Here is a 144179-nt window from a genome sequence, read left to right on the forward strand (position 1 = left end):
ATTATGCAAAAATGTTATTCTGCAACTCTTTTTTCTCTATTTCCACATCTGCTCTAACTCGCTGCTTTTAACAGCCACATGGTACTCCATTGTGGGGATGAACCCCAGTTTATTTAACCAGACAAGAGAGCTTTAGCAGTAAGTAGAAAGGTGTCAGACTCTTCTCTTCTCGGTAGGAGCTGATGGCTAACTCCCCAAGTTTACCTCCCCACCAAATTGCAGATCTCCCTTGAAGTCCCAGTGCCATATGGGTAGCTCTAGAGTCCATGTGCCTCCTCCGGGGGCACCCCTCATTGTCCCAGGAAGTGGACAAGCTCGTTCAAAAGCTCCTGCTTATTCTATCATGGATGAGGTCATGGGGGTGGAATAAAGTATGAAGAGCCTGCAGGACCCCTCTCTGTGCTGGTAGCCTCAAGCTGGTGCAAAATAGCAAAGCAGTCTTTCTTGTCCCCTCCAGGGCATTGGGGACACTGGTTCAACGTCAGGGATTTGGGCCCAGAGATGGTAGATCAGAAAAGGAATCTCTTTCTGTTGCTTAATCCCTTTGAATTAAGCCTTCCTAATGCAGTGAGAAAACCAGGTGGTTCTTGCAACTTTGCTGAGGCCCCAGACGGGCAGCAAGGCCACTGAGAATGCAGAGATCTTGGTGACTGTGCATTCAGTAAGGCTCTGAAAATGATTTTGTGCACCACATCACTGGCCCAAGCCAGGGAAGCTCGTCTGGCTTCAGCCCTAGAATAGGGTTTTCCAATTTTACCCATTCCTGTGCCATCTTCTGAGTTCCCTTTTGCATCTCAAATACCACCTTTACCAATTCATTCAGTATTTATGTATTTGAATAATTGCACTTATAAATTTATAATCTATTTTAGATCTATCTTAATCCTCAGCAACATCGTGGAGTCATAAGTTGGGTGCGTAAGTTGATTCTTTTCTAATACACACCACAATAAATACAACTGTTAGAAAAAGTATTCATCTGTGTATTTCCTAAAATCATTGCCTCTACCACACTTTGGCAATTGTTGACTTCCACATCCCTTCAAGGTAGATGTTTTGAACAATTTAGGCGGAGACCCCTTAGAGATCTTGGGAACATATAGGATTTGAGTTCTGAGACAGCAACCTCTTGTTTATTCTCCTGCACCAGCACAGGATGATATTTTTGGCCACAGTGATCCTCATGGAATGTTTTTCTCTTTTTCTGGAAAGAAAATAAATGCCTCCATTCCCAAACACCACTGAGGATAAGCAGTAAAGAGTGAAGAAGCATCTAGGGACCCCTGCTCTGGCAGATGTAGAGATCTTTTTATTGCCTCACATGTACTAGGCCAGGCTCGCGTTAGTCCTATTTTTAGACTTTTGGGTTGACTTCGTGAATTTGGCCTTTCAACAGATCATATTAATGACCTGCAGATGGGACAATAATTGATTCCTTTCTATCATAATTATTTCACATGCAGACAAATGTACTCAATGTCTCCTTGGTGAATAGTTACCTAGTTTCTAAAGCCCCTGTGCTAAGTCTGGGAACAGGTTTTCTCTTTGGCTTGGTCATCGGGGGATGGACTATTCTGGACAGATTCAGTGAAGCTCTCGGATGCACATTCAGGGTTCTTGGCAGTTACGTTGAGAATTTGGAGATCTTGATGGCTCTGCATTCAGTTACATGGAGAAACTGATACCTATTATCTTGGTAGATGGAGGCAAGGGCTGCATCACTGGATGACATTTAGAAACATTTCCCCTGTGTATTAACGTACTCACCAGCTCCATTATTCCAGCAATCTAGTCAAGTGCATCCTTGCCTGTCTTGGCCACTCCTTGAAGTGTTGCCACATGTCTGGGACTCCAAAGGCATTTTAATGTTATGTTCAACAGACTTTCCCTTAAGAGGCTCTCACTTTCCCCTGTGGCTCCACGTGAAATCTGGGGCCAGTTTACTCAGTGTGACCAAGCATTGGCAGAGGGTAGGTGGTTAGTACTGCGTTCCATTATAAAATAATAGGAACGCGAGTTTGCATCGATCACAGTGCAAGGCGCTGTCCATCCAGACCTCAGGGAGCCAGAGGTGTTGTTGACAAAGTATTGCTGCCATTCTTACATTGCAGAGGAAGTGAGTGAGTCAGGCTGAGCATTTACTTGTTTGACTGATGCAGAGAACCAAAGGGAGTGATAGAGAGAGAAGACAAAACTTTACCTATGTTCATACTCCAAACAAACGTCTGACCATTTTTTGGTGAGTTACTCACTTACTCAAGTTGAGTAGATCTAAATTTCACTAGCCAGACAGCTGGGATTTTCCCCTGTTCTATCTGACTTGGCGCATGATCCAGAAAGCCACTTTTCCCTGTGGAGCAAGAGTCTCACTGTCACCAGGATGCACGTGGTCACAACCTTTCCACTTTGGATGCTTTGTACCAGGACCAAATTTAATTTATGCATTTATTTAGGTAAAAGTTTAATTTGAATGCTGAAGCTTCTGTATAAAATGTCATAACTTCATTTTCAGGTAGGACAAATTTTACCATTATTATCTGCCCTTGGGGTTATTTGGGTTCCTATTCATCATTGAAATCACAGAGAGTTACCGTTATTATTTCCATGTACACTGTTCAACAACAATATCAAATTCAGGTAATTTTAACTCTCAGAGTTAAGGACTCATGTTGCCCAAATATGTTCTGGGATATCCTTCAGAAAAACTAAACCTCAGCTGTCTTATAAATTCACTTGATCTCTTACAGCATCTCTGATGGATTGGACAAAGCACTTTAGAAATGAGTCTTGTTGACTTTGAGATGAAAAGACAAATGGAAAATGCCATCTGAGGTTGTTCTGGTCCATAGGACAGTTCAATCCAGTTGCCCTCTTCAGGGATGGTGCTGATGATGTGAGCGGAAGAGCCAGCCTTTCTTCCCACTTCTTCCTGTGGCTGCCTGATGGTCTTGATTATTACAGAATCTTTTACCTAAGGAAATGCAGGGTCTGTACCAAGAAGTGAATAGTTATTTTCATTCATTCTGAATTAAATTATTGGGGTGTCCAACAGTTAAGTATCAAGTGACTTTTGGACAGATGGCCATCAGAAAACTTCATTTGCTTACTCCAGGTGCCAATCTTTAGGGTCCTACAACAAGACTCCAGGAAGTCACTCAACTTCCCTGGTCTCATTTTCATCATCTCTAAACGATCATATTTAATGGGCTAATATTTTGTGATTTGGTATAGTTAGGGGATTTCCAATCTCTGCTGATAAAGAAGTTTATTATTTTTCTAGCATGTGATTTTGAGAGCTTGCTGGCTTGAGAATTATAGTTGACTGCAGTACATACTAGTTACGAGGAAAGCAGGGAGGTGACAGTGGGGATGGAGTTTAATCACAGATTTATAAATACTTAATGATAGGCTTGATTGTGATTATGTATTCTTAAAAGATGTTTTAAAGCTCACAATTGGCTTCCATTTATTTGAAATGAATCACCACACATCCCCCATTTTGAAAAGACCCTTCTTCCACACTGATTCTTCCTTTAATTTGCCAATGGAATTGAGTCCCTTAACTAATGAGATGACTTGGTAGTGCCCCTCCTATGTACAAAAAATTTTGATTAAAGAATGCCTTCTAGTGGCCATGAGTCTTCCAGATGCCAGATGAACCTCATTGTTTTGGCAAGTCATTTTTCTCTGCCGTTTGAGGGAGAAAGAAGCTGAAGAAGAAGGGACGTGTCCAAGGCTTCAAGTATTTGCGGACTTTTCTCTTTGAAGACTGGAAGGGGCTTTGCAGATTAGGATCAGCATTCACAGTGACCTTTTGAAGTCTGTGAAGTGGCTGTAAATTAGGACGAGAGGCTCGTAGGATTCTGAATCAACTGGGCTGAGGTTAAAATCCCAGCTTGGTTGATTTGCAGATGTTGAACCATCCTTGCATTCCTGGAATAAATCCCGCTTGATCATGGTGTATGATCCTTTTAATGTATTGTTGTACTCGATCTGCTAATATTTTGGGGATGATTTTTGCATCTATGTTCATTAGCCATATTAGCCTGTAATTTTCCTTTTTTGTGCTGTCCTTGTCTGGTTTTGGTATCAGGGTAATTTTGGCTTCATAGAATGAGTTAGGGAGCATCCCGTCCTCTTCAGTTTTTGGGAAGAGTTTGAGAAGGACAGGGATTAAATCTTCTTTGGATGTTTGGTAGAATTCACCAGAGAAGACATCTGGTCATAGACTTTTGTGTTTTGGAAGGTTTTTGATTTCTGTTTCAATCTCTTGTGATTGGTCAACTCAGATTCTCTATTTCTTTGTGATTCAGTTTTGGGAGGTTGTATGATTCTAAGAATTTATCCTTTTTACTAGGTTATCCAATTTGTTGGCATATAGCTTTTCATAGTATTCTCTTATAATCCTTTGTATTTTGGTCGTGTCCATTGTAATTTCTCCTCTTTCATTTCTCATTTTATTTATTTGGGTCTTCCTTCTTTTTTCCTTAGTGAGTACAGCTAAAAGTTTGTCAATGTTGTTTGTCTTCTCAAAGAACCAGCTCTTAGGTTTCATCGATCCTTTCTATTGTTTTTCAGTCTCAATTTCGTTTATTTCTGCTCTGATTTTTACTATTTATTTCCTTCTACTGACTTTGGGCTTTGTTTGTTCTTCTTTTTCTAGTTCTTTTAGGTATAATGTAAGGTTGTTTATTTGAGATTTTTATCCTCTGAGAACAGGAACAAGAAAGGATGCCCACTCTTGCCACTCTTATTCAATGTAGTACTGGAAGTTTTAGCCAAAAAAAGAAATAAAAGGAATCCGAATTGGGAAGGGAGAAGTAAAACTATCACTATTTGCAGATGAAATGATTCTATATATAGAAAGCCCTAAAGAATCTACCAAAAAAAAAAAAAAACCACTAGAAATAATCAATATAGTAAAGTTGCGGAGTGCAAAATAAATGTACAAAAACCAGTTGCATTTCTATACACTAATAACAAACTAGCAGAAAGAGAAATCAAGAATACAATCCCATTCACAACCACAGCAAAAATAATAAAATATCTAGAAATAAATTTAACCAAAGAGGTGGAAGATCTATACACTGGAAACCATAGGAAATTATTGAAAGAAATTGAAGAAGGCATAAAGAAATGGAAAGACATTCCATGCTCATGGATTGGAAGAATAAACATAGTTAAATATCCATATTACCTAAAGCAATCTACAGAGTCAATGCAATCCCAATCAGAATCCCAATGACATTCTTCACAGAAATAGAACAAAGAATCCTAAAATTTATATAGGACAACAAAAGACCCCAAATAGCCAAAGCAAACCTGAGAAAAAAAGAACAAAATTGGAGGTATCACACTCCCTGACTTCAAAATATACCACAAAGCTATAGTAATCAAAACAGCGTGGTGCTGGCAGAAACACGGACACATAGATCAATGGAGCAAAATTGAGAGCCCAGACATAAAACTATATATCTGTGGACAGCTAATCTCTGACAAAGGAGCCAAGGACATACAACGGAGAAAGGAAAGTCTCTTCAATAAATGGTGTTGGGAAAACTGGACAGCCATGTGCGAAAGAATGAAAGTAGACCATATTCTCACACCATACACAAAAATTAACTCAAAATAGATTAAAGACTTGAATGTAAGACCTGAAACCATAAAACTCCTAGAAGACAATATAGGCAGTACACTCTGACATCAGTCTTATCAGTATCTTTTCAAATACCATGTCTACTCAGGCAAGTGAAACAAAAGAAAAAATAAACAAATGGGACTTCATCAGACTAAAAAGCTTCTGTAAGACAAAAGAAACCATCAACAAAAGGAATATACAACCCACCAACTGGGAGAAAATATTTGCAAATCATGTATCCGACAAGGGATTAATTTCCAAAATACATAAAGAACTCATACAACTCAACAGCAACAAAATGAACAACCTGATCAAAAAATGGCCAGAGGACTTGAACAGACATATTTCTAAAGAAGATAGAAAGATGGCCAATGGGCACATGAAAAGATGTTCAACATCACTAATTATTAGGGAAAAGCAAATCACAACTACAATGAGATACCACCTTACACCCCTCAGAATGGCTATGATTAAGAAGACAAGAAATAACAAGTCTTGGAGAGGATGCAGAGAAAGGGAACCTTCATACACTGCTGGTGGGAATGCAAACTGGTGTAGCCACTATGGAAAACTGTATGGAGATTTCTCAAAAAATTTAAAATAGAAATACCATATGATCTAGCTATTCCGCTACTGGGTGTTTATCCAAAGAATAAGAAATGAATAATTCAAAAAGATTTATGCACCCCTATGTTCATTGCATCATTATTCACAATAGCCAAGATGTGGAAGCAACCCATCAACAGATGAATAGGTAAGGAAGATGTGGTATATATATACAATGGAATACTACTCAGCCATAAAAAAAGACAAAATTGTGCCATTTGGAACAACGTGGATGCACCTTGAGGGTATTAGGTTAAGTGAAACAAGTCAGATAGAGAAAGATGAATACTGTATGGTTTCACTCATATGTGGAAGATAAACAAACAAACACATAGATAAGGAGAACAGATTGGTGGTTACCAGAGGGGAAGGGTGTTGGGGAAGAGCGAAAGGGGTAAAATGGCATATATGTATGGTGACAGATAAAAGCTAGACTATTGGTGGTAAACACAATGCAGTCTATACAGAAACTGGTATATAACAATGTCCACCTGAAATTTACACAGTGTTAAAAGCCAATATGACCTCAATAAAATAATTTTTTAAAAACATCCCACTTTGGCTTCTTACTAGCTGTTTGACGTTGGGGAAAATTCTTACATTTGCTGAGCCTCAGCTTCCTCGTCTGAAAAATGGAGCATGACAATGCCTGGCTCATAGAGTTATTAATAACCACTTAATTCGTTGATTTTTAAAATGAGTTTTTACTTAAATTCATTTTCATGTTGCATAGACCCAGACTGAGTTTGGACAGGAGCCCAATAGGAATGGAGTCACAGCTTATTTTGTGCCTCTGGGCTTTTCCCTTCTCAGGGGGAAAAAGAGTGATATCACCTAGTGTGATGGTGGGAAACAGCCCCCATCCCTTCTCTGGGCGAGAGAAGAGGCCACCGAGTCAGGTGTCTGGGCACCAAATGTTTCCCAGTGGGGTGGGGCCCCCACGGCACCCTCTCGCCTATCACCTGGGGCCTGTCCCCTCTGCCATGTAGTCTCGAGTTCCATGCCTATTTTCTCTGCCGGATTTTAGGCGTTGTGCTCCCGGGGCTGTGTCTGTCTAGCTTTGTTTGCTGGGTCCAGCATAGGACATGTGTGAAAATATTTGTTGAATGAGTAAATCAGTGAGTGGATGAATATATGAATAGTTAGATGTGACTTCAACTTTCCAGGTTAGAGATTGAAAAAGCTTTAAGGAGATTTAAAAGGTCTGGAACACTATTTATTAAATATGCCTATTCAGTTTTTTCTTTTTTGCCTGCGTGGATTTCTAGAAAGTCAGAGTGTTAAATGAAAAATCCCATTCTTTCCCCTTTGACTAGAGAACAGCATATGCTCATTGTAAAACAACAAATTAAATAAAAGGGATAGAGTAAAAGCTGATTGTCCCTCATAACTATACCTCCAGGGGCCTCCTAGAGCACTGGTTTCCAGGCTTTCCTGGGTGTGTTCTGTGCAGTCTCCATGGTGCCCCCAGACCCTTGCTCTGCCCTGCTCTGCCCTGCTCTGTGCCCAGGAGGCTCCTTTGAACATCCCACCCTGGCTTCCTGCTATGCTTAGCCAATGGAAGGCACTGGCCAGAACAAAGCCTGTGGAGGGAAGAGAATTTTGGACATTCCTCCTTCCCGATGACTTCCCAGTGGTCCTCTGTCTTTCCTAACTTCAGTTCCTACTTCTGGGTGCTCTCTCATGGTTCCAGTCCTCATCAGGCCCAGGACACACGAGCCCGCTCCTTGTTCTTCGTGCTCATGAGGTCGTAATGACTTCCCACCGTTGCTAGTCTGGATGCCACCATCCTGTTGGCTCACTTCACTCTGCCCACAGCTCTTGAAGTGGTCCCTTCACTACCTCTCCTTTATATGAACCACATGGATGGATTCTGTTTCCTGCTGGGACCCTGACTGAAACAACACACACTTATATTTACATAAATGGAGTCGTACATTCTGTCTTATTACCTGCTTTTTAAATTTGACAGTACTCTTTTATTATTTATTTTCTTACAGGAATCTTTTAATGTCAGTAGATATAATTACACTTCCTCATTATTTGACTTGATAAGACTTTCAACAAGATTTAATTAAATTCCACCAATATTTATTGAGCGCCCAGTCTGTGCAAGATATAGTCCCCGCCCTCAAGGAGGTACAGTGGTATGTGAGCCTTAAGACAAAAGTGGAAATAACTGGGCAGAAAGGAAGAGGTGCTGTAAAGGAAATCTTAACTAGGAGCCATAAGAGCTCCAAACGGAGAGAGTGGGGGGCACTGAGAAAGGCTTTTTGGAGAAGCCGGTATCTGTGATACGCCAGGGGCATGAAGACTTAAACCAAGGAACTGGGAGCTGGGAAGACACCCCAGGCGGAGAGGATGGCGAGAGCCAAGGCCTGGAGCAGAAGACTTAGGGTTTTTTGAGCAGTGAGGAATCTGGTTTAGCTGGGCAGGATGGAATGTTCTTCCAGGGTGCTTTATTTCCCCGTTAAAGCTTACCCTTCTTGGCTTTAGTTTCCCCATCTGTAGAATGGAGATGGCAATATCTACATTCAGAGTTGTGCAAATAAGCGAGAGAAAGGGCAAGTGGAAGCACATAGCTTGGCACAAGGACTCACCATATTTTATTCTTTTTCTCTCTACACATTAGTACTCTTTTTTTAATCCCAAACTTCTGTGGGAAAGAAATGTCCATTTCTTTGTGAATAATTTTCTATTAATAGCATATGCCATGCAAATCCCCTCAGAGGTGTGTAGCGTTTTGGAAGACATAGTTGGGAGAGAAGCCAGGTTTATCTGGCTTTCAAAATAATTCTTCATTGTCTCTTCATCTCAATTCCTAAGAAAAAAAACCAATGACTTGATGTCTGGCTTCCATTTCTGAATGCAGTCATTCTGTCAGCTCATGAGTCACAAAATGTGTGCTATGGAGATGGATGACCCTCCCAAAGCATATAATACGCTTCTCAGGGAGGAGAGGTGCTTCGAATGAAACCAGCGTGCACTGATGGAACCTCAGGGTGTCCTGTTCCGACGGTCTTGTAAACGTCCAGGAAAACCTGTTGAATGTTGAAAATCCAGATCCTAAATACTGTTTACTCCTGAATAATTTGTAATTCCTTTCCCAGCTCAGATAACTATAAACTCCTGTGAAGTGCTTTATAAACACTCATTAGGGTATTACAAAAGTCCTTTGAGCTCCACGTGATCATCTCCACTTGGCGGTTGAGTAAACTGAGTCACAAAAGTTGAAAGATCTGCTCAAAGCTATGCCGGGAGCAAAGACAGGGCAGGGCCAGAGCTCAGACTTCCTGGCTCCTCATCTGGTGAGCGGTTCCACAGCACGTGCTGGGATTGGTCGCATCCAGGCTCCTGAGCTCCAGGGTCCTGCAGTGCCACTGGCTTCTGTTAGAAACTCTTCACTCAAGCTCCTCACCTGGGACTGGCCAAGGTCCCCCGGCTCCTGAGACACCACTGCTCAAGGGCAAAGGCTCCACTTTGGAAAGGCAATCAAAATGTGTGCCCAACAACCACCTCTGTCCTTTCCTCTCCAGCAGCGTGGTCTCGCCTATTCTCCAATGCCTCCTTGTAGGGGTCCACAGACGCATAAACAGAGCAGCAAGACGTTGGTTTCTGCTTTTCCATTTGTTATCAGCTGAAAATAGCCACGATTAACTGGGTGTAGTAAACATTTACTGGTTTTTGGCTGCCCTGCATTTGAACCCACTTCTTATATTTGGGTTCCAACACTCACTAGGGGAACAGAAAATGCTGGCTACCTGCTCTCCTCACTCCTGGCAGTAGGGTGCAGACACAGGACCCTAGGTTGGCCAACTGGAAGCCCTTGCCTGGGACACTGTGAGTGATGAGAAGCACAGGGACGTTGTAGCTTTCAGCCGGTGGTGGGGGCGGTCCCAGCATCCACGTCTGTTAGCAGTGGTGCTGCGGGGCCAGCAGATGGTCAGGGTCCTGAGGAGGTGCTTTGTCATCATGTCATGTTGTGCACGACCTTGGCTGTGGTTAAAGATGACTTTCCCTGGTGTGCTTTGCTTCCTGCTCATTTCTGGAAACTTCTGGATTGATTTGTGAGTTCCCAGTTATCCTTCCAACTAATTCCTTTCCTGGTGAAGCTCAGCAGAGTCAAGAGTTTTGTTTGTTTGTATCTTGATGGGTACAAGTTGGGGAATGAGAGAAGTTTCCCTTTTCTTTCTCCGTCTTCATATTATTGAGAGATGAGATCCAAGAGCTAGGATGTGACTACTGATAAAGCAGGACACTAAATAGGCCATGATGTAGGAGGGCTCTAAAGGTTAGGAATGGATGCTTAAGGCAGATCCAGCTCATTGTTCTCCCACAGCCCTGTACCCACATCAACAATATCGGTTGGCATGCCGCCATCACATCACTTTGTGACCCCTCTTACCATCATCCCCATGGCCAGAATCATCACTGGCATCACTGCCCCTGGCTGTATAACCTTCATGGTCAGGACCAAGTCAGCATCAACGTGGACTCAGCTCTTATCTCCCTCTAGGCTCCTCTCGACAGGTTGCCCCCCATCTGGGGTCCTTATCCTTGTGGATGTGGGGTTGAGGCAGGACTGTCTGCAGCAGCGAGCAGGGGGTACAGACCCAGAGCCCTACATACTTTGTCTTTCACGCTACTTGGGGATGTGGGAGTGCTGTCCAGGACATCTGGAACTCTCAGGAAACTGCTTTACCTACGCCAGTGGCAGTGGACAAAATGCCTCTTATAGACTCTTAAAACAAGATAATATAATAAAAGCTAATATTTGTGGAGTGCTTATTATGTAAAATCTCACTTAATCTTACTAATATCCTTATGAAGAAGGTGCTAATGTTACCCTTAATTTACTTATGAGGCAACTGAAGCACGGAGAGGTTAAGTGACCCACTCAGGGTCACCCAGCTCCAGGCGAAGATCACCCAGCGCTCTTTACTGCTATCCTATGATACCTTATGTGGGTGTCTGCATGCTGCTGGTGACTTCCAAGCCTAGCTCTTCATCACAATTCCATGGAAATATTATACAAATATAGATTTCCAGGGTCCACACCCAGAGACTTTAATTCTTGGGGGAGTGAGGGTGTGGGCTTGGACGCGGAATTGCTAAGAAGCATCCCAAGTGATTCGGAAGCCATCTGTCCACAGACAGAAATTTTGGAGCCATTGGCTATGAAAGTCATCATGCAGCCACTCCCCTCCCGTGCACTTGGCAGAGAATGCTGGTTGATCACTGTACTCTTTCCTGACTCGGTCTCAGAATCCTTCTCAGTGCAGTTGGTGACTGTCAACCCCTTGGAGATCGCTTCAAGACAAAACCAGTTCATCCTCCTCAGCCTAGAGTATCCAGGAAGGGAAGTGAAGAAGTTGAGTTTTACCACAGGCCACTAACTCAACAAAGAAGGGAAAGAATGGGATATTTCTGTGCCTCAGGTTGCTTTCTGCTGTGTCGGGCGAGATGCTTCCAGAACTTTTCATTTTTAGCCTGGAGAGGGTGGAGTCTTATCTCTGAGTTGCTCTACTACTTAAGGTAGTGCTAGCTATTGTAACATTTTATGACATTTTATAACAGATTGTAACTGTCATTCAAACTGTTTCCAGTTTGTTTTTTTTAAAGCCGTCTAAATGACCGACTTCTACCCCATGCGTTGGCTTAGCTGGCACATGTTGGATCTCCTCCTTAGGATGGCTCTAAGCATCAAATGGGCTGTGGCCATCAGTGGCATGGAGAGGGGGTCTGTTCCATTCAGTCTTTCAGGTTCCAGGCTGATGGAGGCTCAGCCACCTTCAATATGTGGCTTCCAAGATCAGTCACCTAGGTGTTCACATCCAGGAGACCGACAGTCGTGAAAGACAGTGAAGAATCGCCCAGGAACTTTTAAAGATCATTGGTCAGAAGTCACACTGGCCAGAATACATTCCATTGGCCAGAACCCGGTCACAGGGCTTTACCTAACTGCAAGGGAGGCTGGGAAATTGAGCCTAAATTGCCCAGGAGGGAAGGGAAATGGGTTTGGCGAGCAGCTACCCAGAGCCCCCTTGTGAGCCAGGAGGGGCTGTGGGCGCGTCCAAGAAGGAGTGATGGGTGCTACAGAATCCAGAGCGGCTGGTTCTTGGGCCAGTGGTATCTAATTGTGTAATTCCTGAGTTGTTCCCATATTGGACAATTAAAATACATTCAATGGGACACATTTCAAATTTCAAAAGGTAAGAAAACAACAACAATAAATACTTTAGAATTTTTACCCATCATCTTAGCAATGTCTTGTAATTGTTTGGAGTTCATTATATTTAGGGTTTTGGAAATGCTTGTCTGGCTTGCCCCATGGTTTTGTTCACTAGTTCTTTGTGCCCCCAACTGTTTCCTTGGACTTTAGAGGAAACCTGTCCAAATCTGTCTCTGCCTTTCTCCATATTCTCAAACGAAGACTGGAGGGAGGAATTAAAATTTCTGGCTTCTGAGCAAAAATGTTGGTTTGGGTCCTTTTTCTCAGAAGTCAATGTCCTTGGTGGTTCAAGTGCGGGTTCTGGGATCAGACCCCAGCGCTGGCGCCTCCTCAGTGATGGGCCGTTCACAAAGGCACTAACCTCCTTATGCCTTGTCCTCGTCTTAATTTACACATGAGGATAACCATCCCACCCTCACCGGACTGTGGTGAGATGTGGGGGGATAGTGCCTGATGGATGGTAAGCATGAGAACTGGTCTGTGCCGTTATTATTATTGTTAACCCCAGAGTCAACGAACCATTCACTGGAGCTCAGCTCTGCTTGGGCTGTGTGGGTAGAATTTACACCTATGGATAAGAATCTGTACATTTAAGCTCAGAACAAAGGTGCAGTCAGGGAGTGCTGTCCCACTGGCCCACCGTGAAGGCATCTCCCAGACTTCTCCCTTGAAACTAACCCTGCATGCTCTCCAGCCCTCACTGCACCGTGACTCAGTTTCCCCACCAATAAAAGGGGGATATAGCAACAGTTCTAAACTTGTTTGTAAAACACGTTGAGAGCCTTGAAATAAAGGTGGTATTTAGTGTGAGTTCAAAGCATTATGTAATTATTTTATTGCCCCTTTTATTCCTGAGATTTTTCTGTTTGCTTGGCTTACAAACCCCAGCCAGAGTCATAAAATCACTTTTATGCGAGCGCCTTTCACACACATCATGTACCAACTGCACATTTCAATCAATGTGGCAAGTGCTTAGGAGCACGAGGGTGAAGACCGCTGAGCAAGAAGACCAACAATTTCTGCCTAATTGAGGCCATTACTACACACAGTCACTGAAACTGCTCCGTGGCTGATATTTTTTGAGCCATCCAAACAACCAGCTTCTGCCCCGTGAATTGCATTAGCTTGCTCATGTTGGAGCTGTCAGTTAGGATGGTCCCAAACACCGAATCAGTTGTGTTTCTCAATCTATTGTTCCTTCTTGTGAGGTCAGAGTCTGTGTCTCGCTACTGTTCTTTCCAGAGTCCCATGACCTGAAACCATAGGATTAAAGAAGCTTCCAGTTGGAAGGGACCCCAGAGGCCAGCTGGTGTAACCACTCACCAGGGGTGGGAGTCCCTTTTACAGCAGCCCGGCAGGCGGTGGCACAGCCTTTGCTGGCGAACATGGGGCCCACCCTCGCTGTTGGCGAGGCATCCCATTCTATTGCTGGGTGGATCTGGTTGTAAAGCGTTCTTCCCTAAGGTGAACAGACATGTTGTTTGCGCTCAGGTGAGCCTTAGGGAGCACTGGTTTCCCACGCTGGCCATGGAAGCCGGAAGCTGGAAAGGCTGAGGAAGCGCTGGTGGTCCCAGGCCTCTTTAAGCTCCTGAGCAGGAACAGAAACAGCGCAAATTCAAAGGGATTTTCCGTTTAGGTTCTTCCTATAGTCGGTTTCACAAACCACGACAAGAGGCAGCCCATTCATTTTATTTTATTATTTATTTATTTATTTTTAAAGATTGGCATCTGAGCTAACACCTGTTACCAATCTTCTTTTCACTTTCTTCTTCTTTTTCTCCCCAAAGCCCCCTGGTACATAGTTGTATATTTTTCATTGTGGGTCCTTCTAGTTGGGGCATGTAGGACGCTGCCTCAGCATGGCTTGATGAGCGGTGCCATGTCCGCACCTAGGTTCCCAACCCGTGAAACCCTGGGCCACCTAAGTGGAGCGCGAACTTAACCACACGACCGCAGGGCTGGCCTCCAGGCGGCCCATTGAAATGAGTCAAAGCTTAGGGTTAATTTATAGGGATGGACCTTCAGGGGCAGCATCTTTGTTGCTTTTTCGAGTCTGTGCCTTCCGCTTTTAGTCAAGATAAGAAACCGCAGGCTATCACATTATGGAAGAACACAGAAGCCCCTTCAGCATCTGTCCACATCAGCACGAGCTTAGCCCGAATGATCTATTCCTCAAATTCACTGAGTAAATCATTTATTCATCTGCCATTCAGCAAACCCCTACTGTGCAAACAGTCCTGCAGGTTAAGGGAATTCAGATCCTTATGCATGAGAAACTTAGAAACTCCTTAGGGAGAAGGGATATTTCACCTGGACGGGATCTCTGTGCACCTCATCCTCAGAAAGTCCCAGCTTAGGATATCGGAGAAGAGCAGTGGCCTTTGGGGCTTCTAGTTTTCCTCCTTCCACTATTGGTCTTTGGGTGTCACACAGACACACACACACCACAAACACACAGACACATACACACCAGAAAACAATTTCCTTTTGCCTAACAGCCATCTCACCCCACAGACTATAAAGATTAAGAGGAGAATGTGAGTGGGTGTGGGGTACAAGGTAAGAAACCCGACTCTGAGGGGGATCCAGCCAGGGGAGCTTCTTCTGGGGTCAGACAGTCACAACCCACCCCTGGGGTTGATTGCTGGACACTTTGTAGGGAGCCCCTGGTAAGTGTTCCGTAAATTTGTATGGAATAAATGAATAAGTGAATGAGTAAATGAATCTGGAATTGCCCGGTGTCTATACATGGTCCCAAAATATTACTCATCTCCATTCTCATTCTTCTCTGCCAAATCTTTTAATCTAGATGGGCCAAGGAAGGGGTTTTTAAAACCAAAAACCTCTAGACATCTTTTGCCATTTATTAGCCCTGAGTATATCCTCAGACTCCTTTTCCAAAAGAGATTTCATAGAGCAGAGGATTCTAGAACCAAGGTCTTGTGGGATTCTCTCTCTTTAATCTCTCAACAAAGATAGACAGAGGAATTTATCATTATCCATTTAAGTTGATTGATGTCCAAGAAAATCCAGCAATGAGTGCACTGATGTTTAGGTAGTTCCTGTTAACATGAGCCCAAAGCACTTGGGGAAAAATTTATATTCATAATGTCTAAGCGAGGCAAGCAGATGTCAAGAATCATTATCCCATTTAACAGATGGAAAACCTAAAGCCCTTGTTCCCAGAGCAAGTCAGGAGCACAGCTCAGTGAGAAGCCATCTCTCTCTGCCTGCACGCGCTGGTGAGTTCCCACAGGAATGTCCTCTGTTACATGCTCCTGGAACATGCCTTCCTGAAGTCAGCTTTCCCTAGTCGGTGTCCCTGCAGGGGACAGATGGAAGGAATGGGTCCAAAGGCGCCCATACCTTTGTCCATGTCTTTCTTAGTGTCTGGGAGGGGAGGCGGGCGAGTGTCCCTGAAGTGTGGCCTCCACAGCATTGCTCTAGCATGGTCACGAGCCTCTCGACCATCCATATTTATCACACACTCTTCATCCTTGCTGTCTTCCTCCTGGGTCGCCAAGTCACACCCCAGTGAGTGCTGCACCCAGCTCACTTTTCCCCATCATGGCTCCTGGGCAGTCTCAATGTCTTCAGGGGCTCAGCGGCAACGCGTAACTCAGCCTCATCTTCCTCACCGCCTCTCCTTGGTCATGCATATGGCTATACCTCGGAACTCAGGCTCACTTGGAACTGCTTCACTCCAAAAATACTGGACTCAGGGGTCTCCCTCTCTGACTACAGCCTTTCACTCCTGTTGCCACTTGCCAAGAACACTTTCTGACCTTATCCACCTCCCTCTCCACTCTAGGCCGTGGTCAGCCGTTTCAATACTGCTTCCTCGGGCACGTGGAACCCCTTCCTGCATCTCTTTGATTCTCTGATGAACATCATGTCCACCCCAGCCTCTGCTCTAATTGCTCCAAAACACATCTACAGCCAATCATATTTCCTGCACCTCAAACCCTTATGTCCAAATGCCCACAGGACAGCCAGCTCCACTGCGATGTCTCATAAGCACCGAAAACGCAACATATTGAATCCTGAATTCATATTTCTCTTCCCAAACTTGCTCTTCTTCCATGTGCCATTTCTAACATGATGGCACCGCCACCCACCCAGGAGACTGTTCAAGGCCAAGACTGGGGTCATCCTTGGCATGCACATCTCCTTCAGCCCTTCCTCCAGGCAGCCACCCCGGCGTGTCTCATTTTGCCCATTTTCTCTCTCCCCACTGCCACCTCCCTAGCTCAGGTCATTGGTCTCCCTTGTCAGGATGATGTCAACCTCTTTCGAACTCGCCTCCTCTTCTAGGCTTGTCCCCTCCAACTCTCATCCATACTGCAGCAAGAGAGATGCTTCTAAAATGCAGGTCTGATCATTCTCCTTAAAATCCTGCAGTGGCTCTCTGTTGCCCTCAGGATAAAATTCAAATGTTGCTAGTTCCCAGTCCACCTCCCACTCCCTCTGCAGTCCTGCCTCTTCCTGTACTCCAGTCTCACCAAACCACTTCCTGTCCCTTCCATGTTTTTGGCTCTCTTGTCTGGGAACTTTGCATATGCTGTTCCCCCTGCCTGAAATGTTATCCCTTCCTCGCTCTCACCCTCCTCCACTTTGGCCTGGCTAACCCCATACTCTCTGTGTCTTTTGGCCCAGAAGTCATCTCCTCCAGAAAGCCTTTCCTGACCCTGAAATTCAGGTTAGATTCGCCCCCTGGATTCCCATAGCTCCTGTCATCCCCCCACAACCCTAACAATGCCTTTCAGTTAACAGCTAGCATGTACTAAGCACTTGCTATGCGTTAGGCTGTTTCTCAAAGACTTTATATGGATTATCATGTCCAATCCTCACTAGAGCCCCACGAAGTATAGACTATTATCCCTTTTTACAGATGGGGAAACCAAGGCAAAAGCAGTCCCCCACACACAGAGTCAGTAAGTGGCAGAGCTGGAATACTAATGGAGGCAGTTGGACTCATGATGCTACACTGCAGTGATTCTCAATAAAAAAAAGGCATGCCTGTGCCCTGCACCGAGAGATTTTTTTGGTAGTGGTGGTGGTGGGAGGGAGTTAAACAGTTGATGGGAGTCTGTATTTCTAAAAATCTCCAAAGGTGAATCTGAAAAGGACCAAGACCCACTGTGCTACATTGCAATCACCTGTTTTCTAACCACTGCCCCCCCCCCCCCCCCCCCCGCCCCATCCTCGGTCTGCAATGAGCTTGGGGAGGACAAGGAACAACCATGTCTGACCATCTCCCCTCACTGCCTAGGATAGAGCCCAGTCCTTAGTCAACCCTCAGTAAATGTTGAGGAGTAAATATGTTGCTTTTACTCTGTGCTTTCTGGTCTCTTGGGATGCAGAAAGAGGCAGGGCACCCTCCATCACACACTCTCTTTGGAACCTGCGTGGTGCTCTCCCTCCCTCTGATTTCCTGTCCACTACCCCACACTGAATCCAGTCCTGCGGTCCAAATGCCTCTTGCCTCCATCTGTCTTGCATGCCCACATCCCTGCCTCAGCCACCCTAGTGACCTCACAGCTGACTTGCTTGTTTTCATTCCCGCACCCCCCAACCCCGCCACCCCTCCGGGTCCCACGCTAATAACTTCACTCTGTTCTCAAAAATTTTCACAATGCCAAGGAATGGAGTATAAATACAGCTAGGCATTTGAGGTTCCTCACAGATAGGCCTAAACAGATCTTTCAAACACGAGCTCCTTCTCTCCTCTCTTCTCAGACATTTAGGTCTCTTCCTTAAACATTTCCCCCATTCCTGTCTCTCTCTGCTCCCTCCCGGCTTTGTCCCCATCAAAGCCTTTTCCAACCTCGGTGCCCAGCTGGTAGGCAGCCTTCTCCATGAGCTCCATGACCATCCCACCAGTCAAGTGGGCCTTCCTTCCTTTGAATTGATTCAGCGGGTTGTTGGTGCTGCTCTTCCAGCACTTGCCATAGATTGTCTTACTTCCCTAATGGACTATAAACCCCTTGAGGGCAAGGTCTGGCCTTTATACCCCAGAAAACACTTCGCACTAGACTTGCACATAGAGAAGGCCCCATATATGCCTGACGGGTCATGGAATGTCACCGTTCATCCAAGCCTTCTCTGTGCCCTGGGAGCCATTTGTGCACAGCCTGAGTTTTGCCCCCCACATCTTCCGGTTTCCTGGGCCTGCCTGCTGTGGAGCGCTCATGGGTGCTGCACCGGGTCTAACAGCTTGGCTGCAAGAAACTGAAGCTAACGCTGCTTTTCCCCAAGGCAGCAAATAGGCAGCCTCTCCCCCAGGCGAGGCTGCCCTGGGGCCCGGCGGAGTGACTCAGGTCCGAAACCAGGATGGCCATGCCTGATTGCTGGGCCAGGTGGCCCCAAGGAGAGGCTGGCACAGTGACACGCCTCTCTCAGTGTGGGCCGCCTGGACACCCTCACTTTCTTCCAGCATGGGGTGCCTGGGCCCCCCTCCTTCCCAAAGAGGCCCGGAAGAAGGAGTCATACAGGGGACAGGCTCAGCTGTGGGAGGCTGGAGCAAAAAAGCCAATAAAACCTGCTTTATTTATAATGTTCCCCTGTTTGTTATTCTGTTATCCCTACTCTGTTTCCTCAGAGCAATGAAACAAGGAAAAGGATTAAAGAAAAAAAACCCTGCTCTAAGTATGCAGGAACCGTATGGCCTCCCTCGCCTCCCTCGCCCCCTCCTCCCCACTAGGGTTGCCTGTGAATTCCTCTCCCAGGCTGCGTGTTTTCCATCCAAACTTTTATGGCACTTCCCTCCATTAATGGTTAACGTATTCATTCTCTCCCCTCCGCCCCCATTATCAAAGAGTGCTTTGAATAACCATTAACTCCCTGGTTAACAGAAAGAAACACGTTAATCATCTACGGGCCCTTGGGCAGGAAAATTATTCTTTGTAACCATCTCCCAACGGCAGGGGAGCCCCCGCTCCCCGCAGCTGACCTTCAACCACACCTGGGTCTAGAAACTTGCAAAACTCCTATGGTAATCGTGTTCCAAGGGCTTATTAGGAAGGCAAGGTCATAAACCGCTGAGCGGGAGTGACGCTGGTGCTCTGCTGTCCAGGCAGAGAGGGCTTCTTTCAATCCAGCCAGCCTTGCTCCCGGACCCTAGAAAGAGGCCAGGCTGCACCGCTTTAAAAAAATTGTTTTGCAAGGGAGGGCTAATCTATTGTACATTCTTTGATGCTGGGAGACTCGGAGTGGCTGTACAGGCTGTTCTTTCTCGCAGCCATAGTTCAAAAGTGCTCCTGACCCAAACACACGCATGTTGTAATCCTGCCCTCCCTTTGTGTGGGCTGGGACCACGACTAGGAAGCGTCTCCCTGCAGCAGCGCTGAGTGGCCGGGATCCACAGGCCAGACGCTGGGAGGGTGACCTCCTTCTGAAGTTAGGTGGGTGGCGCCCTTCCAGGGAGGGGGAGGCAGGAGCAGGAGGAGGAAAGGGTGGAGGTCCGCTCCGATGCGCCGCCCCCTCTCCGCTCCTGGAGAGAAGGGCTGAAGCGGCAGAGACCCCTTGACCTCTGGAGTGTGAACCCTGAGCCCAAGGGGTAGAGAGCCATCTTGCAAAAGCTCCCCCTTCATTCACAAAGCGGATCTGTTGCAGAGAGAGGAGGCCAGGGAAAAGGAGAGCTGTGGTCCAAATTCTTGCTCGGTTTGGCGTGCTCTCCCTCTCCTGCAGCAACTCCATCCCCTCTTCTTGAATAAGACCCGGGCGGAGGGGAGAGGCCGTTCTTCAGAGAGAGGACGCAGGCACCGCCAGACTTATTAGGAAACATGTAGTCGGGGTCTTGGCAGGCGCGGGCGCGGCGGGCGCTTCACGTGGTCCTGCGCGCGTCTGGTTACTGTCAGGCGCTGCGCTGGGCCCCAGCGACCCGACCTCCTCCTCCCCGGGCGGGCGCACGGCTGGCCGCACAGCCTGCACCGCCTGCACCGCTCCGGATCCAAACATTTCCACATTAGGCAGCCTCAGCGTGCTCCCGCCCCTGGCCGTGACCTCGGGTGACCTCCGCGGCCGGGCTCAGAGCCAACCCTCCCTCTCCCCAGCCCCAGGTGCTCTCGTGGTTGTTTTCTGGGTCATCCTTGGGATCTGGTGTCCAGGCCGTCAGCAAGATTCAGCAGACGTTCCTCAGTGCTCTGGCTCGTCTTTTCGCCATTCACACAGACACCCCTGGGAACATGGGACAGGAGCTGGGGCCTCTTGTTCATGCTCTGGTTATAGCGCCCAGCAGCGTACGCCGGCCCCTCGAAAATGGTGGGTGACTCTCCCTCCCTTTTCATCCCTAGCCCTCTCCCTTTATTCTGTTCTGACTTCTCTTTTGAACTCAAGAATTTGAGCAGAAGTTATTATTCCCTATATACACACACCCACATCTGGATCTGCATAGCCATATATGGCAGCCACCAGCGGGGTCCGGCTAGGGAGCGGGGGATGCCCGGCTGGTCCAAACTGAGATGTGCGTAAGTGTAAATTACACGTGGAGTTTGAAGACTGATGTCAAAAAAGAATATAAACGTAAAATGTCACACATGTTGAAATGATAATATTTTGGATAAAGTGAGTTAAATAAAATACGTTATTAAATTTTTTTTTTCCTTTTTTTTAATGTGGCTCCTAAAAAATGCCACATGTGTGGCTCACATTATATTTCGGTTGGGGACAGTGCTGCTCTAGACTGTCCCCACTGTGCACAGTTCCCTCCTTGCTAACTCATGTCCTGTGCTTCCCTGAGGGCCAGACACTGCAGGCTTCTGTACCTCCTGCTCCCTTCCTGTCTTCCTTCTTCCCGCCTTCTTTCTTGCAGAACTTCTAGTTACTGTCCAGGATCCAGGCCCCGGGCCTCCTCTCTGGGCAGCCTCTCCGACAGAGCCGCCGGTTGGCTGCGTTGCCGTCACTGCCCCTGCACATGCAGCCTTAGGCATGCTCTGTCTGCTTGGCTGTCATTAGGCTGTGCTCTCCTCCAGGGCAGTCTTTGTGCCCAGCATCCCTGGCAGACAGCACATGAACACGTGTGTGCTTTCCTAAACCTTGGTCAGCCCTAAGGGTGGGAACCATCAGAATCGGGTTTTATTTATTTTTCCGTTGTGACGGGTAAAAAATGATTAGCCTAAGTCAGGATGCTTTGCGTGAGGGTATCAGCACTTGAAAGGAAGTGTCAGCCGCATCTGGGCTTGAGACCTGCTTGGTATCATTTAAAAGAAATTTTTAGAAATTCCTATTTTATTAAGAGCACTAGCATTTTAAGTCAAATCAAATGTCATGTATCAAAATTTCATTCATTCTCTATAAAAGGTCTGTGGAAAATCAAAATCTTGTGAGCTGGAAGCTTTACCTTCTGAGGCTGCACTGTCTGATACAGTGTATGAGACCTCTGTGGCTGTGAGAACTTGAAATATGGCGAGTCCAAATTCAGATGTGCCATAAATATAACATACCCTTGGATTTTGAAAATTTAGTATGAAAAAAGAATGTAAACTATCTCACTACTAATTTTTATATTTATATTAAATATTTTTGTATTTAATGATGAAATAATGTATTTGGTCAATTGAGTTATATTATTAAAATTCATCTCACTTGTTTCTTTTTTTAGCGTGGCTACTAGAAGAGGTAAAATGATGTATGTGGCTCACGTTATATTTCCGTGGGACCGTGCTGCTCTAAGGGAATTTGCTTTGTTTATTCTGAGACACTTACAGACATATGTGAGCGTTTCATCCAGGCTGATCACACCTTAGGAGCCTGGGGGCTTGAACTCTGAGTCCTCCAGCCTCGCCACAAAACACGCATCCACTTTTGTAAATTTGGATGCTGGTTCCTCCCCCCAGATATTGTCTGGAGGACCTGCCTTGACTTACCCCCTCCAGAAAGGCCCTTTGGGAAACTCCCAGGTTCCGCAGAGACTTGCCAGGTAATAATTACAGGTGTGCAAAGACCCTCCCGCTTCACACACTTAGTCATAATTATTTACCTTTACCAGGCACCAGAGGTGTGATGGGAGATTAGCTGAACAGAGAGAAGACTCAGCAAGCACATCACCTTGAAGTTGACCTGTCAGCCAGATTTCACAGCACCTGCCTGTTCCAGCCTGAGGGGCTGCGATTCATTCCTTGGGACAGAGAGCCGCAAATTCTGCCTTTAGGCCACAGTTCAAGTCCTTGCCACTCTCTCCCAGGCTTTGAAGGACACAAGAGAGACAACTCTAAGGCAGGGGAATTCTTCCCAGGGAAGCTTTTCCACTCGAATTAGCTTTTATGACACCTTCAAGCCATCTCTAAGAATCTGGTCTTTTGACATGTGCGAATATTCACATCTCTATATATAAACATTAAAATCTGCATCAGAATCTACATGCTTGTTGAGCCTCCTGGAGACTGGGTCCTGAGTGGTATGCTCCCCTTCCCAAGCCCTCTGGAGCAGGGACCCCTGGATTGGAGGCAGTGGGAAGAATCCTGGTGAATCAGGTGTTCCTGTCCATTTGCATAAACTGAGCGCCCTGCCTGCCAACCCCACACGCTGAGTACTGCTGGGAAGAAGTGAAGAAACATTTATCAAAGGGCAGGAAAAATTAGGGCCTTTTCATTAAGATCAGAAGATTTTTGAGGTTGGATCAGCTGCCCAGGTGCATGACCAATTTTCTTGGCTCCTTGGAAGCAGGAAAGTATTTGAAAAATAATAGAGTCCTTAGTCCTGTAAGTAAAGACCCATTTATCTCGGGAATTAAAAAAAAAGTGCTGGGGATGGGAATTTTCCGATGAGATGCATTACTTCTCACCTGAGTGTCTTGAATGCCTGCTGGATTTGTCTCCCTGCTAAGATACTCACACTTGCAAATGTGTGCTTTTCAAGGTGAGGAGATGAAAATAAAAAAGTCTGTGAGGCGTGTGTCTGGGAGGGACGAAAATGGGGAGCAAACTGGAACCACGGCGTGTGGGGCTCGGATGCTGGATTCAGGGAGGATGTTTGCTCATTGGACTGAGAGCAGCATTGCATCCCACCCACTGCCAGGAGCTCTGCACCTTGTTAACGTCTCATGGAAACCAAGGTTCTCTTTGGGACTCAGTGGGACTGGGTTATTTTTCCCAGCTTAACTTGTTTTTATATGGTTACCCTCAGTATTCCTTTCTGTTTTGAGATATTTTCATATTTTTTATTAAAAAACCCCAGAAACTTCTTGACTTTGAAAAGGCACATTCACCCAAATAAGGTGCCAAGAGCATAAACAAGGTTCTTCAATATTTCATGTGTCAACAGCTAATGTTCTCAGTATGTTCTTGAGAACAAGAAAGGAAGGAGAAGCTCAGTCCTTGCTCTCCAGGCATCTGAACATCTCCCAGTCCCTCCTCTGACCTCTCTCAACAACTTTCACTTCTGTGGCTTTGAAGGGAGAGAGCTCAGGTTGGAGACGATGCCGATTATGGAACCAGGAAGGCATTTCAGGACGTGCATGGTGAGGAGGTGGGGTGGGTGGGAATGGGGGATGGAGAGTTTGTCTGGAGGGGTTGTCTGGTCATCTGTGGGTGCGCGAAGTCAGCGTGGGTCCCTTCTCAGCCTCCTGCAGCTCACACACTAGGTAGTAGCTGCCACCAACACTCCGTGGGTGAGGTCACAGAGTTGTGTTGATACCATCTTATAGGAGGGGCACCAGGGGACATTCGAGAAAGTTCTTCATCGATTTTGGAAGGTGCAGAGTCTGCAGTCGTTGAACACAGTTTTACTGTCCAGATAAATCCAAAAGATGCTACACATAGTGTGCCACATGGCATGGGATATTTGCGTAGGTTCAAACTTGGGAGCCATCTTTTAGTCCTTATGTGTCTGCATTTCCCATACCTGTCCAGTCACCAAATCTCATGGCTCTTCCTTTCCATCTCCATGACTCTTACCCGGGTCCAGGTACACGGTGTTTAAGGAGAAACGTCCAGCCTTTAGGAGCTGACTCTTGCTCAATGCTGCATGGCTGCTGGTCTATAACTCCTCACCCCACAATATGCTCTGACTTCTCAGCCCTTACTGCTGCCCAGGTCAGAAGCAGATTCCCCAGGAAACTTGCTGAGTGCTGGGTCCATTGACCTGGGAATGTACTTAGTGACCGAGAATCAGAGATCACCTGCCTCTCATTTGGCAGACATGGAGGCTAAGACTCAGAGAGGTTAGGTCAGTTAGCCAATTAGCAGGAGACCCAGAGCTGGCACCTAGATTTTCCAACGCCCCAGAAGCTCCCCCAAACCTACCCATGGGAAAAGTTAACCAGTGCCGAGAAGTTGCACGGAGTAACAGGTTTGGTTTTGTAGCTAACTTATACAGACACACTTGAGCATGCAGAGAGTCACTGCATATATTCCCACGCTGACGGACTCAGCACATCACCGAGTTTCCAGGAGATTCTGCTTCTGAGAAGGGAGGAGGTCGCTGGTGGAGTGTCCTGGACAAGCGGTCGTGCAGTGCTGTGCTGGAGCCAGCTCCTAACTATTCAGCAATCTAGGGAGTGGCTTAACTGTTGATAGCTTGAAGGTGGCCGTGGTGGGAGCATTTACACCACAGGAATTGGTAAATGCTACAAATCAGGGTGTCATTCTCCCTCCCCAGAGAGCTGGTTTACCAGCTCACCACTGATTTAGAGGTAGGATCCCAGCTTACGGCAGGGAGCTACTTTCAGGCAAGACTTTTTGTGACAATTAAAAAATGAAAGGTGGCCCTATCATGTGTGAAGGACACCATCAAATTCGGACAAAATGCTGCCTATCGTATGGGAGCTAAGTGTCACCAAGGCATCTTGTACCAGACTGAGCTCAGCTCCAGGGAACAGCAGGACCACCCAGCTTGGTTAATGACAGTGAGGCCTGGATGGGACCCTGAAGGCCGTCTTGGAACAGCTTCCCAAGGGGCACCCACGAGCCCACAAGCTGGGTGTACTGCTCTGTGATGGGGCAGAAACCCCTGTGCAGCGCAGGCACAGCCAGTCCCTCCCTCCCAGTCCATCAGCAAGTCCTGTCAATCCAGCTCCGCTATTCATCTGACTGTGCCCTCTCCCCCTTACAAGTGCCACTACCCAAGGGCAGGTCACTGTGGCATCTCTCCTTCCCTGCACTTGGCCATCTCTAATCTGCTCTCTACATAGCAGCAGCAGTGATGTCTTAGAGGAAGAAGGAGAAGAAAGAGAAGGACGAGGAGGAGGAGGAGAAGAGGAGATTATGTTAGGTCATCCCTCCCCATTCTTCATTAAAACCCTTCAATAGCCCTGCCTTGTACTTAGAATAAAATCCAAACGTGGAGTAAATCTCTGCATGATCAGACTCTGCCCCACCTCCAGCTCCCTATTCTCCATGTCCCTCTATGCTCACACCACTCCTGCAATGCTGGTCTTCTTTCAGTTCCTTGAACACTGGCCAACCTCCTTGCTGCCACAGGACCTTTATACATACTCTGCCTGCTGCCAGGAATATTTGTTTCCTGAATCTTCTCAAGGCTCCTTCATTTCCTTTAGGTCTCAGCCTGACTGTCCCCTTCTCAGGGGGAAGACAGTTCTTAGCTGATGGAGCCCCTGGAGGGCTAGCAAGAGGCTTTGCACATACAGGGCCAGTTATAATCAAGCAGTTTGGGATTTCTGGGTGAAAGGGGCCATGTGGGTTCAAAATGTTCCTGTTAAACTTGTCAAGGTGGTAAACCTTACAATACTGATTCAAAGTTCTTTTTTGGTGACTATGCAGTTCTGTGTCCATTAGGGCTGGGAAGGCAGCAACCAAGGCTGCCAGTGAACAAGGGCCAGTGCCAGGCTATGGGTGCGCCAGCGCCCTGCTTGGGCCTGGCCTGCAGTAGGCGCATACTCACGGTGGCTCTACTCTTGTCCTAAAGCTCCTGCTGGCCTCTGGTTTGTTACTGGAACCAGCACCGATGATTCACTTTAAATAGATCCCAAGCAAACCTCACCATTTGTTTTTCTTGAAATGGTCTTGAGAGGTGCTTTCCAAGAAACAAGGCAAAAAATGAATTCACAGTGGTGACTTGGAGCCTGTCTGGAGCAGGCGGCCTGAGCCGAGGGGGAGTCGACCGTGACTTCCCAACAGCAAAAACTTTCCTTGCTGCCTGGTGTGTGCGACCGTGAGGAAACGAGCCACAGCCTGGGAACCAGGAGTGCTTTGCAGCTTCTCCAGTGGGGTCTTCAGTGAGGGCTTAGGGGAGCTCACGGGGTGGGGGATAAGGGGGAGGGGGTGTTCGTTTCCTGGGGCAGCTGTAACAAATCACCGGAAACTGGGGGACTTAAAGCAACAGAAATGTATTCCTGCATAGTTCTGGAGGCTGGCAGTTTGACATTAACGTGTCACAGGGCCACGGTCCTTCCATAAGCTCTAGGAGAGGGTCCTTCTTCGCCTCTTCCAGCTTCTGGAGCTGGCTGGAATCCTTGGCACTCCTCGGCTTGCAGCCCCATCACTCCAGTCTCTGCCTTTGTCGACACATGGCTTTCCTCCTTCTATCTCAGTGTCTAAGTCTCACTCTCTTCATAGGGACACCAGGCACTGGGTTTAGGGCCCAGCCCAGCCCCATAGGACCTCATCTCAACTTCATTACATCCGCAAAGACCCCATTTCCAAGCAGAGTCACATTCACAGGTACTAGGATTAAGGCTTCAAGACATCTTTTTGGGGGGACACAATTCAACCCACAACAGGAGGGGTCCCGTTGCTCCTATGCAGATAGTCACATCACACGCACATTTCACAAACATGCTGAACTGATGAGAAAACATCACCTCCAATTGGAGTTGCTGTGATGTCAAAGAATAGGACACATAATTTACAAAAACATCTTGAGGTTTGGAGTAAAAGACTGTTGCAATTTAGGAAGCCTCCTTCGTTCAAATATTCCCAAATACATGTTACATAGGTCACTGTGGTAGGGTTAATAATGGGCCCCCAAAGATGTCCATGTCCCTGGAACCTGTGAATATGTTACTTTACATGGTAAAAGGGACTTTGCAGATGTAATTAAGGATTCTGAAATGAGGAGATTATCCTGGATTATCTGAGTGGGTCCAGTGTCATCACAGAGTCCTTATAAAAGGGAGGCAGGAGGGTCAGAGTCAGAGGAGATCTGACAATGGAAACAGAGGTCAGAGACTGAGGGTTTGAAGATGCTACACTGCTGGCTTGGAAGATGGAAGAAGGGGTAAGGAGCCAAGGAGTGTGGGCAGCCTTGAGAAACTGGAGAAAGACAAGGAAACACATTCTCCCCTCAGAGCCTCCAGTGGGAACCAGCCCTGGTGACACCTTGATCTTAGCCCAGTGAGACTGATATTTCACTTCTGACAAATGAACTGATCTTGTTTTAAGACACTAAATTGGTGGTAATTTGCTCTCACATAATCAGCTCTCAATTTATTCATCCTGCAAATAGTTATTAAGTATCTTTCACATGCAACATACTATTCTAGATGTTAGTCAGTAGAAACAATAGACAGATGGATAGTTTGTTACATTAATACAAGACACTGATCTGGGCTATGTGGCTGTATTAGCTTCCTATTGCTACTATGACAAATTGAGAGCTTATTACATACTTGGTAGTAGGCTAGATCCTTTGGATACACCACTGCCCTCATCTCTATGAGTACAGAGGAGAATTGCATAGTAAACAAATAATTTTACAAATAAAGTGTACAGTCATTTGTCGCCTAATGATGGGGATTTGTTCTGACAAATGCATCATAATGTGATTTCATCATTGTGTGAACATTGTAGAGTGTACTGAAGAGGAACAAAATTTGCCACCCCAAAATGTGTCTCCTTAACACGAGGATTATTTTAGGCTGATTATTTTAAAGAAACAAAAGACTCAGAAAGTTTTTCTTGTTACCTCCTCCTTAACAGCCTAAAAGAATTCAGATTAAAAAATCTGTCTCAGGAAGTGAGCTCTCACCTTACGTAACATGAACTAGATGATAGACAGCGAGGAACCTGGAGATGCCTGTTTGTTGTTCTCCCGTGTTCTTCTGTTTCTGTGGCCAAACACTTGTTTCCCAAACATTTGCTCCTTTCCACCTGCCTGTGAATTGCCGTCCTTCCCTTTGAAGTCCTTGACTCTCCCCACCCCCAACGTCTTCTTTTGTCTTTAGCTGAGGATGGTATTTAAGATGAGGGCTTCAGCCATTTTGGCGAGTTACTCAGTTTTCCTGGGTTTCTCCTATATATACACATTATTAAACTTCTGTTTTTCTCCTGTTAATCTGTCTCATGTGAATTTAATTCCTAGGCCAGCCAGAAAAACCTAGGAGGGTAGAGGAAAATTTCTTCCACCCCTACCGTACTTACACAAATCTTGATGGTATAGCCTACTACACACCTAGGCTATATGGTACCAATCTTAAGGGACCACAGTTGTATATGCAGTCTGTCGTTGACCAAAACATCGTTATGCAGCACACAGCTATACATAGTTTATGTGATGAGTGCTATGACAGAAAACTCTAGGGAATGATGACAGAGGAGAGCAAGGGGGACCTAACTTAGATTCTGGAGTCAGGCAAAGCCATCAGGGAATACACAGCTGAAATGAGGATTGGACATACCTTCTCTCATTTCCAGTTTCAAAGACAGAAACTTTCTCCGCACAAGGAGGGGACCTGATTTGAGCTCTCATAGTGTCCACCATTTTTTTAATGGTCTGAGGTTCTCATTTATTCATGGAAAAAATGTAGTGTAGGCTAAGCCTGGCTCCGAGCTGGAGGTGGTGACGGATTGTCATCTTTGTTCTGCTGTTAATGCATTAAGTGCCCTTCGGTGAATCTCCTGTCCTCCCGCACGCCATTTGCTCTCCAGCTGGTGAACGATGACCTCACTGTGCTCCTCGGGGATGAAGGGAAATGAGGAGGGCAGGAGAAGGGGGCACCACTGCCCTCTTTCCACAGCCTTCATGGGGACGCGGGCCGTGCCGTGTGCTCGCTCCTGGGGCTGCTGGTGCTTCCTGAAGCAGAGCTGGAGCCAAGGGGTAGGTTAAGGTTCGCTGGGCACCTCTGTGCCAGGGAAGGGAACAGGAGCTGGGAAGGCGACACTCAACCAAGCAGAATCCTCGCACCTGAGCAGTCGGTGACATGTGGGAGAGCCAAAGGCAAGCACTCAGAATACACAACAGAAGTGTTATAATAGAGGATGAAGGGAGGCACGAGGAGCTCTGCCTGCGGAATTCCAGGGAACACAGAGGAGGTCTGGAAGGATGCTGGCTTTGGTACATGAAGTTGGGGGCACATTCCGGGCCTGGGCAGCAAGGGTGAAGGTTCCTCACACTTCAGGGTCCTGTATGGTTGGGGACACAGCTTCCTGCCTCCTCCCTTTTCTCCTCACATCAACAAGGGCAGGAGCTACCGTTTGCACTTTCCATGTGCCCGGCTCTGTGTTAGAAGCCCGACACACAACATCTCCTCCATCCTCGCAACAACACCATCACATGATTATCATCACTCCCATCTTTTCAGATGAGTCTCAGAGAGGTGCAATAACTCATCTGACCTCACACAGCCCAGACCTGAGTGCAGTCTACTTACATTTAAACCCGGGCTCGTACCACCGTGTTGATGGTGGATTTGTGGTAAAGGCGCAGGCCGAGATTCCTCCTTTTGCTGCCACCCAACATGTGCACACCTGCTGTTTTCTGGAGGTGCGTTTCCTGGCTGAGAAGGGAGCCAAGCCCTGGTGAGTTCAGGACATGCCCCAGATGCAATTTTGTGCCCTGGGGTCACAGGACATAGACTGTACATCCTGGGATGGCCTGCCATTTTAGGGGGCACCCAGGAAAGTTTCTGAGGTTAAGCCGGGCCCTGCTGACCACAGGGAGCTCTCCCGCTTCCACTGCTGCAGAGGAGGGTTTGTCGTGGAGCCAGATGCACGCTCTCTGGATGTGCTCCTTGAAGTCTCCTTTGGGAGGAAAACCACTTGAGTGTGGCAAGCAGGAGGGCCTGGGTTGGCAGAATATTCTGCAGGCTGCCACTTGCCACCTGCCAACCAGAAACCCTGCACTCCCCCTTCCCGTCCCGTCCTCCCCCCCCCCCCCCCCGCCCCAGCTCAGTCTTATCAAGCGGAATCTTGTAGGAACTGCTGGTACCACAGCAACTGTGCCGTGCGGAAAACACCCTAGTCAAACAAAGGCTTTCCAGAGCTTTCCTGTAGAGGGAAGAGTTAGCCCCCGGCTACAGCCTCACACAGCACTTTGCTCAATTTACATGGGAGCCAAACGCCCTCCTACTGGAGGCCCTCCCACATCCTTTGGGTGAATCATTCCCCCAGGGCACCCATTTGAGGGAAGACCTGGGCCCCACAGGTGAAATGGCAGCTGAGAAGTGAAGGGGTGGAGGTATGCTTTGGAGCAGGGCCAAGGAATGTGGGGGTGGGCCCCAGCCCAGCCTGTACTTCTCCATCACCCTGAGCAACCTCCTTCTGGCACCAGGCAGGAAGTTCCCCTGAGGAGGCTGAGAGGAAGACAGTTGTGTTCAGGAAGGGCCAGAGTGCATGGGTGCACTTCCCAATCAACTAGGGAGGTGAGGCCCAACCAGGAGTTTCCCTGGCCTTTGCTTAAGATTAGTTGGGTTTCTAGGTTGGCCTGGAGAGGCCCATGTGGCCTCTTTCCTTGTGGCCCTTCATTCCGTCGTGGGCCAGCTTACCTCAGTGTAGCACTGTGGCCACTGTGATGAAGCCCTGAGGTGGAGACACTCAACCCTTAGCACCACGAAAAATCCTCAAGAGTTTGTGTTCCTAATGCTGCTGGCACTACAGGGTTAGCATATCTGACATCAGGATGTACCAGTGTGTGCTCATTTTTTGTTGTATTTATGATTGTCTGGAATCTAGAGCATATTCTGTGTGCGTGAGGGTGGAGGTGTTTGGCAGGCAACAGACTTCCCCTAGAACTTCCTAGAACTCACTATATTCTCTGACGTCAGGTGTCTATCAGTTCACCCCCCCGTGCAGGACGATGAGCTCCATGAGGAGAGGAGCAAAGTCTTGTTTTCCTTTGGATCTTCAGCTTCCAAGATACTGTAAGTATCAACGCACATTGTTGACTGCAGGATGGATGAATTATAGTCAAGTTGTTGAACAGAGTGGTGTGGGGGGCTCCACGCTTGGGTCCCATCCCGTGGCAGGAAGAGTACATTGGTAATGATAATCAATCTGGAGCTCAACCGGGTCAAGAGGGCTTTGAGATCTACTGGAGGATCTTGATGTGCTGGGTTAGAGTTGTGCGTTTCAGGTGGCTCCATTTTCATCTGAAATAGCAATAACAACAGCGATGAATTACCACATGTCAGGCCCTGCGCTGGCTATTTCATGCACTATTTCTAATCTTCCTAAGGACATTGTGGGGGGTGGGAATTATCATCTTCATTTCACAGATGTGGAAATTGACACTCAGAGAGATTAGGTGTCCTGCTCAAGGCTAAAAGTGGCGGAGCCATTCATTCAATTCATTTATTCATCCAGTATTTACTGTGTGCCCACATACATCAGGGTCCAAGCACCATTGCAGACACTGAGAGAATAGCAGGGAACAAACCAGACAAGAATTCCTGCTCTCATGGAGCTTCAGCTCTAGTGGAGAGAAACAGAACAGCAAACACAATAATCAACAGAAGATACTGTAAGTGAGAGGTCGGTCAGTACCAAGGAGAAAAACAATATAGAGAAGAGGGAGGGGAGGGCTGGTAGGGAGTGTGAAGCAGCTGCTGCAATTCTGGGCGGCAAGGAAGCCCTCACCAAGAGTGTGATATCTGAATACAGACCTGGAAGAGGCGGGAGAACCCGCAGAGAGCCCAGGGAAGAGGGTCCCAGACAGAGGGAACTGCGAATTCCAAGGCCCTGAGGCAGGAGCGTGCCCAGCGTGTTCTAGAAATAGCAAGGCCAGTGCTGCTTGCTGTGGGGAAGGGGTGGGTCGGGGGAGATGAGATAAAGTCAGAGTAAGGGTGTGTATGTGGGGGTCAGATCACAAGGGGCGCTGATCATGCTATCCTGAGGATCTTACTGTCACTCTGAGGGAGAGAGGAGCCATGAGAGGATTTTGAGCAGAGAAGGGACATGATCTGATTTAGGTCTTAGCAGCATCTTTCTGGTTGCTAGGCTGAGAACAAACTGAGGGGACAAGGATGGAGGCAGGGAGACTGGTTAGGAGGCTCCTGAAATAACCCCGGTGGGGGGGGGCGGGCTTGGATCAGGGCAGTAGCAGCGTCGAGTTCTGTATATATCTTGAAAATAAAGCCAACGGGATCTGCTGACAGGTTGCGTGTGAGGTGTTAGAGAAAGAGTTGTCCTGAGCAACTGGGAAAATGATGTTGCCTTTCCGATGGGGACTGTTGGGGGAAGCCATATTTGGAGAGAAAATCAGGAGTTCTGTTTGGACATGTTACGCTGGAGATGCCAATCAGACATTCAAGTGGAAACGACAGCACATAGTTGGATCTCCGAGTCTGGAGCTGAGGGGAGAGATCTGGGCAGGAGATAGGACTTTGCCATCATCAGTGTGAGCAAGGTACTCAAAATCATGACACGGGATGAGATCACTGAAGCAGGAGGAAAACCAGGCAGCTGTGCTACAGCCAAGTGAAGGAGGAGGAGGGCGAGGGAGAGGAAGCGTTTTGGGAGAGGGAGTAACTAGCTGGGTCAAATGCTTCTAGGAGATCACATAACATGAGGACTGAGATTCAGCCCCGCTCCTCGCAGCCCAAAGCTTCTGCGCACTGCTCGCTCCCTCAGTACTTGACCATGACGGATGACAGAGGCTGAAAAACTCCATGCCCCAGGCCACAGTCTATTTACTCAGCATTCAGTTTCACTCGACCACTCCAGCGCAGCCCACCCACCACCGTGCTCCCTTCAAGTCTCCAACAGGTGTGCTTCCCTCCCCGCAGCAGGTGGGTTCTTGAAAATGGAATGGCAAAGGAATTATTCTAGAGTGTATTATATTGCAATTGCTCTAGAGGACCTCGCTATTTAAAGGAAGATGATTGCGAACCTCCTTCTTTTTAAGAGAGTTGTCACCATCTAATTTCTGTTTTATAAATTAGGGTTTACAGACAGTGAGTGGATATACCTGCCCTGGGGTTCGACCTATATTAGGAAATCACTGTGCAGCACACCAAATGGTACTGGAGAAGAAATCCCAAAATAAACTGGCCTGAACAAGAGGTGGGTTCAGTGGAAGTGATGGACAGGAGGAGGGAATCCGGGCCAGCCTTGGCTATAGATTGGCCATGTGATCTTAGGTCAATCACCCTACGGATGACCCTTAGGTCATTCTCACTACGCTTACCTCACGGAGGAAGGACCAAGTTCAGATGTTGTAAAAGCATTTTGTAAAGTGGAAAATCTGCGTGTAAATGCGGTTGAGTGCTTAGCACAGTGCCTGGAACATAGTAGGGTGCAGTAATTGGAAGCTAGTCTCAGTTATTACTGTGCATTTTATATAAAAATATAAAAAGTGAGGTAAATCTGAAATGCGTTGGGGACTGAGTGGGGGCACGGTGAGCGCATTCTCTGAGTCTGGGCTTGTCCTCCATCAGAGTGACTTGCTGTTGGTCCAGCTCCTGTTCTACAGAGGCTTAGGTTTGCTGTGTACGATGCCTACAAATATGAGTTTCTCCCTTGCCTACCAGCGGAGCTCCAATTAGGGTTTCTACTTCACTGCACCTTTCATCCAAGGATGCTAAGGGAATTTACCGCTACACCAGTGACACAAAGAATTCATCCAGCATCAACATTGCCCATCATCATTAGCATCATTGTGGCCATTAGGACATGTTGGCAAGGCAATGATTGGCACCACTGATGGGCAGCACCATTAGCCTTCTAAGTGATTTTTCATACTGGACAGTTCTGGAACAAAAAGCATCAGCCCCTGAGGAACTCATTTCATCAGATCTACCTCAGGCTGCCCCTCCTTCATCCCCGGGTAGCTGTGGCAGCCATGAGGGTACCAGTGTGTGGGGTGATGCCTGGCTCAGAAAGAAATATGGATGAAGTTCCTGGATATTCTTGATTCAAGATTACTGCTTGTGCCCATATCCATTCTCACCTTCTTCCACCATAACTGAGAGTGTGGCTGGGCACATGGCTGTCTAGTTAAAGACTACATTTGCTAGTATCCCTTACAGCATGGCAGGGTCATATGACTAATTTTTGTAAGCAGAGCTTGTGCTAAAGTGGGGGGGTGCAATTTTGGGGCCTTTAAGGGGAGAGGTTTGTGCCTACCGTTCTTCTTCCTTTTTCCTCCCTCCTACTCATTGGAATGTGAATTTGGTGGTGGACTATCTTGGACTAAATAGATGAGGGCAACGGACTCGAAATGACAGAGCAATAAGATGGAAGGCATCTGGGTCTTGACATAAAAGCCCTAGATAGCTTACACGTAAACTGATAAAGGAGAGATAAATAAAGTTCTATCTTACATAAACCCTATTATTTTGAGGTTCTATTAGAACTGAAGAAACTACATTCCAACTAATACTTTCTTTAGGCTCTTCGACTGACTTAGTAGATTATAGGTCGCATGAGGACAGAGAACATGGTTTGCTCACCACTGAGTCATTAGGGCTGCACATAATATGTGCTCAATAAATATTTGTTGGAAGTATGAATGAGTTACTATTTTACTCTGGCATCCTGACTTCTGCTTTCCAAAGAGTGGCTGGCTCTTGACCCATTGCTTACTTGGACTATGATGGCCTCTGTCATGGGCCAAGTACAGAATGTCCCCAGGAAATTAAAAATGCGGGGAAGAGAGTTCCCGTCCAGCTGAAGGACGCTTTGGGAATGTGAGCCTCAAATCAGGCTAGAAGATGTCATCTTCCTATCTGCTGAATAAAAGACTCACATGACTTCCCAGCTCCATGGAGATGATGCCTTCATCCATATATAGTTGATAGAGAATTCCAGCAGAGGTGCGAGGTCCATCAGTTAGACCTGGAGCTATGAGGATAAAAGAATCCACTAGGACCTTATGGATTTTTCAGATCGATGACTCTCCTGGGGAACGACAATCCAGAGTTCTGGCCTATCTTGGCCTCCTATGCTTTTTGATGCACTGAATGAGAGTGTCCACCAATTGCCTGCCCTGCAGCATCTCCTTGCCTTGAGCCTTTACTCTTAACTGGGGTAGCCCATGAACACCGGCGATATACCCTGATTCCTGAATTGCTGGAACCATGAGTAACCTTTCTAGTCTCTACAGATTAACCCAGTCTGTGCCGATAGCCCTTAACTTCTCATCTTAGGACCATGGGACCCATGTGATCTGCATGAATCCTGCCTCCCCTCCATCAGACACTTCATCTGTCAGATCTCAGCTCCCATGTCACTTCCTCACATTATCTGACTATTCAAGTCTGGAAAAGTCCTTCAAAGTGCTCCCCAGCACTCTTGCTAATAGACAGTGAAATCCAAGTGACCGTATCTGTGTCTTGGTCACTTGTCTTGGTGTCTGGCTCCTTGGGATTTCTCACTAAATATTTGTTGAGTGAAGGAGGAGATGAGTAAGCGAATGGCTCTTCTTGCCTAGCACGACCTAAACTCTAGCCTTGTTGCTTGGCCAAGCCATGGCCTTGAGCCTCAGAAAGGTTCCCGGCCCTTATTCTTGGTAAAAATACTTTTAGACTCCCTGCCCTAAATCCATACCCTCATGGCCATCATAGCTACCCAAAGTTTTCGTGCTGGCAAATCCCTTCTCCTAGCGTATTGCCATTTTGGTGCAATTGCTGGCACAGCCTGCCTATTCCTAGGTACATGTCATTTCTACATGAGGAGTCTAAGAGGGAGCATATTATGAGGATGAGAGTAAGGCCAGATCATGGTGATCTGAACAGATGTGAATCTCTGGGTGTGTGACATCTGCCTCTGGCATAGACAAATGAGAGATGATGATGATGATGAATTTTTTAGGAAGATTAGCCCTGAGCTAACATCTGCCACCAGTCCTCCTCCTTTTGCTGAGGAAGACTGGTCCTGAACTAACATCTGTGCCCATCTTCTTCTGCTTTATATGTGGGATGCCACCACAGCATGGCTTGATAAGCAGCGAGTAGGTTTGCACCTGGGATCCAAACCAGCAAACCCCGGGCCACTATCCAAACAGTTATGCCACCGGGCTGGCCTGAGAGATGATTATTTTTTGATTAAACTTTTCATTTTGGGTTAATTGTAGATTCACATGCATTTGTAAGAAATACTTCAGAGAGATCTGTGTAACTTTTACTGTTTTCCCCAGTGGTAACATCTCTAAAACTAGGGTACAATATCACAATCAAGATGTTGATACGGATATGGTCAAGATATGGGACATCCATCACTACAAAGGTCTCTCATGTTGGTCTTTTATAGCCACATCCACTTCTTTTTACTTCCCCCACCCTTAACTCCTGACAACTGCTAATCCGATCTCCATTTCTATAATTTTGTCATTTCAAGTATTTTATATAGGGGCCGGCCCGGTGGTGCAGCAGTTAAGTTCACACATTCCACTTCGGCGGCCCTGGGTTCACCAGTTCGGATCCCAGGTGTGGACATGGCTCTGTTTGGCACCCATGCTGAGGCAGGTATCCCACATATAAAAAAAAAAGTAGAGGAAGACGGGCATGGATGTTAGCTCAGGGCCAGTCTTCTTCAGCAAAAAGAGGAGGATTGGCGGCAGATGTTAGCTCAGGACTAACCTTCCTCAGAAAAAGAAAAAAGAAAAAAAAAAGAGTTTTAGTGGGGCCTGCCCAGTGGCGCAGCAGTTAATTTTGCACATTCTGCTTCGGCAGCCTGGGGTTCACTAGTTCGGATCCCAGGTGTGGACATGGCACCGTTTGGCAAGCCATGCTGTGGTAGGCATCCCACATATAAAGTAGAAGAAGATAGGCAGGGATGTTAGCTCAGGGCCAGTCTTCCTAAGCAAAAAGAGGAGGATGGGCGGCAGATGTTAGCTCAGGGCTAATCTTCCCCCCCCCAAAAAAAAAGAATTTTATGTAAATTGAATCATACAGTGTGTAACCTTAACTTTTTCCAATCAGCATAATTATTTGGAGATTCATCCAGGTTGTTGCCTGTATCGATAGTTTGTTCCCTTTTATTGCTGAGTAGTATTCCGTGGTATGGTGGTTCCAGTTTGTTTAACCACTCACCTGTTGATGGACACCTGGACTGTTTCCAGTTTGGGGTTATTACGAATAAAGCTGCTATAAACATTCATGTACAGGTTTTTTGTGTGAACATAAGTTTTCATTTTTCTGAGGTAAATTCCCGGGAGTACATTGCTGAGTCATATGGTAGCTGCATGTTTAGTTTTATAAGAAACTATCAAACTGTTTTCCAGAGTGACTGTACCATTTTAAATTCCCATTAGAAATGTATGAGTGATCCCGTTTCTCTGCATCCTTGTCAGCATTTGGTGTTGTCACTGTTTGTTACTTTAGCCCTTCTGGTAGGAATGTAGTGATATCTTAATGTGGTTTTAATTTGTATTTTCCTAATGGCCCACAATTTTGAAAATCCTTTTATGTGCTTATGAGATATGAAATGTTTTTCATATTTCTTGAGAAACATTGTCTAAATGATTTTTTTTACCATTGAGTTTTAAGAGTTCTGTATATATTCTAGATACAAGTCCTTTATCAAGTAGACGGTTTGCAAATATTTTCTCCCAGCTTGTAGTGTATCTTTTCATCCGCTTAATAGGATCTTTTACAGAGCAAAAGTTTTTAATTTAATAAAGTCCAATGTATCAATTTTTCCTTTAGCTGATTGTGCTTTTGGTATCAAGTCTAAGGACTCTTTGCCTAGCCCAAGATCTCAAGTACTTTCTCTCTCTTTTCTCTTCTATAACTTTTATAGTTTTATGTATAAATTCATGACACATTTTGAATTAATTTTTGTAAAAGTTGTGAGACTTTAGATTGAGGTTCTTTTTTTTTTTCACCTATGGATATCACTCTCTCAGGACCACTTGTTGAAAAGGCAATCTTTCCTCCATTGAATTGCTTTTGCACTTTTATTCAAAATCAATTAGATGTATTTGTGTGGATCTATTTCTGGATTCGCTGTTCTTTTCCATTGGTCTATGTGTCTCTCCCTTCACTAATACCACACAGCCCTGATTACGGTAGCTTTACGATCAATCTCAAAATTGGGTAGACTGGTTCCTCCTACTTCATTATTCTTTTTCAAAATCATTTTAGCTATTCTAATTTCTTTGTCATTCCATATAAACTTTGTAGTAATCTTGTCTATATCTAAAAAGAACTTGTTGAGATTTTGATAGGAACTGAGTTAACCTGTATATGAATTTGAGGAGAATTGACATTTTTACTGTGTTGAACCTTACTGTGCGCAATCCATGAATATGGTATATCTCTCTGGTTATTTAGATCTTCTTTGTTTTTTTCATCAGCCTTTTAAGCATACAAGTTTCCTAATGAATGAGTGTTGAATTTTGTCAAATTTGGGGGAGGACAGTAATTCTTTGGTTATTCCAAACTCCTTAGTGAAATCAGTCAGTCAATGGGCATGCTATTTATTGAGCACCCACTGTATGTTCAGTGCTGTGCTAGGCCCTGCAAGACATATAGGAGCTTAAAAATTGACCCATGCCTTCAATCACTAAGGGGACACAATTTCCATTCCACAACTTAGCATATACTATCAGTCTGCAGAGGATCCAAGATAAAGGAGGCCAGTAATGACATGGCCAGAGGTGGCACTTAGACTGGCCTCTTGGAATGAGTACAACATAGATATACAAGAGAGAAAGTAGGAGAGAGAACTGGAGAAATCTAAGTGACCCAAAATTCTATTTTCTAACAAGGACGATGGTAAGTCAATAATTAGCAGGATACAGCTAACTTTTGATTTATGGAGATGGATTATCTCTGTTCTGTGGATTATCCCTTACAAATGCTTAATCCTGGACTGCCTCCCTTTCCTCATCCAGTGGACCATTTGGGCTTTCTTTCCTGCCATCAGTCAGCATGTTCAGGGAATGCAAACAACTATTACTACTAGCTAAAGAGAAACAAAATTAGGAGGGCAATCTGTTGTCCCTAAATTGTATCATCTATTCCAGACGAAATATGAGTGATATTTGTATTATCTTTCATTTGTAGACATCCACACCACTTCTCCTCCTCTTAAGGATAAACAAGAATCTGTGTGACTATCATATACACATCACGTTTATTAAGCTATCCCTCTAACAAGTTAGCTAAACTCTTGGGGACTAAGAGTAATGCTCAGAGATCATGGACTCCATGACATCTGGTTCATTGGACCCTTCCATATTTTTATGTGTTTGCTCTAACATAAAGTAATAATGTAATAGTGCTCTCAATGGCAAAATTGAAAATCCTGGCACATTACCCACAGGTCATGCTTTGGGTTGTCTTTCTACAGACTTGATGGATTTGCATGGATCTGGTCCTTCTATCTCACTTTGTCCTGCTGTTGGCCAGTGGCTCATCTTTGAGGCAGATGGCCAGGGTTAAGGGTGGAATCTGAGGCCATGAGGCAGAGCAAAATTAACTGCTCCCTTCACATGGGGATTGAACCCCTGACCTTCACCTCATTAGCACAGTACTCCAACACAGCAACTGCTAACCTCAATTTTACAGCACCCCAGGGTGTTTCCATTTATCTCAAGAGGGAGCTGCAGAATTCCCCAAACAAAATTAATTTTAATTCACTTTAATTTAAACATTAAAATGGGCTATGCGGCAGTTCTTCGTAGCAGTGGAGGAGGATGGCTGATGTTAAAAAATCCAGCCGCCACACTGTGCTGCTACCCAACTGCCCTGAAACACCCTCTCTAACCCACTGAGCCAAGCAGTTTGGGAAGGAAGGAGTCTGTATGTAAGTAGCAGACATGGAAGGCTTTTAAATTATGGGGGAAAACAGCCCAGCCCCACCAGACATCTGCATTTCATAGGGTCTGTTTCATGTGGTCGGCTGGGCGCACTTTAACTTTGCTCAGGCCCAATGGGCACGGTTTAGCTCTGGTCCAGCCAGGCCCTCCCTTTTTCTTCCTGGGGACTGTGATGCTTTGCACAGTCTTAGGAATTTGCTGCAGGAACCATTTGAGATTTATTAAGATAATAAATTGGGCTTTGTTGCCAGGGCTTTTTCCTGGGTCAATACACAAGATTTATCACCTCCACACCAGCCCAGGGAGCATGCAGCTCAAAGGGTTCCGGTGCACTCCGGCCACCAGCTTATTTTGGAGGGAAGCAGGGTCACAGCAGGACCTTTGCAGGGGAGGCCAGCAGCCAAGTGTAACGCAGGGGAAGGAACAGGAGGAATCAGTTATTTAATGAACGTCTTCAACACTCTTCACTGTAGTTTACTGATAACAGCCACATACATTTATTGTAGGATAATAAGTATAGTTCCTTACACTGGTAGTGCACTTTATAATTGATAAAGGACTTTCACATACATTATCTCATTTGTTCTCTACAGCACCTGTCAAGAATTACTATCTTCATTTTATTGATGAGCAAACAGACTCAGAAAAATTAAGTGACTTGCCCAAGGTCACACAGCCAGTAAATCGTGGATGCGATACCAACTCCCATGACTTCTCACACCCTGTGCCCTCCTCATGATACAGCTATCTCAGTTTATCATCAACATCCATTTGCTTCTGGCAAGGAAGGGTCTAGTATCTCCATTTTACAGAACAACAAATTGACACAAAGATGAAATTAAACTTTTTGGCTTCTGCCTCTCTTTTTCTGGTGGCATTATATCCCTTTCTTGTCAAAGGGCAAGGAATTCTTTTGCAGACTGATTTCTGCTCTCAGAGTCTGGAATCTCCCCTGTTATCGCCAGTGCCATGATAACCACTTGGTTCCAATATGCCCTCTGCATCCGATGAGGACTTAGACCGGCTACTTCCGGGTAGGAAGGAGGTCAGCTGTGAGCAGTTTCTTCACATCTACTTCAAACTGCTCTTTCAACTCCATGGTCTCAAGCAGTTGCTGGCCAAACACTCTTCTTCCCAGTCCTTCAAGGATGGGCATTTTGGTCTATATATTTTTGCAGTCGCATTCTGTGAAATTCTTCTAACACAGTGAGCTCAGAGCAGACTTTCCCAATTGGGCCTTTAGTCACACCCTTTCCCCCAAAATGACTAACTTCCCCAAGGCCCATTCCAGATGCCTGGCCACCCTGTGCCTCTCCACGTGGAAGACAGCTTGGCCTCTTCTGAACACTTCTATGTTCATTACCCAGGCTTTGATTGGAACTTACAGGAAGCTATCGTTTTTTAGCTGCCAGTATCTATATCCTCCTCCTAGGTTGAAGGAATTCACTGTGGGGCACAGAGCAGCTGGAGCAAGAGCATATGACACAGCATGGCCAAACCCGCATGAGTGAGAGATGACCCCACTAGGATGCAAGCTCCAGGAGGGCAGAGAATTCTGTCTTTTTGGTTCATGCCTGAATCCCCAGTTCCAGAACAGTGCCTGCCTCCTACTAAATTATTTATTCAGTGAATGAACTAATGATGCAGAGATGATGAGATTAGAACTGAGAGTGGCCAGCTGTGGTGGAGGCAGCCCAGCAATCACTCTGTGTCCATTGGTGGCATAAGGTTATTTCTGCTTCCTGACTCCATGGGTTTACACCTATTTACTAAGCCTGGTCCTCTAGCCTTCCCAATAATTCCATTTTCTGCTTAAATTATCCAGAGTTGGTTTCTAAGGCATGCAACCAAGAAAGCTGACTGATATAAATGGGATAGGGTTGATTAACCACGTATGTATGTTTTATGGGCTAACTTAGACCATAAACTTCTGAAGGCTGTGGAAGGTACCATATCTCGTTGCATTTTTCATAACATCTAGAATGATGCCTTGCATGTAGTGAGTGCTCAAGGCGTGTTTACAATGGTGTTAAGGATGATCTCCTATTGCTTTAAAGGCCAGGCATCCAAGACACTGGTGCTCGGAGGCCTGTCCTCTGTATGTGTGCATGCATACACACTTACACACACACGTACACACACATTCTCCTTTGTGAGGCACCATTTGCAAGAGGCCATTTGGGTAGTGCGGTAGGCCCACTGAAACCGGAAGAAATTCAAGGCCATGGGCCAGCTACACCACGGAAACCCCACACCCAGCCAAACGTTCTCATTGGCAAACCAAACCCAAAAGCTGTCACCAAATTCTGCTCCCTGGCAGTCCCAGCCCGACAATGCACTGAGAGACAAAAGAATAGAAACCCAAGTGAAGATCGCCCACGTGTCTTTTCGGGCAACAGCACATCGCACAGAGGGTCAGCACAGACACCGGTGGAGAGGAACATTCTCCTGGCAGAACTCCATCTCCAAATTAGGCACCACTTCAGAGGCTCTCAGCCTCATACCTTATGGGATTTATTTTTTTAAAGATCCAACATTTGTTCTTAATTATTCTTAATAAAAGTCTTTATTAATGTAGCACCATTCATTCATGCACTCACTCATCTATTCATTCATTCAGTTAAACCTTTGTCATCCAGGCTCCTGGCCTTTTCCCTGGCCCCATTTGATGATAAAACTCTGGAAAGCAGGTAAACCATTTCACCTGTGCAGAGTAAAGATGAAGAAACCCAATTAGACGGAGATTTCTCCCATGGCTGATTAATATGGAACTCGAACTAAGACTCAGATATTCTAACTCCTAATTCTGAGCAGTAGCCCCTGGATAAATGATTACTGAGAAATAGTGACTAGAAAAAGTACTCTTACCTGACATTTTGTGGTGTTTTGGGGCAAAGTTAGTGATAGTGTTTGTGACTCTCAAAATACTGTTTTGGAATTTTGTAGCGATTTTACAGGATGGCTTTGGGTTACCCGATTGTGTCACCAATCATCCCAAAATTCTCGAAAGAAATCCGTTTTATTCAGAGTTACACATTATGTCATTTAGCCAGATCCCCCCAGGTAGGGGTGTGAAGCTGGGGTGGACAGCATTGTCTCAGCATCATGGGAATGCAGGTAGGGTCCACGGCTCCAAATTGAGGCTCAGGGTCTGAAGAAAAGAAAGAGCTAGATAACTTGGGGTGGACAGAGGTTGGAACAACCATAGGAGAGCTTGTTGAATAGAAAAAGAGAAACTTGGATAAAAATTTTAAAAGGGAAGGGATGCCAAGTGGGAGGAGTTGCCAGAGGTTTCTGGGAATTTGAAGGAACCACCAGTTTGGAGGATGGTTTTCCCCATTTGAGTGATGATCAGAACCACCCGGGTTTTTTTTTTTAAACTACAGATTCCTAGGCCTCCCTCTTTAAAGATTCTATTCCGTGAGTCTGGGTTCAGGCCCAGGAATCTGTATTTTTAGCAGCACCCCAGGTGATTTTTATAATCTGGAAAGATTTGGGCAAACTCTGGGTTTGAAGATGCTGCCTCTCAAAGTGAAGACGTAGCTTGCGAAGTTGGCCTAACAGAGGGACTCTGCGTCAAAAAGGCAGGAATGAAAACGGCAACATTTAAGAAAAGGTGAATTGGCAAAAAGTTGTAGTCCATATTTAATGATTTCCCATGACTTTCAGAAAAGAGCTGAGTCCGCAGACCCCCGCTGGCATCCAGGATGAGTGGAGTCCATGTGCTCCTTGGGATGCATCACAACATGCACATTATCACCAAGGGGCTCCATTGCGCCGTTCCATAAGAACTCGCTGTCACCCAAGCTCCCAGGCTGGAATTTCCTTGGACACCCTCCCTCTTTCATGAAAGCCTCAGCTTTAGGACTTCCTCTGATCAGATGACCTCATTTCCCTTCTCTGGGCCTCCTGAAGGCCTGGCTCTGGCACTCCATGGGGAGGCTAGAGGCCTGGACTGTCTGGGACAACAGAAGCTTAATCTCCACCCCCATTCTAATCACACCCCCAAGCAGCTGATCTTTCTGTGAGGGTGAGGACCTGGGGCCTGTGAACAGTTTGGGGCTGGAATCCCAGGAGGCCTTGAAAAATCCCGGGTTTGCTGCTGACAGGTGTGCCCAGGAAAGGACTGGCTGCTGTTGCAGGCAGCCACCCAGGATGGTCCCAGAAGTAAACAGTGAAATGGCTGAGATCCTCAATAGTGATAACAAAGCAGCTACTGTTGATTAGGCTCGCCCTGTGCCGTCCTTTTCATGAGCATTATTTCATTCATATCTCAGAATAATCCTCTGAGGTAGTTATTATTATACCCATTTTACAGAGGAGGACAGAAACTTAATGTGGTTAAGTAACTTGCCACTGTCTCACAGACAGCAAGTAAATAAACTTTCTAGGATTGGAGTATAATGTCCATAAAGAAAGCTGTAGTGTGCTGCCTAATGGATTATCACAAATGTACACACATCTGTGCAACCATCACCTTAAGGCGAGAATATTACCAGCACCAGAGAAATCCCTTCATGCTCTCTCCAATAATCACCTCTTCCCTGATGGTAATCATTTTTGTCACCAAAGATTAGATTGCTTGTTGTGAATTTTATAAAAATGGAATTGTACATGGGTCAGCCCTGGTGGCCTCATGGTTAAGTTCAGTGCTCTCTGCTTCGGCGGCCCTGGTTCAGTTCCTGGGCGCAGATCTACTCCCCTCTGTTAGTGGTCATGCTGTACTGGCGGCCCACATACTAAAAAACAGAGGAAGATTGGCATGGATGTTAGCTCAGGGTGAGTCTTCCTCAGCAACAACAAAAAAAGGAATTGTACGTTATGCTTTCTTTTATCTGGCTTTTTTTCCCCACTCAGTTTTTTTGTCTGTCAGACTGAGCTAATGGTATTAAGGATACAAGTAGCTTTTTCATTTTTAGTGCTGTAAAAATTTCCACAGTACGGATATACCACAATTTATTTATACATTTATCTGCTGCTGGTCATTTGGGTAGATTTTAATTTGGTGCTTTTACAAATAATACTGCTTGGAATGTCTTTCAGTGTATACATTTTTGGGTGGTATACACCAAGGAATGAAATTGCTGGGTCATAGCGTACACATACACTCAGGTTTAGTCGATACTGCTGAAGAGTTTTGCAAAGTGGCTATACCAATTCACACTCCCAGGAAACAGTTATGAGAGTCTGGGCAGATCCACATCCTCAGCAACACCTGATGTCATTGGTCTTTTTTATTTTTGCCATTCTGGTGAATGTATTTTAGTTTGCATTTCCCTGATGACTAATGAAATTGAGCACTTTTTCAAATGTTGTTGGTCATTTGGATATCTCTTGGCCTGTTTGGGTCTTTTGTCCATCTTTCTATTGAATTGACTGTCTTTCTTCGTGATATATAGGAGTTCTTTATGTTTTCTGGATATGAGTCCTGTGTCGGTTATTTGGATTGCAAATATCTTCTTCTCTGTGGCTTCCCTTCTCTTAATGTTATTATTTTTTTTATGAACAGAAGGTACAAATTTTAATGTAGTTCAGTTTATCAATGTTTTCTTTTTGGATTCTGCTTTTTGTTTCTGTTATATAAAAATACTATTGACTCATTTATTGGTAATTTTTATCTAACCACCTTGCTTGATTTACTTATTAATTCCAATAGTTTTTCTATACATTAGTTTTTATTTTCTACATATGCAATCATGTAGTGTGTAGATAATGTCAGTTTTGCTTCTTTCTTTTCAATTCTTAAAATTTTATTTCTTTGTCTTGCTTTATTGCAAAGGCTAAGACCTCCAGAACGATAATGAATAGAAGAGGAGACAGGGAAAATCCTTCTTTTAGTCTCAATACTGAAAGAAAGGTATCAATATTTGAACATTAAGTATAATATTTACTAGAGGTATTTTTATAGATACTCCATCATAGTAAGGTATTCCCTTTCTATTCCTAGTTTCCTAAGAGAGTTCTTTTTTTCCTTTTATTATCACTAGGGATTTAATTTTATCAAATACTTTTTGTGAATTCATTGAGTTGATCGATGATTTTCTTCTTTATTCTGTTTCTGTGGTAGACTACATTGATTGATTTTTGACCATTGAGACAATCTTGCATTCCTGGAATAAACGCCACCTTGATTATTATATTATCTTTTTTATGTTGTGATGTACATCCTATTTATAGAGGCCTGGACTGGATCCTGTTTGATAATATTGTGTTTAGGATTCAGCATCCACGTTAAGGAGGAAGAAACGGCCTGTAATTTTTGTTCCCAGTCAGGTTTTGATATTAAGGTAACATAGTTCTCAAAAATGAGTCGAGAGGTCACTTGCTTTCTATTCTTTGCAAGGGTTTGTGTAGGATTGATGTTATTTCATCCTTAAATATTTGGAAGAATTTGCTGGTGAAGACTTCTGGTCCTGGAGTTATCTTTGCGGCAAGATTTATTCATTATGGATTTCATTTATTTTGATAGATATAAGACCATAAATTGGTTCAAAACAGCCTCTTACCTTATTTAATAGCTGTACGCTATACGATTATGTCTTCTTTTTCGTTCCTGATGTTAATTATTTATATCAAATCCTTTTTTAAAGAAATCAGTCTGGTCAGGAGCTTATCAATTTTATTAGTCTTTTTAAAGGACAATTTTTGGCTCAGTTGGTTTGGTTTGTTGTATTATTGTTTCCTACTTTACTGATTCCTGCTGTTTATTATTTCCATCCTGGGATTATCTTAAGGTTTAATTTGCTATTCTTTTACTAAAATCTAAATATGGAAACTTCTTTCATTGCGTCTTTAGCCTTTCTTCTTTTCTAATGACACATTTAAGGCTATAAATTTCTCTTAAGCATGCTTTGGCTGCATCTCATAAGTTTTGATATGTTTTAATTTTATTACCTTTTCATTCAAATATTTTCTAATTTCCATCGTGATTTCTATGTTGACTCATGAGTTGTTTAGAAATGTGTTGCTTCATTTTACATCACATAAATCCAGTCAAGGACTGAGCTCTTTAAAAATCATTCAGGCTTTCTGCAGGCTGATCTCTTCCTGAATCCACCCTTTTGGGGGGAATCTCAACTGAAAGCTGGAGGTATTTAAGCTCACCTTTCCTCCGTGCTGGACCCTGAATTCCCTTTTTGTCACCCCAGCCCCGTAAGACTCCTGGAAGCCCTGCTCAACTTCTCAGTTTCTCGTCTTGTCGATATCCATGTCTTGTCCATATCATTCTGTGTTCTTGGCAGGAAGGTAGTCTGTGGAGAGCCAGTCTTCCGTGACCACCAGGGAAAAAGCCCTGGAGGCAGGATTTACACACAGGTCTGTGCAGCCGGCACCCCAGAGCTGAAGCTGGCTCGTGGCAGGTGGAGCCCTTGGGGTGGGGACAAAATGTGGAGTTCAAAGGAACGTTAAGCCATCCTTGCCACCCAACTCTCTCCTTTGTCTTCTTCATTATTCTTGATCTAGTCCTTTGGATTAAGCATTGCCATTTATCTAACCTCAGTTTTAAAATGTGCTAAACACAAATTTTTTAATTTCTTAGTAAAATTAGTCTTTTGGGATCACTTACTTTCTGATGGTAGTTCACAGCACCTCTGCAACCCCTGCTACCTCTTTCTTAAGGTCTGAAACCAATATGTGGGGCAAACAAAAGCAGAGTGAAACAGTCCTGTAATTCTCTCTCTCCCTCAGTAGACTTGGCTAGTCCCTGAGACGAATCCTCTGCAGGGTTCACAAGGAGCTGTCCTTGAGGCTCTCCCACAGTGGCTTCTTTTCCGTCAATGTGAATGCCATAACTGGCCACATCTCCCTTTTTCCTTTGGCTGCCAGGAAGTCAAGCATGTAGAGCTAAATTTACAGCTCAACTCTAGCAACTACATCAGTGCATAGGGACTCAGCACGACTTTTCCTTCTTAGCTGGACTTCTCCCTCTTATTTCTCTTTTCCCTAGTTCTGGATTTTCTTAATTTTTATATTTTTTTACCATTTTGTTGTCTTTCTCTGTGTGTCTTTATATGAAACTTGAGTTACTTCAATTCTGTCAATCTATATAACCACTTAGAGTTTTTATTTGTGTTTAAAAATTTCCAAGTATGGAGATATTTGAAAGACAACAAAATGGATCCTGGAGAAACAGAGATATGGGTAAATACTGCAATTTCTAGAATTTTTTGCAAAATTGGGTTTTCATGAATCTTTGCCATATGTATTCTGTTGTTTAAGATTTTTCAGAACTTAATATCTATTACTTTATGTGAAAGACTTTTCACAATTAAAACCGAGAAACAGTGTTCTTTGATTAACCAGGAGCAAAGGTGGATGGACAAATCTGGCTGTACTGTCCTTTGAGCAGGAAAATATGAAGATCAATTTTACAAAGTCATGGACAAATTAAAGAAGTTAAGCGTCGAAAACAGAACTGTAGTAGACCAATATGTAAAAGTAAGTGCGTTTCCTTTTTTTCAAAAAATACATTAATGTAACTAAAAGTACTAATTCATTACATTTTTTTGTACCGTAATATTGTGGGTTTCTTTTGATGGTCATGACCATCTATAGAAAGGTCAGAAAAAGAAAAATTTCACTCTCTACTTTTCTTTTCTATCCATTATTATTGTTGTTGCACTTTTGATTATTACTAAAAAAATAGGAATAAGGGAGATGAAATATCTCCTCTGGGGGTCGGTCCACGAGGATGCTAGTGGGCACCCTGTAGGTGGTGAAAAAGTATCTGTTAAGCTGAGTTCTGGCATCTTCGTATCCTTTCCCTGCAACAGACGTCCTCATTTTGCTTTCTCAAGAATAAGCCAGTTCTTTGCAAACCTTTCCTCAGGGCCGATGCTTTTACGTTTCATCTGCCCTGGCCTTTGTTACTGAGTTCAGTCTCCTGCTCAAGTCCCCCACAGGGCCGGGCCAGCACGGGCTCTGTGCTAGCAGCTTTCTGTTTGTGATGTCCCAGCCAAGGAGCTCCAGTCAGCTGCCTGGGCCGCATTCTCAGCCCACCTCCTTCTTACTGTGTGGTCTTAAAGCAGGTCACTTCACCTCTCAGTATCTCTCTCTGTAAAACCCGGATAATAATACTTCCCAAATAAAGACAGGGTTTTCTTTAAGCCCTTTGAGCTCCTCAGAAGGAGTGCACCACAGAAATGCCCATGCTGCACTGGGACGGGCGCTGCCGCCATGTGATCAGGTAATGTGAGATGCGGCTCATTCTGCTTTGTCTGGAATGAATGCGAGCCCTGCCACAAAGCACTGGGAACTCTCGATGACATTGAAACCCCGCGGTAAGCTTGGATTGCCTTACACTCTAATAAAGCACACCAGAAAGGAGCAGTAGTTTTGACTAACCCAGTCCTCAGTTAACACTCTCATTTGCTTTCTTCTGCTGAGTACAAGACATGTAAGTAAGCCATGACCCAGTTACAGGTGGAAGCAGCACAACCATCACTTCCAGCCCACTGAGTTGGGGGAAGGGCAGGCTTCTCTGCCACATGCAGAGGACTGCCGAGGAGGAGGCAGGCCCAGACTGGGCAGAGCTGGACCTATCGCTGTGCAGAGAGGGGAAAAATCAATGGCTACCATATACTGAGTTCCTACTAGGTGCAAGAACTATACTAGGTATGTCTTTCTGTTCTACATCCTCAAGACAACTGTATTAAATTCTATTAATATTCTAAAAACAAAAACAAACAAAAAACACCACTAAACTTTATACATTTTTCACCATAATGAAAGCCTACCCCGTTGGATCCACAAGCCTAAGCCCGAAATTTTGGCCTGGGGCCTCCCCACTGATCCGAGGCTTTAAGACCACACAGCTCGGGTCTGCAAACGGCAAAGGGGAGGTCTCCTTTTCTCCTTCTGATCCAGAGCTGGCCCTGCAGCTACATGCAGACTCCTTCCTTATGAGGCCCTGGCCAGGTCTCACTTAACTTGACAAACTTTTACCCAGAACCCTCTGGTCCTAGTTTGACTAATGAAATCAAAATCCCAGTGGGTTCATTCCTCTGGCTGCTGCATCATGGCCAGTCAATGGTAAGGTCTTGGTTGTGTTTTCCTTTGAGTGGGTTAGGAGCTGTGGGTGGGGTGGGGAAGGGGTCTTAGGGAACTCTGGAATCAGAGAAGATGAAGGCAAGTGTCTTTTTGACCTGGGGTCCTCCAGGCACCTTAAGCCACGTATGTGTCATGTGCATGGAGAGAAGAGGCTGTGGAATAGATTGCTGAAAGATTTCCCTTGATAAGGGGGGGTGGGGGGGTTTGTGGAACTGGCTGCTTGGGCCACAGCCTCCAGTGGCCCCCTAGAGGCAGGGGCTTCTGGAGACCCCAGGTGAGAAGACTTCTCTGCTCCCTGGCGAGGCATCTATTGTGTTGATTGCTGGGAAACATGCTTTGTTGAACTGACACTTTATTGCTGTGCGTGCGTGCGTGCTTGTGTGTGTACGTGCATGTGATGTGTTGTTAGGGAAACCATGGAGAGAAGAGAAGCAAAGGCTTTGGATGGGGCTGCACCCCCTCGGAGTCTGGTGCTGAGTGCTGATTTCTGGGCCCTCCGGAAGAGGTTGCCTGTCATCCAGGGGACTGTTGTTCCCAGAGAGCCCTGGGCTGACTTGCTCCTGTGGGAGCTGGTGTTTAGGGAAGGGTGAAAGCAGCTGGTTTATGGTTTATCAAACAAGGTGAGCTGCAGAATCCATCACATCCCAAACATTTCTTGTCAAGCACCCTTTCATCTAGATTTCGAATGCATCTGTTTCAAAAGCAATTCGTTTAAACGGCTTATCCCCCTTACTCCTAACCCATGGGAAGCTGTAACTCACAGGCAGCAAAGAGGACTCTGAGATTTCTTCACCAAGGCTGCTGTGAGCCGGACACTGGGTGATACCGTGCGCCACCCAGGATGTGGTAGACCAGAAGTCAGGAGAGGGGCTGGTGCCCTGCAAGGAACCCCAGTGGGCAGGTATGCAGCTCTGCAATCCACTGACCTGGGTCTCAAGGCGGATAATTTTGCAACTTCCTATTCCTAACTGAGCAGCTTTGTTTGTTACTTGGGACAAGTCATTAAAGTGCAGGGACAAGGACTGTGTCCTGTATTATCTTAACATCTCTTAGAATGCTGCGGGGCCTCCCTCAGTCAATGCTTCTTGAATGAGTGCTTGAATGAATGAATGAGCTCATTGTGTTGACCATAGCAAATTCAGTAGTTTCCTGCCAACTCCACAACTTCCAAAAGGAGCCCCTTGGAGGTTCCTTGCAAAGAACTTGGTACTAGGGACATGCTTATAATGTCTCCCGCTATCATCCTAAGTCTTGTCTTCCATTATCCAGACTCTAGGAGTTCTGTGAAAGAGGGAAAAAAACCCAAAAAAACTCAGGGAAAAAAACCCCTTGTAGGAAGATTCTGCTGCCGCTAGACATTAGGAAAACCACTGGTCTAATTCATTTGCTATGGCGACTTTTCCATCCATAGGACTGGCGCTGCCTGTGTAGTTCAGTCTGTGAAGGCTCCCTTTCAAGTAGACCAGCTGCTCAGCATTCCGGGCGTACAATGTGGAGGGCAGATGTGGCATCCTCTTGATACACACTTGTTGGTGGGGAGCAAAATCCAAAGGCAACCCCCCCCCAAAAAAACCCCTAACTAACGTCTTCTTTTTTTTTAACTTTCCAGATCTGAGTACCCATCTGGAGACTTCATTAGGATCGTAAGACATCTGGGGACCAGCAATGGAAGAAACTCGCTTATGTTGAGTGCCTATTATATGCTTGCATTGTGCTAAGCTCTTTCCCATATGTCATCTCATATAATCCGCCACGAAAACCCTGCCAGAGTGGAATTATTATTTCCATTTTACAAATGAGAAAACAGAAACTCAGAGAGGCAGAGTTACTTGCCCAAGGTCACATAGATGGGAAGTGGTGGTTCCTGAATTTTAATCAAGATGGTGGCATCACAAGGGGTGGTTTGGAAAGCTTTCCATGCAGCCATCGTCTCCAGCAGCCCCCTGCCCTCCAACCCCCTCCCCTCCAAATAAATACACAATCTAAGTCAGGGGACAAAATGAAGCTTCAGTATATGTTCCCTTACCACCTCGGTTTCAATGAGTTTGCTGTCTACACAGACATCCTGCAGTCCACACTAAACCAAAATTTGTCTGGCTCCGAAGACCATGTTCTTCCCAACACAATCAGGATGCTTGCTCTCTTAGCCTCCTACCAAGAAGACCTTTGTTTTCTTAAAAACTTTACCCAGAAGAGCCAATCAGTCAGTGTAGGATTCCCCTAATGGAGCCTGGCACCATGGGTTCCAAAATGTCACCAGCCTGCCCGAAGTCACCAGCCCATTAAATGCCCTGCACTTCCCAGGGTACACTGATGCATTGCATCCTGGTGGGTAAGCATCATTGGCATGAAGAAGCATGGGGCTAACGGTGTGGATTAGAGTTTCAGTTTACTTTGAAACATCCATTGGCCAAGGTCCAGTTCATTTTGGGTTCCAACTAATTTTTTTCAGCCTCTAAATGTAGAGACCAGGAGCATTTAGCATGGCTGTCCGGACACAGGCTATTCCCCGAGTGCTACTGTACCCTCCACCCTGGAAGTGAGAAACAGACTGCAGGTTGAGGTCAGCCAGGGTCTCATATTCCAGACGGGAATTAGTTTTCAGAGACTAAATGTTCACCAGTGAACATCGTGTCATGGGCCAGCTGGAAAAGATAAAAACAAGCTAAGATTCCAGGAATCCAGAATTGTAAATAGGTATAAGCACCTTCTATCTCTTCCCTCCTTCCCTCAGAAGGTTATACCTAATACTACTAATAATTTACATTAACAGATCTCCTTATAATTGCAAAGCATTTCACACACAGGACTCTGGAGAAGAATTGGAGACCTCAGAATGTTAAGGACTTTACCCAAAGTCACGGGGCTGGTAAGTCATAGCAATGACAGGCTCAGATCTGCAGATTTTGTGCCTCTCTCCATCAGATCCGAAGTCATTTATTTCAGTGCCTGTGTTCTCCCTAAAAGGGCAAAGGGCGAGTGTGACTTTTGACGAGCCTAGGTGGTTTCACTGTCCTGGCAGGTTGCCTTAGCCTGATAAGACCTGGGGCTTCAGAATTTAGCTCAACACTTCTTCGCAGCTACACGGCCATCCCATGCAGGCACCACCCCTGGTCCCAGGAGTGGACACAGCCTCTAGGGTAGAGGTGGCTTCTTCTGGTAAGCCACATGCCAGGTCATCTGAAGCTGCTTGGTTGGCCACCATGAGATGGAGCTGACGGAGGCAGAGAAGAGAGAGATAGTGTCCGGGCTGAGCGATGATCTCTGTCAGTTTCCGACTGACCAACATCCTCTAGCATCCATCAGGCCAACAGGAGGCTGAGAAGGTGGAAGTCCCGGAGGTGGCATTCCCAGCCAGTAGGAAGCTCCCAGGAGCTGAGTAGGCTGCGTGCTGGATGGAGCAGGGTTCTTCACCCTTTCCCACACTTTGGTCCTGCCCAGGTCAGCTCGGGGGCTGCTGTGAGGCACGGGGGCAGTCAGCCAACTCAGGGAGACTGCAGGCAGCTACCCACCCCCCCACCATGGACAGAAGCTACCTGGCACCCCAAGGATGTGGGCCCCAATTCCTGCACTTCGTGCTGATGGGCAGATGCCCCTGGAGGGCGGCAGCCCCTCGGGGCCTCTCCCCTGCCTACCCTTTATCCCGGGAGCTCTGCTCCGTAGACAAGCACCCCTTCCTCCTTCAGCCAATGAGCTGCTCTTCTGATTTCAAAATCCTTGACTTCCAGTGCCCGACATAGAGTGGGTTCAAATATTAAGTGAATAAATGGACAAATACCTCATGTCACACCCATAAAGTTCTGTGGGGTGGGCATTCTTATTCTTACTTTTCTGGGGATGAGCGATGTGCTCCTGGTCTTGGGGCCTGCAAGTTGCAGAGCTGGGACCCAAAAGAAGGCTTCTGCTTTCTGCACCCTGAGGGGGCCCCTCATCGACCCAGGCATCAGTTCAAGGCATTGTTGGGGTCCGCAAGGACCCAAAGGCGCCCCTGTGTGCACTGCCCCTGAGGAGCCCTTTGCCTCAAGTCAAGATACGCAGCAGATTCTGAGAGGCTGGGAAACAGCCCAGGAATGGTGGGAGTTCCAGGGAATGCTCCCAGTGTCTTCCCTGTGGGTAAACGCGGCCTCTCCTGGTCTGGGCTGCGACACAATGTCACCTGCTGAAGGGGCGACTTGTTGGAGCAGTGGATTGCAGCCCTGGCTGCATGCCGGAGGAAGCCCACTGAGGGGGCCTGGGAAATGCCCCTGGGCCTTTGCTCAGAGCTGCTCCAGGGGTCATAGCCCGGCTCTCAGGAAGTGCCCTGCTCTTCAGATGGAGGTTTCACTTCCGGCCAGCAGCCCTCCTCAGCGCTGGCTTCCTGTCCCTGCTCCTTGCCAGGCCTTCCCCCAGGTTGTCTCAGAGCCCTCTCAGCCCTGACCACACCTCCTCCTTCACAGCCCCAGGCCCCCCAGCCTTCCAATCCTTCCAGAAACCCCGTCTGTCTGCATCGGGGTCTCCTACACTCTTGGACATGGGATTGGTAAAATGTGCTCCTTCCTGACGTGGTTTCCTCTTTCATTTGCAGTTGAAAACCGTGACCACGAAAGCCTTCCACAACCCGCTGTAATCGGCACTTGCATAATGGGGCTGGGGACAGCGTTTGGGGGAACCAGGGGGGGCGGCTGTGTTTTTCCAACACTTGTGAGATTCATTTTGGTGAAGCAAGAAAGTCTGACCGAGTCCTCTCAGACTTGGAGAGAGGAAGGCGTTTCCCGGGAGGGGGGCCAACTCATAAACCTGCCCTTTCTCCTTCGCCTTGTGCTGCTCACGGCCCTTTCCTCTCTGCCTAAGGGGGAGTTTTGACATCTGTAGATTCCTCTTTCTTTGCTTTGCGAGATGGCCTGTATTTATCCAACTTAGCAATAAGGTTAAACACACAGACCCTGGAGTCGGATCCCGGTGGCACCACTTACTGGCTTTGTGACCTTGGGCACGTTATCGAACCTGACTCGACTTCCCCATTGTAAAATGTGGGACAAGCATAGTACTTACCTCATAGGGTTGTTATAAGGGTTAGATGAGCTCATACACAGAAAGCCTTTAAAACAGTGCCCAGCGCCATACTTGCTATTGCTACTGTCTGCTACGCTTCTCTTTCTGGGTCTCCACTTTGCACAATTATTTGTCAACATCTGAGATTGTCAAATTCTCAGTGGCCAGTCAGGCTGATTCCCCTGCGTTGTGTGTGTACTGGGCCTGTCTCCCTTTCTGGAACTGAGCAACACCTCCCCAGTCTGTCCACTACAGAGGTCAATGTAGTACCTTAGCTGCTCCTGGTAGAGAGGCCTTAGGCAGAGACAGAGAACCGAGACCCTCGCAGCCACGTGCGTTTGCGATTGCTCGCAGGAGTGGGTGCCGTCACTTGTCGTTTAGTGCAGGCCCAGATTATGGCTCCCTTCAGCCATCCTGTCGTCTCCTGCCTGGGTGAAAGGTCAGTGTGCTGAGCACCCTCGAGCAGGAAGTGACTTGGTTTCCCATGGGAGACCCAGAGCTCGCCGGCTTCCCCAGCCTCCTAGCCACTGGGTGCCAGCACTGCTGCCGAATCAATCCAGGGAGCTCACTGCCCAGCAAAGCACAACAAACCCTGCAGGCCTGGGTGGCCTGTCCCTTTTGAAAATAACCAAACCTGCATGCGTGTTTGGCCAGGTGATTCAAATGACGTTAGGCAGCCAAAGCAACTGAAATGTGTCAAAAGTGACTCAGTCAACACAGCCGGCTGGTGTTAAGCTATAAAACATGGGGCCATGTTATGTGCCAGGAGCATTTCATTTCATTCAAGCAGAGTAGGTGGGAAGGACCTCCGGCACATGCCCCCCGGGGCGCCCTGGCGGCAGGCAGTGGCGGCAGCCGGCCTCTCGCGGGTCCCAGCTGTGCCAGAGCTGACCTTCTTCCACGGAGTGGCCGCCCCTCCTCTGGGCACTCCAGCTCTGCACTGTGACTCACTCTGCACCGTCTGGCACACTGCTTCTCCAGTAGTGCGAGGGGACAAGAGAGAGGCTTGAGGAGACACGGATGCCGCAGACACAGTGTGCCATCTCTCAGGACCTGTGTGCCTGGGACACACATGCTGGCCCTGAGGCCACGTGGTGCCCCACTCCTAGACCTAACAGCGCTCTCTTGAGTAATGCTTCACGCTGTCAGTCCATTTGCCCTCTGGACTCTGGGAATTGTGTGAGGAGCATGAGTGGTCAACAAGGCTCCTGGCCTGCAGGGGACCTCCTCATTAAGAAGTCCATTTTGATGATGCTGTTAATGCTAGCTGTAATGATATGAAAAGCAGCAGTAATGGTAGCCACCACTGCGGAGGTCCTGCGGAGTACCAGCTGTCGTGCTGTCCTGTTCTAACAGCACAATCGTCTCTTCTCAGCATCCCCGTGATGCAAGGCCTGCCGTTTATCTCCACTTCGCAGTTGAGGTAACTGAGGCTCAGCTAAGCTAAGCGCCTTGTCAGAGGTACAAAGTAAGTAAGTGGCTGAGCTGTGATTCAACCCCAGGCCTGTCCGATGCCAGAGAGCGTCCTTTCTCCACTACGACAGGAGGCCTCCTCTCCTCTCATGGTGCTCAAGGTTCTGGGGAGAACCAGACAGATTTCTGGGAGAGTTGCAAGAAGGTGACTGTTCCAGTTCCGTAATGGGAGAATCAGCTCCGTCACGGGGACAGGTGTCATGACTCAGATGTCAGAACTAAGGGTTTCCTACAACTTTGACATGAGGGTGCTTCTCCGCTCCTGCTTGCTGCCCTCCTTGGAGAAGAACAATCTTTTCTCCCCCATAGCCACTATTTTTCAAACATCACTTTTAATTTGGGGCACCCTCTCTGTGGGAGATTGCAAAAATTAAATCGTTTTTAAGCAACCAAACAACACTTCTGGGGTTTGTAATAGACTTGTGAAATTTGCGGAACTTGGCGGTTGAGGTTCTCTCAGTCCTGCTTCCCGGGGCCCTGAGGAGCTTTAGGCTGGCTCTTCCTTCTCTCTGGTTTAGAGCTTGTCTTGCCAACTGGGGCCCAGCCATTGCATCTTGAGCTAAGGAGGCTAGGACTTTATAAACAATCAATCAGGAGCTCCGGGAGGCAGCCCCCGATCTGGGCTTCTGGCCCTGCCCCTCCGTCATTGCAGGAAAGTCACACAGGCCTTAGGTGGGTGGCTGGTCCTTGTTTGAGGCCAGCCTTGTTCATTTCCACAGGGCTTGGCTGCTGAGGAGGGCACAAACGGTAGCCAACTTCCGCTTGTAATGGTTCGCTCTCTGACCTTCCATCCAGTGACTCCAGGGCCCCCTGGAGGGTAGGACCACACTCCAACTTATGGCGCTCTATTTCCTCTCCTCGGTGAAGTCCCCTCCACTCATGGAAAACAGCAGCAAGACGATTTCCTTGCATCAGCTGTCCCTGGGCTTGTCTTGTCATGGTCTAAGCTGAGCACGAGGGGTGGTTGTGTTTCTGGCTCCTCCAAACTCTTAGCTGGACACTCAGCTTCACAAGCCAGGACTCAGATGGCGTCAAGGCCAGAAGGATGAGCAGAACTGTCTAGTTCACCCTGCCCCGCTTACCTCTTCATAGTAAAGAACCTGGAATCTGGGTCAGAAGGTTGGATGCTAACCCTGTCTCTATCCTGCACCAGCCGTAGATATGTTCTGTACCTTTTCCTCACCTGTGTAGCAAAGCATGTAATAGTATCTACCTCATAGAACTGAAGACACGTGAAGTGCTAAGAACCATGCCTAGCAGACAGTACATGTACATTATAGCAATCACATTATTATAGACGAGAAACTGTGTCATACTCAGGGAGACTAACAGACCCCAAGAATCCCACAGACCGTCACAGAATAATAGCCCCGGAAGATATCCACATCCTGATTCCAGAACCTGGGAAGGTGTTAAATTACATGGTGAAGGGGAATGAAGGTTGCAGAAGGAATTAAGGCTGCTAATCAGCTGACGTTAAGATAGGGAGGTCATCCTGGAGTTTCCAAGTGGATTCAGTGTAATCACACGGGTCCTTAAATGTGGAAGGAGGCAGAAGGAGGAGAGTCAGAGAAGATGTGACTCCAGAAGAAAGGCACCGAGAGAGCAACCTTGGTGGAGTAAGGAGACCATGAGCCAAGGACCATAGGTGACCTCTAAAAGCTGAAAGAGCAAGGACACGCATTCTCCCTAGAGCTTTCAGAAGGAACCCAGCCCTGCCGCCCCTCAATTTTAGCCCAGGAAGACCTGTATCAGACTTCTATCCTACAGAACTGTCAGATGATAAATGTGTGTTGTTTAAGCTGCCAAGTTTGCGATAATTTGTTACAGCAGCATAAGGGGACTAATTCACAGAATTCTCCTTTTTATGTCCCCTGTGCTGCCTCTGTGACTGACCTCAGCTGCTTAGAACCCCCCTACAGTCCCGTACAATGCCGTTCTGAGGAGTACACATTTCTTGAGCAACCCTTCCAAGAATATGCGATGTTACCAGCTCTCTGATATCTCTGGAGCTGTTTACTACAAGTCCAGGATTTTCCTCCATCAGCGGATTCTTTAGGTTCTCTTAGGAATGGGAGGCAGCTAGCATTTGTGACAATAGAAGTATTGTGTAATACTTGGCCTGCTTCTGTGGCTTACACAGCTCCCAACCGGGTCAGGGGTCTTACCAGAAGATTGGACTAACAACGCTCAAGGCTGGGCTTCCATTTCCCAAATGACTCCATCTCTTTAAGAAAACTGTCAATAACAATAAAAACATTGGAGCAAAACGGATTCTTGGATGAATCCACTGCCCTCCCATATCACCCGCTGGTAACATCAGAGGCCCATGTTCTAGAAAGACTTCCCTCCCCATAGAGGACGCTGAAGTCTCCCACTGGGTGCTGGGCCATGAGGCCAAGTTGGTTGCCTCCCCCTGGGGGCTGACTGTCTTCAGAGGCTCTGAGCGCCCGGGGAGCCAGCGCAGCCCTCCTTGGGCCTCCTTCCTTTACCAAACAAGGTTAGGACTTACAACTTCTTTCACGGAAACATCTGGCTCATTTCCCTCAAGTCTTTCTTCTTCTTCTTTTTTTTAATCTTTCATCTAAAGTCATTTCACTTCAGTTGAACTCTGCGTCTTTTTTCCCTCTGCGTTCTTCTGGCCTTTGGAGACAGCGAAGCAGAAGAGTAAGAACTCATCACCCACAGCTAACGACTTGGGTTAGAAGTGAAAGCGCTGGCAGGGACCTGACTTCTTTATTTCTCTTTGGCCACAGAGCCACAAGGCTGGGTCCCCAGCGGGCCGCCCGAGGACATCTTGTTGCACCATCTGCTTGTCCCCACCACCTCTACCAACCGCGGGGCTCTGGTTGTTGTTGTTGCTGATTTTTTAAAAAAAAATTTGTTGGTTTTATAAATTCGCTAGCTCTGTACTTTTTAGACTCAGCTTGCTAGCAGAAAAGCAAAGCCAGGGCAAGGAGAACAAACAGAGAGGGCTGGCAGAAGACTGGGCCACACGTAGCAAGGCCACTGAGCGCGGGCGGGGAGGGGTGCCGGCCAAGCGCCTCAAGACGCATCTGAAAACTTCTCATGGCCTTAGGGTTTAAAATACCCACACTTCCTGCTCCTCGGAGAGGGTATGCACAGAATGCGAGTGACTCACCAGTGGTGGTTTTCAAATGTGTCTGTCATAAGGAGGTTTCATCAAACGCTCATCCTGTCTCAGATGTTATTTTTTCCACTCTCAGCTATGCAGTGCTGTAAAAGCGGAATGCTTAAAACCAGTGTTTGTTTTGAGTGCAGAAAGTGAAGGACGAATTAATTGAGCTGCAGCAAGTAAAAACCCAACTCTTAAGAAAAAAAACAATGTGTAAACAGTGTGGAGATTGAGTTTCAAAGCCCTTGTTTTCAAAAAGTTTAATTATATTTCAACTAAGGCCAAACTGTCAAAACACGGGAGGGTGATCTGCCTGCTTTGAAAATGCATTAGCCTCCTTATGTAAAAGCCCATAATGGATATCAGAGACGAAACCGGAGCTGAGCGCGGAAAGAGGACGGCCTCTCAGAACGGCTCCTGTGGGCGCTTCCCTATCGACCATGTGCGACTCTTCAGATGTCGGTTCGTGAAGTGGGAAATTGGAGAGGAGAACAAAGGGAAGGCACTGAACGAGAGGGGTTAATTAAGACATCGGCCTGGATACGGAACGTGTGGGCCCAGCGCGTGGTTCATCGTCATTTACATAAGAGGAGACCTGGTGGACAGCCTCCCAATCTGAACAGCAGCGTCATAAGTGACAGTAGGCGGCACCTTCTTCCTCCCAAAAAGCTTGTCTGCCACCTGTGCTGCCCTCGGGGCTGAGGGTCCCTGTCTAGGCTGGTTTCTAGGTCACCTCTCTTCTCCCAGACCCGCCACCTCCTCCAGAAAAGGATCCTGGGTGGTTTGCCCTCCTATCTCAGCTCCCATTCCTGCCTCTCCTTTGGTGATCTTCTGGAACTTTCTAGTTCCCAGTGCAGAGATTCTTAATCTTACTCTTTTGATGTCTGAGAGTTCTTTATCTTCCTAAACCATTCTCAGATCAAACTAAACTTGAGCTAAGTGAAAGTTAATGGTGCAAGCCATATACCACACATTTGGTAGGGAGAGGTACGCATCAAAGCAGACCAGGACAGGACGGGCAGACCAGGAATTACTGCTCTAAGATTTGGGTTCCCAAAGGTGGCCACCATCCTTCCTCCTCCTCCTTCTGTCAAGCCACTAGCCTCTGGGCAGGCCAGGTTCATCTGGCAGGCCCTTGGCCTCCACCTATCTCTGTCGTTTTCCCCTTGGATGCTGATGTTTTGAAGCAAGCCCAGGTACCTGCAATGTGGATGCCCTTAGGACTTAAAATCCTCTTTCCTCTTTCTTCTTCTATCTTGTGTCACTAGACAACCGTCATTCTCTTTCTTCCTTCTTCCTGGTTTTGCTGCTCTCCCCCAGATGTGGTACATTCCACGTAACCCACTGTGGGGGAGGGTGGACTTGTTGGTTTATGGTCTGGGACTCTGTTGACCTCAGAAAAGAGTTGCCAGATAAAATACAGGATGCCGCTTAATGTGAATTTCAGATCAACAACAAATCATTTTTAGTGCAAATATGTCCTAAATGTTATGCTAAAAAAAAAGTATGTCCCATGCAATATTTAGGACATAGTTACACTAAAAAATTGTGTGTTGTTGATCTCAAATTCACATTTAACTGGGCATCCTGTATTTTCATTTGCTAAATCTGGCAGCCCTTCTGGAGCCCCTTGTGTTCTAAATGAATGTGGGCTCCACAAGCCATGTGAGGGAGTGGGTTCTAATCCGGATCAGAGCCTGGTGGGGCTGTGTGCTCCCTGCAAGGCCCCAGTGAGTGCAACCCACTTGTTGAGTCCTCCCTTGTCCTGTTCTGCGTGCGGGGGTGCTGTGTCCACACCTCTGTCGGTCACAGCACTGGAGTTATTAGTCATGGTTCTGGTCCTAAGAGCCTTTTCTGGCTGAGGCCGTGTTTGTTCATCTGTGGGCTTGGCATCCAGCAGGTGCTCAGTACGTGCAGGCAGAACTGGTGGCATGGGAAGGAGAAGGTGATACGAGGCTCCACAGGCCATGCCTGGACAGTGGAGCCAGAGCTTTGACGACACCCAAATGAGTGTGGAGCCAGTGGAAGCCACCACGCAGCTCACATAATGAGAGCTTTCTCCTTTCTTATTCCAGACAGTTTCGATTCTTGAAAAAACTCGCTTTTGGGAAGCAGCAGAGGGTGCGGGAAACTCAGAAAGCGGCCGCGAATGGAAAACAGGAAAGGAGCGCCTCTAATTAGAAGCAGCCAGCTCCCGGCCCCATCTGCGGCCCTCGGAATCCAGCTGGGAAGGGAAGGCCGCTCCCTGGCCGGCCAGCCGGCCGGCCGGCGCTGTGGACAGGCAGCCTGGGCAGGCCCCGTGGAGGAGCGCTCGAGGCCCCCCGAAGAGGAGGGTCGGGGTTTTGTCAGGCCCTCTCCGCAAGACGCCTTCACCCTCACACCTCTGCCAGGTTCCTTCCTCCCCACCAGAGCCGACGCTGGGCTCTGAGCGGGGTGCCCAGATGCACTGAGTGTGCCTCTGCTCAGAACTGCACAGAGACACGGTCTGTCTCTTTCATCACAGACCGGAAAACCCCCTTTCAAGTTCTCCAAGAAATGGTCTCAGCACTAGACATTTACTGTTGGCGCCACGGTTGGACTCTGCGTTTCCAAGATATTCGGGTATTAACATATACATTAGAACACAGCCATGTTGTGTGATGGGTCAGCAGTATTGTATTTATTTTATAGATCCAAGAGAAGGCCCAGAGATGGTGAACAACTGGCTCACGGTCACACAGCAAGTCATTCATTCATATAATATACGAGTGTTAGGTACAATCACGGTATTAGAGAAAGGAAGATGAAGGAGATACTGTTCTTGGTAAAATTGTAAGGAAAGCAGACACATCTCAAACCAACAGGAAGACGGTGGGGAAAGGGACAGGATAGTGGCATGCGAGAAGTATGAATCACACCAAGAGCGGGAGAGAGTAATTTTGCTGGGCAGGGGGGCATGAGGGAGGATGGTGAGCCATGGCACTGAGGTTACAGGCCAAAGCAGGTGTGTCTGGTGCCGCGGTGATGCCTCCGGGTCATGGCTCTGAGACATCAGGCAAATCGTGGTGGTCCAAGGGCCAGCTGGCCTGTGGCCATGTGGTATGCACAGAGGAGCAGAGGGCAAGCAGCAAGGAGGCCCGAGCCTAGTGTGGCCTCTGACATCAGCAAAATTCGGACAGGTCATCTTACCTCTCAGGACCCTCACCTGGGTTTCTCATCTGAAACGGAAGGGGACTGGATTTGGTGATTTCTGAGATCTCTTTTCATTCTAACATTCCAGAATTCACTGTGAAGCCCCAAGCTCTAGACCACAGACCGCTGCCTTGACTCAACCTTTCACCACTTTAGGCTCAGCGTGGGCCGTGGAGACGAGCATTCAATGACTCGTCTGGTATTTCCTGAGTCCCTACTGTGTGCAGGGCTGCCGTGCACATAGAAAACAAGTGCTCTTCTTGGGGCTGCATTCTTGCTGGTCCCTGCACACTCGCTCACCGTCTCTTCTCCTCCCTGAAGTGCGCACGAAAGGATGTCTGGGTGGCTGCAGACAGAGAGCCTCAGCAAGTCCTCGCTTTGATCTCAGCAAAGTTGCTGCAGCTCTGGCGTGCTCAGCTCCTCCTCTGTGCGTGGGAGCCGATTTTGACACAGAACAGCATAAGCACTACGCTGCTGAAGAGATTTTTCCAAAGGCTCGGTCAGGGACTTAGGGCAACACCGGTAGGGACAGGCTCCCCCACCGGACAGTCAACCCCCTGCCTGTGGGCGACAGAAAGTGCACGTGGCACCCAGAATGGGCCCTTTTCACGGGGAGCGCTCAGGGAGGAGTAGTGACCTGGGCTTTGCTACGCTGATGTTTGATGTGAAAGACTCAAAGGAAAATTTAGCCCTTTAGGGAAAAGGCATTCATTAGACCCAGGAGCACAGGAAAGGCCCAGAGGGAGGCAGGGGAGGCCAGTGGCAGTGGTGAGGCTATACTCTCCCAGAGCCTGGGGCTTTCACTTCCTCCTTGGGTGCATTAAAATGCTAGATCACAAGCCAATTCCTCACCATTGGAAGAGATGGCTAGGGGACTACGCATCCCGCTCACCTGGACAGTCCGATCCCCGCTGTTGTCCTGGCGTAACTATGGAGAGCTCCCCCTTTCATCCTCAAAACCGCCTTGTTTGAACAATATATTGTATGATCATCCTTGAAAAACTGAACTAAATAGAAAGCCCAAGTGACTACAATGTTCTGAGACGAATGCCCAGCTTCTGCCATGTGACCAAGCACTGGCCCCCTGGCTGCAGCAGCTTCTTTCCCAGAAGCTCAAAGCGCTCCTCAGTTAGGACCATTTGTCATCAGGTCTTACCACTTCCCAGGGCCAGGTTTACACTCAAGTTTTGGCCCTGCAACAGAGATTTTTTCAAACTCAAAATCACCAGGCGGCACTTTGACAGCTGTTTCTGATCCTCCTCTCCAGCCACTGCCCCCTCCACCCCTCCTCCAGCATCCATCCATTCCGTTCTGTATCTTGTGACCTTAGGGCTCTGAAGAAGGCACTTGATTAGGAAAGTGCTGCGCAGAGCTGTCCTGGAAAAATTGCATTCAAAGGGAGGTCAGCGGGCCCTCAGGAGGCGGCCTGATCTGGTGGAGAGGACACGGGACCTAGAGCTCCAGTCCTGCTGCACTGGCTGGATGACTGAAGGTCTGGGTTTCTTGTGAGTTAAATGGGCATAAGGTTGGTGAGAGGACTAAACAAAGAAAAGAGTTGCTAATGGTAAAACTTAAGACATGGCGACAGGCTAGTTAGCGGCGGAGCTCTTTGTGCGCCTGAGGCCGTCCTAAAGAATTAAAACTCATCTCTCTGTGCACTCCTGACTGTCTCACGAGATTGGCTCTGATCCCGCAAGTAAAGAGTAACTGAGCACAGGCTCTGGGGATCCCATAGCACCGAATCTGCTCGTGTGTCATGGGAGTAGATTTCAGCACTTTCTGCTGTCCCTCGTCCGCGGAACTGGACTGGCCTGGAGACAGAGATGTGCTAATGCACCTCAGGATGGGACGCACCTTCTTCCCGCAGAATTCTAAGAGTGGTGCCTGGAGCTAGTCCATGCCCTAAGAACACAGCAGCCACCAAAACCTCTCCCTGCCCACAGGGAGCGTGCATGCTGGAAGGAGGGATGGACACACAGGTAATGTGCCACAGTCAGGCAGCGCTGAGTGTGTGAAAGGGAGGGAAGGAGATTAGGAGGTTGGGAGATGGAGCTGCTGTCTTAGATGGGACCGTTGGGGGAGCCCTCTTGGCTGGGGTGGCATTGGAACAAGCCGTGTGTGATGCTTTTCGAGAAGTACCTTCCAGGGTAAAGGCCCTGAGGCCGGACGTGATGGATGTTTGAGGAAGAGTCAAGGCTAGTGGTGCAGATGTGCGGGTGTGGGCGAGAGTAGCAGGATGGGGGTGCAGATGATGGGCCGTCTCATACGCCACGGTGATGACTTCGGGGGTTTGTGGGGGGTTTCTAATTCTGATGAGAAGCCTTTGGAAGGTTTGATCAGAGAAGTGAAGTAACCTGACTGACGTTTCAGATGGATTCCTCTGGTGGCTGTATGAAGACTAGATGGTAGAAGGGCAAAAGTGAAGACGTTTTAGGAGGCAATTGCAAGAGTCAGGGTGAGAGGTAATGGGGGCCCGGCTCCAGCAGGAACAGCAGAGGTGGTGAGAAGCGATTTGGTTCTGGCTGTATTTTAAGGGTAGAGCTTATAGGATTTGCTGTTGAGTTGGACGTGGAGAGTGAGAGAAGAAGGGAGTCATTGATGATGCCAAGGGTTTTAGCCCTGGGTGCATGGAGACTCCATTTCCGGAGAGGGGAGCACTGGGAAGGAATAGGCGTGGGGGAAATTAAGACTTTGGTTTTGGGTACTTTGACTTTGAGATGCTAACTAGACACCCAAGTGGGTGTCTATATTTTATAACAGGTATGATATTAAAAATAGTCAACAGTTCCTTAAAAAATTAAACATAGAATTACCATATGACCCAGTAATTCTACTTCTGGGCGTACACCCAAAAGAATGGAAAGCAGACTCAAACAGATATTTGTATACACATGTTCATAGCAGCATTATTCACAATAGCCAAGGGGTGGAAACAACCCAAGGGCCCATCAGTGGATGAATGGATAAACAAAATGGCAAGATAGACAATGGAATATTATTAAGCCTTAAAAAGGAAGGGAATTATGACATATGTTACTACATGGATGAACCTTGAAGACATTATGCTAAGTGAAATAAGCCAGTCACAGGACAAATATTGTATGATTCCGCTAGTATGAGGCACCTGGAGGAGTCAAATTCAGAGACAGAAAGTAGAACAGTGGTTACCAGGAGCTAGGGAATGGGTAATGGGAAGTTAGTGTTCAATGGGGACAGAGTTTCAGTTTGGGAAGATGAGCAAGTTCTGGGGATGGATGTTGGTGATGGTCACACAACAATGTGAATGTACTCAATGCCAATCAACTATACTCTTAAAAATGGTTAAAATGGTAATTTTTATGTTGTGTATATCTCACCACAATAAAAAAGAATGCAACCATCACCGTGGCAGGGTGCTGGCTGATCAGAATGGGCGCTGGCCGTAAAGAGCAGCTCCGATGGCAACAGATGCCCCACCAACGCTAGCCCTGGAGAGCGAGTGCAGAGTTCGGTCAGAGGCCTGGGGCCTTGTGCAAACCCAGAGTGACAGGCCGGGCACTGGTCAGATCACCTTGGGAGAGGATGCAGGTAGAGGGGGCCAAAGGGTAAAGGAGGCGCTCCATCCTCTCCATGACCGAAGCTCAAGAACACGAGGCTCTAAAACGAAGCTGCTGGACAGCAAGTCTGAGACGCCACTCTCCTCCAACTGGACGTCCACAATGAAGCACGTTGATCTCCACACCGTGTGCTGCTGCTTTAGCTAAACACGCAAACTGCGGTTTGCAGTCTCCTCAGTACGGGTGAAGTTATGACCAGCTGTTCTGGTGTTGAAATGGCTTCCAGGGATATTCCTCCCGCCTCTGTGCTGGCTCATGTGGTGTCATCACATGGAGGCACAGGGCCTGAGGTCACATCATAGTATAAATAGATCCTGTGGCCTCCACGTCCAGGACCAGGTCAACAGGGAAGCAGAGGCAGAATTTGCAATGTGTGGAGCCGGAATCTGGTCTGTGGAGAGTTCTTTCCAGTTATCAGATGTGTAAAATTAGAAGGAGAAAATTCTGTTTTCATTGACACCTAGTCGAAAGGGAAGTTCTCTCCTGCCAGGAATATGCCCACTAATGCAGCAAATGCGATTATGAACCTACAGGGCTGACTTATGGAGGCAAGAGGACGCCAGGGGTCCTGTGGCTGATTGAAACACGGTGGCTGTGGAGCCCGCAGAGGATTGTGGTTGTGTGGCGGGTGTGGGTGTGAGGGTCTCTGTGCTGAAACACATCATCCTAACATACATATATGCTGTATATTTTTCTGTGTGTGTGTACATATATATATATATATATATATAATAGTATAAATATGTATGTGTGTGCACTATACAATATATATACATATATTTGCCATATGTATAAATTAGGATATGTGTGTGTGTGTATAATATTTTATTCCCTTGAAGAAGTCAAGGGAAGCTCAACGGAATTTGGGATTCTTCGGTCAATCCAGGAACGGGAAGGGTTTTCCATGCCCCTGTGAAGGTTTCAGGAACAGTTTGATCTTTCCCAGGCATCAGGAAGGGACTTACAAGTAAGGGCAAGAGGGAGTCACCCTTGTTGACTGCCCCACTGACAGCCCTTTGCCTGCTCCAAGAAGGTCTGGGGAACAGCGAGGGTGGGAGATGGGAATGGGGTCTGCTCAGAGCTCTGTGAACGGGGTCATGGGAACGGGGAGCAGGCAGCACCCCGAAAACACATCCACTCAAAGCCAGATCTGCTGACACGTTCAAGAGAATTGCACCCACCTGAGGGCTAAAAGTGAGTCAGGAAGCCACAGGAAATGGGGAGGGGCATGTATGCAGGGACACAATCACATCTGAGCTCCAGAATCCAAAACCTCTCCTAGTAGATGGGAGAAGACTGGAATGATTCTGGCTTTCGAAAACTGTAAATCTGCGCAAGTGTTGGTTTGGCTGACAGGCTGGAAAATTCTTAGGGTTAAAATTCAAATAAGAATAATAGTATTGGAGTCATGAGTATAGTTTTTATTTAAATTATGCTCCCAGATCTCTGTGAAGTCAATCCAAAACATAATTAATACTGTTTGGGGTTTTTTTTTACTACAGAGGATAAGTTTTGATTGCAATGCTACACACACACACATACACACTCCCCTATGCATGCACACATAATACAATGTGTACACATGTACTTGCCACGAGGAAGTAATGGGAAAGATGAAAGCTATCCCCAAGTTGGCCGTAAATGTCGAGTGAAGGAAGCTGGTGGCTGTGCTCCAGGTGTGGGGAGCCTCTGAGCAGGCTGCGCCGCAGTGCCCTGGCCCCAAGGAAAATGCAGAGCCCCCAGCCATGCCTCTCCATGGCCTTAGGAACCGGCACGCCTCCTCCTCCCCTGCCTCCAAGTTCCACTGCCAAGCTCCAGCCCTGTAGAGTCCTTCTCTTCCTCCTCTCTCTCTCTTTCTCACCAATCCTCCCAGACCTGAACCCGCGCTCCTGTTGATTTTAAAAAATGGGTACCCAGCATCTATGCCTGCTTCTCATTTGAAAGGAAGGAAGGCACTTGGGAGAGAAGCCTGCTAAGATCTGGGGTGGTCATGGGATAGAAGCAGGGCTCCAAAAGTGACGTGGATGAGGGAGGGAGAGAGAGAGCATGGCCATGGTCCGAGCGCTACACGTCATATCCTCCGGGAGTCCTGGAGAGCTGCAGGCCCCGGGAAGTGAGAGGGGGTTTGCTTTTGGGAGTGATTGCCTTCCATAGGCTTCTCGAGGCCAGCGGCCTCTCTGTCTACACTGCTCTGTCTAGCCCCAGGGAACAGACTTGACCAGGATTATGTTTCTGATGATGCAAACGCATGCAGCTGGACTGGACTCAGGGCGGAGCCTCAGGGAGGAGGGTGCAGGGGCCCAATGACCCTGGAATATCATCTGGGGCCTTAGTGTCCTGTAGGAGTCTCTCCCTGGGCCTGGGATTCCTACTCTGAGCCTGGACAACGTTCTTCTCTCAGCTCTAGCTCCATCCTTGGCGAGTTTCTGTACATCACCCTCAGCAGATTAGAACAAAAAGTGGGTCACCACCCCACCCCCAGACCAACTCCTCAGGCACCCAATCAATAGCTGAAGAGGGGCCATGGGAGGCGTCCCTGCAGGAGAGCAAGCTCTTAGAACGTGACTTGTGGTTAGACGGGTGGTGTTTTTCTCATTCCTCTCGGGATCCGTTTTCAGGACTCATGAGCAGACAGCCTGCAGTTAACCTAGTGGGCCCTTAGAAGTGGTGCCTTCACATTTGGCCCTGGCACACTTTTTCTGAAGCTTTTTAAGATGAAAAGCATGGCTTTCGGCCCTGAGGGCCTTTGCAGCTGCCATCCCGCTTCTCCACGCTGGGAAGTCCAGCTTCTCCCAGCTGCATGGGCCGGGCGCCTCCGTGGGCTGACAGCATTTCCGGGAAGAGTGAGGGAACACTGAGTCCAGAGGCTTGTAGCACCTTCAAAGTGGGGTCAGAGGCCCTGGATGTCATCTCGCCAGAGGCTTCCCAACTTTTCCTGGCCACAGAATCCTTCCTACCGTGAAATGCAACGAGGAACTCTAGCACCTAAAGCAGATGGAAGGGGAACTGGTCTCCCCGAAGATGGGAGAGGGCCCTCAGAGGTGGAGGGTGAACCCACGCCCAGCCACGGCTCCCGAGGTGACTCGGGGAACCCCAGGGCTCTTTGGAATATGGTTTGCTAAACGCTTATGTACCCTACTGTCGGAGTTCCCCCAAACCAGCTGGAAAGGCCTGCAGGCTCAGTCCATCATCAGAAAGAACCATCTTACTAGTCCAGAGGAGAGTCCAAAAAACCAAACCACCACCACTGCCCCTCCTGTCACAGCTCTTCTCCTAGGGTCACCTTTCAGTCTGCCAGAAGCCTCCCAACCTGGAACTGCCTCACCTGGCCCACATCCCAAGGTCTTAGCCTCATTCTGCTCCTCGTGGCTGACATGGCAAGTCCCCTCCTCCTGGGTCATCCCAGTCTCCAGGGACCAGCCAAGCACCAGGGTGGCTGTCAGTGTGATATAGAACTTCCCGCTACCAGTGAAGAGGCTGAGGCTAGAGAGCCCCGGATGCTGCTGGAATGAGTGAGAAGCTGTGCCATCCAGCCCAACGAAACCCGTCCAGGGCTGAAGACTGCTACTTTTGAGGCAACTCCTTGCACTGCTGAGTTAATTCGTTGTCCTTCCCTGCAGCGCCTGAGGTCGATGGAGCCTCAGGAGTTACCTTCCAACTCAAAATCGAAATTATTTTAGAAGATAGTTTCATTAAAATTTTTTACCTCTTTACAGCACATGTGTTCCGTCAACAGCTAGATGCACTTAGCACACAGATAGCAAGGTTCGTTAGTTATAAAAGGAAGGTGCCAGAGTGTGGTCATGGCTAATCCCCCCCATCCATGATTCACAACATTGCAGCAGTGATTGCAGCATCCAGGGGGTCAAAATTGCCATTGTGGTCCACTGCCCAGAGAAGGAATGGAAATATCAAGGAGGAGAGAAGGAAGGCGAGAGTGTAGGATAAAGACACAGCGCTTTCTGATCACCTGCTGTATGCTGGCATGTTCCACTCCTTTTGTGACCTGTTTGATTCACACAGCCATTCTGAGGAACCAGATGAGGAGATAGGCACAGAGTGGTAAGTTTGTCAAGGTCACACAGCAGAGCCATGTCCTTCAGGAGTGGCAAAGCGGGGAATGAAGGAGGCAGATAGGAAAGATGGAAGAGCGAGAAAACCTAGAAGCATTTGCTGGAAACATTTCAGGGAGGCCATCTTGCTCCAGTCTGAGGAGCATCATCAAATCCGCAGCCCTTCTGGAGAAGAAAGCTGCTGTGATGCGCCGGTTCACGAATGGAGCCGCGTGTGAGGGGCCTGTCCTGCTGAGTGGTTTGAGGTTCTCGACCCTTCGCTGACACCACTAGTTTCCTTTTGCTGTGCGTTTTTGTACCTCTGTGTCTTCCAGGCTCACTCTGCCATGGAAGAGGCTTTTCTCTCCTGTTCCTTAGGACTGAAGGCGGGAAAGACGTGGAACCTTCCAGAAAATGATATTTTTGTGTACAGTGGAGAGGATGCAAGCAGGAGTTTTGGAATCAGACTCAGTTAAGTCCCGGCTCTGCCACTGACTGGCTGTGTGACTTCAAGCAAGTTACTTAACTTCTCCAAGCTTCAGTTCTCTCAGTTATAAAAGGGGGACCATAACAGTATCTCTCTCATAGGGCTGTTTTAAGGACAAGATGAAATAATACATGTAAAATACTTAGCACCAGCTCTGGCATGAAGTAAATGTTCCATGTCTCTTGGCTTTTGTTATTTTTAGTATGTCCCAATTAAACACTCTTGGTCTAAGGAGCGCCATGTCAATAAAAGTTTCTAGAAAAGCAGCCCTAGTTTGGGATTATTTGGTCAAACGTGCCAAGTTCTGTTATGGTGAGTGTGAGGCCAGTCTCTATGTAAAGTCAATGAGATGGGGGCAGGGGGAGGGGGGAAAGAGCTGGTTTGAGGAAAGCAGTGGGGCTGGCCCGGAGAGGAATCAGTGCCTAAGTGGCACCATCTACAGGTGCTAAGGGCCCCAATCAGGTAGCCTCACTTGGGGCTCTGTCCTTCTCTTCCTACCAATGAGAGCTTTACTCCCTGCCCAAGACGGTGCCTCAAATTCCATTGAGATACATTTGTTTAGGATCTCAAAGTGTTTTGGGGGCTTCAAGAAGGTCTGGAAGGAGTGATGCCTTAAGCCATTGTAACTCTCATCAGATAGCCAACATGCAGTTGCCCCCATCCTACAAAACATCTCATCCAGTAGCTGGGGGGTAGGAAAGGGCTGGAGAGAGGGCTGGTCTACAGGCCTATTTAACCCAGAGGGGCGTGAATTCTGTCCATCTGCCCACTTTCCCAGAGTTCGCCCCAAAGGTCAGCAATCACCAGGGGAAGATCTCTACAGCCCTCAGCCCTGTGCAGAGGAGCGTTCTCAGTGCACACCTCCCTTTGGTTATGGTTCCCATGTAGAGAAATTATTGTCTACTCAGTGGCTTTCAGGTAGAGAAAGAAAGTGTACGCAGTGCGAAGGATGTGAAAATGGAGGGCCTGAAGTTGTGGGTCATGTTTTGTGGTTAATTTCTCCCACATATACAAACAGTGAGCAAATGTTTATAAACAGGAACTCTTCATTTCAGTGATGAAAGCCTCTGATCCTCGCCCACTCTGATTGTTTGCACACATATACATGTGCATGCGCACACTCACACATCCTGTTTTTCTCTCACGTACACAGCTGCGTGGAGCACGGAGCTGGAAAGGTGTTGAGAGTCATTGATCAGCCTCATCTTCCCATCCGCACCAAACTCTCCCTCGTTAAGGCCCATCCACCCAGATGAAGCGCTGGAGAAATAAACTGTTGGGTCGGCCTGTCGTTTAGGTAGAAAATGCCAAGGGAAGCACTGGGAAAGGAGGGTCTCCAGCAGAAGTGAATGGACGGATTGCGGGGTTGGGGTAGGGGCAGTCCCTATGGGCTCAGCTGCCCTTCTCCACTCCTGGATTTGAGTCCCCTGGGAGGACAGTGGGGCTGGTGCCTGGGTGACACTCACATGAGCAGCGCTGCCCCAAGCTTGCCCAGGCAGTGTCAACCTTGAACTGGGGGAAGCAAAGTGGTTCAAAGTGGGATTTGAGGACTTTTCATTTCTCGTCTACATAGAGAGAAACTGCTGCTGAGCATCTTTCTTGTCTTCCTGTCCGGGCCTCTTAGCTTTTCTTGCTTTCCTTTGTCTTTCCCCCTTTCTCTGCGGGAAGGGTAGGCTGGTACTCACCAGACACATCCAAGCGCATCTCTCTTCCCAAACTAGCTCTGCCCCTCCTGTATCTTTCTCGTATACTTAAGTGGCGTTTTCTTAGGGAACTGCCCAGATTTGCAAACACACTCCATATCCTGAACGCACACATCTTTCTTGGCTACATTACGGCTTTGCATTCCTGGAGTGTCCGAGACGAGATTTTCCAGAGCGTCTTTGGACCCACACTATGCTCCTCATTTTTGACCTTTGTCCCCAAGTGTTTTACCTCCAGTGGCTGGGATTTGTATCCTTTTTGCAAATAGTCATCTCTAGCCTAGGAGAATTTGTGGGTTTGTCAAGTGGCTTTGAGTAGTGTCTGTGACTGTCCTGCTACTGGATTTGCAGAAGATAAACAGAAAAGGAAAGAGATCCCTCCTTTATATTAAAAACAAGTAAGATTTTCAATTTCTAATTTAAGACATCTTTCCTCTTCTTTGAAAATAAATGTACAACTGTCTTGACAACCCTCCAAGCCAAAAATATAGGGTCCCGATGTTTCTCCTCTATTAGGCTCCTTCCCAAAGCAAGGATCCCTAACCTGGAACCAGCGAGCCCTTGAACAGAAGTCAGTGTTTGTGAGTGGGCTGTGTGCATTTCATGTGAATATCAAAGAGCTTCTGGGCTCAACAAAGATGAAGACCCGCTGCCCTGGGTCATCCTTGACACCTTCTCTCTTTTATCCCCCCAGACAATCCATCCACAAAGTTCTCTCCATACAGTGACCCTCAGACTCCGTCTCCTGCCCCGTTTGTCTGTGTGAAACCTGCTCCATCATCTCTCATCCGGAGACACACAGCCGACTTCCCTGTTCCCAATCTCTCTCCCCGAGGCAGTCCATTCTGCTCATCGCTGCTGGAATGTTGGTGCTCAAACACCCAGGTCTGTGCAGTTTCTCCACCTGCAACTCCTGACTATGATCTTTCAGGCAATGGCCTCTCTTGCCAGCAATCCCAGCCTACTCGCCACTCCTCTCTCAAACTTCTTATTGAAGTGGAAAGACCAAACTGCCTTGGATTTTAATCCTGGTTCTGCCACACAATAACTGTGTGGCCTTTGACAAATTACTTAACCTCTCTGAGACTTGACTTTTTCATCTGAGAGGGATGACATGTCTCTATCACTGGGTTTTGGATGAGGATCAAATGAGATAGTACATGTGATAAACCTGGCACGTTGCTCACCAATTACCTCAACAATGTTTCTCCCCTTCCATTCCTTCCGCACCCCTATCACCCAGTGCTGGGCTTTGCAGAGTGGCCTCTCCGTAAATGCCTTTGCCTGATGATTTCCTATGACTCAGTCAAAGTCACCTGCAGCTGGTTGTCCAAGCTCGTGGATTTGGGGTGAGTACTGGGAGGTTGACCGTGAGGGCACGGGGATCTGAGGGGAGGGAAGCGTTTAAGAGGTGGGGAGGGGCCGACAGTTCATTTAGGAGAGGTACTCTAGGGCGGGGTCCCAGCCTCACCCTCCTTCTGAGCATCTGCTGAGATGACCCAGAAGGCTCCATCTGGACCCTAGAGAGAAGCCCAAGGAAGGTCTAGACAGCAGGCAGTGGGCCCTTTGCATTAATTGTCCAGGCTGATGAGCAGCCTTTTGTCACAGGGTCACTTGAGGTCAGAGTTGTCCCAGACTGTGTCTAGACTGTGTTCAGGTACCTGACCAGGAGAAGGGCCTCTTGATCTCCTCGGTCACCCCATGTCCCCTCGCTTCCCTCCCACTTGGTGTTTTTATTCCTGTTTTGGACCAGAAATAGATATCGTGTTTGCCAGCCAATTTGTGAAAATAACAGAACCATTATCCCCCACAGAGTAACTTCTTAAAACATGAGTCAATTTTTTTCCCTATAAATTGTCTGTTGACAACTTTTCCTGTGTCTGCAAGGTGCTTTGAGCTCCTCAGAAGAAAGATGTTACCTCAACACAAAGTATTATTATTTTTGTTGTTATCATTATTTCATAACAAGGACCCCTTTAAGATGGCGATAAGAGTGGAAAGCAATTATTTCGTTTGCTTTGGTTACATCTGGGTCTTATGATAGAAGGTGCAATGCCCAGGAAAGGAAGTCACAGGAGGAAAATAAAAGTACAATGTATCTGTGGGTTTTATAGCCTTCGCAGATGTTAATTCGTTAATCCCCCAGGGTTAATTAATCCCCAGGTTAAAGAGATAACTACTGTTGTCCATGCTTTTAAAGACATGGAGAAGTTGGCAGACCTGGAGTTACCAGAAGGAAGAACCCTAACCTGCAGGAGTTATTTGAAACCCCTTAGGGATGTGCCCCAAATGCCCTTTCTGGTCACACAACAGGATCGTTGACAGCCGACATAATACACTGGCCATCAGCTGATGGAAAGGCAAGAGTACCCGTGTCCCTTTCAGCCCCTTCTGCAAGGAGGGCCTCTTCCCACACTCTCCTCCCGACACTCGGACAGTCCGTGGTGCCCCTAGACACTTAGTAGGCACCTCGTGGTCAAGTTGATAACGTCATGTGGAAACTGCCAGAACTAAACAAGGTAACAGCCGCCCTACTAACCCAGCAGGCACCCATCTCATATGTTGCGAGAAAGCTCACGTCTCTCAAGGTTGGGCTTGGGGTTCTTGGCAGTCATGGATCTCTGTCTGGACCCAGTCCTGCTCCCCCAGGCCTGCCAGAATCTGTGACTGGTGGGCCACCAGGGTTGGTCATTCTTACACAGCGGTGTGGCAGAGAAATGGACTGTCCTGGAAGGACAGCGGGGTTGGGAGCCAGGTGGACCTCGGCTTAAGTCCTGAGTCTCCTCTTACGAACTTTGCGATTTGGGGCAAAGTATTTTCCAAGGCTGTTTCCTCATCAGCAGAATGGGAACAACGATATCTTCCCTGTAGGAAAATATTATTGCTAACACACATATAGCACCAGCCACAGTAGGGGAGGTGGTGGGAGTGGCTCCTGCTGGCAGGTGAGGGCTGACTGTGTGTTCAGTCATGTCAGGTTGGTGCTTAAAACTGGCCATGGCGAGAGTATTTCCTCCACGGAAATCAGCAAATGCTACACAGAGGGCTGATTTTTTTCCTGATAGCTTATCTTTGCCGGGAGCCTGTTTATCAGCACATCACTGCATAGTAGGCACTCAATAAATGTAGCTATTATTAGTAAACTCAGGTAAAGCCCATGTTGATTCAACATGTAGAAATAGAATACATCCATTATATGGAACACAAAATCACTGCTTGTTTTACAAGAAAAGTGAAATCACATCTGCCCCAAATTGATCCCACGGAAAGATGAATGGGTGGCTTCTCTTGGTACATGGAGCTTGTCATTTAGATCTATTGCTTTTGCTTATTGAACTTGGGAACATATTTTGTGTTGCTTCTAGTAACTCTCGTAATTGTTTGGCTTATAAGAATGCGCTGGCTAAAACCCAAACCGACAGGAAAAAAGAGAGTTTTGGAAATAATTTTCATTATTTCCAAGCTGGAGAAACTGCTTGTCAATCAACAAACATCCAACATTGGGCTTGATTCTACAACTGATATAAAAAATATGCAAAATGATTCTCGACTTCATGAAACTCACAGTCTGCACGGGGTTGGGAGGGGGGAGGCACCCATATTTGCAGTAATATAAAAAATAACTTTTGAAATATATTACATGTTACAATATGCTTTTGCACAGAAGAAATCTAGGCACAGGGAAGGGAAGTAAATTTTTTCAGGTTACACAACTAGTCAGAAGAAAAGCTGGTATTGAACTCGGACTGTGGAGCCAAAAGTCCTTCCAGAAATAATTAGGGAACAAGAGACGACATTATATGCTGACACAGATATGAGCTAAGTTTTATATCTAGATACTTAGAGAATGGACAAACTATGACAAGAGGCTAATTATTTGGTCATGGGCAACAAATGCAGGAAGATCAGAAGAACTGAAAGGGCAGGAATCACTGTGGATGAACCATTAATGGGGGAAGCCCTGTGGAAAAATGGCATTTTTCCTGTATCTTCACAGATAGTTACACATTTTCATGCTATTTTGCTAAACAATGAACACAACCGGGTCTACGTGTGTTTGCCCCAGATGCAAACAGCCATCTGAGGAGACTGCCGAAAGAACAAGGTGGAAGGAGGGAGCCCCACAGAGGAGGGGGCAGAACAACAGTCGAGAAGGCCTCCTCTCTGTGTTTGGACAATCCTAAAACATTCGGGAAGAGACGATCAAACCAATATTTTGGTAATATAGACCCAGTCTAGTTTTCTTATTACACACGTCTTTCTTGCTTTTCTCTTTCTTCCCCACCTTCCTCCTTGGTCTAATTTTTTTTTTTTAACTTCGGCAGGCTTATCTGACTGTGTCCAACCCAAACACGACTCCCAATAATAAATATTGGAGCAATGATGGTAAAGCCACTGCTTGGCTGGGGGGAAGCCATACTTCATTTCATACATCATTTACTACTGTGCTAGGCAGCAATGCCACAAAGCCAGGAAAGATTTAGAAAGTTAAGAAGGAAGGGAAAAAAACCTCCGACAACATCACTACTCCATCTCCATTATCTTGTAAAGTTTATTGATGCACAACGAGAGGCAATTTATAATGGTACCCGCGGCTGTTCTGATTTACACAAGGAAGGGCAAAATGGTGCTAAACAGTGTTTCTATAGCATTTTGTATTTGTCACAGGCTTTATTGGAAATATAGCGATTTCTCTCTGTGACCCAAGTCTGGGTTTTCTAGAGCCCAGTTCTGAGTTGAAAGCAGATATCACACACATATGCCCTGGATGTCCAAGGAGGCCCCCGAGATGATTTGGGGTCTCCATGGCAGAAAAGTCATACAAACTTGCCAATCAGCTTCGGCAGCCGCTATCTGTCTTTGAGCACAAGTAAGCGGGAAAGGAAGAGACAGGGGATCCTGTCGGCAGCGGGAGGAAGGAGATGCAAGGGACAAAAGAGGTGGCTCCTTCTCCCCACTGGATCAGCTATCAGTGATGCTGAAGAGTCCCTGCAAATCTTTCCCACCCCTTCCTCCCCCAGGACATGCGTGTTCTCCTAACATCCCCCATCTCCCCCAACTTCACTCCCTCCTCCCCACATCAAGTGTCACAAGTCCATGTTGGTGATCACACCCATGTTGTCCACGTCCCAGAGTCCTCTCTGTGCAGACTTTCAACCATCTATGGTACAGTTTCCTGACACCCTGCCGCCCGCAGCCCTGCCCCAGCCAGCACGGAGGTCTGAGGTGCGCAAACCAGAGTGTTGGGCATGTGGAGGAGGTACTCCAGACACACGAAAACCTTAACCTCCCCGCTCCTTGCTGAGAGCTTGGTGACCTCAGGAATGGCCAAAGTACTTAGAGTGCCCATGGTTACTTGTCCCAAAGAGGAAAGGGAAAAACCCAGAAGCCAGGAAGGCTGGTCCCTGGGCAGTGCAGTGAGGGTAGTGTGCTGGAGCCAGACCACCGTCACTTCTCCCAGGGCCCTGAGCATGGCCTCTCGGCTCCTGGGGGTGCTTCAGAGCAGGTTCCATGGGTCTGGTCTCCAGGATTCCCCGGGCTTCCTGCCCCTCCCCCACCTCCAACTCTCTCAGGACTGGCCTCAGAGCAGCCAGCAGGCCCACCTGGGCCCCTCCCAGGACCTATTTCAGAAAGGTCGCTTTTATCTCTTTCCCCCAGTAGCTCCTCAGGCTGCCAGGAAGTCTCTGAGCAAATTCTTGTTGTTTGAGTCCCGCATACCTGTGACAGGTGACCTGTCCTAGGGAATCGCTTCCCCTCACTCTTCCTGTGAATTCAGAAGGCAACATTCCTTTCCCACCCCTCCCCTCGGGCCCCGCCCAGTCTAATTGTTCTCCTAGGAGCCAAAAGCACACTGCAGGATCTCTCAGCAGAAGCCTTTGTCTTTGGATGACTTGAGTTTGACACCTGTGTGACCCCTCTGACAGGTTACTCAAGCCCTCCATTTCTCATCTGTAAACTGGGGTAAGAAGACTAGCTATCCAGTGGCGTGCTCGTAAATGTTGAACAACCAGCTCTGGAGAAACCAACCAAACAAAAAGACATTTCTGCTTTTATAGCATTTGCCAATTTCCACGGTGTCAATACTTCCATGATGGCCAATTTCAAGCTAGTACCACGATGCCAAGGATGCTACCCAGATGTTTGAACTAGGTAATGCGGAGGCAGTGTTTGCAATGTTGAGTGCAGTGCCTGGAACACAGTAGGTGCACTTCCCATAGCTGTGGCGCACACCAGCCGGGGCTCTCAGCTTGCAAGCCTCTTGCCCTTCAGAATGCAGCAAGTGGATCCCCTCTTCTGGGGGAAGCAAATTGCAAATGATTTTTAAATACTGTGAGGCTCTCTTTTCTGGCTTCTGATAAATTGCTCTGAGCACCTTCCTGGAAATAACCCAGGGCCAGTGCATACGCCTCAGGGTGGTGTTGGAAAGGAAATCCTTGGAAGCATCTGCTGAATCCCATCTTGAGAGCCACACTAGGCTGCCGTGGCCACACCACAGCAGTTGCACCAACACGCAACATACAGAACATCATTTTACTTTCAGCTCGTTCCTAATGCGTTTGTTCCTTCCCTAAGCAACAGCCATGCTGCTGGTCACATCCAACAAAGGAACAAAGTCACATTGTTCAAAGCAAACAACTCCAGTATCAGTTGGAACAAATACACAATCACCCTCCCAGACCTCAATCTCCAAACCCAGCTGGACAAGGCAGAGTGAAAAGGCTCAAGGCCACAAGGCAGGAAAACACACCTTTATCTGCTTTCAAAAGGCCTTTATCAAGTGCCGTTTTCATGTGGGTTTGTTCCCCCCTGACTGTTACTAATATCCTTTTAGAAACCTGAAAATAGCATGTCTTTCCTTACTGATGGGTTCTGTTCCAGTGACTTTGATTGATTTATTTTTTCCCTCACCACCCTCTGTGTTTAGAGGAGGACAAAAAAGATTTCTTTCGCTTCTCAGTTCATTCTTTAAGGTCCCTGGAGTAAGACTATCGTTTCACCTTTGTAAACTCAGTCGGCCCATCTGTTGGACTCGATGATTATTTTAGATTCTTCTACCATTAGATAGCCTCTGATTCTGTGAGCAATTACCCCTCTTCCAGCCTCCCGTCCCAAGGCAGCCAGGGCTCCTTGGCAGAAGCATTTACCGTATGGAAATTTACCACCTGCAATTTACTACTGCAGACAGGCGTGCCCCACAATTCACAGCCTCTGGCTTCTTGATGCTGGGCACTCAGAGAATCTTCTAGAGAACTGCTCCTGTGAGTCATTGGCCAGCTGAGGGTCAGGAACACACAGGATCCAGCCTCCCTGCAAAGGTGGACAGTTGGAGGGACTGAGTACCCCACCAGGTAGCAGAGGTTGGAATGAAAATGAAACTAGGCTGGCCTTTAGCCAGTCCTGAATGTGTAGTGTTGCCTTTTGTACACATTTTTTAAAAAATGACTCTATTTAGAAAAGTTACTGGTTACTTGGCAAGCCCCAAGTTAGGAACTGCTCACAGACGCATGGGAGACTGCTAAGCACAGGAGGACAGGAAAGCATTAGGGAAGCCCGATGAATTAGTCACTAAGGGAGCCAGACCCAGGGAGAGACAACCCTGCCTGGAGGGACAGGAGGGGCAGGTCCTTAAAGACTCCAAGGAAGAGGAGGAATGAACAGGTTTCTCCAGGCACAGAAGAGGGAGGGAGGGAATTTTAGGCAGAGGGAACAGCTTGGGCAAAGCGGCAGAGACGTGAAGTGCCCCCAAACCTGTGTGTGTACGTGGCCCTGGCTTGGCGTGTGTCTACACTTCCTGAACAGAGGGTGAAAGAACTCTTTGTTTTGGGCTGATGTATCTACTAGAAAATTATTGAAGTGCTTTCTGGGGTTCTAGGTCTATGACCAGGGCTGTGGTCAATACAAAAGGAGCATAAGATGTCCCACCAGCTGCACACTCTTCCTTCCCTTTATCATCCTTGAGATTCTTCTCAAATCCCTGCATTAAAAACCACGATGGCCTGAAGGGAAGGTGCCTTCCTCCGAAACTTCAATGCAATTATTGTCTATATAATTAAATTCTACTATTAATGATGACTTGCTATGTTTCTCCCATTGTTATTTTGACCTGTTATTTCCATTGTAAAGTACTATTTAGTTCTCTATTCATTTTTAAACCAACTTAATTGCTCTAAATCTACCTACAACAAAACGCATAGAATTAAAGTGTATACAGTTTGATGACACCTCTACGCGTAACCACCACCCCAAGAGGATGAAACATCCCACCACTTCAGAAGGTTCCAGTGCGCCCTTTGCCTCCATCAGTACTCCACCACCCACTCAGAGAGCCCAGACAAACACTGATCAGACATCTATCATCATAGCTTAGTGTTTCCTCTTCTAGAACAGCATACAAATGGAAGCAAAGGATCTTTTGTGTCTGGTTTCTTTCGCTCAACGTAATTTTTCTGAGATTCATCAATGCTGATTGTATAGTCTCATCAATTTTTATTGCTGAGTAATGTATCTCACGAATACAATAATTTTCTTTTTCATCCTTTCCCCTATTTGCATATATTTGGGTTGTTTTCTCCATGCGTTTTTTGTCTTGACTTACTAACTAGCTTGTGAGCTTCAGGACAGGATGTGCCTCACAGACTCTGTCCCCACCCCCTGAAGCACCTTATCCAGGGCCACGTCAGAGTGCATCCTCAAATGTGTTGGTTAATTGAATTATATTCGTGGATGAGATGTGGTCCCTGCCTGTTAAGACCATATAATCTAATCATGGAGGCAGCTACAAACAGAAATCAATGACTCCAAGGCAACACACTGGTCCATTCATTCAGCCACTGTTTAGAGTAAAGAGAAGACAAGCCCGTGAATATCCCAAACATAAGGCAGGAAGTGAAACGTAAAAGAAATTCGGAAGAGGAGCCACAGAAACCCTGAGAGTGAAGGGGCGTCTTTTGCTGAGAAGCTCAAGGAAATCCTCAAGGAGGAGCAGGTACACAGGCCTCAGACGTTCGGCAGGGTTTGGACCTTGGGAGGTCACCATGGACCAGTCCAACAGGGTCCAACAGGGTCAAAGAGCTGGAAATGCAGGCGTAGAAAAGGGAAGGCATTCCTGGCAGTGGAAGGAAGGTGACCCAAGTCACAGAGGAAGCACTGGGCATGTAGAGAAGCAGCCAGTTGGTAGGTTTGAGCAGAGTGTGGGAAACGGCCGGCGTGACTAAGGGTTGGAAGACAAGACAGGCTTAAATTACAGAATGCCAAGCGAGGAAACCCATGAGCAGGTTCAAACACACGTTACATGCACATCAAACTCTCATGTGATGATTGTGATGCTATTGTAATAATTTAGCACGTACCCTCTGCAAGGCAAAACCCCTCCATCTCTGAATCATTACATCCATGTTACAGGGGAACAACAGAAACTCAGGGCGGGGGGAGTCATTTGACTAGGTCCCACCAAAGGTGAACATCAGAGTCAGGATTCAACCCCAATTTCTGATAACTGTGGTCTCTTTATGTACAGCAGGTGGTAAATGCATGTGAGGTGTAAATGACCCAGAGTGTAAAGGTCAGACAGAGTCTTTTTTGTGAAAGTCATACAAATAGAGTTTGGTCGTTTGTTTTTAAGGGAGGAAAATGCAGTGAAATTATTATCATCAATAACACTACCTACTTTGAGGACTTTATACTTTTCCAGTGATTTCATCTTCATTATGTCATTAGACCCTCGTGGTAATCCAGACAGTTCGGCAAGTCAGATATTATTACTATTATTATTATTATTATTGTTATTATTACCAGTCTTATTCTAGATTGTTCACGGGAAGAAACCAAGACCCAACGGAGTTAAGAACCTTTCCAAAGGAACTTTAGCTGATCAGCCAGGACTGAAATCTGCATCTCTTGAATGAATTTCTGCAACTAGTTATTGCAAAATTAGAAGGAAGGATTCTACTGGATAGAAGTGTCTAGAAGACCAGTGTTGCCAAACCAAGTCAGCTTGTCTCAAGCTCTCTCCCACTCCATCCCCAGCACACTACTGGCCTATGGGGAATTTGAGAGGGGGCTTAGAATACGTCAAGATAGGGATCCAAGTCAGAGTTTTTACTATGAACACGTGAGTCACATTTTACTTCTGTAACAAAAAGAGGTTGAAGATGTAGATGACTAAGCTTTCTGCCAGTGTAGACATTTGTCCTTCTCTGATCCTCAGGGCCATGGTCAGAAAGGGAGTTGTCTGCACTAAGAGCTGGGAGAGACCCTTAAGTCATTTCTGCAGGGGTGTAGGACTTGCAGCTTTGGGTGTCTGCTGGACCGAGGACTGGCCCTCCACACTGGCCTCCCCACTGCCCACTTGTTCTCCTGGCCTAAAGCTTCTTTCTGCTGCCTGATGTGGCGAGCTCTCAGCCTGGGCTGGGTCCTGAACCGATGGGCCTGGGCAGGCTGTGTCCTGTGACCCGGGGCCTAGCTGGAAACAAAGAGGACTTCAAGCGGGGGTGACCTGGAGGAGTTTACCTGCGTTGTCATTTTGCCTCGGGTGAACAACCAGGAACCAGAGAGAATGAGTAAATGACCAATGTGAGAAACCACTGCCTGTAAAACAGCGTTTCTGAAGAACCATCTGGAGGGGGGCAGAGGCTCCCACCCTGGGCGGGGTCTCTCTTCCAGACCCCGCTGCCTAATTTGGAATCTCCCACAAAGTTCGTTTGCTTTTGTGTGCACATGATCTCTAAGACAGTTTGCTAAACTACTGGAAGGCATCATCTACTGCTACCTCCGTCTATTCACCACCTGCCTCTTCCTTAATCTGTGACAGCCTGACTTCCATCAGAACAATCACCCAATCTCCCGATACTGGATGCTCCAAATAGAAACAATCGTCCTCCCCACTTTGCATCGTCACGTTCCTCTTGAAATATACACATGTTGTGAAGGGACTCTAGAAATAACTCTTTGCTCAATAAAATTCTCTATGCATGCATTAATTTTTGTCCTTCTCAACAGCAGCCAGGCAGTTAGCAAATAACTACTGCCCTTGGTCATTGCTGGGAGGATAAAGTACTATTCAAAAAGGGGCCAGCTGCTTGATGATTACACCCTCTATGTTGAGGGTGTAGAGAGGCTGGTCTGTCATTGCCCTCTGCCTCATAGGAAGACACTAATAACAATCTTCAGCCATGATAACTGTCTGGCCCATTTTCTCCTGGACCAAGTTTGCATAAGTTCTAAGCCTGAAAGTCAAAGAGAAACAGAATCTTACATATAAACATGACTTTTCCATCACTTGAAAAAAGCATCCTCTCTCTCTCTCATAAACACAGCAGCTTTGCTTAGAGCAATCTTGAGCTCTGAGCTGTGAAGAATTGCTGTAGGTAGGAAGAAACGTTAGCTCTGGAATTCAATTAACTATCAGCACAGCTGTTGGAGTCAGGATGAGTCACTCCTCTTCAGCAAACGGGCACGGGGGCTGTGAGCCTCCAAGATTAATGGTGATTGATAAGCTGCTGGAGGACCAGGACTCGAAGCCTCCCAGAGCCTTCCCTCACCCACACGCATTTTTACATGAAAATATAATAAAGAGATAGGCAGAGAGAATGTATGAGTACATGGGAGATGCTGTCAAGAATTTGCTGTATCCTCTTCTTTTATATTGTGAAGTTTATTGGATTCTAAGCTACTAAAGAGCAGGGACTGTGTTTTATATTTCTTCTCTCTCAGTTCATGTCCAAATTAATGCTTAAGAGGAGAAGAAAGGATGCTATCTGGTACCCCGAGAGGTAGGTAGTATTTTTAGTGACATCCTCTAGATAAGGGGAAGTAACTTGCTAAGAAGAGAAGGAACTGGAGCTCGGTCCCCAGAAGCTGCTGGGAGCACCTGCTCTAACCACTGCCCAGGCCACCTCTTGAGGGGACTTTGTGTCACTTCTCTGTTTAACATGGGAAGTAAACATGGGCCTGAACAAGGCAAAGGCACGTTTGTCCATTCTGTACGCTATGTGTGTGCAATCTAGACACAATATACAATTGTTCCTACCACCTGCAGTAGGAAGACACGGCTTCACCCTGTGCCTCGCTCACTTGAAAGGTTCAGGCCACGGCAGACTGGTTTCTTGTGGGTGTTATTTGTTAGTTTCTCCAGCTCCAGCATTCATTTTCCAGACCCCTCTGTCCTTCACTTCAATTTTGTATTTGCAGAAATGATTCAAAGAGAAAAGAAATATTTTCATGAAGAAGGATACAAAAACGAACAAAAAACTGGTTGAATTTAAAATTTCTTCAAGATTTGAGGATAAACATTAGAACATGAGAATAAAAATTCAATGTGAATTTGTCCAGGACGCTTAGAAGTGACATGGTGGAAATGTCACATGCTTGTGAGAACCAAGTCAGGGTGGCCAGAGAGGCAGATGGACGACATTCAAGGAGAGAAAAGGGTGAAATAAGATACTCTAAACACATGGGAAATACCAGCTATGAAAGCACTGGCCCTTTTAGTCACACATTTTATAAACTTCAGGTGATAAGAGACAACAAGAGTAAGAAGAATGGGCTCAGCTCATATTCTCATTCAAACTAGAGTCTGGATATCACGGCTAGAAGTTGCCGAAATTTTAGGTTGGGTCCATTCTCTGTTAGAACTCCCCAGTACATCCCTGGATCACTCGCTTTTGCTTTCTTTCCCTTTGTCTTTGCTTTCTCTCCCTGTTCTCCTACAAAACCAAACATACTTGCTCTCCCAGCTTCACAAAGAGAAAACGATTCCAAGAGGAAATCACTTCACAGCAAGTGAGCCCTGGGAAGAATTCAAGACTGAGGAGCCCTTGTAATGAGATTAAGGGGAAAATGCTTTTGTGCATCCAACTCAGCCCCGTCCTCAGTGCTCGAGAGGAGCCAAAACAAACACGGGCATTGTTTTGGGAAGGAAAAGGTTAACAAGCTATGAAAACAAAATTAGAGATATTTCAAACCATGACCCTGAGCAGAGTGAGTAGGATGCAGTCTGCCAGGGCAGCAGCATTCCCCTCCTCGCTGACATTTCTCCTGCAGCGTGGGGGGAGCAGCCAGGGCTATGATGTTCCAAACAGACGATGAGGGAGCCTCACTCTCCATGGCGGACGTGCTGCATCCATTGGTCAGAGGCATGCAAATCTGGGTCCAGGGGAAAAAGACACGCGGCTCCTTGGCCCCTTATTACAAATGAGCTTAGAAAAAATTCTTTGTGGATCCTGTAGAACTTGGAGCACATGCTTCCGTCCACCCGCTGGCAAAGGCACTAGTCTGCACATGGAAATTCTGAGCTTGTTTCCAGACTTGGGTCTCATAAGGATCCCAAGGACAAGACGTGTGCCTCAGTTTCCTCATTCAGTCACTTAATGTTTATTGTGAACATGCTACGCAGCAGGCTTAGGGCCTCCTGCTGTGGATATAAAGTCGAAAGGTCACATCCTTGTCTTTAAGGGACTCAGTCTGCTGAAGAAACAGGTATGCAGATAGACAGTTATCATTGTAGTATAGGAAGCGTATATATATAATGCTTATCAAATGCAGCAGTTTTCATTGGTTTCTGAATATGGTAGTAATGTCAGTGGGCGTTTGATATTCAAGTGGAAGGTTTTATGTTTATGTGTGTGTGTGTGTGGTCTGACACTCATCACCCTCCGTCAGCAGTGCCCCCTGGTTCTTTAGGAGCCTGCAAACCCACTTCCATGTTCTAAGCTGGCTCACAGTGATGAAGGCTGTCACTCTTCAGTACAGGGAAGCTACTGTGATGATGTGTGTGAAAGGGCCAAGACAAAGTAATAGGAGTGTTTCCTTACCATTCTTCCTCCAAAAAAGATTTCCAGTGCCCCAAGGGCCTGGGCTGTCTTTGTTTATCTCAATGCACACAGACTCCAGCACTTAATCATAAATGCTGTTGGCAATAATGATGAAAGCTTTCATGAAAAGAATCAAGGGCCCGAGAGGAAGAAAGAGATGAGAGTGTCAAGGTGTCTGCAGTGGGTTCCATGACAAGGCACTGAGTTTTCTCCAATAAGGCTTGAGTCTTGCCTGTCGCATTGACATCTCATCTCTGCCTTGCCAAGAAGCACTATTCCTGGATTTTATATGAACTTTTTGAACTTTGCTCAGATTGAGAGGGTGCCACTTTTCTCAACGTCTCCATGATTATTTTATACTCGAAACTTCACAGCCCTGGCTGGTGACTTCCCAAGATCTGAATGGATGAGATGCATTTCCATACATCAAAAAGTGAAGATATCAAAGGCACGTGGAGCAGCTCAAGCTCACATAGGAAAGGCACTGCAGGCGGTGACTTCTCTGAATGGGAGTTAAGACCATGCGATGATGGCCCTGTCCTTCTGCTGAGACTTGCAGTGATGAGCCCAGAAATTTGGTGACACTTTAAAACAAATTTGGTGTGGAGCAGGTAGAAGAACCACTCTGCTGCCCATTCCTTCTTAATTCAGGGGAAGAATTACCAATACTCCACCTTTTGGCCCTCTGATTAACTTCCAGTTAACGATTAGGTCGCAAGAATTTTGTTAACCTAATGTGAAGTTAATCAGGCTTTTTATTTCCAGATCTATACATGAGATTTGAATTCTCTGTTCAGAAAAGTACTCACTTCAAATTCAGTTTATTTCTCAGGCACAAAGTTTCTTTGAATGTATTCAGTCAGTTCCTGATTATCTGAAACAAAAATTACTAATCCTAGACCAGCTTCCTCTCAGGCTTCTGGGTTACTTCCCTCCTGTCTCCCTGCTCACTCAGGTCAGGAATGTCCACTGTACTGACTACTGTGGCACTTACCCCATGAGGCATCTTAAGGGAAACAAGAAGTGGGTATCTGTTTTTGTTCCCCTGATGAGTGAAGCTAACACCTGAAATCTTAAAAGTTATATGTATTTATAGATGTTCTAAAATATTTCCCACGTTCAAAGTACACCCAAAGGCCTTCTTGACATCTCTGCAAAGCTAATAGACATCTCAACCTCAACATGTCTAAAACTGAGCTTCTCACCCCCCTAGCCCCCCTTCCACACACACCTGCTCCACCCACAGCCTTCCCATCTCAGCTGGTTCAGGCCCCAAACCTTGAAGTCATCCTTGACTTCTCTCTTTCTCTTATACTCTATGTCTGGACTGTCAGGAAATCCCACTTACTTCCTCAAAATATATCCAGAATCTGGCCACTGCTCATCAGCTCTGTGGCTGTAACCCTGAGCTACCACCATCTCACCCTGAATTATGGTAGTGGCCTCCAATAGGTGTCCTTGCTTCCATCCTTGACCCCTACACTCTACCCTCAACACACCAACCAGAGCGATCCTTTGGAAACATAAGGCCAGTAGTGCTACACCTGCTCAGAACCCTGTAGAGGCTTCTGGCCCACCCAGGAATAGCCCAAATCATCACACCTGCCTCCACTGTCTTCCCAGCCTCGTCTCCTACCACCAGCCATAGCAGCCTGCTTCCTATTCCTCCAACAAGCCAGACAGGCTCCCACTGTGGGGCCATTGCCCTACTCCTTCTGTCTGGAACTCTCTCCCTTTGACAGGGCACTGGCTAAGTCTCTCACCAAGTGCTAGCTCTGATCTCACCTGCTCAGTGGGCCCACCCTGACCTCTGTTGAACTTGCTTGCATCACCAGACCCACCTGCCTAGCCCCAGCTCTCCTTGGCCCTCTTGTCCTGCTCTGTCTTCTGTGTTTGTTTGTTTGTTTATATTTCTTTTATTTTTTCCATAGCACTCGCCCTCACCGGCCACGAGGTCCAGGATCTTTATGGATGTATCTCTAGCACCCAAAGCAGTGCCTGCCATAGTAGGTACTCAATAAATACTTGTCAAATGGATCAATGACTCAGGGAGTCAGTGCGTAGTGTTGAAAAAAGCATGGATTTGAAACCAGACAGTTGGTCGAAGTCCTGCCATTACCAGCTATGGGCCCTTGGGCAAATCACTTTAACTTTGTGACCAGTTATATGAAGTCATGACTATAAAGCATCTAAGATAGTGCCTGATGTATCTAAACACCCAATAAATGGTGGTTAGTGGTTATTACTGTTGTATTTGCCAGTATCTGCTGTAACAGGGCAATAACCTTCAAGGATAATCTATCTAAGCCCAGCTTCTCAAGTCGGACCATAAACTAAGGACTGGGTGAATGGTCTCTGGCACCTGCCATGCTTCCTTCTTGCCTATCCTCGTTGTTCCTCTGTTTAGCAAGAGGGAGGTGGTGAGAAGGCATGTAATTGCCAAGGCAATAATTTGCTCAGTGACATTGAGCTCCAACCCACACCACGTAAACTGCAGCTCTGCGAGCAGGTCAGAGGCTGGCAGACAGAGGCAGGCTCCTTCTATCTCTCCTTCCCCCTCCGGCTGGTTCAAACTGGCTTCTTCATCATCATTATGACTCTAGGAGGCAGCAAGGGGCAGAAGAATGGCGTGGCTTTTGGAGTCAGACACAGTGGGGTCTAATCTCGGCTCTACCACTTGCTCGGTGAGTGGCTTCAGGCTTGTCCTCCTCTGAACCTCACTTTTCTCATCTGTAAAGTGGGGATAATAGTACCCTCCTCAACGGGATTCACGTGAGAAGTAAATGAAATGCAGGGCGCCTGGCGCTCGCTGGGTGTTCAATATATGATGAACTGATGGCATGAGAGAACAGTCCCACCCATGCGATAACCAGCACTTGCAGCATTTTTTCAGCAGGAAATTGCTGAGTAATTGAATACCTTCTCCTGAAGTAGTGAGGTAACTATCCTTAGAAGTATTCAAGAAGAAATCCGACAGCCACTGAGTAGATTGGATGGCCAGGCTCTCATTTAGGCCTCTTCATGTCTAAGATCTGTGACTACAATGAGGTTGCCCTCGTCTTCCCACCCCTGCCCCCCATAGACTGGACAAGGCTCTTGGCAGTGTGGAAACAGAGCTCCTTGTTCTGAAGGCACAGAACAAAGGAAAGTGCTCAGAGGGCTCACACCAAAGTATAAATGTGATAGACCCGGGGAATTTAGTCGATCCACATTATAGATGCAAAGTTAAATACAGCAATATTGAATATGCAAGTATAATAAAGCATGTTTGGAGAAAACATCCTACAGCCTCCTGCTTTCGGCTTAGAGGGGCACTCTGAATGATGGAAAGATGTAAGTATGGAAAAGAAAATGGGGAAAATGTCTTCCATTTTGTAAAGTGTGAGAGTTTTGGACCCGCTCCACGACTGCTGAATATGCAGGGGTAGAGCCAGGGGGCAGGGGTAAAAAATGCATCTGTACAAAGAATGCTTCCAGAAATACAGAAAGCCCAGCCCCAAACTCACACTGCTGTTTTTCGTGCTGTTTCCCTGCGATTCTTTGCACCCCCTCCCAAAGTGGTCCATAACCAGAGTGTGTTGCCATGGCAACAGTCTCAGTAGGGGAGCCACTCAGCATTACCCAGTAATTCACATCTGTGCTTGTTTCTCTCCCTCTCTCCCCTCTCCCCTCTCTTTTTATCTGTAAATGGAAAGCAGCTCATGAGTGACGCCACCTTGAAGCTGGCAGTTCCAGGAAGAAGGAAAGAAGAAAATTTCTTTCTGGGGGATATCCCCCCCCCCCGCCCCAGAGGTCTTTTTTTCCCTCTCCACAGGTCACACTCTCTCACCCAGGGGTGGACGGAGCTGCCTCAGAGAAGCCCACAACTGGGGGTGTGTGAGCCTCCAGAGAAGCCTGGGAACCAGCCATAGCACTTGACCTTTGCTGCTGCAGGAGAGGGTCTTCAAAGGTTAAGGAATGAGCCTGCAGGCTTTTACAAGCGCCCTTTGATTCCAGGTGGGTCAGGCAGGTGAATGGAGGCTAGACGAGGGGAGACCTAGCATTTCTGACCCCCACCGCTGAGCGTCCATCTTTCCTGTAGGCCCCTGACTTCTTCCTCTTCCCTCTCCTCTTGTTCTTTTTTCTTCCTTTCCTTGTTTTTAAATTCTCTCCCTGCCTTCCATTCCAAGGCCCAAAGCAATGGATGACTGAACAGGCCAGGTCAAGGATGGGGCCCGTTCAAAGTTGATTTGAGGAAAGCCAACTGGAGGAGCAATGGTTCTGTCCCTTTGCTCCCACCTCCTGCTCTGCTTTCGCTGAATTCTGTGAAGTCACAAACAACAGTTTGGGGTCAACTCTCTCACCTCTTCCTCACCACTCTTCCTTCCTCTAAGATTAACTATCCATTCATTCTCGTCTGTGCCTAATGGAGCACGATAAGAGAGCACAGCAACTCCGAAAGAGTGGATCCCTGTAGAAAAGTTATTTGTAAATGGCACCAAAATCTGAATAGGATGGGGTTATCATTGGGGTGGCATTTCTTTTAGGGGAATCGCTTGTTGGTATGGTCTAGAGCATGGATTATTTCACTGCTCTGTTTTTTTCTTTCTCTGTTTTTGCTTTTTAAAAAATGGTATTTCTTTATTTCTTAAATAAGCAATCTATTCATATTATCAGGATTTAAAATATTCCAAAGAATTTATTGTGAAATGTCTCCCTCCCACTCCTGTCCCCCGGATACCATTCCCCTTCCAAGAGCCAACCAATATTATCAGTTTGTAACAGAGATAGTTAATGTGTTCACGAGCAAATTCCTATTTTATTTTCTCTTCTCTTTTACTGTTGATTCCTAAAAAGTATGGTTGCAGGATTTAGAAGGTCTTACCCGGTGAACGTACCCTGACCTGTTTTGTATCCAACTTATTTTACTAATGAGGTCTGTACTTTGTTCAAGTATTTGTATATGGACTAAGTAAATAAATTCTTAGGTAATCACAGACCTCCTTTTTTTTTTAATTTTAAGAATCACCTTCCTCCCCCGTCACTTCCCAGAATGACAGAGAAGGGACACAGAGAGACAGGCTGTGTTTGTCCCTTTCTGCCTGGCAAGGAGCAGGTGTTCCAGAATATTTGTCAGATGAAGATGGCAGGAAGGTTGGAAAAACGACAATCAGAAGCCTAGAGCCCGCTCACGTTGGAGAATCAGGATCCGTCTGACAAATTCCACTGGAAAGAGCCCTGGCTGCCTTTCTGGGAGGAGCTGGGGTGCCTTGGGCCTCTCGTCCTCCTTCAGGAAGGAAAGGACGAGTAGGAGAGGAGGACCAGCCTTCTCCAGGCGGCATTTGAGATCAGGGGTGGGGAGGGAGAAGAGAGTCGATCAGACTGCTTATTTGGCTCTAAGTGACTCTGTCCGTATTTCAGTCAAAGCTGCTCAAAATGGCTCATGTGGGCAGACAGGGCCTGAGTCAGCCAGTCAATAACATTCATCGAATGTTCCCTGGGTACAGAGCTGGGAGCTGTGGAACCGGAAACGAGAACTACATGGTTCAGTCCTTCCACTGAGGAGCTGAAAATCTGGGGGAAACAGAAAAGACAGATATGCCTGAAAAAGACCCAAAAGCCTATTAACACACAAATACAGAAACCAGGACAAATGAACACACAGGGTTTGAGACTGACCATGGTCCAGGCCAGGCCTGAGACAAGCTTACTTTCCAGGTTCTCTTCTGGAAAGGGGTGCAAAGACTCTCTGACATATTCCCACCTGTCCATGCTACATGGGCAATCATTTGATGGAGGTGCTGTAAGGGAGATGATTCAGCCTGTGCGGAGATACCCCTGGGATGCAATCTTGCTCTGCACCGCTAGATGTGTTATCTGGACGTGTTTCTAAAGCTCTCTGAAGCTCAATTACTTCTCACCCCATGCTTACAATTGCTGTGAGATCAGAGGATACAAAATGCCTGCCCAGTGCTGGCATAGGGTGGAAACTCAGAGAGTGGCAATATTTATTATTGTCCTAGCAATCATTCTAGAGTCGCACCATCTTGAAATCCATAGGGACAAGCATCTCGCTCTTCTATTGCCTCTCTCTTTAGCGAGTGAGTCTCTTCCCTTCTTCCTAGTCTCACCTCTGAACCCAGTCTGTTGGTTTTTGGTCAGCAGGGCTGCCCACTTGTCAGGCCAGGCCAGATGAGATGTGCCCACGTGGATGGTGTCCAGTGGTGGTACCATCGGGCCAAGTCAAATAGGAAGGTCCTTACTGTACGTTCTGTGCCTGGAGCCACTGGGCTGAGAGACAGCACCAAGAGGAGAAGCCAGGAGACGGAGCCAAAGGTCAGAAGCCAGGAAGAAGCCAGGGTCTGAGTGTGGAGCTGGCCCGGCCAGTGGCGGGTAGGACAGGGGTAGTGGGGAGGACTGAGGACCAGAAAGTCAAGGGATGACTGTGTGGTGCATTCCGGGTTAAGGGAGGGAAGCTGTTGGCGAAGTGTTTCTTCCCTGTGAGATCATTTAAAGATAGAAATGACTAAGGGGTTCTCAATGACTGGGTCTATCTTTGAAGACAACGTTTGATAACTAGGATGAAGCTGTTGTGTCAGTTTTGCTACCATTGCCGTGACGGTCACCCTGTCTGGCCATCATCACCCCTCCCCTGAATTACCACCGCAGCCTCTTAACTTGCCTTTTGGCCTCGCCCCCACAGCCTCATCTCAACTCTGCAGCTCGAGGGGTCCATTTGAAACGTAAGTTGGATCTTATCCCTCTTTACAACCTTCCAATGGCCCCCATCTTCTCAGTGTGAAAGCCTCAGTCCTTACAATGACCTACAAGGCCCTTGGCAAGCTGGACCTGGTCACCACCCCCATATCATCTTCTACTTTCCACTCCCAACCCCTCCAGCCCCAGTGGCCTCCTTGCTGGTCCTCAGACACTCCGGGTGCTCTCCTGCTCAGGGCTGCGCGCTGGCTGCACCCTTGGTCCTCAATGCTTGTCCCCCAGAGATCCACACAGCTCACTCCTCGCCTCCTCGAAGTCTTTGCTCAATGTCGCCTTTACCAGGAAGCCCAGTCTGACCCCCCTGCTCCCCCTCCCTCCAGCCCAGCGCTCCACCCTCTTCACTCTGCTCCATTTTTTCCCCGTAGTAATTGTCATCTTTTAACAAACTACAGTCATGCGTTGCTTAACGATAGGGATATTTTTCTGAGAAATGTGTTGTTAGGTGATTTTGTTGTGTGGATATCACAGTGCACTTACACACACTTAGATGGTACAGGCTCCTACACACCTAGGCTGTATGGTACTAATCTTACGGGACTGCTGTCCTATATGTGTCCCACCGTTGACGGAAATGACATTATGCAGCATATAACTGTATTTACTTTTAAAAAAAAAAAAACTGGTTACACCTTTGTGTGTCTTCTTTTCTAGAACATCAGCTCCATAGGGCAGGGGCTTTGGTTTACTTTGTGCACTGATGTATCTCAGGCACCTAGAACAGTACTTGGCACATAAGAGGCACTTCATAAATATTTGTTCAATGAATGAGTATTATTTTATTGCTATGACTACCACACTGCCATGAAGACATTTTGATTGCCTACAACGTGCCAAGCTCTGTGCTGGGAGCTTAAACAAGTTAGTTCACACATAGCACTGTGGGGCAATTATTATCCTGATTTTACATATGAGGAAGCTGAGGCTCAGGGAAATTCAGCCACTTGACCTGGACCACTGAGTTAGAAGGTGGCTAAGATGGGGCCGAAACCCTGGTCATCCCAGCTTCAGGACCTGTGGTCTTTCCATTAGAACATCTCTGTGTTCCACTGGATTTAGTCAAGCTCTGTGGTAGAAGAGCTCGCAAGGATGGCATGAGGGGGAAGGCACTGCCTGCATCAATGATGGGGTTCCCTCGTGAACCACAAACAAAAAGCATGGGACATTCCCAAGTGTCATGTTGGAGCCCCTCGTGGCAGCAACGGTCCCCGTGGAGGACACTGTCAGCGCCCTTTCCCTCTCCTTTGATGGGATCCCAGAGTGCACTTCCTACCCAGTCGTCCTGCCCCGTGTCAGGCTTCTCTGTAGACATCTCCTCCACACAACAATCAAAATGGTATCTAACAATTATAAACCAGACCCATCCTGCCCTTCTTAAAGCCCCCTACTGGTTGGTTTCTCTTCCTGTTCAGAACATATATTGAAAGTCCTACAGGCTCCCCACCTGCTCCCCGCTCACTCTTGTTCTTTCGCACACACGCCAGGCTCTCTCCTGCCCGGAGGCCTTGAACCAGCTGTTCTCTCCTCCCGGAATGCTGACCCCTGCCCCAACCTTGCAGAGCTGCCTTCTTCTTCCGTCTAAGCTTAAGGTCACCTCTCCAGAGAGGCCTTCGCTGACTACCCAGGTGCCCTCTGATATCCTGTTCTGGTTTTCTGCAGAACAGTTACCACTGTGCGGTATTTCCTAGTTTCTGTGTGTGGTTATTTCTTGATTCTCGGTCCTGCCCACTACACTGGGGGCTCCGTGGGAACAGGCCCTTCATGTTCTCTGCTGTCTCTCCAAGGCAGGTGGAGGGCCCGGCAGGGGATGGGTGCTGGTTCATACCTGTTAAGTGAAGGATGCCTCCCTACTTGAGGAGCTGCTGCCCCAGGCCCTCTGGGCACAGGGGGAGAGTTGCGGTCCCAGGGAGGTTATCCTTGGTGGCCTGGAGCAGGACAGCATCACGTCCACCATGTCCCGTATCCCAGGGCACAGTCAAAGAAGACAGATTTCCACAAGGAAGCCTGGAAATGGGAGAAAAAGCCTGTGGGATCAGGAACAAGAAAGATGCAAGAACACAGTGGTAGGGACAAGCCAGGGTGAAGAGGAGAGCAAAGTGGGAGGGCCCAAGAGGGACATCCCCAACCAGGCCCTGGGCCTGTGCTGCCAGCCTCCTGCACATGGCTGGGTGGGCTGGTGGCTTAGAGTCCAGGTGAGGGTCCCTTCCTGTCCCAACACCTTCAACACACACATAGCCTCTGCCATCTTAAGAGGCAGAGAGGGAGTGTTTTTCCATTAGAAATTTGAAATTACCATCTACAGTGCTGTTCTTCTAACTTTGGGATTGTTGATTCTAATTCCCAACTGAGTAAATATTTTTGTGAGTTCTAATGAATCACGTAGATGTACATATATACAAATAGACCAGTTCTTGCGTTTATTCATCAATGAGAATGCTGGAAAGAGCGATGGTTAGATTTTCATTATTTGCCGCCAGCAAAGGCCTCAAACCTGGGTCCCTGTAAAAGCGTGACTCAGCACCGGTCTCCCTACTCGCTCTTGTTCTTTTCGTCTTTTTTCCGCTCCTGCTGGTTTTACCGCATTCCCCTTTGATGGTGAAAGAATCGGATCAATGAGGACGTCAGAGGACTGACCTGGCAGGGTCTTCTTGTCTTCCTCATTCCCAGTGTCAGAGCTGAGTCTGCTGTGAGAAGCTGGAGGATGCACGGATTTGTTTCTGTTGGTTCCTTTTGGGTTTTTTTTTCCAAGTTTTTATTTTATTTTAGGAAGATTAGCCCTGAGCTAACATCTGCCGCCAATCCTCCTCTTTTTGCTGAGGAAGCCTGGCCCTGGGCTAACATCTGTGCCCATCTTCCTCTACTTTATATGTGGGACGCCTGCCACAGCATGGCTTGACAAGTGGTGTGTAGGTCCACACTTGGGATCCGAGCTGGCGAACCCTCAGCTGCCGAACTGGAACGTGCAAACTTACACTCTGCGCCACCAGGCTGGCCTCTCCTTTTGTTTTATCTTCACGTTTCTGGCTGTTTGGTTTAGAACATCAGGAACGGTGTGCAGCGACAAGATGTCCTTCCCTCGATGGAGAACATAGCTTTGAGCGCATTTTGGAAATTGTAGAGCACTCGCATTGCAAGGGGTTTGGTTGGTGGTGGTTCCTTCCTCCAGGCAGCTGCCTGGGTCTGTGCTGTTCCGTTCTTGCTCTGCATTTACAGAGATCCCAGGCTCTCCTGAGCATCCGCTCCAGGAGAAGCACCTCTGGGGTTTCTTCTGCCCTTGCTGGGAAGGAAGCCTCTGTGCTCCCTGAGGCTATGCACAGCCCTCTCTGGGACCTGCGGTTTGGTGAGCCTACACCATCAGGAAGGCTGCCCTGGAGGGAGAAGACATGCCCAAGTTTGTCTCTGAGTGACAAACCCTCGGCTGGGAAGCCCACTCTCTCTGGTCTGCAGAAGGCCACGGCACAGGATGGGCTTTCCTATCTCTAAGTTGGATCCAGTTCCCAGACCTCACTTAGCTAATCCACAAATTTCCATAAATGGCCCCCAGTGGGACCTAAAATGCAGCTGTAGCTTGCTCTGGGAGTTGGCGTGGACTACCTCTGGGTTTGGGTGAGCCGAGGAGACCCCCTCCTGCCCACCAACTGCTGCCTCAGGAGGGCTGAGTCCGCCCTGGAGCCAGGCAGAGCAAGGTTGCCATGGACTGCTGTGCAGGGCGGGAGTGCAATAAATGTCTCTGGGGGCACCGTTGACAAGGACACAGCCCTGCCCAACCATACTTGGTGGGTCTGGGCAGGAATACCCACCTGGAGACTAGGCACCATTCTCCTTAATCACAGGCCATTCTTACTAATCAGAATTCTCCCAAAGAATCAAGGCAGGCTGTCTCCATCACTTTTCTTTCTTTCTTCCTTTTTTGGTGAGGAAGATTGGCTCTGAGCTAACATCTATTGCTAGTCTTCCTCTTTTTTGCTTGAGGAAGATTGTCGCAGAGCTAATATCTGTGCCAATCTTCCTATATTTTGTATGTGGGACACTGCCACAGCGTGGCTTAATGAGCAGTATGTGGGTCTGTGCCCGGGATCCAAACCTGCAAATCCTGGGCCGCCGAAGCAGAGGGCATGAACTTTAACCACTATGCCACTGGGCTGGCCCAGCTGTCACTTTTCTTGACCTCCCTAAGATCACATTCCTCTGCAGGTGGACTTGCACATAAGTAATGTACAATAAGAGTGCATGAGTTGGACAAAATCCAGACGGCCAAAGCCAGCCTGTGACTTTCGCCGGAGCCGCTTCACCTGCCTGACATAAACTCCAGCAGATACAACACAGACGCTGAGGAAATAGGAGCCCAGCCCAGCAGGGACAAGGCACGGGGGCAGGGTGTGTGTTTCTCAGCTTGCCCATCCTAATCTGCGGAAGGGAGTTCCTGGGGCAGGCAGGGGAGGAGCCGGGGGCTGAATAGACTGCTTGTATTCCTTTCGCTGGGTACTTCCTGCAGTTTTATGTTATCTCCTGCAGTTAAGGGGAGATGTAGATAATCCACATGTTTGCCTTTTCCTGATTTTATACAGTATCACTTGGCTAAAAATCTACACCAGCCACAAGGATACGTTCTGGCTGAATGTTAGAGACTTTTCTCATTATCTTTAAAAACAAAAAACCAAAAACCAGCCTCTCCACTGTTATGGCACATAAAGTGATGCAAATGCGCATGCCACTGCAATAAAAGCCACAGTTAGAGAATTAAATGCTCCGGTTTGGGGCCATAAGTAAGCAGCATGACTGAGTGGGTCATTTTCTGGTCTGTTGCAGGCCTCTTCCTCTCTGGGGTGGAAGATGGCCGGGTGAGCTGTTCCATCACAGCTGCTCCGGTGGGGCCACGTGGCCCTGAGACCACCTGCGTTTTCAGCCATCTTTAAAGCTAAGCTCGATTTGTCTGAGGAGCTGGAATTTGGTGCCCACTGCAGGGACTTCCCTGAGTCCAGACTGTGCAGCTAAGGTCACAAGGTCGCATTCCTTCTCGCAATGTTCAGCCCAGCAAGAAGATATTTTTGGTACTTCCAACAAGGACTTGCGTCCTGCCAGGTTCTACAGAGGACGCAGGGGAACCCTGCAATGCAGCCTCGGCCCTCAAAGAGCTCACACTGGGTGGAAAGCAAGACACACAGAGGCCACACATTTGCGAACCGGCACTTATGGAGCTGCTCATTTGTCCTTACGTAGCTTGATTATAACTCTGCACATGTGTGGAACACATGGAAACTGAGCCCTCGGTGCCTGGCCTCGAGAGACCAGCCCACTCACTGGCAGAGCTAATAAGCGCTTTCCATCCTTCAAATGCTGATGGCATCTGCCATCTTCACTATCCATTCAGCACTGCCATACAACGCCATGGGCGAGTAGTTGTTTTTTAAGTTTGTCTCCCATAGCTCTCACTTGATTGTGGAATCGTCAAATGCTTTAGAGATGTCATCTACCAAAACGGGGAAATTGAGATAATCAGAGAAGTATGTGACTTGCCCAAGGTCACCAGGTTCCCTCTTCATCCAGGGGCTGGAGAGGCCAGCCCTCAGCTGGAGGGAAGAGCCTCCAGGCCCTGGTACCTTAGTGACCCCTTCAACTGGGCCTCTCCAGCCTCGTGGCCCTTCCCTGCAGACAAGTGAGGGAAACATCCCTTTGTCCTTCAGGTCCTGTCTCAGGTTGATCACAAACAGGCAGATGGAAGTGCTGTGTGTGACGTCAGCACGGATTTATGCACCAGGACTCTCTGTGGCAGGAAAGAACATTCCTGGTTTTAATAGATGCCTTCTTGTGTAAATATAAAAGGACCAGGAAGCAATCTGAGAGTCAGTGCCCGGCTTACGGTCACATAAGGTATTTCTGCTGGCAGTCTGGGTTGGGCTTCTTCAGGGAAGCAGCTGGGGCCTGGTCCCCTGTTGGTCTTCACTTGGGCCCACCTCAGAGGTGGCCCCAGTCAGGGCCTGTAGGAGGACTCGAGACCCACCCCTGCCACCCACCTCTGTGGCCCTGGCCCTGTCAACCTGAATGGCTAGTCTTCATCTCGAGGTGGCACTGACAGCAGCTGCCCCCGCAGCCTTCTGGGATGTTGCAAGGGTCACATACCAGGACAGAGGTGCGTATGGCCTGACCCACAAACGTGATGGAGCTCTTCCCCTCTCTGTCTTGCAGTGAAGGCCTTGTTGCACCAGTAGAACAAGCTAGAGAGATAAATCAATGAACCTGTTGACTAATCCCAGAGGTGTCTAGGTGGCATAGTTTTAAATACCCAAAGATCCATTTATGTGTGCGTCAGCTGGTCCACCTCGGGACCACCCGTACCAGGGCGATGCAGGAAGATGCAAGATGCAGTATGTCATATCATGAACGTTCAAACGTTAGTGAAAACCCAAGTCTCTTAAAAATCATTGAAACCAGTTTCCTAAGTGGCAGTTTTTCTGCTCATCTCTGTTAGAAGTAGTCCGAGCATGCTTCTCAGGGCCCAGCTGATTTTGCAAACTTCCCAACACGGATCTGGGGACCGATGGCGCAACTACCTCTCACCACCTGGATCAGTCTTCAAACTCTCCAAACCCAGGGAGGTGGAGCTGTAAAAGCCATTTAAGCAAATGGCCACTGGCTTTCCCTCCCTGTGCGGATGGCCCATGCTAAACGCCCAGGGTCCTCGGACTTCAGGGAGAGCTGTCTGCGGGGGAAGGCAGCGTGCGGACGGGGGTTCTGGGTGCTGGGGCTGTTGGCGCCTCCCCAGGGTCCTCTTTGTGCCCTCTCTGGTTTAGGCTTGAGCTCCGGGTAAAGGAGAAGGATCCTGCGTCTGCTAAAGCAGCAGCAACACCGTGGAGCCCGCGTCTGAAGTTAGAGCATTCGATTAAGGTGAGCATCCTAGCATCTTTCACTTAGGCCCTTGACTCCCTGAAATCCGGGGCAGAGCCTTATCTGAAGTTCCAACACTTGACTTTCACTAACATACAAAGGCTTCTCTCCAGCTACAAGGCTGGTGAGGAGTTTCGTTTGTCTGTCTACAAAGAGATGTATTTTAAATGCTTTCTCTTTATGGCTGCAAAGTCTTGTGATGACTGAAGGCAAAGACGGAATCTCTCTGTATATTGATTCCTAGTGCCGGCTTAATGTCTGTGTGTAATTATTTTTACCATGCAGGTGAAGCAAGAAATTAAACTGGGCTTCTCAAGGAGGGTGAAAAACCAGCACCAGAAATGGGAGATCACAGGAGAACACGAGCAGGTAAGCTGTTTGCAAATACTGTGGCTGCTTTCAGTCTCTGTTGCTGCTGCAAGTGCATCGACCACCCCACGCCCAGGCACACCCCCGCACAGATCTGCTTTTGCTTTCTCTTGGTTTCTCAGGAAAGAAAAATCCCCCAGGATCCTCCTTTTCTGTCTGCCTGACAAACCTAATAGGAAACCTACATTAATCTGTAAGTGAGGGTAATGGTTTTTCTGCTGTTTCATACGTGCAACGTCAAATTCAGGGGTCCTGAGGAAAGAGGAGCCCTGGAAGAACAAGATTCCCCTCTGCGGGGCCAGGTGACCTGCGTGCTCCAGGCTGGAGGAGGCGCACAGGAGCTGTCCCTTCCCCAAGGAAACAGCCTGTTCCTCTGCCTCGCCCTTCTCTACTTACAGACTCTAGGAGAGGAGGCAGGACCTCTGGAAACAAGACCCAGGACTCAGATTTCCACCCTTGTCTGAGGTGGGAAGGGCAGGTTCAGACATTCCGGCCAGAGGTTGGTTTTCCACGCAGAATCTGGGGACACATGCTGAGCACATAAGCGGAGGCCGTGGGGTTTCATAGGCTCAGATATACTGTGACGCCAGGTCTCTGATGCGCCAAAAAGGACACAAAGCCGTCTGACTCAGTGTTGCTTCTAGAAAGTCACCAGTGAGCATTTCCCTCCCTTGAGTCAGCTCAGGAGCCAGGGATGTGGCTCTGCCAGGCCCCGGGTGGAGCGGTGTCAGCTCCCTGCGGAGCCTTCCTCACTCAGGGTGGCTGCTCTGGCGACGCCGGAGCTCCCGGCTCTGAGGTGAGAGACCTGCTTGCCCCTGGTTTTGAGTCACCACTTAGGGAGAGGGGACAACAATGTGAAGTTTCATCCCAAACCCCAAACGCCCATTCTGTACCTAATTTTTCAGAAACCGGGGTTTCCATGGCCATGTCCTCAGTACCAGTAACAGCCGGGACACGTGGGGGCAGGGGGGCCATGGGGTTCGGGGGGCAGTGAAGTGTGGGGCTTCTGCCCAGCCGGGATGGGCAAGGAGACTGGCAGTGCTCTGCCTGGGGAACCTCCCCAAAGAGGTCAATGACTTCCTGCCAGTGGAGCCTCAGGCCTCCTGGGAAAGGCAGCGAGCCTGGGACGAAGGCAGCAGGCGCAGGAACCGAGGCTGCTGGGACCCATGTCCTGCTTGCCAACTTTTCCCTCCACGACCTGGAGCTGTTTCCTTCCTGGCACCTCCGCTTCTATCCCTGGACATGAGAGGCGATCACACAGGCTCTTGAAAGGCAGAGGAGGCCCCTTTCCGCGGGCCGGTTGTGGTCCGCGTGAAGCTAACAATCGGCTGGTTTGTTCTACGCAGGCCTTGTTAGAACAGCCTCTGCTTTGGCCTTTCCGTCTTCCAACGGAATGGGCCAGGAAACAGCCAAGTCAGCCCCTGCCGTGGCAGCTTCTAGAACCAGAAGAGGCCTTTCTGAGAATCTTGCTGAACCCTAAGGATGAGGAGTGTCAGATTCTGCAGTGGGGGAAGCTGGCAACCCAGCCTCCACTTCTAAGTAAGCTTTGCCTCGGACACCCGCCAGCTATCTGCCTGGAGACTTGCCTTTGATCACGACTTGTCACCTCCCAGGAGGTGTTCCACTTTCCAAGCAGGTGAAAAACGAACCCGATTAAAAATAGTAGACTGAACTCTTCACAGAGTCCTCTTATAAAGCGAAACTACCGGTGCTTCTCCAAGTGGCAAAAAGGACGGCCTAGTCCCTCGGGTTCCAGGACTCCGTGAGCCAGTCAGGCTCCCGCTGTGCCGAAAACCCCAGAGTGCTCCTCTGCTGCACCCCAGAACCCCAGCACAGCCTGGAACCCCGGGACCATCACTTGGCTGTGCTCCAGCAGCCAGCAGAGCCCTTTGGCCATGGCCACGGGCCAGCCCTTGCTCACTGGTTCACCTTGGTGACCAGGGGCTGATGTGACCGTCCACGCCCTCTCCCCTCCTTCCTGCTCCCTTTAGGGCTTTATGGACTGGGAGTTTCTGGAGCTTTCTCAAAACCGTGGACTCATTCCCAGTGGAAATCATGACATTTTCCGTTTCACATTACGCACTCCACAATGCCTCAGGAAAACAGAGAGAGAGGGAGAGAGAAGGAAAACAAGGCCTGGGAGCCAGCCCCCTCTCTCCGTAAACAGCTCGGGCCAGGCCATGTCTCTGCCACGGTCCTCTCTGTTTATCCTGGAGTCACCTCCCCGAGCTTGACAGCTAGAGCTCCAGCGTTTTCTTCTTTAGTCAACGGCCTGATGAATAGGTTAACTGCCTTTTCTCTCTGCTCATGTGGCACATCTGGATAAAGGCGTGCCTCTCTGCTTGGTCGTGTTTTTTTTAAACTTTACTTTCGACTGCCATGGTAACTGCTGCATGTTTGGCAAAGGGAAAGAGGAAAAAAAAAAGGCTCGGAGAGAAGAAAAGGAGCTCTCAGCGCGGGGCTGGCGGCCGGCCAGGGTAATCATGCCGCAGAGCTGAAATGAGGCCTCTGGCGGGCAGCCAAGTTACAAAGAACAAAGCTGTCAGTTCCTAATGTTGGCGGCAAAGCTTGTTTGGCACCCTTATATGGTTTCCCAGAACTCCCTGCCTTGGCCGCCTTCCATTCCCTTCAGGGCAGCAAACAGGATTAGCACAGCCCGAGTTGTTTTTCTCTTCTCTCCTCCAACTGTTCCAATGACATCATCCCTGCCGCATTCATTTGCCAGCAGGGTGGTTTTTTCTCTCTCTCCACCTCCCTCCCTCCCGCTCTCCCTCCCGCTCTCCCTCCATCTCTCTCTCTCTGTCTCTCAAAACACACACACACACACACACACACACACCCCTCCACTCCTACTTCCTTCCTGTAGCCGCCCCCTCTCCTCTGACTTTCCTTAAACGCAACGTTTTAGGTCATTCTTCTTGTCCAGCATCTCTTGTTAAATTAAAAACGCCCTGGTGCTTGTACATTTAGCTGAATCAAGCCAGACGTTGTATTTTATTTTTATAACTGAATTCCTGTGAGATAAAAATCTCATTTTCCTTAGCAGGCTGTAATCAGCGCTCACAGGGCTGTGGTTTCCAACTGCCGCATCTCGAGCTTCCTTACGAAGCTCCGCTGAGAAATGGACTTGGCTCCTGTTCAGGTTTAAAGGGCCCGAAGCTGGCCACACGTTGCTTGTTCTCACACACACACGCGCGCACATACACATAGACGAGGCGCACACAGAGACCATCATGCACGCACACACACATCCACACGCACCCACAGCTACACAAAAGGCATGAATATAACCACCAAGACAGACGGACGCACAATCAGTACACACTGTCATTCTTTCCCTTTCAAGAAGAAAAATAGGTGAATCAGTAGAAGCCAAAAGCTGCTTCCGAAAAGACTGGTTTAAACCAGCAGGCAGGGGAGCGTTATGCAACTAATGGCTGGGTTCATGAAAGGAATGGAGGTTCGCTGACTGCACAAATGTGCCCCCGCCCTGCCCCCACCCCCACCCCATCTCACTCTGATTCATGAACTAGTTTTCAGATTCATGAATCACTCGGGAGCCAGCAAGAGAAAAATGAGTAGTATTGATCTCATTTCAATTGAAAGTGGCTCATTATGGCCATGCTGGCTGCGGACAGCTTTCCACCACCAGGCACTCACCAGCATCGGAGGTCTGTAGGCAGGCGCCCCCACCTGCGGGCGGGGCAGGAATCCTTGGGTGAAGGCTTCTGCAGAGGGTTTCCCTTCTTACTATTAAGTGAGCATAATAAGATCTACTGGTACCAGGGTCTGTGGCTGGACTCCACTGTCCTTGGGCTGGTCTGCTGCCTTCTTTTAGTGTTCTCCATCTATTTTTTTCTTTTCATTTTCAATACAATCTTTTAAGAAGTGTCTCTGTGCAAATTCTTTTCTGGATTTCTGGTGACTTTTCAAGGACTTCCTAAAATAGAAATTCACCTTCTACTAGGTAAATTCAACTGAAAATCCAACCAGGATGTCTTGGGTTTGTTTCTTCGTTTTAAGGCAAACCAGTAGCTTTTACCCTTTTCACCCCCTTCACTGTCTTCAGCAAACGAGTGGAGGATATGGACCCTCTAGATTTGGGCCAATCTGATTTATGTACCGGAAGATTATCCACCCACTGGATGACTGCCATCGCATGGATAGGGGACTCCAGGATTCTATAAAACCCTTCTTTTCCTTCCCAAATGAAGTGGTGCTCCTCTCACTGAACATCCAGCAAGTGGACACTGAGCCCTGGTCCAGTGGCACCACACAGACAGACGCCTTAGGTCAGGGGCTGCCCACCAAGGCCACACTTCTCTCCAACTGCCTTTCCCCTCTCCTCTTGAGTTTCGACTCAACCATCTTCCCTCTTGACATGGACCCCCCAACCCCAACCCAGTCCAACATGTTAGATTGGTCCTCAGGGCTAGGCAAGCTTTCTCTCTTCTTTACACCATTGCGGTCTGGGTTATTGTGTGTAAGTAGATCACGACAGGCCATTGGCCTTGATTTGCCCCTTGGAAATGGTACTTTGTGTGGTTTCTGCTCCCAGGTCTCCTCACCCACCCCCACCTTCCTGGCCTTGGGAGAGTTAAAACAATTAACTGGATATATGCTTTTCAGAAACCCCACGAAAGTTGGCAGCTATCACTGGAAAAGGATTCGATCCTAATCTGCATAATTTGGGATCCAAGAGTTTAGAAACGAGATTCTCATCCGTTGACTTCAGACACACAGTCGCGCCATCAGATGCATTTCACTTGGCTGGGCTTCGACGACATGACCTTCCTCCCTTCCACTCCTGCAGTGCCCAGAGAAATTGGGAGCGGCCCAAAGAAGGGGGAAAGATGTGTCTGTGTGAATTTCAATGAGAAACTGGTTCAGAGGCAAAAAGAGCTGCTTCGCGTTCTGTGAGGTCTGTGCGAAGGTGCCTTTCAGCTCTGAGCTGCCCAGGCATTCTTGGGCTGAACCTGCAGCCCACGGGAGTCCCGGGCATGCCGGGGCACCATGGGTTAAAATCACTCCCACGAATTTGCTGGCTGGCCTTGGAGCAAATGGGGATAGTGGGTTGGCTCATGTTTTGCATTAACTCGTTTGCTTTTTTTCCACTGCAGCCTCACATTCTGTGATAAACCTGAGTTGCTAGGAAAGCTTTATGTAACACCCACCGGCCCCAGCTTCTCAGAGCAGCAAGTGTTCTGTTTCCAGAGTTCCCCATAAACCTGGCAGCACATCAAAACCTCTGTTTCATAACAGACCAGAAATAGGATTTTCTAATAACATTCCGAGGACTGGACTTACCGTGCGGGGGTCTGGACTTTTATGAATTGTTAATGGTTAACTAAACAGAGACCCCCACGACACCCAACCTGCTATCTCTGGGGTCCAGGAGGGAAGGGAAGTTGGAAGAATGTGGTTTCTACATCCATGATCTGTTGGGTAGTGACCCAGGGCTCCTTTTAGAGAATTTGCTAAATAATCTCAAACATATTGAGGATCTTACTCATGTTTTAAAAAAAGAAAAAGAAAAAACTACCTTCCTCCTGCTTCTTCCTTCATTCATGGAGAATGTGGTTTCCTTTTATTTTGTTGCCAAACACGCTGACAGTTACGGATTTAACCCCTACCTTTCCTCTGGGAAAGAATGGCTGTCTTCAACAGACACACCTAGTTTAGGGGATCCAAGCATCCTCATGCAATAGACAAACCCCACATTTAAAATGCAGCTCCATGAATCATGGGCTGAGAGAATGATTATAGAGAGGAAGAAAGGAGCATGTCGGCCTCGCCCTCCTCCCTCACTCCTGTGTGTTACCTCCCCAGGAGGCCACCCCGCCTAGATGGGTCCTGGATTAGGTTATGACAGGCAAGGGAGTTCTCCAAAAGGCCATTTGCAGCCTATTTAGACACCACTCAGGAAACTTCTCCCTGTGTTCCATTTCATCAGCTGTGCCTTCTTTCCTTCCGGTTCTGCCTGCCCTCCTTATGCAGTTAGCACATGGGCAACACTTGAAAACAAAAGAAGCCCTAGGTGGAGTGTGACTGTTGAGGGCAGGGCTCAGAGTTGGCCAGGCTCACCTTTGGGGAGAACCTGATGTCACTCGTGCCATTGCTGCATCCAGCCATAAGGAGCCGCCATAAGAAGATGCTGCTCCACGCGCTCCCCGTCATCCCTTCCTGCATCCCTGCCATTTCCCTGCTCTTCTTCCCCGGATGATCTCTCAGGGCTCACCTGAACCCCCCAGGGGGGAGCATATCTCAATGACTGGACCTAAGCTTTGGCTCAGCCGGAACTGTGCTGCCGATTGCCCTCAGCGCCCTTCGCTCTGTGCTCCTGTGTGGTTTTGCTGTTTTAAACTTAATTGTTGTCTTTCTCTCCCTGATCTTCTCAAATAATTCCTGCATTGTAAATCTCTTCTACCCTCTCATGTTGGAATATTGGCCCCTAAATCTACCAACCTGGGGCTTTCCAGAACCATTCACATTTGGTTATTTCTTCTACCGCCACTGACATGATTTTTCCGCTAATGTTTGTAACACCTTCCTGTTTAGGTTCACGTGAGTTTAATTACCTGCTATTTACCCTTCCTTCTGGATCGTTAGTAAAAATGATAACAAAAAGTCTCGTCTCCCATCATGGCTGTCCCTCTGCAGAGCTGGCCTTAGGGGAGCCGCACCAGGTCTCCTGAGCCTGCCCATCAGCTCTCAATAGGAAACGGCTCCAAGGAAACTGCCGTCACAGTGGGCTTCCCTCACCAGGCTGAGATTTAATATCCTTGAGATCCATTTAGTGTCTGGACACCTGGTTGCTATGGAAATGGTTGTCATAAAAACACACCGATCTGCAGAGAGATATAAAACCGATCCCGTGGTACACAAGTGGACACATTAGCTCAGAGAAACGGTGTGCTGCTTATCGCTTCCCTTTGTTGACACAGCGCCTCTGCCTTTCAAATTCAACCTGGGCGACCTTCTCAGAAGCAGGCCAACGCACATCCATTTTCAGTTAATATTTCGTAGGAGACAATCAGGGCTTCACCAAATGCCAGATGCCCCCTGTCTTCCTGTTCCAAGCTGAGTCAGCCTAGAAGAAGAGGACATCTTCTTTGGCACAGTTTGTTCTTTGCTCACTGTCATTGATCCATCAGCACAACAGAGCAGGCAGAATAAAAACACTGACCCTGACAACGCTTCAGATCAGGTGGCTGGGAATGAGTAACAGGTGTGAGCAGGGAGGCCTCAGAGGCACTGCAAGGTTTGGAGGGGCCAAAGCTGGAGGGGCCCCCAGAGACCAATCTGGGATGTAGTGTAGGCCTGTATCTGTTGTCCGCCAGCTCAGGACTGGGTGATTCGGCCAGAGATGCTCATAAGGCGTGTAGGGGCTTTGACTAACCACCTTGACTTCCTTGTCATCTAAATTCTCAAAACCTGCATTCAGTTATCGCCTTCTGCAGGTTAATTTCTCCCTTGGTCTGGTCTATGTGCAGAAACCAGTAAAACAGTTCACTCCTCTCTCTTGACTGAAGCTCTAGTGGGGTAAAGGGGCAGGCACAGAATTATTTTGCAATACACAAAGGATAGTGGGAGTCCTGAAATTTGTTTTGGGGTAGGGGGTGAAAGAATGATTTTGTGGTCATATTTTTAGCTCTGCCATTGGCTGAGTGTATCTCAGAGCAGGAAGACAGCTGGAAAAACCAGGCAACAGCAGTGGTGACGTTATGAATGCAGACAAGGTCCACTTCCAAAATGGCTCCCAGTGCTAGTGGCTGCAGCTAAAACGTGAGACAACTCCCCTCTTCTGCACTGGCACGCCTGCATCAACACCTGAGACCCAGGTCACCTTCTGTGCTCGCTCTTATTTTGGAAGATGTCTGAATTCTAGAAAATGGGTCATAACTTAGCCATTGACTTGGTATTTGATCTTCAACAATTCCTTTGATTACTCAATGCCTATGTTTCCGTCTTTTTTATTGGGAAATGTGTTTCTGTTTTTATTTAGTGCCCCCAAACATTTTAACATCTTTTGCTTTAGTCAATCCTATCACATTGCTACTGAGAGAGGAGGCCAGACTAATGCGTACGACCCTGAGAACTATTAATGCATTCATCATGAAAGATATTAATATGAGACGTGATATAATAAGACACCTGCTCTTAGTACCTCCTATATGCTACTGGGTGATATTAAGAAAAAAAGCCACTGTGGTGTTGCAAATTCTTTAGCTAGTTCCACCGCATACCGTGGCGTGGGTATTATTTCAGCCTCTCGTTTGCATGTCTTCTGTTTCTCTAAATACTCCCTTAATCCCTCTTATCAATAGTTTATTGACAACATCTTCATTATTTCCCAATTGTCTTTCCCCTTTATCTTTATTTTTCTCTTTTAAGATAAATTTTCTTTCAAAGCAGTTGAAAAGCTCAGCTAATATGGAATCAGTTAGGTTTCAGCTCCCTCCTCATTCATTAAATGGGCCTGCTTTTTCTTTTTCCACACTCCTCCCCCTGAACAAAAAAAAAAAAAAAGCAAACATGTTTATAAAAACACACCCTATTCCCTTAGTTCCTTTGGCTGGCATTAAATCATTCTGCCTTTTTTTTTTCTCCCACCCTCATGTTTTTCCTGAAAACTTTAACTTTGTTCTGGTGTGTTCTTTCTCATTTTCCTCCCCCTGTGTCTCCATTTCTTGAACAAGTTCAAGAGAGAGCTGCTCTTTTGAGTTTTTTTCCCCCCTCGCCTGACTGAAAGCACATGGAACGCTTCTTTCTTGCTATTTTTTCGTCCTGTTTGCATGGGCCCCGTAGTCTTGGCCCTGCAATTATGGCGTCTTTCATGTTATCTTTCTCCCAAGGCAGCGGCTCACATCCTGGCAAACCAGACAATGGCAGTGTGTGTCTTTACTTAGTTTTTATACCTTTTGTTTCAGAATGCAGGATTTCCTTATGGTTTGTTTGGGCTTTTCAAAAACCTTATTTACTGATCCAGAGTGGTGCCAGACCGAAGAATACAGGCCAAGTTTATATGTGCCTGAAAATATACCATCATGTCCAGGCCCACTTGATGTTTTGGGCCAACTTAGAGGCTGATTTGATTGCTCTGTATTCTCTCCTGCAGCGTGCCAGAAAAGTGGCTGCTAAAGCAGGCCAAAACCTCAGCTCACTGAGCCTCTTGTATAGAGAGAACAGGGCTAGAAATTCAGACCAGGATAACATCTGAAATAGGAAGGACGACGATTACATTTTTAAATTATGGTCTTGTCTGTACGTTGTGAGTCAACTCTAACATTTATTTGTTTAAATTAAGCTCCCTTACCTTAATTAGAAGTTGGGATATGAGGTTTTAAAATTTATCCAATTATGTCTAAACCTCGCATTCCTATATTTTGTACCAAGGCTCTATCTTTATACAATATTTTCAATACAATCCAATGTTTTCAAAAACGAACACTTAAATCAAGCCATGAGGTCTTTTTAAGAGAAAGAATATGTGATCTTCATGATAGAACCAGAAACAGGGCCCTAAAGCATGAGTTCATTGCAGATTTTACTTAGTTATCTCTGACCAATGTAGGCCAACATGATCATTTTATTTTCCTTGATGCCAATGTGATGTCATTGCCAAGGAACACTGTCCCAAGCATAAGACAGATTCATCAAGAATGTGCACACGAATGTGCACACACAGAAACAAAGGGTAGGCTTGTTCCAGTGCCCTAATCACAGAGCTACAGGGATATGCCCTAGGGAAGATGAAGTGTGTTGATGCTTTCTTCATGGTGTGGAGCCAGCCCTCCGTCCAAGAGCAATTAGGAAGCTTCGATCTGGAAGATTCGAGAGGACATTAAAAGCCTGGATCCAAGTAACTTTTCCAATAAGTCTGACTCTGTGCTCTAGATTCAAACTTGATGCTTACTCCTTTGTTTTAAGACAGTGTCTCTAGAGGTTTCTCCTTAAAACTTCCTCTCCTTGAAATATTACATCCTCTGCCTGAAATGACCATCTCCGCCATCCCATTAGCCTTTATAGCCCATTGTTCAAGGTTTGAATCAAATGCCACCTTCTCCTGGAGACCTTCCTCAATTCTCACTTAAAACTTACTTTATTTTTTTCTAGGTGCCCAGAGTACAACATTTCTCTATTAAAGCTTTATCCCTTCTGCTACTTCATAACTGTCTGGGGGCAAAGTAAATGGTAAGCTCCTTGAGAGCAAGGATGATGTCTTTTTTTCTCCAGATCATGGCTTGTGCTAAATACGCCTCCGTCCAGCATTTACTGTTTGGATTTTGGTGTCTCTGTCCAGGTGTCTCTCTGGAACCACAGATGGAAAGCCCTTCGGGCGCATGGACTTCGTCTTGTTTATCTTTAGCTCTCCACTGCTGAGAAGATTGTCTGTCCCATTGAAGATGTGCTCATGCCTGTTCCGTGCTTGAAGCTGCACAACCTGTAGACAGAAGAGCTAAGCATCCATACGCTTTTGATTATATGTATCTTTCTTGCTGTATCTACTTTTTTCCCTTATTCATTTTTTTTTTTTTTTTTTTTTTTTTAAGATTTTATTTTTTCCTTTTTCTCCAATCCCTTATTCATTTTTGATGCAATGAAAGCTGGCTTCTTCCCTTACCTATAAGTGTTCCATTGGAATTTTTCTTGCTCTGATTACCACAGACCTCCTAAATGCCTGTACTCCAAAGGGCGTTTTTCAGGATATAGCTTATTCAGTCCTTCTGAAATATTTGACACTGGGAATGGCTCCCTCATGTTGAAACTTTCTCCTCCCCTTGGTGTCCATGGGGCGACCCTCTTCTGCTTTTCTTCCTTTCACAAAACCTTGTGTGTCCAGTTGACGACGGTGCCCCGAGCCTCCTGGGTCCATCCTCTTCTTCAGCTGCGTGTGCTCCCTCAGCAACCTTAACCCAACCTTTGTTCCCACCACCATCTCTATTTGAATGATCTCTAATTTTCTTCTCTAGCAAAGACCTCTTCACAGTGCCTTGGGTTCTTATTCCCCAAAACATACCAGATGTCTCTACATTGAAAACCCATATCACGCTTAAACTCAGTATATCTTCATCTTCCCACCAAAATTTGTACACACCCTCAACTCCTTGTCATCCTTCTTATATCCTGAGAGTGTCTGTAACTATTTTGCTCACCACTTTGCCTCCCATTCACCTCCACACTGCCACTGAGCATATCTTTCTAAAATACACGATCTAAGAAACGTGATCATGGCACTCCCAAGTCTCCATGTGCACACAGACTGAGCCTGGCACCAACACATAAGACCATCTGAACTCGGGCTCTGAGCTCCAGCCTCAACGAACTGCTCACAGTTCCCACAGGCCTCCAGCCTTCACACATGCCCGCCCCTCCTGGTCTACCTGGTAATTTCTACTGATTCTGCAAGACTCATCTCAGCAGCCTGTCTGCCCATAAAGCCTTTCTTGACTCTCTCCCCCAGACCTGTTAACTCCTTCCTTTCTGCTTCCCATCCCCCTTGGACATTGCTCCCCTACAGTGCTTCCTACATTGTTTTGTAGCCCTCTGATTTCCTGTCTTTCTTCTCAAGTAGGTTATGAACCACTCAAAGGCACAGTCACCTGCAGTTCCCATTTTAGATGCCACCTTCTGTCATTCATCTCTCCTTAACAATCAGGACCATTTTGAGGCATGGCCAAAGGAAAGAGGAGAGTCTTGAGGCCTGGAAGCCTTGCTATTATCTTGTCCATTGGAGTAAGAAACGTAATTCGGCTGAATTCATCATTGAGTTCCTTGGTGTTGGCTTTGAAGTTGCTCGAAAAGAAAAATGTAATCTTCTATGTTAATGTACTTTTTAAAGTCCTTCCAATTATTAGACTGGAAGCTCCTTCATCTTTCCTTCATGCTTGATTGGAGGCAAGAGATGAGGAACCCAGAGAATAAAGTTCCCCTAATGCCTTCATTATATTTATACACACTACAGAGCCCTAAGTCCAAATCTTTAAAGGCCCACGCATAAGCTCACCCAAATGCACCACTTATCCCCCGTGTTCTTGCTGTGTTGCTCAGCCACTCTGGCGGCCAACACTGTGACTCTGCCCATGTTCCTGGTCTGAGGATTTCCAACACTCCATTCAGGTTTCCCTTTTTGTTCTCATCACCATGTAGGAGCAAGTGTGACTGCCTCCATTTTACACATGTAGAATCGGGAAATGGCCAGCCTAAAGCAGGCCAAAGACCACGCTCCAGGAGAACAAAGGCAATGGGAATCTAACAGGTCACCTACAAACCCTAACTCTCATGCCACATAATAGGGCTGTCCCAGTCGCTAATGCTGAGTATTGACGCGATATAACGAAGTGGTTTGTAGCATGTGCTGGGGCATTTCCCATACCTTAGCCGTGGCCCCCCATGGCTCGACTTTCCAAGACTGCTGCTCCTGAGCCAGTGACTGATGAGCGCCGAGGCTGCACAGAGGATCAAATAGAGGCCTGAGAACTGTGGCTGCACAGACACTCCTGCAGCAGACACCACCGCCACCTTACTTGAAGGCAGAGCTGCCCTACTTGGTATTTTAAAGAAACCTATAATCTATTCTCCCTGGTTTTTAAGGATCCTCGGTGCATTTTCTAACATGGCAGCTATTTCCATTATATTTCATTCTTGATTCATCATTTTTAAATGCACCTTGTGGGTTTAAGGGCCGATAAGAAAGAAATAGGGCTGGGGGTGGTGAGAAGGCCTGCTCCGGATGAGAGGCAACGCGGTAAATCTTTGAAGTAAAATTATCTTTGTGAACTAAATGGTACCTCACTTTTATTCAAGTGAAAAACTGGGCAATTGACTGTGATTGAAAATGATCACTTTTCTATACTTCAAACGCACTGAAACAGGGTTTTTTTGCAATAACCTAGGGAACGTATGCAAATTGAAACTATATTGTTTAGTCTAAAGAAGTGAAGACTGACTGAATAATTGATCTACAAGTATGTAAAGTGTTATGTTGTGGTTGTACACCATTATTGACTGTTAAATAGTTCACAAAATTAAAATGGACTTAAGGTCTGCAGGAAATAGAGGTTAGATAAGAGAAGATAACAGAAGAGCAAAAATCTTTTTTTTTTCTTTTGAGGAAGATTAGCCCTGAGCTGACTATTCAACGGCCAATCCTCCTCTTTTTGAGCTAACATCCATGCCCATCTTCCTCTACTTTATATGTGGGGCGCCTACCACAGCATGGCTTTTGCCACATGGTGCCATGTCTGCACCCAGGATCTGAACCAGCAAACCCCAGGCCACTGAGAATCGGAACATGTGAACTTAACTGCTGAGCCACCGAGCCAGCCCCAAAAATCTTAAAAATCCCTAATCACTAGTGGATTTTCAAAGATTTTTTGGAGGTAGAGAGAAGATATTAGGGAAAAAAAAATAGATTGGAAACTCCCTTGTGGCTGTTTGGTAATACTCGAGGGTCTGGCCTACAGTGCAGAGGTTCTGAGAGGCTGGTCTTGGGAAGCTTTTGTTATTTGCCTCTTTTGAGATGCCGCACTGCTCTGTCCCTGGCTACGGAGGCTCACATGGCTTCTTGATCTGCTCGGAAGGCCTCATGTCTAATTTCCCAGGCTGCACCCTGCAGGAACCAGTGGAAATTAATCCGTGATGGATTGTTCTACCCACATATCACCTTTCCTAGAGAAGATGATGCTGGCCGGGGCGTTGAGGTATTGAGAACATACACTTTTCTTCAGAGAACCCGACTCCTTCCCTGTAAAGGGGGAAATCACAACAGAGTGTGCCCTGCAGCCTGATGGCAGCTGTGTGAGAGGGGAGAAAAGCAGGACAGCTGTGGGGGGCAGGGTGAAGAGTTACACTCTTCCTCCACATGCTTCATTGAGAGGATTTCAGAGTGGGGTTCTTGGGGTGCTCAGACTTGACATGGGGCAACTGTCTGTGATACATCTCGGAAGGTTCTAGAAGTGCCCACCGAGATCGTACACGCAGGGACAACCTCGCTGGCTCTGCTTGCGGCAAGAAGGCTAATGGAAACACTCCCTGCCGCCAACACCAACCGCTACCTCTTGAAATGGACTGCCCTCTCTACTCCCAAACCCCTTGTGGCCCCTGTCTCTGCTAAGCTAGACCCAGGCAAGAGACAGGCCCGGAGCGGTGCTGTGAGGTGGTGCTCCATAGCGAGGTGCCTATGAAACTCCGTGTGGTCCTGATGACCTAGTTCATGCCCTCGATATGCCTGAAAAAGTCACAGGAGCTTTCTGAAGAGCCAAATCACCTGGCCTTTATTTTTGTACCTCTGTCTAAGCTGTTCCTAACTCTGACTGCCGACGGGAATCACTTAGGGAGCTTTTAAATAATACCTGTGCTTACTCCCCACCCCGACCAATTAAACCAGAGTCTCCAGGGAGGAAGCTGGCAATGGTGCTTTTTAAAAAGCTCCCCAGTTGATTTTAATGTGCGTCCTGGGCTGGGAACCACTGGATCAATGGCCACAACTCTGCGAGAAGGGATGTGCCAATGTTTGGGCAAATTTTCATAAGAGTAAGGAGCCCTACTCTGTGCAGGTTCTGTGCCTGGGTCATCCATGCATGAAGCACAGGCACCTTGACACCTTAATGAGGGATTCAGACAGGTAAAGCATCATTTCCAGCCCAGCTGGTCGCGCTATGGGGCATGTGCAGGGAGCAAAGCGCAGGGACTGCTCTCTGGGAGAGCTGTGAAAAGTTGCCTGCCAAGGTCAAAGCCTGAGTGGTTTGTGTCATGAGTGGGACTTTGGCGGAGAGAGATGGGGAGACAGGCCATTTCAGCAGGAATGACAGTGTGCTGGCGTGGAGCAGCACAATTTGTCAGGGGACTGGAATGTCAGCTCCAGGAGAGCAGGGGCTTTGGGTCGTCTCTGTTCTTTCTTGAGAGCGTAGACCTGAGCTGCACACCATCAGGTGCAGAACACATATTAGTGGAATGAATGAATGAATGAATGAACACACGAGCATTGCCTTCTCAAGGGAGTGGAGGATGCCATGGAGACCAGCAAGAGCCCCGTCCTGGATGGAATTCTGTGCCATGTTAGTTAGACTTTACCCATGAGCTAGTCATTCTCAACTTGTTCAAGAATGAAGACCCATATTTAACGAGAAAAAGAATTCTCTCAGACCTTTGCACAGTAGCAGCAGTGCTGCTGGTACCATTGATTGAGAAAAGGCATATAGACTAAGAAATTACTACAAATCCCATGCTTTTTTATATGAATTTTCATTTTCATCACCACAGCACACACAAATAATATATTTCTCCACAACACTGAGATTAAGAAATGTTTACCTTTATTTTTCTAAAGCAAATCATGATTGTGTGAGCTCCTTCTCATAAAGGTAGCTCAGAGAGTCTTTCTCAGTCACTTGTCTGGCTTGGAACTTGTCAAGAACTGCAGGTCTACCGTGGTCCAGCCTGTGCTGGTCCCCCCGTGTAATTACAAATCATTCGTTTGTAATTAACCCAACTCCTAACTATCGATTAAACCCACCCCAGCCAAAGAGATAAAACTTTGACATTGACTGTTAAAAATGGATTATCTCAATTTCGTTCTTTTCCTAGTCTTCCACATGAGCATGATTCATTACAGCCAGTCTTTAAATCAGCTTGGAAATGGAAGGAGAAAAATCTATGAAGCCCAGCATGCACTTCGTGTAGGCACAATGTATTGGATGTGCTATGGCCTGGCTTCCGGAGACAGCTCTGTGGTCACTGGTTTCCTGGTAAACAACAGCATCTTGCCTTTGTCAAATGCTGTTCTCACTCCACAGCTGAGCTGAGCTGTGGTGTGACCGTGAACCGAATGCAATGTCAAGTTGTTTTTAAAATGTGTCTTCAATCGTTCATCTGAAAGGTATTTCTCTGATTCAATTAATCAGTCACTCAGGAGATAATTATTTGCCTTGTTTGTACAAGACATTGTGTTATGTCAGAAAAAATAAAATAGAAAGAGTTACGGTAGACAGTTTTTGAGCTAAAAAAGTGAAACGATGTCTAACAAACATTTGTCACACTCACGGATGTGATATTGCGATGAGAGCATCCTGGGGCATCTTGGAGGTGAGGTTGCCACAGGGACAAGATGAGTGGTCCCTGCCTGCCTCTGTGAGGGCATATTTTGCTGAGATCATCCCAGGTCACACTGTCACAGCAGCCGCAGTAATAACTTCAGCCTCGCTGCTCTCATTGACTGCAGAGCCACGCATCTCATCAAGTCGTCCCCCCTCCGCTGCCCCCGCCGTGGCCTCGGAGGCTCCATCAGGACTCTCACATGTGTTCACACACATTCTCCCCAGAGCCCCCTTGTCGATGCTGCTTGCTCACAAAGCCACCCAGGGGCTGCGCTCCCCACCACGCCTGTCTTCAGTGACCTCGGGTGAATCCTGTTGTGTAGGGTGAGGACCCTCTTCAGGGCTCCTCAAACCTGCCCCTTGGAGGGACCCCAGTGGCCCTCAGTCCCTGGCCTGCAGCTTTGCTACGTCCTGCTCAGACATTGGACAGCCTCTTCCCAGCCCTGCGTGTCACACTTGTCACCTGACACCAGACTGCTGCTCATGCCTAGTGGTGTTGGCTTTTGTGCACAGCCACCTCAGCATGGGCCTGCTCTGGAGTAGACCCTGTTGGTCCCTGCACTTCCCCAGGCTCTGAGGAGATTTCCAGGGGCCAACGGTTACCATCACATGAGTGATCTGATGCAAATAGGTGACTGGGGTGGGAGGAAGGGAGAGCAGGCTCTGAGGTCCCAGTTTGGGCTCAGGCTGACCCCACTACATGAGGCTGGGGCTGCGACTAGCAGGACAATGAGTGCTGGGCAGGTGGCAGTAAGAGCAAAAATGAATACTCGTTGACCCTTATGCTGTGTTGAGATCTGCAATAACCGTTCAGAGGAGGGACTGAGGCCCCAGGTGGGTGGAGGTTTTAACAGAAGCAGGTTGAGCCCTGCAGCCTGAGGCTGGAGCCTCTGCAGCCCCCTGAACCCTGCATGGATGGGTGGTCTCCAAGCAGCAGCACAGGGAGCCTGGGCCACTTCAGGGCTCAGGTCGTGAAAGGAACTCACTTCAGCCCCTTTTGCTTGGTCTTTGTTGCCGTGAGGGTGACCCTCACCATCAGCCCCTTGCCATGGCCATTGGGCTGATGACACCAATCCCAGTGAGTCAGCCCCTGGGGACAACTTGGAGGATCCTCAGGAGCAGATGGAACGTCCTCTGAGATCCTCACTGCCCACAGGACAGGACCCAGTTCCTCAGCTCGCCCCTCAGGTCCAGGCCGCCGAGCCTCCCCTTGAATCGCTGCCTCATCTTCCACTGCTCTCCCCTCCGTGACCGCTCATGGTCCGTCTGACTTTACGTGGGTGCAATCTTCCTCACTTCTGTTTACTTTGTTCTTCACCACTTGGCAAACTCCTGGTCAACCATCAGACCAAGATGAACTGCCCTCTAGTATGTGAACTTTCCTGAGACACAGTCAACCTGTTTGGCGGCTGCTTCTGTGTTCCCCTCAGTCCAGTCTCCACACAGGACGGGAGCGATCATGTAAAACCGTATTTCAGGGTATGTCACCGCTTCTGTTCCCAATAAGTTTAGAATGAAGTCCACACACCTCAGGGCCCACGGGCCTGAACCACTTGGCCCACCGCTGACTCACTTCACATGACCCTCCTCTTTGTTCTAGCACCACTGGCCCGCTGGCAGTTCCTGGAACTGCCTCAGGTCTTCCTCCTGGCCTCAGGTCCTTTGCACAGGCTATTTCCTCGCTTTCCCTGGGATTCTCACTACCAGTCTTCCAGGCCTCAGCTTAAATGTCACCTCCTCACAAAGGCCTTCCATGCCTCCCCGTCTAAAAGAGGTTCCCACCATTGTCTCGTTACAGCACTTAGCACGATAAGTCATTGTTCTGTTGCCTTCTTTGTTTACTTCAGTTCTTCCCACCTCCTTACCAGATCGTGGGCATGACGAGGACAGGGATCACGTGTGTCACAGCAGAATATATGTTGAATAAATGTGTGGAGCATCAGTTACATAGTTATCACTATTTTAATGAGCTGGTTTCCTCAGCTGCACCGCAGAGCCCTTGCACCTGGGACACTGTGTTGAGTCTTTGTGACTTCCATAGACACATATTTTTTAACCTGGCCCCAAATCCAAATATTTGCAGAATTGAAGAGAACTTGACCCATTGTTAGAATTAACTGCAAAGAGGAAGTCCTTCGTACCTAAGCACTTCAAACTGAACCTCTGGAGTGAACCCAAAGCAAGCCCGAGGCCAGGATTCAAGGGCACTTCCTTGATGTTGCAAGTGGCTTAAGGCCACCATAACCTGCCCAGGGCAGACTTGGAGAGAACACACTGAGCCCAAGGGAGAGGTACTGCCTTCCTCTGGGATTTCCCTCTGTCTCTTGCTCTCTGCCTTCCCCTCAGCTGGGGCTGCCCTGGGGCTGGGACAGGGCTGCTGGCCTTCCACAAAGCTACAGCCTGGCGCTGGGAAGGAACTGATGGCCTCCTGGTTCTGCTCTCCTCTCCTGCCCTGTGTTTGGTGAATCCTCGCCAGCAAAGGAGGGTTGCTGGTAACTGGTAACGAGAAGGGCATTTCAAATGGGTTATTAAAACAGACAAACAAACGAAAACACACCCGAGACATAAATGCTTCCAAAAAACCGAGATGGTGCACTGCAGGACGGGGGTCACGGGCTCAGCTCAGCTCTCCGGGGAGGTCTCATGATGCTGACAGCTGGGCCCCAGGCCCCACTTCGCATTGTTACCAGGCATAACCTGTTTTGGATTTAAGCTCTGCAAAACCTGGGGAAGAGCCTCCTACATTGTCCACAAAATCTCCAAGATTTGGAGAAATTGAAATTAGTGCCTCTCATTTGTGAAGAGCCAAAGCCCCAAAGACAAGATCTACCCACCCACTGAAAAATCTCCTGCCCTCTCGTGTTCTCATAGGGCTTCCTCTTGGAGTTTATAACAGTTCAATCCCCCTGCCAGGCCCAGTGGGGGTCTGGGCTGAATATGATGCTCTCAAGCTAACATGGAAGGGAGGACTCGCTCAGTTACCCAGGACCCAGAAGCCATGGGGCCAGTGATCACAACTTCCACCCCAAAATGATTTCCTTGGGTTTACAGAGGTCTCCTCTTGGGGGATATTTAAAGGAAAGAGTGGAGGGATGGCTCCGATTCTGTTGGCGGAGGGAGATGGAAGCCCGCCTTCGTATACTCATTCCATTGACCAGCAACACAGGAAGCACTTGCACATTGCATGGGGCAGGGACACTAGCCCGCTTCCTAGCTCCAAGTCAAAAGGTAAGTACTTCTCGTTCTGTTCCAGCCTTGTTCATGACTCTTTCCCTTAGTGGAGCCAGTCAGCCCTCAGTATCACTGTGAAATACACGATGTAGGCCTCTCATTCCCCTTTTCCTTCCCCCACACCTCTTTTGTGCCCCCTCCCTCAAGGCCCTAATACTCTCTTGCAACTCAGGCTATTCACAGCCTCCTTGACACCCAACTGTGTATCCAGACCCTCCCCAGACGTACCTTTTTGCATTCCCCCATCAAAACACAACACTTCTAGGCCCTATTTCCGCTTGCTACTGAGAAAGAAGTTTGATGGCCGATTGCACCTTCTCCTTTCTCTGCATCGTAATCAAGTAAGGACCGACGCAACTTAAAGTGCCCCGGGGTATTTTGAGTGATAACCGAGAATTCCTAAAGGGACATTGCCCAGGCTGGTACCCCTAGCAGTGATTTTCTGTTTGTCTTCTCATCACTGGAGTCTGTAACACAATTCAGACTTTGGTATAAGCAGCTTGTCATATTTTGGCCTGTCTTCATGTGGGTTATTTCTAGAGTCTCCATCTAGGTTTTCAAGTCGAAATCCACTCCGTGCTGGCACAGGGCTAGGACACTGGTTACCTCTCAGGAATGACTCTCTAATGCACACGAAGTCAGCAAGGGAAACAAACTCATGAAATACTTGGAAGTTTGAGTTGGGAGGACCTTAAGGAACCTAGTTTGGCTGCCTTATTGTATAGCCAAGAAAGTTGAGTTCTGAGAAGCATGAAACAGTGAACCATTATTCATTCAAGAACAAATATTTATTCAGTGTCTAATCTGGTTGCTGTAATAGGAATATAAAGATGAATCAGCCATGGACCTTGCTCTCCAGGAACTTAGGGTTTGATGTGTGAAGGAGATAAAATATGAATGAGCATCAATAACTATACTATGTGATATGAAGCTGTGAACACCGTTAAGGTGCTAAATAGCCTATAATCAAGTGCTAAAAATGAATAGGTTGAACTTCAAATGCTGTGAGTGGCCAGGAAGGGAAGAGCTGAGGGCAGGTGGCAATAGAGGGGAAATTTCCTCGTAAATCTATGTCAAACAAAACTAGATGATGAAGCCAGTCCCGTGCCCTGCTCTTTACTTGGTTAGTGAAGGCTCACAGTCCTGATTTAGCTCCATGTTTACGGTGAGTGTACTATGTGCCCTCTCATGACTAAGAGAGACCTGGAGGGAAGCTAAGAGAGTAAATGTACCAGATTGCCACCTTGAGAACTTCCAGCTCAGATGGACTCTAAAGAAGATAGCAACTTAAAAAATGGAAAAGGGATCTCTTTGTTTCTTTTAATATCCTCTCTTTCCACCAAGTACAGGTATACCTTGAAGATATTGCAAGTTCAGTTCCACACCATCACAATAAGGCAAATATCGCAATAAAGTAAGTTCCATGAAGTTTTTGGCTTCCCAGTGCATATAGAAGTTATTTTTACACTATACTGTAGTCTACTACGTGTGCAATAGCATTATGTCTAGAAGTACAATGCAGGTACCTTGATTAAAAAATACTTTATTGCTAAAAAACACTAACCATCATCTGAGCCTTCAGCGAGTCATAATCTTTTTGCTGGTGGAGTGTCTTGTAAAAAACACAGAATCTGAGAGGCCGGCCCCATGGCCTAGTGGTTAAGTTCAGTGCGCTGCACTTCAGCGGCCTGGGTTCAGTTCCCAGGCACAGACCGACACCACTCGTCAGCAGCCATGCTGTGGCAGCGACCCAAAATAAAGGAAGATTGGCACAGATGTTAGCTCAACGGCAATCTTCCTCGAGCAAAAAGAGGAAGATTTGCAACAGATTCTAGCTCAGGGCGAATCTTCCTCAGCAAAAAAACCCAAAAACAAAACCAGTAGCTGTGAAGTACGATAAAGTGAAGCACAATAAAAAGAGGTATGCGTGTGCCTATTATTATTTTTCAGTTGTAAGTTGGGTTTTTCTCCCCATCTTATTCATATTAAATTAACGCTTGCAGAATGTGCCAGGTTGATATGAATAACTTTTAAAGGCACAGCCCTGATCTCAAGAGATGAAGAATGCCTGGTACTCAGTACTTCTTGAAGACTTGCCTAGATAACCTGAGAGAAAAAGGCAATCAGCGATGAACAGGGCTGGGTTCATTCACAACTCACTCAATTCTTGTATTTGGTGCTGTTGAGATGGCAAAAGAAGTCAAAGCCAGAATCCTTGGCCTTCAAAGCAATGACTATCTAAGGGAGAGAAAATGTCCATGCTTGAAACATGCAGAGAAAATTGACTCCTAAGTGCAAGATAGCGTGGTTTGCATCACACACAGACACACACACACACACACACAGACACAGAGTCCTGAGAGCAGGCTTGTGTTTTGGGGCCCAATAAGTCCACCACTTTACCCAGCTTCTCATCCATCCTGAAAACTTTTCCTCTGCCAAAGAGGATGAAGTTCATGGGTCTTTAGGGGCTGCCCTGCCAGCTAACCCCTCCCCTATTCCTCCTCTGAGACCTTCAGCTCTCTGTGATCACCTTTCTACTCTGAACCTTCAATTCTGTCCCCTTGTTGGCTCCTTTTTCATGTCCTTCAAACCTTCCAAAGACCCCCTACTCTAAAAAACCTTCTTCTCAAACCATTGCTCCGTCTCACACCTTCCCTTCACCATCAATTTCATTTTCTAGAAAGGCTACATCCGCTACCTCCACTATCCCTTCTTCTGCTTGTTCCTTCACCTCTGCAGTTCAGCTCCTACCACAAGCACCCCACTGAACGGCTCTCTCATGTGCTTGTCTGCTCTTGAGATGTAGATGATCTCCAAGTTTTGGTCTAGAGATGCTCTATTCACTTTCTGTGGATGATCCTTTGCACCCCCTGGCTGATGCCTCCCAGCTGCAGGTCTCCAGTCCTGACCCAAAATCCGGGGTAGAGAGACTATATTTCCAACTACCTGCCAAGCAACGAGTCTGCCTGATCGTCCTTCGGAAAACTTGAAACTCAACATGCCCCGAATGGACTCATCTTCCTCCCCAAGCCTTCTTCTCCCCTAATCTGTATGGTAGTTTATATCATCATCTTGCATCTACCAGGCAGCCTCCAAGCTAGAACCTCAGGATTGTTTTAGATGCCTCCTTCTCCTTCATGTCTCCTATCCAATTGCTTCCTAATCATCTCTTAAATCTGTTCCTCTTGTCTTTCTATCCCTCATCCTTTAACTCCAGCTCGCCCACCCACATACTTTGTCCCAGCTGCCCCTGAAAGCTGTGAACAATAGCTACTTTAGGCAAGAGCCCCAGCCCCCTCTTCATTGTTCTCAGCTCTCTGTTCCTGATTCCTGCCCTCTGCCCCGACTTGATTTTCCATTTCTGGCCCCTCTGGCTTCATTGGTTTTAGATTTCCATGCGATTTTCCACAATGATTCTTGACCTGGCTTATACCTCTGGTTTTCAGTATAACATCATACCTCTTGTTTCTTGGAGAAACATCTTAGTTCATTCCTACTCCTTTGAACCCCACTAGCCAAGCCAGCCCAAGGCACCTACCTCAGTGCTTCCATAGCAATGTTGTTATTTATGTGCTTGTTTCTTTCATTGGACTGGAAGTTCCATGAGGACAAGGATAGACATTATTTACTTGCCTTCGAATTCCATTACGGGCACAGTATAGGATTATTAAAATGGAAAGGGTGTGGTATAGACAGGAAAGTTTTAGAAATGATTCAGGGTAATACATGCCCTGTAGAAATAGAGGGAGGGAGGGACTGTTGTAGACAGAGTCAGTACAGGAAACTGGATCCCAAGCTGAATACAGACGTTGTAATTACGTGCCTTAAAAACAGGAAAGTGCTAGTTACTCTGATGAAGCCTATCTTTTAATTCCTCCCAGTGCCCTGAATTCCTCACTTCCTCTGTTACCTTTTCTTAACCCAGCTGGGATGACTGCTGCCTGTAACAGCAAGAAGAGCTGTCCAGAATGTCATGAGGAGCATGGTCCAGCCAACATGAAGTCATGGCCAACAACCTCCCTGCTTGTTAAGGCCAAGAGCTTGGGAGGCCCTCTTCCCTGTTTACTTGGACCAAAGGGACCTTGAAGCTGTGCTTGGCCCTAGAGTAGCTCCGGAATCAGAAGCGTTCATCATTCCTATGAGCACATATCCAGGGAGTGTATGATCATGACTTCTCCCCAGAGCCAGCTCTCCAGCCAAGTGTGAATAGCCCTTGTATAATCCTGGCTGATGCTCAAGGGCCTTGTTAGCTTTTTCCAAAGAAGTATCCTGGGCCTTCTCCTCGGTTTCTCCATTTATTGTTTCCTGTCATGCTATCATGTGATGAGAATACTGCTGTCCTTAAGGCTGTGTCCCTTTGGTACCATGAGCTCAAGTTCTGTTCTTTCCTCCTGGCCTTGCCTCTGTCCAACCTCCTTGGCTGAGAGATTAATGGACCGCTCTGCAGCATCAGCCTGGATTGTGGGTTTTCCCAAGATCCTCCTCTAAGCTGTTCATCACAGACACATGGAATTGCGTATGCAGCTCATGCCCCATTATCTGTTCTGTGAAGGGCACTCTTCAGATCCAGCTCACGCTGAAAGAAAACCCAGTCCATAAGAAGGCGTTGGATCATGCTAGCAATCTTCTCAGATTCATTTTGGCAGCCTGGCCCCTCTCATTCTCCCCTTGCCAGTCTCATCTTCCTTTTGGCCACTCACCCTTACCTCATTTGCTCTCCCAGCTGCTATGGGCCCCAGATGTTCCAGAGTTGCTCCTAGAGGTGACTTGCTATTCTTTGTGAGGTTGTGCGGTAAGGGGAAACTTGGCCAACCACACCATGAGCAGGCTAACAAAATGGCGCCCAAGGGAAAGCACGTCTTGACCCCCAGCCCTCTTCAGCATGGGTTTGTCCATTCCAAGATGCTTGTGTCCTCAGGATTTCACTGACTTCTTAAACTTGCCACAGCGGTATTTATAGCCCAAGCAACCTCACAGTTGCTCAATGGTCTTATTCATGGTCAGCTTGTAAGCTATCACAAAAACCCTCTTCTGGTTTCCTTGGTTCCTGGAAAGCCTTGGTGAACTCTGTGCAACAGTAATTTGGGCATGTAATAGCATATTAATATGCATGTTCAGGCTTAGGGAACCGAAAATTCAAGACATGATATGGTCACTCACCCTTTTGGATTTCCAAATACAAAAGAAGGCACTGAACTGAAAGAACATACAAAGGGAAACAATGGAACAAACAAGTAAGTAAACAAAGGAAAACATTCTAAGATTCTAGAAAGCTTCTATTTCTATCTATTGATCCCACCCATATATATGTCTTCTCTTCTTGCCTGATCCAATCTTGTCTCCAGCAATACATAGAGGATAGATGGATAGATAGATCCAAGAGAGACACTGTACACTATCACTCTCCTTGGAGTAGTTCATCAGATTGTGGAGAAGAGCCTGGCTTTACCACATATACTGAACTTGCTATGCAATGGCCTGGAATTTGTACCATCTCTGTTGATACAACCACCAACTGTAGCCTTGTGTAAATCATGGCATACGTTAGTCCCTTGACAAGTATTTCCAGGTGTAATTTATATACAAAGACATTAATGTGGAAGCGGGCTTACTGATATTTTTAAATGATTAAAGGCCTTGCTCACCTTGAAGAAATGCTAGTCTAGTCCCTTGGGCTTTAAGCTGCCTGCTTGGTCTGGTTGGGCCAGAGTATCACTTGCTATTTCTGTTTGGTGCTGCTCAGCCGACCCTTCCCTCCCTCTTGCTTCCACGTTGCCTTCTAACTTGCAGCCCAAGTCAAAGAGGGACTCCCCTGAGAATCAGCCTTATGTCATTTGTACATGGCTGGACCTGGAAATCTTGACAAAGCACTTTCTATAAACCATTGTGAAGGAGGGCAAAAATAACAACAGTAAATAACACCTCTGAGTCATCCATTAACCTCTGATGATGCTGCCGCCGTGTCAGCTGTCACATGTTAATAGTGTCACCTAGAATCCCTGATGGGGCCACGCAAGCTTGTGTGTGTTCCCTCAGCAGTGCTGAGGAACACTCCCCCCTTTAGGGCCCATATGTCCTGTTCTGTGTGGCCTGGCCTGCTTCTCTCAGAAGTGCTCTGAGCAAAGCCAATTTTATTCTCGTTACTGTTGCCGCTAAGTTTCCAGGTCCTGTGCTTCCCTTTGGTCTTTGCTGCAAATCACGGCGTTTACTCTTTGGTGATGCACTGCTTTGATAGCTTGCCTTCAGGTGAGACCTCAGTGCTCTGGTTTCTAAAGTCTCTGGGTTGGGTTTGTCTTGGGAACCCTCCACCCCCCAGGGCCACAAGGCTCAGCCCACCAGGGAAGTGTCTGCTTAACTGAATGGGCGATTTCTCAGGCCTGTACCTCCCTCTTCCAAGCTGCCCTTGTTCTTGCTTAGCGAGACATTCAAGGCTAGTTGTGACATTGTTCTGCCTCTATGGACTTGCCCTGAACAGCCATGGTGATAAGTGCACACCGGTGACTCACTTGTAAATGGTGGCCAAGTCTTCCTCTTCAGGGGGCCTGTCATTTTAGCGAACTGAGGAGAACCAGCCGAACCAAACTTAAGCTCATTTGTAAGCTCCATTCAAAACCACCACTACATTTCAGAGTATAGTTTGATCATTTAGCTTCCTGACTTTCCGAAGCTCTCAAGTCTATCTTGAAGCATAAATGGGGAAGGAAGTGGGGCTGCCTCATGCCTTTCTGGACTTCCATCCACTTCTCCTATGGTTCCTCAACCTCTGGGTTCAGAGGTCCCCAAAGCGTTTCTTCTCTCATTTTATTAATTATGAGTCATACACTATTTGGTCATCTAGCATAAGCCTGGCCCCGTGCCAGCTGCTGAGGCTCCTGTCATGGTTAAGATCACCCTCACCAGGAGCCTACTGTACTGGGAGAGACAGACACACCTGAAGGTAAGTTTCAGGTATGAGTGAAGTCTGCAGGCCCCTAAGGAGGAGGGTGGGTAAGTCTTCACAAGGCAGTGACATTTGGTGTGGGTCTTAAAGCAGGATTAGCAGTTTAGAAGGAAGGTGCAAGGCCGTGGAGCCCTGAGGGCTCTGATGTGTATAGGGCATGGTATGGAGGTCAGGGAGTCCAACCCGTGAATGGGCCTGGCCAGCAGTGAGGTACTTTGAGGCTATCAGAAGGTGCATGCTAAGGAATTCAGACATTGTCCTAGAGATGCCAGAGTCATTGAAGGTGCTTAAGCAGAGGTAGGTATGAAGGATGGATCAGAGAGGCCAAGTCTTTGCAGAGAGACGAGTTGTGATGGTCTTGGTCACAGATGGTGAGGAGGCTGGCTTTGAGGCTGTGGGTACACAGAGGAAGGTGAAATTTCCATGACAGAATCAACCAAATCTGGTCACCTGTTGATTATAGGGAGAGAAAATGAGGGAAGCATTGAGAATCACAATGAAGTTTTGAACTTGAGAGACTAGAATCATGAGGCAAGGCAGGACAAGGACGGAAGCAGGGGAATGATGGGGTCAAAATCAGACTGTAATGGCTTTGGGAATATGGTCACTGACAAAGAGGAGGCAGTGAGTGTAGACAAGACCTTGATGAAGTTTAGTGATGAGAGGAAAGGAGCAGGTCTCTGACAGTCCTAAAAGATTTTTCTAAAATAGGGGAAAGAACATACAGTCGTATGCCACATAACAAGGTTTCAGTCAACAACAGACACATATACGACAGTAGTCCCATAAGATTAGTCCCATAGAGCCCAGGTGTGTAGTGAGCTATACCATCTAGGTTTGTGTAAGTCCACTCTGTGACGTTCTCACAATGACAAAATCCCCTAACAATGCATTTCTCAAAACATATCCCTGTTGTTGAGTGACGTGTGACCGTATATGTACACAGAGGGGAAGACACAGTGGAGAACGAGAGATTGTAGAGTGTAGTGGAGCTGCCATTGATTGAGTGGGCACAACGAGCAGACCCTGCACCACATGCTGAACACACACATCACATTTCAGCATCACACCAGCCCAACAAGGTAGGTGTAATTATACCCACTTACAAGTGAAGGAATTGAGACTGCCTGATGGATGCCCCAGGCAGAGGGACTTGTTGAGCAGTTGAAGCAGAAAGATGGAGTGGTGAGGAAGGGAATAAAATGGGGTTCAGAGGGGAGCTAATAGAACGGGCCTGAGGAATGTCTAAATTTTAGATTTGAGGTTTGGAGCAGTTCTGGCTGGTGACAATGACCATACACAAGGATCTTGGGCTCGATGGTTCATTCACATGTTCGTTACAGTTACCCAGGATGAGCCAGCTACCAAAAGCCCTCCATGGATTGTGGCTGCAGGGGACAGTAGCGCCAATGTCTGCTCCCTCTTTCTCTGCTTTTTCCTCAGGCGTCTCTGAACCTCATATTCAGAGTTGTGTGTTTTCTACAGAGCATGGTGTGTGCAAGAAACACCCTGGGTTCCCTTTACCTCTGCTATTTAACTCTGTGGTTGGGAGAGTCAGTCTTGCTTTCTGCCCATCTTTTTGAAGCATATACGAGCTACAAATAGATACAGCCCACATTTTCCCTCAAAGATTTATTCTTTGTTTTCTCCCAGTTACCAAGTTGAACTCTAAGCTGATGTTTAATTTATCTGTGGTAATGAGGTAATGAGGGATGGGGATAGCCTTGCATAACTGGAATCTGAGAATAAGCCAAAAGCTCATTTTAGCCAAAATTCCTATATCCTTTCCCACCCAGTCTTTATGCCCATATTGCTAACAAATAGCGAATTGGCTAATCTGAGTTTCTCTGGGTCTTTATGTGGTAAGTCTGACCTTGTATAATTGGTTGTAACTGAGTGTTTCAGTCAGTCCTACACACCAGAGCCCACTTTCAGGGTCGTGCAAGATGCAGGCGTCTTGTGCTTGGGTGACCGTTTTAACAGATCACAGAAAATGAAATCTCTTGCATCTACTGCTCACATATCTTTCTGCTGATGTTGGAAAAAAACACCCTCAGTCTACAACTAGCTTCTGATGAAATTAGTGAATGGATAAAGAAATTAATGAATGAATGAACTTCTAAGCCATCCATAAATGGCATTTCTGGACAATTCATCCAATGTGGAGGACAACTACTATATAGATTTCTGTGAAGATGTGTGAACTCTCTACTCTCAATTTCTCTTTCTCTCTTTCTTTTTTATTTTTATTTTTTTGCTGAGGAAGACTAGCCCTGAGCTAAAATCTGTTGCTAATCTTCCTCTTTTTTTGCTTGAGAAAGATTAGCCCTGAGCTAACATCTGTGCCAATCTTCCTCCACTTTATATGTGGGTCACCACCACAGCATGGCTGATGAGTAGTGTAGGTCCATGCCTGGGATCAGAACCCATGAACCTGGGTTGCCAAAGTGGAATGTGCCAAACTTAACCACTAGACCACAGTGCTTGTCCCTCAATTTTTCTTCTATTTATTATTTGATAATCAAAGACCCAAAATAGCCCAATATATGAGATGTTTTGGATGATTAACCAGAACCAAGATGAAATTTCCAGAGATTACATCTAAAGTTATACACTTACAGTTTTATTTTCAACACCCTCCCAAGTATAGTGCATAGAACGGGAACAATGTGATGCTGAATCACAGTGTGAAAGGAGACTATCATACAGTCAATTAAATTTATCCATAAGGAAAATTAAGCCCAATGAGGTTCAAAGACTTGCCTAAAGTCTAAGTCGAGGATTGTCTGTTCAGAACCAAAATCTATTCTAAGAATCTTAAATGTGAAAGAGGGTTTATGACAGAGAAACCTCATAGAAACTAGTCAAAAGAAGTTTTGTGGAAACTGTCAAGGCGTTGGTTAAGTTCTCTTACTCAGTTTCCACGGGGCCTTTTAGACTCCCCTCTGCTTCCAGGAGCCTTCTTCGTACCCTCTGCAGACTGGCTCCCCGGACCTCTCGTACCCATCCCAAAAGGCAGAGGCACTTCCACGTCTCCATGGCCTTCCAGCCAGGTTCCCCACAGCTACTGGGCCCGGGCATGGTTCTCCTTGGCCCATCTTAGATCAGAGGCCCACTTCTGGCCCATGACTGTGGTAGGGGGTGGGGCTATCCCTGACAGCAGCTGATTCTCCAAGGGGGGGTGGTCAGGTTGGGAGGACACGATCAGCCACTCTAGTGCCCCCAGCACGGCACAGGCAGGTTAGAGCCTGGCTGTCCAAGACCAGGCCAGTGGTCTGTCGATGACTGGAAGCGTTGGGTAGACTCAAACACAACTGGAGTTAAAAGTGAGATGTGCTTCAAAGGCAAGTCCTATCATAAGCAGGAAAGGATGTGGGAGGCCTGCGCTATTCCTCCCTGGTCAGGCACCATCCAAAGGTGTGTGACTGACACCTGGGTTTTGAGAATAACCCAGAGACAACTTAGAGCACAGCCAGAAAAAGTGACAGTGGTGGTGAAGGGATTCCAAATTATGTCAAAGAAGAAATAATTGGAGGAGCTTGACATATTTCACCTGGAGAAAGAAAGATTTAGAAGAGTTGTGATTTTTTTTGTGCAAATATTGAAGGGTTAACTTCATCCTTTAAGGGATTCTACTTTTGTGTACATCTGCAGAAGTCCAAAACTAATACCAACGGGTAAAAATCAAAAGGAGGTAGACTTTGGCTTCAAACTAGGGTCAACATTTTTTTTTTTTTAAAGATTGGCACCTGGGCTAACAACTGTTGCCAATCTTTTTTTTTTTTCTGCTTTATCTCCCCAAACCACCCCCGCCCCCGCCCCCGCCGTACACAGTTGTATATCTTAGTTGCAGGTCCTTCTAGTTGTGGGATAGGGTCAACACTTTTTCCAAGAGAATTTTCTAGAAATAGACTGCCCTGTCATGTTCAAGAAGAGATGGGATGATCACTGTAGAGCTGATATATGAATTAAGAGGTTTCTAAAGTCTATTCTTCTGGAATTCTATGCCCCTGCTGCAGCTACACCTGGTTGGCTGGATTGAATGCTATGACAGGAGCAAAGGCCACAGTGTGTGGTCAACTGAGGTACCAGCAGATGCCAAGTGGCTGTACCACTGGGGAAGAGCAGGTCACCCTGATCTCACGTCGGATCCCTTCTATCTCAGATCTGTTTGAGACAAAGCTCCTTCAGCTGAGATGCTCTGGGTCATTCAGGCCTCCCTCCCACCTGCAAGGTCACCATCTGCTGGAGCGCCCAGTGGGGCTGCAGTTTGCGCATCCACTGCCAAATGGCATTGAGAGGAATGCTTCAGACATACCTCATTAGGTTGCAAAGATCAGAGTATCTCAGATTCTAGAAAGACTAAGGGAAATGTGTAAAGGTATGCATTTTAAGGATATAGAGAGGTTTTCAGAAACTCAAGAAAAGCTGAGCACCAGGAACCAGGAAGGGCAGGATGTCAAGACAGCGGGGTGGGGGTGGGGGGACTTCAGCAGCAAGAGTTCACGCCCTTGATGTGAGCACTCTGCTGGTCCTGCGATGCGGCTCTTCTCCTCAGGGCTGCTGACTCTCCCCTGCGTCTCTTCACTCAAAATCCCTAGAGGCCTCTGATTGCTGTCCAGTTGGCAACTTGGCTGACGGACTCTCCTGTCTACCTCCAGAATAATAATAGGTAGCCGGGAGGCCTGATTATCCAGGGGCCGTCCTTAGAGCAAGTTAGGCTAGAAAGAGAAGTTGGGCTTGGGAAACGTGAACCAAATTATCCAATACAGAGATAACCCAGGGTCAGTGTGCACTCAACTAGTCCACACTAATTTGCAGTTTTAACTCCTTTTCTCTTCCTCCACTGTGCCTTTCTCTGCATATCTACCAAGTTATATTGCTCTCCATTGATTCCGCAATCCCAAAATACCACATCACTATTCCGCTAGGCCCGGGACCTGTGTACAGTTCCAAACAGTTTAGGCAAGGAGATTGACTACCCAGCTTTGATTACTCATTCTAATTAACTCACTCATTAGAGCACGCAACAAATAATTATGGGGTGCTTAATTACCAGCGTGGCTCGCTACCAGAAACAGAGAGGAGTAACCTATGGTTTATATCCTCAGGCAGCTTGCAGTCTATCTGGGAAACCAAGACACACACCCTTAAGCAAATAAATACAATTTAAGGTAATTCCTATTATCTCAGAGCTATGTGGGTTTAACCAGCCTTGTGCTAAAAGGAACCAGGCCCAACTCTTTCAGCATGGCATGCCAGCTGAGCAGAATCCAGTGTCTTCATTCAGTACCTACAGAATCGCTGTCTGTCTGCAGCATTTAGCTACAGAATCTTTGAAGACTCCTGCAATTTATTAAGCTGAGTCCAATTAATCAACACGCGGCATAAAGATGGAGCTCCGGGAAAGTTAGCGTGCAATCTGGGTGACGGTGCTGAGCAAGGACAGCATCTTCCCATGCTCTCCATGCTGCCTGCTGTTCCTAAGGAACGGCGTTAGCATCCTCGTCTAGGACAGGACTCAACGTAAGACTGTCGAAGAGAGTCCTTGTCCACAGAACATGGCAGCTTCAGGGCTGAGACTAGCGTGAATCCTCAGAACTGTGGAAACAAGGAGCTCTCAGGGGGAACATTTCTAACTGAAAAATTTATAGTTCTTATTTGTTGATGTTTCCATTTTTTTCTTTATTTCTACTTTTAGAAATGGGATTACAAAGGGCACTTGTCCTGAACAGAACTCTTGCTGTCCCCCACTCTTACTGCCCATCCCTTCCTCCTCTAGCCATGGCCGGCCAGCTCCACCACCGCTCCTGCCTGCTGCCTTTTACGAAGGGGCCAGCTTACTAAATGGCATCCTCCTGCCCCTGCCCTTGGCCCGGACAGAATCAATCAACACGCACTAGTGGAGGCCTGCTCTGAGGAGGGCCCTCGGCTGAAGGCTATGGGAGAGTCAAAGCGAAAACAGCCCTGCCCTCCAGGAGCTCACCACCCAGGGCGAGAACTCCGACCTAGAGAACATCTCTAACGCAAGGCTGGGCTTGGATTGGAATTACATTGAATATATTAACTTGGGGGAGAATCAATATCTTCCAAAGAAGAAAAAAGTAGGAGACCTAATGGAAAAGTGAGCCGTGGATGTGAAGACATAATTCACACGAGGGGAAACCCAAACCTGACGTAACCCTCTGTCACAGAAGAAATCAAAGAAATAGCAATAAAGACACAGTGAGACACCATTCTGCATCCATCATATTGGGGGGAAAAGATTGAATAATGCCAGTTGTTGTTGGGGGTTGAATAAGTAGAAACTTCTATGAGATGCTTATAGGTGTATAAATGGGGCAAACACTCCAGAGAGCCGTCTGGTGGTATTTAGTGAGACTTACACACGGACACAGAATCCAGATAAACTCTGATTATAACCGGGTTTGCCTGAGGATATTTATCCCAGTGTTATTTGTGATCTTGATGAGTTGGAGGAGTAGAAGGAGGATTGATACGGGCATTTGAGGGAATACTATGCAGCCATCAGAATAACAAAACAGATGTCCACTCAGCACGGGTAAAGCTTCGTAAGAGACATTGATTAACAACAGTAAAGAACAGATTGAGATATATACCACAGTGCCATTTATATAAATTCGAAACACGTGCACAAAATGACCACCTCCCCAGCACCTACAAGAGTGCACAGTACAGGGAAGGCCCCCATAACGTTGTTGCTGCTGTTAAGTATATATTCTAAACACCACTATACGGTTTTCAATGATACAAACAAAACAAGATCTATAACACTATATTGATGTAAATTAGGAATAAATAGGCGTAGATACAGAAATCATATATTTTTAAGGATATATGCAAATCTAAAGACATATTTAAGGGCATGATTCTTCTGGATATAATCACTCAATATTAGGATGGAGCTCCCTGGGGTGAAGTACAATTAATTGATAGAGCTCTGTTGTGCCTGAGGTCAAATGCCCTCAGGAGCACCCACTCTCTGTTCTCTGGTGTTATATTCACAAGCAGCATCCTGAGAGTTTCTTAAACAGCTAAGAAACTGGTTGCCAGAAAAGGCAGAGGGCTTCCCCAAAAGAAACTGCATGAATACTCCATTTATTAGAAAATATCTCAGCAGCTCTGAGCAATAAAAATTAATATATTGGCATCAGGCTCTTGCTGTCTGAGTTATTAAGATCAGTACCCCAAAGGTTAACTGTTTGTTCCTCTATCTCCCTAAATCAATGGTTTGGTTAAGTGTAGATTTAGGTTCAGCTTTTTGTGTGTTTGAAGGAATGCTTCATAGATAGTTCTGCGCACACACTTCCCCTTGTTTCACACCAGGGGCACATCACGTCTTCTTGTCTTACTTTCAGTGATCCTGAGATCCGTCAGTGGGTTCAGGCGGTGTCTGGACTGATTTCTCGTTACAGAAGTCTCCATCTGCTTTTCACCTAGCGGTTTCAGCATCTGTGGATAACCACAGGACTTCTCAAAGTTTGCAAGATGATTTTGTAAATCTGTAATTCCTTCTGCATACACTAGCTGGAATTCATCTACGAGGAAGGATTTTTCCTTATCAACTATTTCAAAACTCTGAAATATATAATTTGTAAAAACTAAAAGTCGCTATAAGTGCTTGACTTTTCTCCTTCCTTATCAGTTTTCAGAAGAGTAACAAAAGTTACTACTAGGAACTTCTATTGGAGACCAATTTTTTTTATCATAATAAGCTCATGAATTTTTATATATTTGATGAGTTTGAATCAATTGACATCATTATTCTCCTTTTTGCTCTCTCTTTAGGATCTTTTCCTTTAAACAGCTTATATTCAATAAACTGCACATATTTAAACTGTACAATCTGACAAGTTTGGGCATACGTGTACAGTCATGAAACCACAATGGAGATAGTGAACATGTCCATCCCAATGTAAAATTTCCTTGTACCATTTTGTAGGCTCTTCTTCCTGCTCCACCCCCACATAATATCCCCAGGCAACCACTGATCTCCTTTATGTTGGAATTTTCTAGAAATTTGTATTAATGGAATCATACAGTATGTACTTTTTGTGTCTGACTTCTTTTACTTAGTATAACTGTTTTGAGATTCATCATGTTGTTGCACGTATCGATACTTTTAATGGTCAAGTAGTATAATATTGTACGGCTATGTCAGACTTTGTTTCGCCATTCACCTGTTGATGGACACTTGGGTTGTTTCCAGTTTTGGGGCTACTACAAATAAGGCAACTAAGAACATTTGTATACAAGTCTTTGTTTAGACATAGAATTTGATATCTCTTGGATGAGTACCTAGTGGTGGAATGTCCACATCAGACAGTAGGTGCATATTTAATTTCTTTACAACTGCCAGACTGTTTTCCACGATTCCGTTTTATATTCCCACCAGCAGAGTATGAGAGTTCCAGTTCCTCCAAATCCTCTCCAATATTTAATACGGTCAGTCTTTATAATTTTAGCTATTTTAATAGGTATGTATACGTATTTCTTTGTGGTTTTAATTTGCATTTCCCTAATAACTGATGATATTAAACATCTCGTCATGTACTTATTTGCCGTTCATATATCATCTTTGGTAATGTATCCACAGTTCTTGCCCATTTTTTTTATTGAGGTTTTTTTTGTATTATTGAGTTTTGGGAATTCTTTATGTAATCTGGATGCAAGTCCTTTATCAAATACATGCTTTGCAAATATTTTCTCCCTGTGTGAGGCTGGTCTGTTCATTTTCTTAACAGTGTCTTTGGAAGAACAGAATACTTTTAGTTTTGATGAAGATCAGTTTATCAATTTTTTTCTTTTGCAAATTATGTTTTTAGTGCTGTATCTAAGAAATCTTTACCTAAACTGAGGTTACGAAGATTTTTTTGTCTATATTTCTTCTAGAAGATTTATATTCTATGGTTTACATTTAAGTGTATGATTCACTTTAAGTTAATTTTTGTATATAATGCGAGGTATGAATCAAAACTCGTTTTGAGATGTGAGGGAGATCTGGCTGTGACATTTGTCACCCCATTGATTAGCAGGGTTGACTCAGCTGATCTGGCTGGCTAGGTGGCTGGCCTTTCCTCCCTCATCTCTCCATGTGCATCCCTCTCAAAGCTGCAACTCGGTCAGAGAGGATGACCTTCTCTGATAGAGCAGGACGTTGTTCTGTCATGGGTATGCAAGTAGCTGTGTTTCTCTGTCAGAACCTCAGACAAGCTTTCAAGGTCCATTTGTAGGAGACCATAGGGTAGTTAAGCTTCCAAGACTCCAGACACATCTAAATGAGGTGCTACATGTGGCAGTCTGCCTTTCTTTTTTTAAAAAAACTCATTTTATTTGCATATGTATATCCAACTCAATTGTTCCAGCACCATTTGTTGAAAAGACTATCCTTTCACTACTGAATTGCCTTTGTACCCTAGCTGAAAATCAGTAGCCTGAGTGCGTGTATGCCTATTTTAGGATTAGCTAATTGGCTATTTTTATATCAATAACACACTGTCTTGATTACGGTAGCTTTATCATAAGTCTTGAAATTAGGTAGTGTTAATCTTACTACTTTGTTCTTCTTTTTCAAAGTTGTTTTGGGTGTTGTAGGTTCTTTGCATTTCCATATATATTCCAGAATCAGCTTGTCAGTCTCTATAAAAGAACCTGCTGGGATCTTGATTGGGATGGTGTTGAATCTATGGATCAATTTGAGGGAAAATGGTATCTATACAATACTGAGTTTTCTGACCCATGAACATCTCTCCATTTATTTACATCTTCTTTAAATTCTCTCACCGTGTTTTGTAGTTTTCAACGTTCAGGGCTTGAATATCTTTTGTCAGACTAAGTATTTCATATTGCTGATGCTACTGTAAGTGGTATTTTTTGAAATGTCCGTTTCTGATATTTCATTGCTAGTATATAGAAATACAACTGATTTTTGTATATTGATCTTATATCAGTTGCAGAAGCTTTTTGTGAAATCCATCACATTTTCTACATAGATAATCATGTCACAAAGAACAAAGACAGTTTGACTTCTCTCTTTGCAATCTGGATTCCTTTTATTTATTTTTCTTACCTGATTGCACTGGCAAGGCTTTCTAGTAAAATGTTGAGTAGAAGTTGTGAAAGCAGACATCCCTAACTTGCTTTCTTAGGAGGAAAGCATTCAATCTTTCACTAAGTATGATGTTAGCTATAGGTGTTTCACAGATGTTCTCTGTCAGAGTGAGGGAATTTCCTTTTATTCTTAGTTTGTTCAGTTTCCTTTTTTTAAAATCAAGAATAGACGTTAGATTTTAAAATATTTTTTCTGTGTCTACTGACATGATAATATGGTTTTTCATTTTAAGTCAGCTAATGTGGTGAATTACATTTGATTGATTTTCTAATATTAAACCAACCCTGCATTCCTGGGACAAAATCCACATAGTACTCAGATGTTATCCTTTTTATGTATTGTTGTATTTGATTTGCCAAAATTTGGTTTAGAATTTTTCTTTTTATGTTCATGAGGCATATTGATATGTGGTTTTCGTTTTCTTTCTTTCTTTTTTTTTGTTTGTTTTTGGTTTAGGTCTCAGAATATGTTGATCTCAGGATAAGTTGAAAAGCATACCTTCCTCTTCAATTTTCTGGAAGAGTTTTTGTAAAATTGGTGTTATTTCTTCTTAAATGTTTTTGAGCTCATATCTACTTGTGATGAATACTTTCACTTTTTGTATGTTTGAAAAAAGTCTTTCTATTTTCACTTCTTTTTTGAAAGATATTTTAGTGGGTATAGAATTCTAGGTTGACAGTGTTTTTTTCTCTCAGCACTTTAAAGATGTTGCTACATTTCTTTTCACTTGCACTGTTTCGTATGAGAAGTCGCTGTCATCCTTATATTTGTTCCTGTGTATATTATGTGTCTTTTTTCCTCTGGCAGCTTTTAAGGTTTTCTCTTCCACTTGTCGTGAGTATTTTTATTATTATATGCCTTGGTGTAGTTTTCTTCATAATTTTTGTGCTTGAGGTTTACTGAACTTTTTGGATTTGTGGGTTTATAGTTTTCATCATATTTGGAGGAAATTTTTTTTATTGAGTTCATAATAGTTTACATCAGTGTGAGACTTCAGTTGTACAATATTTCTTGACTGTCACCACATAAGTGCTCCCCTTCACCCCCTGAGCCCACCCCCAACCACCCTTCCCCTGGTAACCACTGAACTGTTCTCTTTGTCCATGTATTTGTTTATATTCCACATATGAGTGAAATCCTCTGGTGTTTGCCTTTCTCAGACTGGCTTATTTTACTTAGCATAATTCCCTCCAGGTCCTTCCATGTTATTGCAAATGGGATGAATTTGTCTTTATTTTATGGCTGAGTAGTATTTCATTGTGTATATACACCACATCTTATTTATCCAATCATCAGTCGATGGGCACTTGGATTGTTTCCATGTCTTGGCTATTGTGAATAGTGCTGCAATGAACATAGGGGTGCATATGCTACTGTGGATTGTTGACTTCAAATTCTTCGGGTAGATACCCAGCAGTGGGATAGCTGGGTCATATGGTAGTTCTATTTTCAGTTTTTTGAGGAATCTCCATACTGTTTTCTGTAACGGCTTCATCAGTTTGCATTCCCACCAGCAGTGTATGAGGGTTCCCTTTACTCCACATCCTCTCAAACATTTGCTATTTTCAGTCTTAGTGATTACGGGTATTTTAACAGGCATAAGGTGGTATTTTAGTGTAGTTTTGATTTGCATTTCCCTGATGATTAGTGATGTTGAACATCTTTTCATGTGTTTATTGGCCATTTGTATATCTTCTTTGGAAAAATGTCTGTTCATCTCCTCTGCCTACTTTTTGATCAGGTTGTTTGCTTTCTTATTGTTTATTTGTGTGAGTTCCTTATATATTATGGAGATTACTCCCTTGTCAGATATATGATTTGCAAAAATTTTCTCCCAATTGGTGGGTTGTCTCTTTGTTTTGATTCAAGTTTCTTTTGCCTTGCAGAAGCTCTTTAGTCTGATGAATTCCCACTTGTTTATTTTTTCTTTTGTTTCCCTTGTCTGAGAAGACATGGTATTTGAAAAGATCCTTTTTAGTTCAATGTCAAAGAGTGTACTACCAATATTATCTTCCAAGAATTTTATAGCTTCAGGACATATCTTCAAGTCTTTGATTCATTTAGAATTTTTTTGTGTGTATGGCATGAGATAGTGGTATACCTTCATTCTTTTGAATGTGGCTGTCCAGTTTTCCCAACACCATTTATTGAAGAGACTATCTTTTCTCCATTGTATGTGCTTGGCACCTTTATCAAAGATTAGCTGTCTGTATATGTGTGATTTTATTTCTGGACTTTCAGTTCTGTTTCATTGATCTGTGTATCTGTTTTTGTACCAGTACCATGCCGTTTTGATCACTATGGCTCTGTAGTACATTTTGAAGTCAGGGATTGTGGTGACTCCAGCATTGTTCTTTTTTCTCAGGATTGCCTTAGCAGTTCAGGGTCTTTGGCTGCCTCATATGAATTTTAGGATTCTTTGCTCTATTTCCGTGAAGAATGTCATTGGGATTCTGATTGGGATTGCACTGAATCTGTAGATTGCTTTGGGTAGTATGGACATTTTAACTATGTTTATTCTTCTAATCCATGTGCATGGAATCTCTTTCCATCTCTTTATGTCATTATCAATTTCTTTCAGTAATGTCTTATAGTTTCCTTTGTATAAGTCCTTCACCTCCTTCGTTAAATTTATTCCCAGGTACTTTATTCTTTTAGTTATGATTGCAAACCAAATTGTATTCTTGAGTTCTCTTTCTGTAAGTTCTTTATTGGAGTATAGAAAAGCAACTGATTGTTGTAAGTTTATTCTGTACCCTGCATTTTACTGTAATCGTTAATTATTTCTATTAGTTTTCCTGTGGATTTTTGGGGTTTTCTATATATAAGATCATGTCATCTACAAAAAGTGAGAGCTTCACTTCTTCATTCCCTATTTGGATTCCTATTATTCCTTTCCCTTGTCTAATTGCTCTGGCTAAAACCTCCAGTACTATATTGAATAAGAGTGGTGATAGTGGGCATCCTTGTCTTGTTCCTGGTCTCAGGGGGATGGCTTTCAGTTTTTGCCCTTTGAGTATGATGTTGGCTGTGGGTTTATCATATATGGCCCTTATTATGTTGAGGTAATTTCCTGCTATATATTTGGGGGAAAATTTGACCACTGTTCTTCAACTGTTTTTCTGTCCCCATGCTCTTTTGGGGACTCTTATTACATATATGTTAAAATCTTGAAGTTGTCCCACAGCTCAAGGATGCTCTTAGCATTTTTAAAAATCCTTTTTTTTGAAGCCAGGAAAAGAAACAAAAAGACAACTCACCAACTGGGAGAAAATATTTGTAAATCATATATACTACCAGGGGTTAATCTCCAAAATATATAAAGAACTAATAAAATTCAACAACAATAAAACAAACAAGCTGATCAACAACTTGGGGGGAGGATATGAACAGACATTTTTCCAAAGAAGATATACCTATGGCCAACAGGCACACGAAAAGATGTTCAACATCACTAATCAGCAGGGAAATGCAAATCAAAGCTACACTGAGATATCACCTTACACCCATTAGAATGGCTATAATCACCAAGACAAGAAAACAAATGGAGAGGATGTGGAGAAAAGCAAACCTTCATACACTGCTGGTGGCTGGTGGTAATGCAAACTGATGCAGCCACTATGGAAAACAGTATGGAGATTTCTCAAAAAATTAAAAATAGAAATACCCTACAACACAGCTATCCCACTACTGGGTAATTATCCAAAGAACTTGAAATCAACAATTTAAAGAGACTTATGCATCCCTATGTTCATTGCAGCATTTTTCACAAAAGCCAAGACATGGAAACAACCCAAGTGCCCATTGACTGATGATTGGATAAAGAAGATGTGTGGTATTTATATGCAATGGAATACTATTTAGCCATAAAAAAGACAAAATCATTCCATTTGAAACAACATGGATGAAACTTGAGGGTATTATGTTAAGCAAAATAAGCCAGCCAGGGAAAGACAAACACCATATGATTTCACTCATATGTGGAAGATAAACAAACACGTAGACAAAGAGAACAGATTAGTGGTTACAATAGGGGGAAGGGGTTAGGGGTGGGCATAAGGAGTAAGGGGCACATATATATGGTGAATGACAAGTAATAACATACACCTGAAATTTCACAATGTTATAAACTGTTATGACCTCAATAAAATTTAAAAAATTCTTTTTCTGTTTTCATTTTGGATAGTTTATATTGCTTATGCCTTCAAGTTCACAAATCTTTTCTTGTATAATGTCTAATCTGCTGTTAATACTATCATCCCATTCAGTGTACTTTTGATCTCACACATTGTGGCTTTTATCTTTAGAAATTGAATTTTAAAAATTATGTTTCATGTCTTCCTTAGTGTTTTGAATAAATGGGATTCAGTTATAATAACTGCTTCTATATCCTCGTCTGCTTATTTTAGCATCTATGTCTGTTCTGGGTTGGTTGCTAATTATAATTTCTCACTAACTAGAACCAGGGCTCTTTAAAAGAAATGGCTGATTACGGGTATGGGGCATGAAATGTCGCAGATGATCCAGCGATATCCTCTAGTGCCAGAAAAAAATGACAGTAATCAAAGATCCATTGCTACTGAGTCTTTATTTTTGCTAAGCCGTTTCTCCTAAGAGATAAAAACAAATCAGGAGTGCATGCTAATATTTCCAATTCAAGTTTAACATTATAGGGCTTTTATTTAAATTCTTTAATTTTATCTTTGTACGTCTTTTGTTATGCTGTTTAAAAGTATCCATAGCCTTTAGATATGCATACGGAAGTATGTAGAGTGAAATTACATGATGTCTGGGATTTTATGTAAAATACTTTAGCAAAGATAAAAAAGCAAATTAAGAAAAAAGAAATCTAAATGTAATGTAGCAAAATCTTGATTGAATCTATAGAATCTGATTGATAGGTATATGGGGGACTTATAATATTGTATTCTACATGTGTGTGAATGTGAAAGTTCAGGGGGAAAAAGAGAAGTCCTCTCGCCTAATAAGACTGGCAACCCCAGGGCTGGCCCTGTGGCTGAGTGGTTAAGTTTGCACGCTCCACTGCAGGTGGCCCAGTGCTTAGTAGGTTTGAATCCTGGGTGCGGACGTGGCACTGCTCATCTAGCCACACTGAGGCAGCGTCCCACATGCCACAACTAGAAGGACCCACAACGAAGAATACATAACTATGAACCGGGGGGGGCTTTGAGGAGAACAAGAAAAAAAAATTTAAAAATCTTAAAAAAAAAAAAGGTTGGCAACCCCCCCATCTTCTGACTCCTCTTTCTCTCTCCAGGCAGTTGCAACATTAGCTTGTGCTCACTGTTTTGGTATTTACATTCATTTTCATCTTTTACTCCAGGATTTTCCTTACTTTCTTAGAACTCAAATGACGAATTTAAAAGCATCTTACAGGTTTTCAGCATTTCTAAGTGTTTTACAGTAGGAGAGATTTCAAGAAATCTAATCCACTCTACTTTTGGAAATGGAGGTTTTCAGCTGTGCCTTCAAAATAGTTTTAATTATTTTTTAATAAATAGGGAGGCAGCCTATAAAGTGACTATCTCTTTATCAAAAACTATCTTAGAAATACATGTTATTGGTGCCTAAAGAGTATAAATGAATGATACTAACCCCTCTCCTCACTCTCAGAAAAAAGATCATTCAAAGTACATTTCCTACCTTAAGAATCTTTGTATAAACAGACTAACAGCCATTTTTTACTTTTGGCATTACCAAGCATTTTGTTCCAATTTTCCCTCAAGAGTAGCGAATGTACAGCACTGAGCCAGGTAGGGAAGACAACATCGCCCTAAACTGCACAGAGTCTGGGAGGTTGCAAAGCATCATCTCATTTAACCCTCACAACACAGCAGATATTGCCATCTTGTATTTACAGATGGAGACACTGAAGCCCAGGGCGGCGAAAGAATACAGCAAGACTCACACACTCAATACCAGGGCCAGGATTGGAGCCCTCGGGGTTAAACCACCCCGTAGCATCTGCCCTCCAAAAATCTGTCTCTCATAATGGTTATTGGCGTATGCTTTTTCAGTGTAAAGCAGCTAAGCCTTAAAAGAAAAAAAAAAGGACCAATAATTTCAAAATCCATAGAAGGGAGTGGACCTTCTTACTTTAGACTAAAAAAAAAAAAAAAAAAAAGTGGTAGTGGTAGTGGGTGGTAGAAAAAATAAATCCGAAAGAAAGAGACCACCTTCTCCAGGTTTAAGGAGACAGAAATCTATACCCTCTCCTGTGCTTTTAGGAAAACATGCTACACCCATATTCTGCAGACAGACGTGAATGCTCTTAAGGGGCGCTCCTCTGCTGCTGGCTGGCCAGCCTTTGCCTGCTCTGTCATTTTCATGCGAACATTTAAATCTGGGGCTGGGTAGATGTTAGTGGCTGGGTCAAAAAGACAGTTTTGGTATGAACTATTTATATTTAATTGGCCTCTGTGTTTGTCTGTGTAGTTTTGCCAAGCATTTTAATAGTTTTCATTGAGTATTCTTTATTCTTTTTTGGGAAAAAAGCTATTTAGGGTGGGAATGGGAGGAGGTCAAGGCCTGAAATGCTTCTGTCTCCCCTAAAGACTATGGGCAGCCTTCCCGAAGTAGATACAGAGGGGAACACTGACTTCTGACTTGCAAATAGTTTGGGATATTTTTCTTGCAGTTCGCCACTGTTATTCTTTGCCTTTTGAACTCTCTGATTTAAATTCCGGTTTAGTCCTGATTTAGCAGAATAATCAAAGTGTTGGATTGGAGGGAGATTGTTGATTCCTAGCACATGACAGAGTGAGATGTAATTTCATTTGCAATCTAACTTTTTTCTTTGGTAAGGAAGATTGGCCCTGAGCTAACATCTATTGCCAGTCCTCCTCTTTTTTTTTGGTGAGGAAGATTTTCCCTCAGATAACATCTGTGCCAA

General features: G+C 46.5%; 4 long non-coding RNA genes across 4 annotated transcripts; 2 read left to right on the forward strand and 2 right to left on the reverse strand.

The window, feature by feature from the left end:
• Nucleotides 1-19693: 19693 nt before the first annotated feature.
• LOC139074927 (uncharacterized) lies at nucleotides 19694-55023 on the forward strand. Its single transcript, XR_011524940.1, has 6 exons — nucleotides 19694-19879; nucleotides 20531-20738; nucleotides 22465-23934; nucleotides 48651-48785; nucleotides 52006-53265; nucleotides 54961-55023. It is a non-coding gene; the product is annotated as an uncharacterized lncRNA (long non-coding RNA).
• On the reverse strand, nucleotides 30548-104974 carry LOC139074929 (uncharacterized). The gene is made up of 3 exons (XR_011524942.1): nucleotides 104524-104974; nucleotides 95435-95613; nucleotides 30548-31737 (listed from the first exon to the last, which is right to left on the reverse strand). It is a non-coding gene; the product is annotated as an uncharacterized lncRNA (long non-coding RNA).
• On the reverse strand, nucleotides 57137-60009 carry LOC139074930 (uncharacterized). The gene is made up of 2 exons (XR_011524944.1): nucleotides 59413-60009; nucleotides 57137-59138 (listed from the first exon to the last, which is right to left on the reverse strand). It is a non-coding gene; the product is annotated as an uncharacterized lncRNA (long non-coding RNA).
• Nucleotides 100150-111387, forward strand: LOC139074928 (uncharacterized). The gene is made up of 3 exons (XR_011524941.1): nucleotides 100150-100494; nucleotides 100780-100863; nucleotides 111167-111387. It is a non-coding gene; the product is annotated as an uncharacterized lncRNA (long non-coding RNA).
• The last annotated feature ends 32792 nt before the right edge of the window (nucleotides 111388-144179 follow it).

This window comes from Equus przewalskii, chromosome 1 (genome assembly GCF_037783145.1).
Source record: "Equus przewalskii isolate Varuska chromosome 1, EquPr2, whole genome shotgun sequence".
NCBI classification, from domain to species: Eukaryota; Metazoa; Chordata; class Mammalia; order Perissodactyla; family Equidae; genus Equus; species Equus przewalskii.